Source organism: Mesoplodon mirus (genome assembly GCF_964341445.2).
Source record: "Mesoplodon mirus genome assembly, chromosome: 2".
Taxonomy (NCBI): Eukaryota; Metazoa; Chordata; class Mammalia; order Artiodactyla; family Ziphiidae; genus Mesoplodon; species Mesoplodon mirus.
This window is the reverse complement of record NC_138977.1, coordinates 39,075,475-39,188,145: the sequence shown is the minus strand read 5'-3', so window position 1 is coordinate 39,188,145 and position 112,671 is coordinate 39,075,475. Positions and strand designations below refer to the sequence as shown.

Here is a 112,671-nt window from a genome sequence, read left to right as displayed (position 1 = left end):
TCATTTTTCTCCTAAAAGTCCACTTGTCTGTCCTAAAGAAATATATTTGTTCTTTCCATAGAAGCTGTTAGATATACAAGCCTCTAACTTTAACCACTTAACTAGCCAGCTGCTTCTTTTATTGGCTTCTGTGTGTATACCAATAAACCTTTTTTCTCCTGTTAATCGTTTGTCAGTTTAATTCACAAGCCCCAGGCACTAAACATAAGAAGGTAGTGAAAAAAACTTTTTCCTTCCCTATAAAGGCTTTGGAAAAGAGCTATTTTTTCATTTGTGACTGTGTGGCTTGAATATGTATAAATGCAAACATCCCAGCATATTATCTTAACAAGGATGGATGATTCCGCCAAAATAAGTGTGATCATTATTACTCTCATCAGCTTCTAGCAACTGCTAGATCATGTCTGTTTTTTTTTAACATCTTTATTGGAGTATAATTGCTTTACAATGGTGCATTAGTTTCTACTTTATAACAAAGTGAGTCAGCTATACATATACGTATATCCCCATATCTCCTCCCTCTTGCGTCTCCCTCCCACCCTCCCTATCCCACCCCTCTACCGAGCTGACCTCCCTGTGCTATGCTTCCCACTAGCTATCTATTTTACATTTGGTAGTATACATAAGTCCATGCCACTCTCTCACTTCGTCCCAGCTTACCCTTCCCCCTCCCCATGTCCTCAAGTCCATTCTCTACGTCTGCGTCTTTATTCCTGTCCTGCGCCTAGGTTCTTCAGAACCATTTTTTTCTTTTTCTTTTAGATTCCATATATATGTGTTAGCATACGGTATTTGTTTTTCTCTTTCTGACTTACTTCACTCTGTATGACAGACTCTAGGTCCATCCACCTCACTACAGATAACTCAATTTCGTTTCTTTTTATGGCTGAATAATATTCCATTGTATATATGTGCCATATCTTCTTTATCCATTCATCTGTAGATGGACACTTAGGTTGCTTCCATGTCCTGGCTATTGTAAATAGAGCTGCAATGAACATTGTGGTACATGACTCTTTTGGAATTATGGTTTTCTCAGGGTATATGCCCAGTAGTGGGATTGCTGGGTCGTATTGTAGTTCTATTTTTAGTTTTTTAAGGAAACTCCATACTGTTCTCCATAGTGGCTGTATCAATTTACATTCCCACCAATAGTGCAAGAAGGTTCCCTTTTCTCCACACCCTCTCCATCATTTATTGTTTGTAGATTTTTTGATGATGGGCTGGACCATGTCTGAACCACAGATGTCCACAGTGACACCTCTCTCCCTTACACAGGACTAATAGGCAGCACATTCATTAACAGTGTTAAAATGTAGATGCTTGCAAGGGAAAAAGAAAAGAATACATACCAGCATGAGTTATTTCTGGATGAGACCATTTTTAAATTTCCTTTTTTGGGCTTTCAGCAATGAATACTAGTATTATAATTTTAAAAAGCTATTTTCTCCACAATAAATATTATTTAAAAAACAAAAGTAAGTGATCGGGACTTCTCTGGTGGGCTAGTGGTTAAGACTCCGTGATTCCACTGTAGGGGGCACGGGTTCGATCCCTGGTCAGGGAACTAAGATCCCACATGCTTTGTGATGCAGCCAAAAAAAAAATAATAATAATAGCAAAATTTAAAAAATAAATAAATAAATAAAAACAAAAATAAATGATCAACCATGTAAGATAGGCAATGTCCTCTAGATCACTTTTGTTTGCTGGTTTTTTGTTGTTGTTTTGTTTTGGTTTTGTTTTACCTTCTACCCAGATTTGACATTGTTTTTTTAAGCATTTACTGCATATTCAGCACTCCTCACTCTTTGGATGGTTACATTAGTAGTAGAAGTCATTTCCTCTGGGATTTTGCAGTCTATGCAGAGGTTCAACACTTGCCTCCCAAATCTGAAACTAGAGCTCATTTAACTTTATTTTTTTTATTTTTTATTTTTGCAAAAAAATACGCCAGCTAATCACTACTTCTTTCTAGAGCTCAGCTATGGGAATTATTTTTATTAAGTATAGTTCCTATTAATAATAGAAAGGAGAAAATTTTAAAAGAAATGAATAGAATGATTTCTTGGAAAGGAATATGAAACAGTAAAACTTCCTTTTGAAACAAAGGTGATTGTAAGACCACATATAAGTTATTTGAAAACAATATTAACATTATAATTCGGTTAAGGACAGCTTATAAGAACATTTAAACAACAGAGAACTTAATCTTGAATTGAATCAACATGAAAAGAAAATCACAATGAATTGGTGTGAAATATCCTTATTAGAAAACCACGGAGAAATGTGTACATCCACATGTCTGAGTTCTAAAGAGTTTGCCCTTTAATCTCACTAATCAATTGGCATTTATTGGGGAAATATAATTAAAAACAAAATCACTTCACAGCCCAGAAAATCCATCTACAAAGAAAAGAAAGAAAACAATTGTTATTATTGAATAAGTATCAACGGGAATGTGATTCACGTGTTGGGCCATCTGCTAAGAGATGGTGGAGACCGAAAGTTACCTCACACTCACATCAGAGAGGATGCAGCCCATGGCGTTAGGTTGGGTTTGCAATTTGCAGTTGGGGACAGTTGACGTTAGGCCCATCTCCTCCTGGGAAAGTGGGAGATGGGGTGATGTCTTCCTTGATGCAACTTTCTTAGATATGGCTCCCAGGTTCTTGGGAAATACTCCCGAGTGGTGAGAGCAAGAAGAGGCTTATCTAGCCATTAAAAGGATTTACATACAAAGCAAGAAATTTTTAAAGAAAAGGGAAAAGTAGAGGGGTCTTTCCAGCAAGAATTAAGCCTCTTATTTGCCCTCAACATACTATGGGGTAATTTACCAACTCAATTTGCATCCAGTAATGAGCATAAATAAATAAATAAATAAATAAATAAATAAATAAATAAATAAATAAATAAATAATTCAGTAGTTCAGGTTTATAGTTTTTCCTTTTTTGGCAAAACAGAAGAAATACACTCTTTTCTTATTGCCCAGACCAGGGTTTTTAAAGTGTGGCACTATTAACATTTGGGGGGCCAGATAATTTTTTGTGGTAGGAACTGTCCTGTGCACTCTAGAATGTTTAGCAGCATCCGTGGCCTCTACCCACTAGATGTCAGTAGGACATCCCCTCCCCCCAACCTATGACAACTAAAAATGTCTCCAGACAGTGGCAAATGTCCCAGGTGGCATGGGGATGAGAACTATCCTCCATTGAAAAGTCCTGGCCTAGACAAATTATCAAGACACAGAGCCCAGATAGTTGAGCCCAGACTGGGCTGGGATGCCAGTTGAAGCCTTCTGCTCTCACTCCATGAGCCACTCCTGTCTGATGCATGTTGCAGTAATGTTTGCTGTGGGCTGACCACTGCAATTCTTAGAGGAACTTAGTCCTCTTGGTGGAAAACATCTCTGACCAGCCCAGAGTCAGCCTCTTTTTTTTTTTTTAAAGGAACAACACCTTAATTATCTTTCTCAGTTTGTCCAGGGAGGGGGGTTATGACCCAAACCATTGTAGCTTTAGGGGTTGTCTTGTATCCAAGGCCTAGTCAATTGCTCATCCTTCTAGCCACCATGAAAAAGTGTGAAAGAGGAATTCTTTTTCTTAGCTGTGAGGATGAGCCTGACTGAGAATGGAAGCAATTCAGGGGGAAGCAGAATTAAGATAAAAGGAGACAGTATCCTGGGGACAAAATTTGAGTCCTGGATCTAGCCATGCCTGAAGGCATCTTCTGAATTGTTTGTTCATGTGAGCCATCAAAGCCATGGTTGGGGATTCAGCAAGCAAGTGGCACACAGCACTCACAGACTCTCCATGCTTTCCTCTTTTCCCAAATGAATCAGGGAGGTGGAGGTGGAAGAGCTTGGGGTCTTAACATCCTCTTCTAATCTAGCTCAGAAGTGTGCTTCTATCTCTGCTCTGAAGTTCCTCTCCTAATCACTTTTGTTATAGTTATTTACACGGATGGCTTCTCTCTGCTACTGAGCTACATGTTTCCTAAGGACCAGATCCTATCAGATTCACCTTTACATCCCCTGCGGCACACAGCTGTCCCTCAATAGAAAGTACAGATTGTGTAAAGCAACTTCAGCAGGTACCAAACTCTGTGATCGACATGTATCTTAAATTGATGCCCTTCTGGTTTCCACAGTAAGATTAGAGGGAAATTTTCAGCAGTGTTCAGATTCTGGAAGCTGGGCCTGTTTATTCCCCTTAGCCCTCTGGACTCCATCTTTCCTTTCTCTGTCTTCCTTACTCATAGTTATGGACAGACACAATGGCCAAATAGCTCAGTTGTCACTTTCTTTGCCAGCCAGTCCATGTTTCTTTGCATTTGAGAGACCTCCACCATGCAGGAAAACTATCAATATAATTTTATGTTGGTTTATAAGTAACACCAAATTGACATGCTTAAATAAAATACCCAAATAACACTTGGAAGCCTCTTAACTCACAATATGGATGTGACAAGTGGCCCCAGAAAAAACGAATAGAGCTCATTCTTTTCCAAACAATTTGAGTTACCTATGGAACTGTTACCAACCAGGGTTCTTGGCCTTCCCCAATCAATAGAAATTGATAAGAAGCCGGACAAGACATTCAGGCGAAGCTTTAGTGGGGCCCCTGCTGCAGCAGGGGGGAGCGAGAACAAACAACAGGTTCCCTTGCTTGCCCGCTCCCTGGGGGAGGGGTGAGGCAAGCTTGTTTCTTATATGGGGTGAGGGTAGGGGTGTGTCCAGGGGTCAGGCCAGAGGGGTGGCTTAGGTGTTTTGCCCACCCCTTAGGTGGTGTTGTGTGCAGGGGGCATGCGCAGTACCTTACTTTTGCTCCCAACACCCTGTTTTTGCTCCAGGCTCTTCAAAAGCAGCAGTTGGGTTTTTTGGTCTCTTTGCATATTTTGGGTCCAGAATTTGGCATGCACGCAGTTACTTTTAGTCCCATACAGTTTCTTTGTATTTTGTTGCTCAAGGAGAGGTGTGTCCAGGTCCAAGCACTGCAGCACTGCAGCAAAGGGTCCCAGGTCCCAGCCTGTCTCAGAACAGTTTCCCTACAGTTCCAGCAGAGGCCAGTCAGGGCACCTGTTTCCAGGAGTAGAATTCAAGCTTCTCATTCAACAGAGATCACTGAAGTTCACTGTGGAGGAGCAGAAATCTGGGATGGGATGCCTTGATCTTAGCCTGCTTGGTGGCCTGCCTCAGACACAGGAACCCAATCGACCACTGTGTATGAATGAAACCACTAGCCATTATGAATCAGGAACATGCCAAGTATGCATTTGGAATAAATAATGGGAAAGACGCTTTCTCTCTGCTGAATTGACAAGAAAGAGGTTTCGGCAGCATCTGCTAGAATCTGCTCATTTCGCAGGAAAAGATAACAAAAAGGTCACCTCACAAGTCAGCCTCCACCGGAAGTACGCACTGCCCTTGGTAACAGAAGGGCAGACACAGCCACAGCCGAGCTTGTGCTTCTGCATGTGGGACCATTTGGTGAGGCGGCACATCATGCTCTCCTTTTTCTATGTGTGGATTCATGTCCTCCTTTTGTGCTTCTCTCAAGAACTTTCAGCTTCTCCTGCAAGAACACATGTTCCTCCAGTGAACGTCTTTGGCAAAGGCGAGTCTTTTTGGCAGCAGGGCCATTAACGATAGTAGGTGCCGGCGTAAATCTAGGAAGCTGGGGCACAGGGGAAGGCAGTGACCCAATTACTGACAGCTGTTAGAGCCTCGTTTCTCTGCGTTTTAGTTTCCCCAGCAGAGTGGCACAGACACCACCATCATTAACATTTAATTTTGATTTAGTACGTCTGCACAGGCTGGAACAACTAAAGTGCAGCCTGTTGCCTATAAAAGTTCAAGCTCCCTTGAGGTCATTCTGGACTGCACCTGCTCAAACCCAAGTGGTGGGTAGACAAAGCTTTTCAAGGTCGCTCCAGTTTCTGAAGCCTTCCTTCTGCTACAGGAGTCCTGAAAGGTGAACTTAAGAGCTATGTGAAGAGCTGGAATAACTCATGCAAAACCCCCTTCCTACTCCCCTGTGATCACGCTGAGAAAAAGAACCAAGAACTAATATTAAAGACCAAGGTCTAGGTTTCATAATGTAGACTGAAGGAAACCAAATATCAATCTTAGTGATGGCATGTTTTAAAGTGAGCTAAGTGGTGCATGTGGAACAAACCTTGGAAAGTGACAAAGATTTTCTTCTTGACCAAACTTTAAACGGGCTCATCTGAGCCCTCTTTCGACCAGGCCTTAACTCTGGTCTAGAAAAACTGCAGACTCTCAGCACAAATGATTCCGTGCCCCCACTCCCTGCCCAGTCCCAAGCCCCCACTAAAAGATTTGAACAAACAATAACATAGCTCCTAACAGCTCAAGGCTGCACCCCTAGGATGACCCTACTCCCCCCTTAAACTGTCTGCCTGAGAAAACTGCCAGCCTGAGAAAACTGCCAGGAGGGCCCAAACCTGGTAATAGACAGGCCCCTGCACGGCCCCCATTCCCATTTAGTAGGCTCTGGGGGGCCTGCTCTGACTTACACCACTACCTCCTGTCATACAGATACTAGAAGCTTGCTTCTCCTCTGGATAAGCACCAATCAATAAACCCAGTCTCTCCTGGAGGGCCCGCTCTTTCCCCTCCTGTCCCCCATTCTTCCTTGAAAACGCCCATCACCTCTGCACTTAGTACTGAATAAATTCTATCCTTACCGCTGTACCTAGTGTCCTGCTTATGTTTGACAAAGCTCAGATCTACATTTTCTATCTGTCCTCAGCAGCAAGGACTAGACAGACAGATCACAGTGCTAACAAGGCTAAGGTTATGAACTTGATCTCCATATGGCTCTGTCTATATTGTGGTCACAGGGGTCCACCCGTCAGGTGTTTCACCAGGGCCTTTCATTGATCACAAGGTGAACCAGATGAGCACGTAGAGATGGCTCAGCACAAATCATTTGCTGCTGCTTTTTTGGTTCCTCATTACTGCTTTAAGAGTGCAAATATACAGATGGTGCTTGCAGCCTTCACTCTGTATAGTTCAGCTAGAAGAGAACCTTCCTGTTGTCGCTCATGTTCTCCCCTCTCCCACCCACCCTTCTCCCTCTGTCTCAGACATTCCCATCACCTCCCACTTCTGTCTCTAGTGCCTATAAGCACTTATCTTTTGTACACTGTGCTTCATGATGTAACCATCAGTGGCTCATGGTTCATGTATTTATGCTTTACTGCTCCTAAAAGCAACAAGAACCAAATATTCCCTCTTGTTTTCCACCAGCATCTAGTATCAGGCTAAGCACATCAAAACTATTCACTAAAATGCATGTAAATATTTTCATTGAGCTTTCAGATGACTTTGACAAATTTCAGCAAAATGATGTTGAATTCCTTCATCATTTCTAGGATGGGCAGGAGACTCTCAAAGTGCTTACACATTTATAAAGTAAACTAGTGTTATTGTACTTCATGTAGAGTGAGTAGTCTTGTCTGTAGATTTTTTCCAATTTTATGTGTGATCATACAGTAATACTATATTTTACTACAAAGGAGGATCGTTTAGCATGCAGCATTACAATAGCTAGCTCTTTATACTTACATTGCAGTTAGCCTACATTTTCCTAGTTTTATACATATCTCTTTATCATGATAACATACTTTTATGCCCCTCTGAAGACAGAAAGCAAGGTCTGGGGAAATATCATAGACTTGATGGCTCATAAAACTCCTCAGAAGTTAGGGATTCAAACTTCCAATCTCTGTGGTAATTGGATCTTTTTTGTTTCATTTTGTTTTAGTCAACTAGGGATAGGACTTTTTTACCTAAGTTATTGAAGGGATAAATAAAAAGAAATCTTTTTACTGGAGAAAATGCAATTAATAAAAATGGTAGGGGTACTTCCCTGGTGGTGTAGTAGTTAAGAATCCACCTGCCAATTCAGGGGACACAGGTTTGAGCCCTGGTCTGGGAAGATCCCACATGCTGCGGAGCAGCTAAGCCCGTGCGCCACAACTACTGAGCCTGCACTCTAGAGCCCACGAGCTACAACTACTGAGCCTGAGCTCTAGAGCCTTCGTGCCACAACTACTGAAGCCTGCACACCTAGAGCCCGTGCTCTGCAACAAGAGAAGCCACCACAATGAGAAGCCCGTGCACTGCAACAAAGAGTAGACCCTGCTTGCTCCAACTAGAGAAAGCCCGCACTCAGCACCGAAGACCCAACGCAGCCAAAAATAAATAAATAACAAATACGTTTATTTTTAAAAAATGTAGGCATTCACCACAGTTAATTTCTACAGTTTTCAGGAACACAAAATAATCCTGTCAATGGGCCTAACACATTTAACTGAGATTGCTCATATGCTAAGATCCAGAAGGGGTCCTGCAGAATGGTAGCTCCCCAATTGTGTTCCAGGCTATTTTCAGATGTGTTCGTTTCCTATTGCTGCTGTAACAAAGTACCACATATTTAGTGGTTAAAAGCAACACAAATTTATGTTACAGTTCTGGAGATCAGAAGCCTCAAAGGGTCTCAACGGGCTAACAGCTGGTATCAGCAGAGCTGAGTTCCTTTCTGGAGGCTCTAGGAGAGAACCTGTTCCCTTGCCTTTCTCAGCTTCTAGAGGCGGCCTGCATGCCTTGGCTTGAGGCCCCTTCCATCGGTGTATTAACTTGTGCTGCCAGGTTCACACGTTTTAGTGCAGCCCTTAGACTAAAGCTTCTACTGACCTCTCTGTGCATGTGGATCATTTTGGGGAGGTTTAATCATCTAATACGTTTGGTTCAGCTGGAGCAAAATCACTCATTTCCTCTAGAGTGGTAGTTTTAATTCTAATAGCAAAATTTTTATACATTACAAACATCCTGAAATAAATGGTACAGATGAACTGATTTGCAGGGCAGAAGTTGAGACACAGATGTAGAGAACAAACGTATGGACGCCAAGGGGGGAAAACCGCGGTGGGGTGGGGATGGTGGTGTGCTGAATTGGGCGATTGGGATTGACATGTATACACTGATGTGTATAAAATTGATGACTAATAAGAACCTGCAGTATAAACAAACAAACAAACAAAAAACAACTAATACTAAACTTTCTTTGGGTTATTTGTATGGAAATATGTTAATACAAATGTTTCAGACATTACATGAAATTTCTAAAAATTTTGTATGTGCTGGTATAATGTTATAAGTCATAAATCTAGTTATTACTTTAAAATGTATATCTCAGAAATAACTAAATTTCCTTGTCAATTGCATTATTATGAACTTTCATCAAATCTTTAACCTTGGTCATTTTTAAGTCTTTTGTCATTTGCAGACAGTTCTGGGTGTACTCTGATGCTTTTGCAAATATATTCCTATAAAAGGGTTTCATGTTCAAGGAATTCATGGTAAAGACTCTGACAAGTACAGGTTTCTGGTAACTGACTATACTGCTGAACTGAATGAATAAGCATTTTCAGAACTCTAATGGAAAGCTGATGAATTCATAAAAAAGTGCTAAAAAAGATCAAGATAAAAAAAATTAATTACATGGGACTGAGTGAACTGATGAGGATGATTATAATTTTTGTGACTTTCTGTTTGAATTAAAAAAATGGGAATTAAAAAAATAAAAATAAAAATAAAAAAGACATGGGCATAAATGAGGGACTCACAATACTTATAGGAGGGTAAGAATCCATGTATGGGGTGGGGAGGAGGTTGAACTTGGACAATTTCTTAGAGGAGATAGTATTCGAGCATTCTTAGTTGAAACTTGAAGTAGTTAGTACATTTGAAAGATAATTTCCCACGCATGGGGAATAGCATAAGGCAGTTAGGAAAGAGAGAGTTTGGAAATCCCAGGGAAAATTCTGGGATTTCAAATAGTCCAGTTTGATGAAAGAAATGGGTAAGAGGATAATGAAAGATCTGGCTACAAGGGTAGGCTGGGGATATGTTGAGAAAGTTGGATTTCATTTTGTGGTAGACACCAGATTTTTGAGCAGAGAAATAATGCATAATTATATATGCAATTATGGGTGACAGGAATATTCAAACATCATCCACAGTTCTTAATATATAATCAAAATATATTTTTTTCACTCATAAATTACAGAGAATCTTTAATAAAACATATGTACAACAAATAATTCATACTTAAAAATGTTCATGTGACAGTTTCATGCCTTTTCAACAGAAGAGGCCACAATACCAGGGAAATCAGAAGGCAGTCTCAATAACTCTTCTACTTCTTCTTGCAAAGCCTCTGCTTTCTCATGCAACAGCAACTACAAAAAAAAATCAAGACATGAGGCAAAAACACCAATCTCTAGAGAACTGCTAACATTTTACCACCATCTGTTTGACACCTGAATCCTTACATATCACCAAACCAGACATTAAAACTAATAATGAGATTGAAAAATGGCCACTTAAGAACAAGTGATTACAATTAATGAAGCTGAGACATTTAGTTAAAGCCATTTTAGCTGATCACTGCATTTGGTATACCAAAAATAAGGGAGCTTTAACACTCTCAAAGATTTGTTTTATTGAAGACTCAGCCACTTAAAAATTAACTTTTACTCTATAAAATTTAAGACAATTTTGCAAAAATTTAGTCAGTTTTTGAAAATGTTATCCTTTATATATGGATTTTACTATTCCTCAAAGTTTAGTATGCTATCTTTTAAAAGCTTATCAGTGTTTCAAAGAAAAGTTTTATTCAAGCTCTTAAAATTAATATGGTTAATTTCAAAAGAAGCATAATGAGCAAAGAAAGTATTTCTAAATCCAGTGCATAGTAGATGTCAATGAATATTTGCTGAATAATGATTTCTCCCCTTTCTTTAAAAAAGCCAGAAATAAAATATTCCTATTTGTTGCATCTGGGTTTTGAGTATATTGGTGTGAAATATTTGCACTATTTCTCTTATAACATTTTTATAATAAAAAAGTCAGCAAAATCACACAGAGGAAAAAACCCACTCTCTACCAATTTGATATAAAGCATAGCATTATTAAGCACTATATAAAGGAGTCTAAAATGTAATTAGGATGTATATGTATAACTGACACTTTGCTGTACAGCAGAAATGAATACAACATTGTAAATCAACTATACTCCAATAAAAATTAATTTAAAAAAAGAAATTTCAAATATAAAAAAAATAAAGCAATGAAGTCAAGGAAAAAAAATGTAATTAGGTAAGCTTTCCAGTAACTGAGGTAATGGTGACCATGCAAAATGAATCTACCAACACATCCTGTAAGTACTCTACAGATCACAAAAAACAATAAGTAAACCATAAAAAACTCACATGTCAACATTACTAGAATACAGAGAACACCACCAACATCAAATGACTTGAAGTGTTCTGTTTACCCCTTAGAGGCCAACTAGTAACATCTGTTACTAATTCTTTTTTTTAATTTATTTTTTAAATTTTTGGCTGTGTTGGGTCTTCATTGCTGACTAATTCTTTATATTAAGCTTTCCTGTTCAAATTACTGTGTGGTTTCTGTTCCTAATGATTAGACCCTGACAGATACAACCAGAAAGTAAGAAAGTACACCAATAATGATGGGGACAGGCCAAAAGACACAGGAGCCAGTCTGCAGGGGCTCTTCCTGGCCAACTCTGAGACCATTTGACTACCAAAATAAGTATGAACCCATTGTTCACTCTGATATAAATAAATGAATTAAAAAATAAATGAGGAAAGAATAGCTTTTCCTCATAGTAAAATGCCAATAAAAAATATAGAGGGAACAATGGAGCTAGAAAATCACCACTTGACAAACATCATAGAAATAACTGAGGCAAAAATCATCAATGAATGCTAAAACAAGTGTGTGAAAGTTTAATGAAGAATAGGATATCTACATAGTCTCAAAGTATCCACTCCAAAAATACTAATAAAAAGGGAAAAATAATAACTTTACAGTGGAAAAGCTTGCCAGATGACACTTCCTTAACCAAATGATCAAACTCATTATCAGTAATGTGATAAAGTGACATCCTGTGGCTCCTGATCTGATGTACTAAGGACACACAACTTTTTTGTAGCATTCCTGCAAAAACCTGTTTAACCTCAGTATAATCCTAACTGGTTTCCTTACTTCCATTCTTGCTCCCCTATTTGCAACCTCTAACCCACTCTTCTACTAAAAATCCTGCAAGGAATACCCATTTTACTCTTTCAAGCTTACTGGAAAAGAAGGGATGGTAGGAAGGAGAGCGTGTACCTCAGTCCATAAGATGGAAGCTATATATTAAGACTGGCTGAGCAATGAGACAGGGGAAGTATGGGTCCTTGGACACACAACTGATTCCTCATATCAGCTGTGAACTGTTTGTGTTTGAACTAATAAACCTTTAACATTTAAAGTCACTTATTTTGGCCATCGTTACTGCAGCTCCCTTTGTATCCTTAATAACATATACTGTAACTCTATAGTCCTGCTCTACTACTTACTGACCAGCTGTGTTTCCTTGGGTAAATCAATTTCTTTAAATCTTACTTATTTATTTATTAATAGATTTAATTAATTAATTAATTTATTTATTTATTTTTGGTTGCGCTGGGTCTTTGTTGCTGTGCATGGGCTTTCTCTAGTTGCTGCGAGCAGGCACTACTCTTTGTTGTGGTGCGCAGCCTTCTCATTGTGGTGGCTTCTCTTGTTGCCAAGCACGGGCACTAGGCGCGCGGGCTTCAGTAGTTGTGGCTCGCGGGCTCAGTAGCTGTGGCTCGTGGGCTCTAGAGTGCAGGCTCAGTAGTTGTGGTGCACAGGCTTAGATGCTCTCTGGCATGTGGGATCTTCCTGGACCAGGGCTCAAACCTGTGTCCCCTGCATTGGCAGGCAGATTCTTAATGACTGTGCCACCAGGGAGGCCACAATCTCATTTATTTATTTATTCAAATACTTGCTACATATCTACTATAGGCTGAATTCTGTGCTAGGTGCTACAGAAATGGAAATAACTATAACTTCATCCCTATCAACCCAAAGAACTCCTAATCTAATGGAACAAGTTTCAGTGTCTTCATTTGTAAACTGAATGTAACACCAACTCTGCCCACCTCAGAGCACTGTTGTAAGGATCAATCAAAGCAATACAAACAATGTGAGCACCATTCAAAAAAGTAAGATGGAAATTTACTTTTCAGCCAGTTCTGATCTATATATGACAATAGTATAACAATGAAGTTAAAAAAACAAAAACAAGAAACTATGAGATTTCAGACCACAAGGATAGAACTATAGTTGAGATAAAGAAGGAAATATTCCCAAACTGTTGTGTAATGGATTTACCCACATGGAGCAGGAGGGTAATGACAAACTGGATTGCATCTAGCAAAGGGTAACCAGTAATAGTGAATAGCCTAAAACTAGGTTATTTACTACAGGTGAAAGAAACAGAAAAGAGAAGCCCTTGGAGGCACGAAGAGCCGTTTTCAAGTATGTGAAAAGGTACCAAATGAACAAAGGCAACAGTCTACTTCCACAGGGTAGTACTCTATGATGCCATGGTAGACATTTTAAGACAGCCTCATTATATTGGGATGCTCTTTGTAACACTAGGGGTCCAAAAATAGAACTACTTAATTTTTGAGGTTGTAGGTTCCTTGTCAGTGAAGGTGTTTAAAGGTGAGAAGACCAGGTGTTGGGGATGCTCAGGAAAGGACTTCTGTGACAAGAGTAGTGGGAGGCAGAGTTCAGCGGGTTCCAGAGTTCCTCGTACTTCAATGAACTCTTGAAAGCGTCTTTATTTTTTAGGAGATCCTTTTCCTCCTTTTAGCAAACCTTGTATCATAACACATATACTATTTTTATCCACATATTGTGAGTATAAACTTTTGCATATATAGTTAAACGTTTTTGCTTTTATATCTAAAGTATACAGAGATTACACTACAAAATACCATAAAGATTGGGCTTCCCTGGTGGCACAGTCGTTAAGAATCTGCCTGCCAATGCAGGGGACGCGGGTTCGAGCCCTGGTCCAGGAAGATCCCACATGCCGCGGAGCAACTAAGCCTGTGCGCCACAACTACTGAGCCTGTGCTCTAGAGTCCGCGAGCCACAACTACTGAAGCCCACGTGCCTAGAGCCCGTGCTCCGCAACAAGAGAAGCCACTGCAATGAGAGGCCCGCACACCACAACGAAGAGTAGACCCCACTCACCGCAACTAGAGAAAGCCTGCTCACAGCAAAAAAGACCCAACACAGCCAAAAATTAATTGATTAATTTAAAATATATATATATATCATAAAGATTAAAAAATAGCTTGCTTACCTTGGCTGATGAAACAATTTGCTTGGCCTGGCGTCTTGATAAATGATCAATTGTTTTTATCAGCACTTCAGGATTTGCATTAGCTAAGTGCATTAGACTTTTATAACCTGCATTGTATAACTGTCTTGCTCGACCCTGAAAAGTATTACAAAAATCATTAGGATCAGAATTTGGGATTAGGAAAAAGTAATTAAGTGTCTTACTGAAGGGAAAAAATTCACTTGCAGAGACAGGAATAAACTAAGGTAATAAATATGAAGAGATAACACATCAGAATCCTGAGGAATTTTAAAAGATGCATTTGGGTGGTTCCAATCTGACTGCAAGATAGCTAGTTTTCTGTGCAGCTTAAGTGAGCTGATGTGTTCTGCAATCAGAAATAAGAAACCCGTTAGGGCACTTAGGCTAGGGGCATCCCCAATCAAATGTTTTAGTCCAGTATCCCTAAAATGTTCTTACCATCTACTCAGGGGACCTCTGAGGTAGGGGTGTGTGTCTGCATTCCCAAACAGAACTCCTCTGATTTAAGAACTGAATAACAGAGGATAAACTGAAATCAAGGGTTGGTCGAAAATAGAAAGCTAAGAAACCAGGTGAGGATACCTTCTCATCACTCCCTTAGAAAATGTAAATGACCCTCACTGCCACCAAGTCACCACCACCTTCAACAAGCACTGTTTAAGCTGACAGAAGGTGATTCTTCACTGGAGTAGAGGAAGGAAGGGATGTTAAGAATGACACACATACTTGGGGAGAGTCACCCCATCCCTACTGTTATTTTTTCCCATGAATGTGATTTTTCATCAGAACTTCCAGATTAACAGGGATTTCTGGGAGACCATGGCAGCAATTAATTAAAAAAAAAAGATTCCCATGATAAATGAACAATAAGGCTACTGTCACTTACCCTGTGACATGACAGTAAAACCTGATTTTTCTGTTAGTTGAAATCATCTCAGGTGGGAAACTGGGAGGCTACTAACCTCTAAAACTCCAGTCACTTCCATGAGAGGGATTAGCTCTGCCTTTACACAGTAAGTCAACTTCTTGGTAAGTTCTACCAAAAGGGCTCTATAAACCCAGAACTCCTCAAGTTCCTGCAGAACACAAAGAAATATGCAGAATTTAAATCTGGTAAGTTATTTCAAAATCTAGTTTGCATGGTAGAGGGCTCAGAGAGGACTCTCCCTTCTGTGAATTCTGGAAGTTGGGTTAAGCCAGAGATGAACAATGACTCCAGGCAAAATTATTACAAGGAAACATGGCAGAGACTGAGGAATTTGATGGAATGGTTTTAGGATGAGGAAAAAGATTGAAAATTGAAAAATAAACAACTATACCCCAATTAAAAAAAAAAGAAAAAGAAGTCAATAAGAAGAGTTCTATTCATTTTTATCAAAACATCAGCAAGTGATTGCATAGTTTTTCTTTCCCAAATGATTGAAAACAATTCCTACCTCTGGAGATTTATCCTGAAGACAAAATACTGAATATGGAAGGATTCAAATACAAGATGATGTCCAGTGCAGCAATATTTAAAATAGTATGAGAAACCATGAGTTGGTAATTCTTAAAGCTGGGTGGGTAAATGGGTATTCATTACATTACCTTGTCTTTTTAAATATAGGGTTGAAATTTTCTGTAATAGTAGTTTGGTTTTTTTTTTTAATTTCCTTTCTAACCTTTGGGTATCACTGTGAGCATCTGTGATACATGGAACAACATTAGCTAGCTACTTTGTGACTACTACTTTCCTACTACTAGGAAAGTAGTCAATGCACTAGTATGGCAGCAAAAAAAGAAGAAAAGAAAACCTTGAATAGAACTACCGAATCAATCAATCCCAAACTGCCTTAGCTCTGGTTTTCCTGCTACATAAGATAATCATTTTTCCTTATTGTTTAAATTTCTATGGAATTTTTCTGTTACTTGCAGTTAAAAGTATCTTAACTAATATGATCGGTGTACTATTTTATTCCACTTACATAACTTTTTTTGTTGTTGTTTTTTGTTTTTATTTATTTAATTAATTTATTTATTTTTGGCTGTGTTGGGTCTTTGCTGCTAGATGTGGGTTTTCTCTAGTTGCAGTGAGCGGGGGCTACTCTTCACTGCAATACATGGGCTTCTCAGTGTGGTGGCTCCTACTGTTGCAGAGCAAGGGCTCTAGGTGCAAGGGCTTCAGTAGTTGCAGCACGCAGGCTCAGTAGTTGTGGTTTGCAGGCTCTAGAGCACAGGCTCAGTAGTTGTGGTGCACAGGCTTAGTTGCTCCACAGCATGTGGGATCTTCCCAGACCAGGGATCGAACCCATGTCCCCTGCATTGGCAGGCAGATTCTCAACCACTGAGCCACCAGGGAAGTCCTACATAATTTTTTTTAAAAATTATTTATTTCATTTTTATTTTTGGCTGCGTTGTGTCTTCGTTGCTGTACGTGGGTTTTCTCTAGTTGCGGCAAGCGGGGGCTACTCTTCGTTGCAGTACGCGGGCTTCTCATTGCAGTGGCTTCTTTTGTTGTGATGCATGGGCTCTAGAGCACAGGCTCAGTAGTTGTGGCCCACGGGCTTAGTTGCTCTGTGGCATGTGGGATCTTCCCGGACCAGGGCTTGAACCCATGTTCCCTGCATTGGCAGGTGGATTCTTTTTTTTTTTTTTTTTTTCCGGTACGCGGGCCTCTCACTGTTGTGGCCTCTCGCATTGCGGAGCAAAGGCTCCGGCGCAGGCTCAGCGGCCATGGCTCACGGGCCCAGCCGCTCTGCGGCATGTGGGATCTTCCCAGACCAGGGCACGAACCCGTGTCCCCTGCATTGGCAGGCGGACTCCCAACCACTGTGCCACCAGGGAAGCCCGGCAGGTGGATCCTTAACCACTGCACCACCAGGGAAGCCCCATAACTTTTTATAAAGAAAAAAATGCTTTAAAATATTGAAAATACATTCATGAGAGTTGTCGGGTAGACTGACCCTAGGATCAACCATCAAATTATAGTTGCTTTTGAAGTTCAACCTATAGATTCTTTCACTTGAACAATTCTGTAAGGCTCATATCCTTATAGTTCTAAGTAAAACAAAGGGATGGAATTATCAGGGAACACCTTTTTAAATATGAAGAACAAACACAGTAAGCTTAAGAAAATACATTTTAAAGGCCAGCTTCTCCTTATTATTCATAATGTTTGTGTACTGATTAGCTGCCATGTAATTAGGGAATATAAGCTAAAATTTAAAAATCAGCATAAACAAAAGGTATTTAAAAGGTAAATTTGCTAAAATAATTATAATTCAGTCCAAAGCCAAGTAGTCTTGGTTTATTTACTCCATTAGCATATATGATAGAACTAATTGCCCTATACACACACAGCATATGGAGGCTTAAGATAGGGCAAATGAAGTAGATTTTAAGTTTAAAAGTAGAATTCATTGTGGAAAAAAGTTAAAAAAAAATAAGTACAGAATAAAAAGTACAGAAACAAATATTACTATGCCACCCCAAAATAATAAATTTAAATGCAGCAAAAATGGCTTATCTTATAAACTCATCAAAAAATTGTCTGGGTAGAAAACTCTGGCAAGCTTTATTGTGTTATTTAAGTAAATTCTGAAAGCTTCTTTTAGTAAAGTCTTAAATAAATCGATCTCAAATGCATATGGCCAAAATTAAGTTTTTTTCTTTATTTTATAAAACACACATTTGATGTAGAAACTGAAGTAGCTGCTTGACACTGGAAGCAAAAATGGGAAATTACTGTGGTAATAAAAAGAACATGGTACTGAGTAGTCAGGTATCTGCTGGATATGGGTAACATACCAATCAAACACTTTACACAGTTACCACTCAGGAGAAAGACACTCACACAGAATCTACATCAATGGAGAAAAGTTATTTTAAGAGTTGATTCCAGGGACTTCCCTGATGGTCCAGTGGTTGGGAATCCACCTTTCAATGCAGGCAATGCGGGTTTGATCCCTGATTGAAGAACTAAGATCCCACATGCCACGGGGCACCTAAGCCCTCATGCGCAACTACTGAGCCCTCATGCCACAACTAGAGAGAAGCCTGTGTGCCACAACAAAGAGCCCATGTACTGAAAGATCCCTCATGGTGCAACTAAGACCCAATGCAACCAAAAAGAAAGAAAGAAAGAAAAGGAAAATCAACAACAACAAAAAGAAAGAGTAGAAAAAAAAAGAGTTGATTCCAAATACTTGAAATTATTAATGATAGTTCTAAAAGTAGGGATAACTAAGGACTTTCTACTTGTTCATTATATGTTTTTGTTGATTCTGTCATTCTGTAATACCTTTATTACATGCATGTATATAGTATTTTTGTAAGTGGATAAAAACAAAGATATATTTTAAACAAATTTTGAGTGCTTTGTAATAACAGAAGAAATAAGAGAACATACTGACTAACTGGTTTTTGAGTTCAGTAACAGTTAAAACAGAAGATGCACACAGCATATATCACCTATTTAATGGAATTACCTCACAGAAGTGTAACACACAAGAGGAGAATGCAGCAGCTCCAGAGAGAAGGTTTTGTATATATCCTCGAGGCATATTGAATTTTTCAGACACACTCCAAATGTTGGTCTCTTTGAGCAAGGTATAAAGAACAAAAGACAGGTATAGTCTGTTGACAATATTCTTGTCCACCTTCTAGAAAGACACAAGTAAGTTTATGTACTGGACCTTCTAAAAAATGTACATTACATTCAAAATGGACAAAAGGTAAAGCGCATGAAGTTGTACCACAGGAGAGCAAGGATAGAATGGTTACACAGAAATAAATCTAAGTTCTAACAAATGTACTTTAGATTAGTTCAAATTACCGTTTTTCCGAGTGTAAAAAAAAAGAGATATGCCAAATTGTTCCCAATTTAAAGTTCCTTCTATAGGGAGTGTAGTGAGTTGAATTGTTCCCCAAAAAAGATATGCTCAAGTCTTAACCCCTGGTACCTTTGAATGTGACCTTGTTTGGAAATAGGATCTCTGCAGATGTAATTAGTTAAGGATCTTGAGATGAAATCATCCTGGATGTACAGGGGGCCCTTAAGGGCCCATTATTTAATGATTGTCATCCCTTACAAGAGAGACGACACAGAATGACACAGAGTAGGCAACGTGAAAATGGAGGCAGACTTTAGAGGGATGCATCTACAAGGATTTCCTGCAACCACCAAAAGCTAGGAGAGAGGCAGAGGCAAGATGGTTTCTTCCTCAGAGCCTGCAGAAGGAACAGCCCTGCCAGCATCTTGATTTCAGATCTCTGGCCTCCTGAACTGTGCCAGAATACATTTCTGTTGTTTTAAGACACCTGGTTTGTGCTAATTTGTTATGGTAGTCTTAGGAAAGAATACAGGAAGGAAAGGAGTTGGGGAAACCTTTACATTTACTGTAGTATTTATAGGTGGTATATATGTGTGTGACTGTGATTATAAATTAGACAAACATATTTGTTTAGATAAATATGTTAATAAGTTTACAAAGTAAACACTAGATTCTATGATTTCCACATGGTCATGGTAAATAATTAATGTTTCCAAAGTGAAAACACTGAAAGAAAAATGCTTCCTGTAGTTGACTATTTCTATTCTGTATATGTGCTTTTGCCTGTGGTGCCTAGTGATTATTTTTTGGGTAAAGCATTTCATAGCTAATATTAAGCTAACTCAGAAACTGAGCAACTCGAGCTTCCCTGGTGGCGCAGTGGTTGTGAGTCTGCCTGCTGATGCAGGGGACACGGGTTCGTGCCCTGGTCCGGGAAGATCCCACATGCCGCGGAGCGGCTGGGCCCGTGAGCTATGGCTGCTGAGCCTGTGCTCTGCAACAGGAGAGGCCACAACAGTGAGAGGCCCGCGTACCGCAAAAAAAAAAAAAAAGAAAGAAACTGAGTAACTCATGGTTAAAATCAGAGGGAAAAAAAGATGAATTTTAAAGAGAAAAAGTAGGTTTAAAATATAAAATTATATCTTTTACTATAGTAAAAGAATGTTTAAGATGAGAACTTAGAGTGGCACATTGAAGGATATAAGAATTACAGATTCTGCATGTTGCACTGGATCACCCTTTTAAAAAGCATTAAGCTGAAAAAGCATGATAGCTAAAAAACAAGTAGGAAAAGATTACCTTTTAATTTCCCAATTTTAGTGCATCTTCATTATTAACTATAAATTGAGTTAATGTAGATTTTGCTTAGAATGTATTTTCTAAGCCAAGAAAAATGATGTAATTATATTACATGGCAAGATAAGTCACATTATGCCAATTCCAAGATTTTTACAAAAAATGTTTAAAGGTCTTTTTCAATGTGAAGACATCAATTAGATTTTAAGTAAACATCATGTTCTGCAGAAGCTTTTTATTTTTATTATTTTTATTATTTATTTATTTATTTTAAATGGAGGTTGCCCTTTTTTTTTAAAAATTAATTAATTATTTTTGGCTGTGTTGGGTGCTCGTTTCTGTGCGAGGGCTTTCTCTAGTTGCGGCGAGCAGGGGCCACTCTTCATTGTGGTGCACGGGCCCCTCACTATCGCGGCCTCTCTTGTTGTGGAGCACAGGCTCCAGACGCGCAGGCTCAGTAGTTGTGGCGTACGGGCTCTAGTTGCTCCGTGGCATGTGGGATCCTCCCAGACCAGGGCCCGAACCCGTGTCTCCTGCATTGGCAGGCAGACTCTCAACCACTGCGCCACCAGGGAAGCCCTGCAGAAGCTTTTTAAGAAGATACTTCTAAAGCACTGAACTAGTAACTAATCCATTTGTAATTAAGACAAATCCATGCCCATACTATTTAAAATATTTAGTTATCAATTGAACAAACATTTATTGACTATATTTCATAAAATGTAACAAAAATAAATTTTGATTCAAATTTTAAAAGATACATTATTCTAATAAGGTTTTATAAATATTATTTGGTAATGAGTTGCAAACTAATACGATTTTGTTTTTATTTTATATTTTAGAGTTTGATACAAAAGGCTTGTTTTAAGAAATATCTTTATTCAACATTTTGAAGGCCTAAACAACATAGCCATTTCTGAGGTAAAAGACCCAGTTTAAATATTGACAACATGAATACTGAAGTGATATATATTTATAATTTTATGATACACCAATACAGGGGACAGCTGCACCATTCAATTCAAATATAAGTAAACACCTTCCATTTTTCAAAATGAAATCAGTAAAATCTATATAAACTTAAAAAATATAGGGGAAATGGTAGGTAAGATAATTAGGTTTCAAGGAAGATTAGATTACCAAAGAAAATGAAAAATGAAAAAAAAGTGTATTATGAGGTAGAAGATTATATGAACTTAAGGATTTTGAATGCATGTTTGCCACAGAATTATTTCCACTTCTCTTAGGGTTAGTGTGTGCATTCAACACTTGCTTCATGTTTGTTGACTAAACTTTAAAACACAAAAATATAAGATATCACACAAGAGTATTGGTTTTTCCACTTCAACCTTCTAAAATGCTTTATGTACTTCAAGTACATTGGGGGTTCTTTGGGACAACAGCAACAACAAAAACAAAAATCCCAAACTCGTCCTATCTTAGAATCCCTGATACCAAGTAGAATGCTTAATAAAAAGTTTCTAGAAGAATTTTTTCTCCCTTGAACTGAACTTATTTCAGGATTCCATAATACTGTGAAAACATTTTACAAATATTTTACAACTTATATAATTTAAGCCATAATAAATAGTCCAAGAAAAATAGATAAAATAAGGTTTACCTTTTCCTATGATAAAGACTTACATGTGCATGACTATTTTAGAAATACAAAGGTACACAAAAAAAGGGCCATCACACCACCCAGAAATAAATACTGTTTAAAAAAAAATACCTAAATTTTTGGTCCTCAGATGTTTTAAACAGTAAAATGGGAATTATATTAAAGAGAAAAAAAGTGAACCAAAAGGATCAATTCAACAAAAGAGATGATACAACAGCATTAATTTTGTTTAATGAACTTAAGTTATTTAGGAAGGAAAAAAGACTATGGTACCTTTCTGATAGCTTGACCTGATGCTTTCTTCCCGATAAAGTTCTCAGAGACTCCAACCAGAACAGTCACATTTTGTTCTGCTGGGCTGAGCTGGCTGAACTACAGAGAAAAAGAATATAAATATATAGAAAAATTAAACTGTAACTTTAAAAGGTCTGCCATTAATCAAATCCAGTATTTAGTTATATCACACCTTCATTATTATAAAAGATATGAAAAAAACCACATATTTTGTTTACAAATATTGCAAGCTTAAAAGATATAGTATTGGGCTTCCCTGGTGGCGCAGTGGTTGAGAGTCTGCCTGCCGATGCAGGGGACACGGGTTCGTGCCCCGGTCCGGGAAGATCCCACATGTCGCGGAGCAGCTGGGCCCGTGAGCCGTGGCCACTGAACCTGTGCGTCCGGAGCCTGTGCTCCGCAACGGGAGAGGCCACAGCGGTGAGAGGCCCGCATATCGCAAAAAAAAAAAAAAAAAAAAAAAAAAAAAAGATATAGTATTAAAATATTTGGGTTGGCCAAAAAGTTCGTCCGGGTTTTCCTGTAAGCTGTTATGGAAAAACCCGAACGAGCTTTTGGGCCAACCCAATATAACAAACTTTAGTAGAATGACTTAAAGACACGGCCACAAATACTGTGACCATGGACTATGATTTCCATGGACTATGGGCTCATGTTTAATATGGGAGATCTCTGTGGGAAGAGAGAAGAAGGAAAGCTTTTGAAAGTAACCACATTGTATAATACCACTTAGAAAAACTTAGAGTAACAATTTTAATAAACGACATTAAAAAGAAAGTTAATTTCCTGCAATTAAAAGCTGCATATTGCTTCTGCCTAATATGCGTTCATGCATCTAGCCTGTTCACAGTAAAATCATAATAGACTGTACTCTATCACTTGGTTCTGTAACAAGTATGGCCAGTTCCACCTTGCTACTGTTGATGAAGATGATATTCCTTCTCAGGTATTAACATCACCGGGTTTGGTGTGACATGATGTGACATCACGTGTGACTGTAATAGAGCTTTCATGTAATTAAACTATCAATCATCAGGGATGGCTTTCATGGTTTTCTTTATATTCCAGGCATTATAAAATGTAGTGGTCACCAAATCATACGAGTAAACTACCTTTGGGGAAATGGGAACAGGGATGATCTTTTTTTCTGTTCTGTACCTTTCTTTATTTTTTTGATAATGAACATGTTTATATTTAACAGAAAATATTTAAGTGAAACAAACAAAAAATGCTATTGCCATATTACTACTTTAAAAACTCAAAGGGCCCAATTTCAAATATATTTTAATAAAGAAAAAAGTGAATAATCACTTGACAAAGTCAAATCCTGATTCATTACTGTAGCCTGTATTGCAGAATCTTATTGTCTCACCTGCCTGAAGTATATCATCCAATCAGGGTGGCACTGAGAAGCCATATCATAGGGAGTTGTTAGGTAAATTAGATGAAGAAGGCTTTCAAGCACAAGTCCTTCAAGACCTTTCTTCAAGTCTTTGTAGAGACTGTCACAATAAGCCAAATCTATAGTTCCTAAAAGAAAGACACAAATAGTTCATCTTTCATAATCACCAAAGGGAGAAAGAGGTGACTTTAAAGTAAGTCTAGTTTAGGAGTTAACTACAAAAGTCTAAAATCTCTTACTATGTAACTTAACACAACTATTTTGGAGGTCATTTTGATAGTATCCATCAGCATTTAATAAGTACATACCTTCTGACCCAACCCCTCTATTCTTGGGAATCTAACCCAGAGAAACATTTCCACACATATCCAAAAATACATGAACAGAGATGCCCAAGCAGCCTTGTTTATAATGGAGAAAAATCAGGAACAGTGTAAATGTCCATCAATAGGGGAGTGGTGAAATAAATTATGGTATCCATACTATGGATGACTATTGTAGTAAAAGAAAAATGAGGTAGATTTAAAGGGATTAACATGTGAAGATGCTCATGATATTTTATAAGTGAGAAAAGCAAGCTCTGTGTGTGTGTGCGTGTGTATATATATACATATATATGTATATATATATATACATATACACACACACATATACACACAAAAATATTTGGAAGGATATATGTATCAAATTATTATGAAATTTACAGATAATGTCTGCAAAAATATATACCAAATTGTTATTCTTGGTAAGATATTATGATTTTATGATTGCTGAGGGAGGGGAGCATGAAGGAGGGATGACCACCTTTTTCTCCATATACCTTTACAGTATTCTAAATTACTTGTTTCAAAACACTTTTCAACTTTTTAAAGTTCAAGTAGTCTAACAGTTTGTAAGATAAGATTAATATTATTAATATGAAATTACAAATCCAACTTAACATTACATAATAATTTCTATTTTTTCCAATGCATTTCCTCAGATTAGTAATGAGATTTAGGTAAACTCTTACCCTTAAAAGAAGCTCGTCCCAACTTTGTAATGTGAAAACTATATTGGAACTCTTCTTCTGACCCATGAATAGTGCCTTTTTGTAGAAGTCCTTTTTCTGTCAAAATAGTATCTTTTTGCAGGAGTCCTTTTTCTATCAAGTATCTAAGTGATTCTACAGTTATTTCCCAGAGACTTCTTTCTTTCAACAAAATCTTCTGCTGAACACCAAAAAATGTACCACTCATAAAGTGATATATGTCACCGAGATTTGTTGCAATCTGAAACAATTCAGGACATCATTAGAGCATCTTCCCTAATTCAAGGCAACATTTTGAATGAATAGTTAATCAAGATGATGACTCATTTCCATACCGCAAAGCTATTTAAATAAAAAAACTATTATAAAATCTACATAGTTGCATAAGGGTAATTTTATAACAACATTTTAAAATCACAGGAAGAAAACAATTTAAGGGAGAAGATAGTTATCATATTCATACTTCTAATGAAAACATCTACACATTTCTTATTCAAAAACCCCTTAGGTTTTTGAATAATTTTTCACAATACCTCCAAAGCTGTGCTCTGTTTACTCCTCAATTATCACTAATTCCCACTCAGCCTCCTTCAGAAATCCTTCCTCCACGCCTTTCCAGCCACGTGAAAACATTCTTTAGCTTTAAAAATTGTATTAAAAAAAAAAATGGAAAACACAACTGAAAGCCTCCACTAAAACAGGATTAGGCAATACTTTCCCTGCATATTACCTAAAAATAGACAGCAGTTTTTTACTGCTTTTTGTCTCCCATTCCCATCTCCTTTTCCTGTTCTTTTGCTGCTTTTTTTTTTCTCCCCGCTTACTCACTATTTAAAACTTATAATGGCAATCATAAGTAATACTTAACTCACCACTTGGTATTCAGATGCAGAGCTGTCTCTGAATTAGAATAATTTATATTAGCCAATTTCAATGAAATCAGCAAGTTATACTAAAATATAGTCAATCAATAAGCATATTTCTCTCTTTCACAACTCTGACGATATTTCAACTGGAAAACTTAACTAGTAATTTCATATTAAACCATTATAAGCGATAACAGAAAATAAAATGGAGCACAGACATTTCCTATTGTTTCTCCTTTTAATAAAAATCATTCTTAATATAGTATTCATTCAGGCCAAATTGTACTTTTAAGATTCTCAGTTTGTAGATTATCAACATACTTAGTTTCTATATTGTTTTTTGGTTGGCCAATTACAGTTAACCGTGGGAGTAAACAAACAAACAAGACCCTTTACTTGATCCTTCTGGTGACCAACAGGTTACCTTTCTAGCCCTCCGTGAAAACTTTCAGACATAGTGGTTTTAACCCACTGGTATAGCCTCTGCTTCTGGCTTCTCAAAGCTGGGTTCTTCACTGTTGCCCCAACCTGCAAGTTCAGCCATGACCAACTCCAAAGCCAACCCATTCATTACTTCAAGTGTTTACCAAGTGCCAACCACATGCCAGGCACTGTGCTAGTCACTGGGATTCAGTGATAAATGAGAACAAATGTGGATCCTGCTGTCACAGGGCTTACATTCCACTGGGGTAAAGTTATTAGTCAAATAATGGCACTAACAAGAATACAACTACAAACTGATAGGTGCTATTAAAGGAAAAAAAATGTGTTTCTACAAAGCATACAATAGACTGACTGGACTCACTGGCAAAGGAAGGCTTCCCTGAGGAAGTGGTGGTGAAGTGAAAGTCTGACCGTTAAGTGGGAGTGGGTGAGGCTGAAACTGGAGACGGGGAGGTAAGAAGGGCGAGTCCCAGGCTTACGGAACACTGCAGTAGGAGCAAGTATGGAATGTTTGAGAAATGTAATAGAAGGCCAGGATATCTGGAGTACAGAGTATACGAAGGCTGGTGAGAGATGAGGATGAAGAGACAGGCAGAGGCCAAATCTACCACAGTAGACCATGATAAGGAATTTGGGCTCAATCCTAACAGCAACGGGAAACAACCAGTGACAAATTTTAAGCAGAAGGGGGTGACACATTTGGATTTTATATTTTGCGAAGATCAGTCTACTGAAGAATTACTTGAAGGGGATGTGGGAAGGCAGGGCAGACAGAGTGAATGCAAAGAGACCAACTGGGAGACCATTACAGTGATCCAGGCAAGACCACAGTAGCATGCGCCAGAGTGTGCAAGCAGCCTACGTAACCTACCTTTTTGCCTGGGATTCTTTTTTTGTGAAAGCACAATTATATTACTTTATTCAAAGGTATGCAAAGATCAGAGATAAAACATATAAAGTGTCTAGCAGAGCATCTGAAACATAGTTGTGAGAAACAATAATTGGAGGCTCCCTGTATCCCATGGCCCAACAACTGATATGATCTCTTATTAATTCCTGGAGTTTCCATCTCTTCCACCAAACCCTGGACCATCCCCTCCAGGGATGCCCACCTCTACCTCCTGCCTCCTGACCTCACAATGCCCTTCTTGCCTCTCACCCCTATCCCACCTGGTTGTTCCTGTCCAGAGGACTTGACTTCTGCTTCAGTTCTACCTCTAAAGATTTTCCCACTTCTCCACCCGGTCTGTAATTCCAGCCTCCTTCCACAACTAGAGCCCTGTTGTGAAGTCCTACCCCAAGGAGTAGGAGGAACCCTGATGGTCTGTCCTCCTCAGGACGGGGCCCAGTAGCCTCCTATGGGCAGGCTTGAAACAACAGCTGCCTATAGGCTAATCTCCTGAGCTGACTCTGCCTGGACTTCTTGCTGCTGTACTTCAATTGTTAAAACAGAATACAGCGGTTGCATTGCCAGGCCCATAAAACCAGACCTTTGTGGCCAAGATAGTTCCCCCAGGATTCCTGTACCTGAGCGCACTGGTCTCAGTTCACAGGGGGTGCACTGAAGTCCCAATTCCCTCCTAATTCCATTGCCTTTTGTGGAGTCCTCACTCATGACATACTCATACTTGTCAGATGTATAAATATTTTCCCCTGCCTTTTCATTTGTTAAGCAGGGTCTTTTGAAGAGAATTTTAAAATTATGATGAAGCCTATTAAATTGATGTTTTTCTTTCATGGTTTATGGTTTTTGTTTCCCACGTAAGAAATCTTTGCCTACCACAAGGTAACAAAAATTTTTTCCTAGATTTCCTTCTACAAGTTTTATTTTAGCTTTTAGGTCTAGGTCTATGATCCATTTTGAGTTAATTTTTTGGAACAGTGTGAGGTAAGAGTTGGGGTTAATTTGTTTGTGGTTGTTCCATATGGATATCTGCTTGTTTCAGCACCATTTATTGAAAAAAAAATCCTTTCTTCATTTAAATACCTTGGCACCTTTGTTGAAAATGAATTGATCATATATGGGTCTAATTCTGGACTTACAGATCTATTGGTCTATATGTCAATCTTTGTACCAGTATCAAACTGTCTTTATTATTGAAGCTTTACAGTAAGTCTTGAAGTCAAGTTCTTTTACAAAACTATTTTTGGCTATTCTATTCCTTTGCATTTCCAAATAAATTCTAGTATCAGTGTGAAATTTCTACAAAAAAACCTGTTGAGATTTTGATTGGGATTGCACTGAATTTATAGGCCAATTTGGGAAGAAGTAACATCTGAACAAAAGTGAGTGTTCCAATTCATGAACAAGCTATCTCTCTCCATTTATTTAGGTCTTCTTTAATTTCTCTCAGCAGTGTTTTATAGTTTTCAGTGTATAGGTCTGACACATATTAGTTAAATTTATCCCTAAGTATTTCATGTTCTTTTTGAATTTATTGTAAATGGAATTGTTTTTCCAATTATTTGCAGTGAGTATATAGAAATATAATTGAGTTTTGTACATTGACCTTGTATCCTGTGACACCACTAATTACACTCTAGTTTCTTTGTAGATTCCTTTGGATTTTTCTTGAGCTCAATGCCATCAGCAAATAAGATAGTTTTACCCTTCCTTTCTAAACTGTTTTCTTTATTTTTTCTTCCTGTCTTATTGTATTGGCTACAAGTTCTGATATATGTTGATTAGTAGGGTGAGAGCAGATTTCTTTTCCTGATCTTAGGGGAAAAAACATTTAGTTTTTCACCATTAAGTGTGATGTTACTTGTTCTTTCTTTCTTTTTTTTTTTTAAATAAACAACCTTGAGAATTCCAGGGAAGATGGCGGAAGAATAAGACGCGGAGATCACCTTCCTCCCAACAGATACACCAGAAATACATCTACACGTGGAACAACTCCTACAGAACACCTACTGAACGCTGGCAGAAGACCTCAGACCTCCCAAAAGGCAAGAAACTCCCCACGTACCTGGGTAGGGCAAAAGAAAAAAAGAATAAACAGAGACAAAAGGATAGGGATGGGTCCTGCACCAGTGGGAGGGAGCCGTGAAGGAGGAAAGGTTTCCACACACTAGGAAGCCCCTTCGCCGGTGGAGACTGCAGGTGGCGGAGGGGGAAAGCTTCGGAGTTGTGGAGGAGAGCACAGCAACGGGTGCGGAGGTCAAAGCAGATAGATTCCCGCACAGATCATTGGTGCCGACCGGCACTCACCAGCCCGAGAGGCTTGTCTGCTCGCCCGCCGGGATGGACGGGGCTGGGAAATGAGGCTCGGGCTTCGGTCGGATCGCAGGGGGAGGACTGGGGTTGGCGGCGTGAACACAGCCTGCAGGGGGTTAGTGCACCACAGCTGGCCGGGAGGGAGTCCGGGGAAAAGTCTGCACCTGCGGAAAAGGCAAGAGACTTTTTCTTCCCTCTTTGATTCCTGGTGTGCGAGGAGAGGGGATTAAGAGCGCTGCTTAAAGGAGCTCAGAGACGGGCGCGGACCCCCAAGACGGGCGTGGGACGCTGGGGCTGCTGCTGCTGCCAAGAGGCCTGTGTGTGAGCGCAGGTCACTGTCCACGCCCCCCTTCTGGGGAGGCTGTGCAGCCCACCACTGCCAGGTCCCGGGATCCAGGGACGGCTTCCCTGGGAGAGCGCATGGTGCACCTTATGCTGGTGCAACATCATGCCGGCCTCTGCCGCCGCAGGCTCGCCCTGCACTCCGTATCCCTCCCTCCCCCCGGCCTGAGTGAGCCAGAGTCCCTGAAGCGGCTGCTCCTTTAGCCCCGTCCTGTCTGAGCGAAGAAGAGACGCCCTCCGGTGACGTACATGCAGAGGCGGGGCCAAATCCAAAGCTGAGACCCGGGAGCTGTGAGCACAAAGAAGAGAAAGGGAAATCTCTCCCAGCAGCCTCAGAAGCAGCGGATTAAAGCTCCACAATCAACTTGATGTACCCTGCATCTGTGGAATACATGAATAGACAACGAATCATCCCAAATTGAGGAGGTGGATTTTGAGAGCAAGATTTATGATTTTTTCCCCTTTTCTTCTTTTTGTGAGTGTGTATGTGTATGCTTCTGTGCGAGATTTTGTCGGTACAGCTTTGCTTCCACCATTTGTCCTAGGGCTCTATCCATCCGTTATTTTTTTTAAAATTTTTTTTCCTTAATAATTATTTTTTATTTTAATAACTTTATTTTATCTTACTTGATTTTATTTTACTTTATATTCTTTCTTTCTTTCCTTCCTTCGCTCCTTTAGACAACGAATAATCCCAAATTGAGGAGGTGAAGAACTTTGAGAGCAAGATTTATGATTTTTTCCCCTTTTCCTCTTTTTGTGAGTGTGTATGTGTATGCTTCTATGTGAGATTTTGTCTGTATAGCGTTGCTTCCACCATTTGTCCCAAGGTTCTATCCATCCGTTTTTTTTAATAATTACTTTTTATTTTAATAACTTTATTATATTTTATCATACTTTATTTTATTTTACTTTATCTTCTTTCTTTTTTCCTGCCTTCCCTCCTTCCTCCCTCTCTCCCTCCCTCGCTCCCTTCTTTCTTCCTTCCTTCCTTTCTTTCTTTCCCCCTCCCCATACCCCTCCCCATACCCCTTCCGCTTCTCCTTCCCTTTCTACTTTTTCTCCTTTTTATTCTGAGCCATGTGGATGAAAGGCTCTTGGTGCTGCAGCCAGGAGTCAGTGCTGTGCCTCTGAGGTGGGAGAGCCAACTTCAGGACACGGGTCCACAAGAGACCTCTCAGCTCCACATAATATCAAATGGCGAAAATCTCCCAGAGATCTCCATCTCAACACCAGCACCCAGCTTCACTCAACGACCAGCAAGCTACAGTGCTGGACACCCTATGCCAAACAACTAGCAAGACAGGAACACAATGCCACCCATTAGCAGAGAGGCTGCCTAAAATCATAGTAAGTCCACAGACACCCCCAAAACACACCACCAGACGTGGACCTGCTCAGCAGAAAGACAAGATCCAGCCTCATCCACCAGAACACAGGCACTAGTCCCCTCCACCAGGAAGCTTACACAATCCACTGAACCAACGTTAGCCACTGGGGACAGACACCAAAAACAACGGGAACGATGAACCTGCAGCCTGCAAAAAGGAGACCCAAAACGCAGTAAGATAAGCAAAATGAGAAGACATAAAAACACACAGCAGGTGAGGGAGCAAGATAAAAACCCACCAGACCTAACAAATGAAGAGGAAATAGGCAGTCTAACTGAAAAAGAATTCAGAATAATGATAGTAAAGATGATCCAAAATCTTGGAAATAGAATAGAGAAAATGTAAGAAACACTTAACAAGGACCTAGAAGAACTAAAGATGAAACAAGCAACGATGAACAACACAATAAATGAAATTAAAAATACTCTAGATGGGATCAATTGCAGAATAACTGAGGCAGAAGAACGGATAAGTGACGTGGTAGATAAAACAGTGGAAATAACTACTGCAGAGCAGAAGAAAGAAAAAAGAATGAAAAGAGCTGAGGAGAGTCTCAAAGACCACTGGGACAACATTAAACGCACCAACATTCGAATTATAGGGGTTCCAGAAGAAGAAGAGAAAAAGAAAGGGACTGAGAAAATATTTGAAGAGATTACAGTTGAAAACTTCTCCAATATGGGAAAGGAAATAGTTAATCAAGTCCAGGAGGCACAGAGAGTCCCATACAGAATAAATCCAAGGAGAAATACGCCAAGACACATATTAATCAAACTGTCAAAAATTAAATACAAAGAAAACATATTAAAAGCAGCAAGGGAAAAACAACAAATAACACACAAGGGAATCCCCATCAGGTTAACAGCTGATCTTTCAGCAGAAACTCTGCAAGCCAGAAGGGACTGGCAGGACATATTTAAAGTGATGAAGGAGAAAAACCTGCAACCAAGATTACTCTACCCAGCAAGGATCTCATTCAGATTTGATGGAGAAATTAAAACGTTTACAGACAAGCAAAAGCTGAGAGAGTTCAGCACCACCAAACCAGCTTTACAACAAATGCTAAAGGAACTTCTCTAGGCAAGAAACACAGCAGAAGGAAAAGACCTACAATAACGAACCCAAAACAATTAAGAAATTGGGAATAGGAGCATACATATCGATAATTACCTTAAATGTAAATGGACTAAATGCTCCCATCAAAAGACACAGATTGGCTGAATGGATACAAAAACAAGACCCATATATATGCTGTCTACAAGAGACCCACTTCAGACCTAGAGACACATACAGACTGAAAGTAAGGGGATGGAAAAAGATATTCCATGCAAATGGAAACCAAAAGAAAGCTGGAGTAGCAATTCTCATATCAGACAAAATAGACTTTAAAATAAAGACTATTAGAGGAGACAAAGAAGGGCACTATATAATGATCAAGGGATCGATCCAAGAAGAAGATATAACAATTGTAAATATTTATGTACCCAACATAGGAGCACCTCAATACATAAGGCAAATACTAACAGCCATAAAAGGGGAAATTGACAGTAACACATTCATAGTAGGGGACTTTAACACCCCACTTTCACCAATGGACAGATCATCCAAAATGAAAATAAATAAGGAAACACAAGCTTTAAATGATACATTAAACAAGATGGACTTAATTGATATTTATAGGACATTCCATACAAAAACAACAGAATACACATTTTTCTCAAGTGCTCATGGAATATTCTCCAGAATAGATCATATCTTGGGTCACAAATCAAGCCCTGCTAAATTTAAGAAAATTGAAATTGTACCAAGTATCTTTTCCGACCACAATGCTATGAGACCAGACGTCAATTACAGGAAAAGATCTGTAAAAAATACAAACACATGGAGGCTACACAATACACTACTTAATAATGAAGTGATCACTGAAGAAATCAAAGAGGAAATAAAAGAATACCTAGAAACAAATGACAATGGAGACACGATGACCCAAAACCTATGGAATGCAGCAAAAGCAGTTCTAAGGGGGAAGTTTATAGCAATACAATCCCCCCTTAAGAAACAGGAAACATCTCTAATAAACAACCTGACCTTGCACCTAAAGCAGTTAGAGAAAGAAGAACAAAAATACCTGAAAGTTAGCAGAAGGAAAGAAATCATAAAAATCAGGTCAAAAATAAATGAAAAAGAAAGGAAGGAAACGATAGCAAAGATGAATGAAACTAAAAGCTGGTTCTTTGAGAAGGTACACAAAATTGATAAACCATTAGCCAGACTCATCAAAAAAAAAAAAAGGGAGAAGACTCAAATCAATAGAATTAGAAATGAAAAAGGAGAAGTAACAACTGACACTGCAGAAATACAAAAGATCATGAGAGATTACTACAAGCAACTCTATGCCAATAAAATGGACAACCTGGAAGAAATGGACAAATTCTTAGAAATGCACAACCTGCCAAGACTGAATCAGGAAGAAATAGAAAATATGAACAGACCAATCACAAGCACTGAAATTGAAACTGTGATTAAAAATCTTCCAACAAACAAAAGCCCAGGACCAGATGGCTTCACAGGCGAATTCTATCACATTTAGAGAAGAGATAACACCTATCCTTCTCAAACTCTTCCAAAATATAGGAGAGGGAGGAACACTCCCAAACTCATTCTATGAGGCCACCATCACCTTGATACAAAAACCAGACGAGGATGTCAGAAAGAAAGAAAACTACAGGCCAATAACACTGATGATCATAGATGCAAAAATCCTCAACAAAATACTAGCAAACAGAATCCAACAGAACATTAAGACATACACCATGATCAAGTGGGGTTTATTCCAGGAATGCAAGGATTCTTCAATATATGCAAATAAATCAACGTGATACACCATATTTACAAATTGAAGAAGAAAAACCATATGATCATCTCAATAGATGTAGAGAAAGCTTTCGACAAAATTCAACACCCATTTATGATAAAAACCCTGCAGAAAGTAGGCATAGAGGGAACTTTCCTCAACATAATAAAGGCCATATATGACACACCCACAGCCAACATTGTCCTCAATGGTGAAAAACTGAAACCATTTCCACTAAGATCAGGAACAAGACAAGGCTGCCCACTCTCACCACTCTTATCCAACTTAGTTTTGGAAGTTTTAGCCACAGCAATCAGAGAAGAAAAGGAAATAAAAGGAATCCAAATTGGAAAAGAAGAAGTAAAGCTCTCACTGTTTGCAGATGACTTGATACTATACATAGAGAATCCTAAAGATGCTACCAGAAAATTACAAGAGCTAATCAATGAATTTGGTAAAGTAGCAGGATACAAAATTAATGCACAGAAATCTCTGGCTATCCTATATACTAATGATGAAAAATCTGAAAGTGAAATCAAGAAAACACTCCCATTTACCATTGCAACAAAAAGAATAAAATATCTAGGAATAAACCTACCTAAGGAGCCAAAAGACCTGTATGCAGAAAATTATAAGACACTGATGAAAGAAATTAAAGATGATACAAATAGATGGAGAGATATACCATGTTCCTGGATTGGAAGAATCAACATTGTGAAAAAGACTCTACAACCCAAAGCAATCTACAGATTCAATGCAATCCCTATCAGACTGCCACTGGCATTTTTCACAGAACTAGAACAAAGAATTTCACAATTTGTATGGAGACACAAAAGACCCCGAATAGCCAAAGCAATATTGAGAACGAAAAACGGAGCTGGAGGAATCAGGCTCCCTGACTTCAGACTATACTACAAAGCTACAGTAATCAAGACAGTGTGGTACTGGCACAAAAACAGAAAGATAGATCAATGGAACAGGATAGAAAGCCCATAGATAAGTCCACGCACATATGGTCACCTTATCTTTGATAAAGGAGGCAGGAATGTACAGTGGAGAAAGGACAGTCTCTTCAATATCTGGTGCTGGGAAAACTGGACAGGGACATGTAAAAGTATGAGATTAGATCACTCCCTAACACCATACACAAAAATAAGCTCAAAATGGATTAAAGACCTAAATGTAAGGCCAGAAACTATCAAACTCTTAGAGGAAAACATAGGCAGAACACTCTATGACATAAATCACAGCAAGATCCTTCTTGACCCACCTCCTAGAGAAATGGAAATAAAAACAAAAATAAACAAACGGGACCTAATGAAACTTCAAAGCTTTTGCACAGCAAAGGAAACCATAAACACGACTAAAATACAACCCTCAGAATGGGAGAAAATATTTTCAAATGAAGCAACTGACAAAGGATTAATCTCCAAAATTTATAAGCAGCCCATGCAGCTCAATAACAAAAAAACAAACAACCCAATCCAAAAATGGGCAGAAGACCTAAATAGACATTTCTCCAAAGAAGATATACAGACTGCCAACAAACACATGAAAGAATGCTCAACATCTTTACTTATTAGAGAAATGCAAATCAAAACTACAATGAGATATCATCTCACACCAGTCAGAATGGCCATCATCAAAAAATCTAGAAACAATAAATGCTGGAGAGGGTGTGGAGAAAAGGGAACACTCTTGCACTGCTGGTGGGAATGTGAATTGTTACAGCCACTATGGAGAACGGTATGGAGATTTCTTAAAAAACTACAAATAGGGGCTTTCCTGGTGGCGCAGTGGTTGAGAGTCCGCCTGCCAATGCAGGGGACACAGGTTCATGCCCCAGTCCGGGAAGATCCCACATGCCGCGGAGCAGCTGGGTCCATGAGCCATGGGCACTGAACCTGCAGGTCCGGAGCCTGTGCTCCGCAACGGGAGGGGCCACAACAGTGAGAGGCCGGTGTACAGCAACAAAAAAAAAAAAAAAAAAAAAAACTACATAGAACTACCATATGACCCAGCAATCCCACTACTGGGCATGTACCCTGAGAAAACCATAATTCAGAAAGAGTCATGTACCAAAATGTTCATTGCAGCTCTTTACAATAGTCCAGAGATGGAAACAACCTAAGTGTCCATCACCGGATCAATGGATAAAGAAGATGTGGCACATATATACAATGGAATATTACTCAGCCATAAAAAGAAACGAAATTGAGCTATTTGTAATGAGGTGGATAGACCTAGAGTCTGTCATACAAAGTGAAGTAAGTCAGAAAGAGAGAGACAAATACCATATGCTAACACATATATATGGAATTTAAGGAAAAAAATTTCATGAAGAACCTAGGGGTAAAACAGGAATTAAGACACAGACCTACTTGAGAATGGACTTGAGGATATGGGGAGGGGGAAGGGTAAGCTGTGAAAAAGCAAGAGAGAGACATGGACATATATACACTACCAAACGTAAGGTAGATAGCTAGTGGGAAGCAGCTGCATAGCACAGGGAGTTCAGATCGGTGCTTTGTGACTGCCTGGAGGGGTGGGATAGGGAGGGTGGGACGGAGGGAGACGCAAGAGGGAAGGGATATGGGAACATATGTATACGTATAACTGATTCACTTTGTTATAAAGCAGAAACTAATACACCATTGTGAAGCAATTATACTCCAATAAAGTTGTAAAAAAATAAAATAAAATAAAATAAACAACCTTTATCAGATTGAAGAAATTCTTTTCTACTCCTAGTATGTTGAGTTTTTATCATGAATGAGTGTTGAGTTCTGTCAAATGGATAATTATGAATACAGTGATGAACTTTGAATGTTAAACCAACTTTGCATTATTGGAATAAATTCTGGTTGATCATGGTATATTGTTCTAAATGTATTGTATGTTTTGTTGTATGTATTGTATGTATTGATGTATTGTTGTATTACTAGTACTTTGATATGGGTTTTTATATGTATGTTTCCCAGAGACATTGGCTTGTAGTTTTCTCTTCTTGTAATATCTCTGTCTGGTCTCATAATGCTGGTCTCATAAGATAAGATGAGCAGTGTTCCATCTTCCTCTACTTTCTGAAAGAATGTGTGTATGACTGATATTATTTCTCCTTTAAATGTTTGTTAGAACTCACCAGTGAAGTCAGTTGGGCCTAGAGTTTTCTTTGTGGGAAAGTTCTAAATTATAAATTCAATTTCTTTAATAAATATAGGACTATTCAGATTTTTTATTTCTTCAGTCAATTTCGGGAGTTGTGTCTTTCAGGAATTTTCCCCACTGGACTTCCCTGGTGGCGCAGTGGTTAAGAATCTGCCTGCCAATGCAGGGCACATGGGTTCAAGCCCTGGTTCTGGGAAGATCCCACATGCCGAAGAGCAACTGAGCCCGTGCGCCACAACTACTGAGCCTGTGCTCTAGAGCCCACGAGCCACAACTACTGAACCCACATGCCACAAATACTGAAGCATGCGTGCCTAAAGCCCGTGCTCCACAAGAGAAGCCACAGCAATGAGAAGCCTGCACACCTCAATGAAGAGTAGCCCCTGCTCGCTGCAACTAGAGAAAGCCCACGCACAGCAACAAAGACCCAACACAGCCAAAAATAAATAAATAAAATAAGTAAATTAAAAAAAAAAAGAATTTTCCCCATTTCTTCCAAGTTGTTAAATTCATTTTTCAGTATTCAAGGATACAGCTATTCAAGAGTAATTCCTTACTACCTTTACTATCTCTGGGATATCCTGTGATGACCTTCCTTTCATTCCTGATATTGGTAATTTATGCGTACTCTCTTTCCCTTCTGATCAATTCAATCAATAATCTTACTGGTCTTTTCAAAGAACTAGCTTATGGTTTCATTAGTTTTTTCTCTTGTTTGTCTATTTTTTGTCATTGATTTCTGCTTTTATCTGTTATCATTTCCTTCCTTCTACTTACTTTGGGACTTTTTGTTTTGTTTTGTTTTAGCTTCGTAAGGTGAAAGTCATATCACTGACTTTGGATCTTCCTTGAATTTTAATAAGCATTTAAAGCTATAAATGTCCCCTTAAGCACTTCTTTAACTGCCTGCCACTAATTTTGATATATCTGTTTTCATCTTCATTCAGGATATTTTCTAATTTCCCTTGTGATTTCTACTTTGACCATAAAAGGATGCTGTTTAATTTCCAAATATTTGGGTATTTTCCTGATACTTTTCTATTATTTATTTTTTAAAAAATATCTATTTGGCTGAATCGGGTCTCAGTTGCAGCACGAAGGCTTAGCTGCCCTGAGGCATGTGGGATCTTAGTTTCCCAACCAGGGATCGAACCAGCATCCCTTGCACTGGAAGGTGGATTCTTAACCACTGGACCACCAGAGAAATCCCTACCTTTCTATTATTGATGTATACTATAATTTTGTTGTCATTAGATATCATTCTTTATATGATTTCACTCCTTTAAATTTACTGATACTTATTTTATGGCCTAGAATATGGCCTAGTTTGGTGAGTTTTCAAGTGCACTTAGTGAATGTTCCACATACACAATGGCATACTGGAAAGAGTACAGGCCAGCAAGGCAGGAACCTGAATTATAATCTCATCTAAACGGAACACACTGAATGACCTTAAACTAATCACGAATTCTCTGTTACCTTATTCAATATATAAATGTAATAAGACTCAGTGATCTTCATGATCTCTTTCCCTTCTTTATTAATTCCTTGGCAACCCTCCAATTGCAGGTCTTTATTACATTATACATGGATTACTCCAGTTGCTTCCAAACTAGCCTTGCAATACTTCTGCATACTATTATTCCCATTTTACAGATAAGGCAACTGAGTGAGGTTTAAGAGAGAGTTAGTAATTTACACAGGATAACAAGAGACAGAGCTGTGACCCAGACACAGATATGTGCGATATCAGAGCCCTTGCTCAAAACGACCACAGAACACTTTGACTGTTTCTCCACTGATGAGTGACTGTGTCACAACTCTTGAGTCTACTATTTAAGTACTCTCTCCTGTCTTCCCCAATCTACAGCACACACTCTGCCCCAACTTTTTCCACCCAAACTTCTACTCTTTGGTATCTTCAGCCCTACTCTACAGCTATAATATCTATTGACTGTTAACCCCACATCACCTTAAAGTTTCTCATCTTTTATTCTATTTTAAGTACCTGGAATGGCTCATTCCTTCCCTCTGCTTATCTAAAACCTCTATCTCCTTCAATGCCCAGCATTAATTCCTTTTCTTTCTTGTAGGCTTTCACTCTTGTAAATGGCCAGAGGATACTGCAACATTACACCATTCATCTGCAAGGTAATCAAAACCTGTCTCATGATATCTTTTGTTTGTCAATTAAATTTTGGATTTTCAGTTAAACCATTCAGGTTGATGAAGAGAGACTGCATGATAGGTTAAGAACATTGGTTTTATTGTTAGAGAAAGCTGAATTCAAACCCTGGCTTTGCCACTTTTGGGCTGAGTGATTTGGGCACAAAGTTAAAATTTACTTAAGGATAACCCTAAAAAAAAGGTTTAGCTCAAGAGATATCCTAAAAAACAGCGCCAATTTCTAATCTTAGGAAAAAAAGAGTGTTTTCCCATTATGACCCACCCAAGTTTTTTTTTTTTTTTTAATTTTCTGCCTGATAAAGGCTATACTGATCTGACAAATGTTTATGGTCACAGGACTACAATGAACCTTATTCTTAACAATGGCAGAGATGCTGGATTATCCCACATCAGGACCCATGCCTTTAGAGCTCCTTCTATCCCCCATAGTATCCACCAAAGTTTCTTACTTGTAATGGATGCCCAGTTATGATTTGTTGATTTTTCACATTCTTTATAATTCAAAGGATTAAAAATGCACATATAAATCCAGACTCAGATTTATCATGTCACAGACTGTTCTTTTCCACATTAGATTAGAAGTTAACATTTTTTTCATACTTTGTAGTTTTCAAAACTTTTTAACTTCCATTATCTCAGGTAATAGCAATAAGATATAAAAATATTAAAAAATACCTTCAAACCAATCAAAGAGAGAAACAAAGTTTGGATTCCCTTGGTGAATTCTTGAACAAGTTGACTATAACAGTTTTCCAATGGTCTGCTTATTAACTCCAATACCTATAAGAGTTAAAGCGTTATTATAAAAAATAAATTTATGTTTTGCATTACTATAAAAAATAAATGGTGTTCCATATAAATTTTATATTTTGCATAGATTGTGTGAAGGCTGGGGGAGATAAAAAAAAATAAGAATTTAGCGGGTGTTCTCATGAAAATGGAAGAAAGTAAATAAGGAAAATACTTTTCATTGTTTGCCTGAAATACAAAAGTATTTGAACTACTCTTTCTAATTCTTAACCATGGGAGAGAAGGGAACATTATTTAAAGGAATATTAATAATTAAGTTTTAAAAGACAGTCTCATAAAAGGGCTAGACCAAAGTCCAAGAAAAGACAACAAAATGACCAACCATCCACCAGATTATTACCTGTTGCTTGTCTTTTTCTTGCAATATAAGAATACTCTCCCCAGTAGAATCTATTCCAGCACGGCCAGCCCTGCCAATCATCTGTTTATATTGATTCCTCTTTAAAAATTCTTTAGCAACATAGGGGGCTCTTAAAATAACTCTATGGAATTGATAAAATTAATTAAAAGTGGTACTCCATCTATAGCAATAGCATCTATTTTTTAAAGTTTTCATTATATTTATGTGATATTAAATTTAGTAACGTATTAACTCAAAATAATAGGCAACTACTGTTTACCAAGAATCTATGATGTTCTAGGCTCTTTATGTACATTACTTGTAATCTTACACAACTCCTGGTGATAATATTCTTACTTATTTACAAAGGAGCTAACTAAAGCATATATATACATGTTAAGTCATTTAGCGAAACTCACAAAATTAGTAATTACCAGAACCATAACTTGAACTTAAGTCTGCTTAGTTGTAAAACATATGGTCAATCCACTAGAGCAATAATCTCAAAATAGTTTTGATTTGATACTCCATAAATGAAAAATCTGACCATGGACCACCAACATATGCATATTCATTTATGAGCTTATAATACTGTCAACATAAAAGTGTAGATTTCAACTGATTTTGACCTACAAACATGGTGATTTCAATCCTGTTCACATATACAGAAGTTTGTAGCCAGGTTTCCTATTCAAAGGTGAGAGAAAACCTGTCATTTACCTAAAACAATCAGCCTACTTCTTTATTTATAAATCTCAATGGACAGCCAAGATTACCAAATACATGAAGAAAACTAATGACATAAAAGAAAAACAATGAGAACATACAGAAAAAATGTCTGACAGAAGCAGATAATATGCAGAACAGAAAAGAACTTTAAAAAATTCTAATTAGTATCCACAGAAAATTCTAAAGGGTATTGTATTCACACTATGAGAGCAGACTGTTATAAAGTAAGGACAATAAAAGAGAGTTCTTAGAAATTAAAAAAATTAATTAATTTAAACAATTTAATAGAACTGAATAATGAATGAAACAGTTAATGGAATACAGTTAAAACTGATTTTGTTATATAGAAACTAAAGGTGAAGAAATCACATAGCTCATATAGATTGAAAAATGTGTAAGAACAATTAAGAGATGAAAGCTCAATTTAAGAGGCTTCAGCTGTCTAACTGAAGTTACAAAAGCAGAGAACAGAGATAACAGAAGAAAAGAAATAATAAAATAACTGAAAAAAAAATTACTCTAAGATGAAGAAAGGCATAAAACTTTAGATTGAAAGCATGTACCAAAGGGCTAAGCCCTATGAATAAGAAGTAGCTAAACTGGGAGAGTTAGGATTGCAGAATTAGATTTCTCAGTTTCTTGAGTTTCAAACCTTGGCTTTGAAACTCATTTGTTGGCCGTGAAGTTGGGTGAATTACTTCATTATTCAGTGCCTCAGTTTTCCCTTCTATAAAATGTGGATAATAAAATACGACCTTCCTCACAGAGCTGTTGTGAGGATCTATTAAGTCAACGCATGTAAAGCTGTTATGACATGAGTGAGGGCGTGTAATAACTGTAATTATTATTATACACTACGACGAAATGTTAAGGTTAAAGAGAAAAGTCTAAAAGCTTCTGGAAAGGGAAAAACAGCAAGCCTATGCAAAAACAAAAATGACCAACACTAGCTCCTAAAAGACGTGGAAGAATACTACAAGGGCCCCAAAGAAAAAAAACTGAACCTAGAATTCTGTTCCTAGCAAGGTGTTCAAGTGTGAGGCTAAAATAAAGACATCTTCAGCTACGCAAAGATTCAAAAATTTTTACTCCCAATTCAGCACTTATAAAATAATTACCCAAGGATGGCAAAATAAATGGATCATAGAAGGAAGATGTGAGACACAAGAGGCAGTGGTAGGCAAAAAAAAAAAAAAAAAAAAAGTATAATTTACAGGTAAGTTTAAATAACTATTGATTATAAGATGAAAGAAAATTTAAAATCTAGAACTAAAATTCCAGGTAACTGCAACAGTACATGAGGCAGTGTAGAAAAATACACAAATGCTAAGGCTCTTGTTATGTTCAGCAGAGGATATAGTTATTGATTAATTCTAAAATGATAGAAAAACACAGTTGCATTTTTAACAGTTTTACAACTGTTAAAAAATTTAAATAACCATTGAAATAAGAGAAATAGGATACATAACTTCCTTTTTTATTTCAACAATTGTCTGAAAAAACAGAAAACTTAACCAGTGACAGAGTTTGAAAATAAAAGAATAGAAAAAAATATACTTGGCAAAAAATGTACTCCCAGTATTGAAAATAAAATCACTAAATGAGGAAAACAAGGATGTATTCTATTCATAAAAGGTATAATTCAGCAATAAGATATTTGCAGTAAACCTTTATATACCTAGTTTTGAAACACAAAGCAAGAACTTTTAAAAATGTAAAAAGGAGAAGTTGACAACTCCATAATTACAGTGGGAGACTATGAAATTGACAAATCAAAGAATCACAAAGAAAAAGGAGGAGCTGATGACTAATAACTGTTATATATTGAGCTATGTGAAACTACATACCCAACAGAAAATTCTTATTTTTTTAAATCTCATGGATGATTTATAAAAACTGACCATTTATTTGAAAAAATGTCACAAATGACAAAAAGTAGAAATCAATTATACTGGTAATAACCAAAAAGATAATCAAGGATCTACTCTTTAAAAAAAGATACTAGACTCAAAACTCTTTATGGATGAGTTCTCTAAAGTTTCAAGGAAATCTCTATTAAATAAACTCTTTCAGATCATAAAAAATGGTCAAAAGCTTGCCAACTGTTTCTACACAACCAGGATAATAAACCATAACATCAAAACCAGATAGGGAGAGTAACAAAGAAAGAAGGAATTCTAACAGCAAGAAATCTACTAGTGTTATTTTTCATTAAAATATTAAAGAAAATAAACCAAACAATCAACTCAGCAAATGCTGAAAAAAAGTTTGATAAATTCTCACCCACTACTGAGAAAGAATAAAACAACAAAAACTGTTGGCAAGCTAGGAAATGGAAAGTTTTGAGACCAGCCAACAATGACTTATATCTTACCTTCGAGCTGGTAGGTTAACACCTGCTGCTAGGGTGGATGTGCAGGTAAAAAGGCAGAGAACTCCTGCGGAGTAGGCCTCCTCCAAGAGCTTCCTTTCATCGCATGTTAAACCACTATGGTGATAAGCAACTCCAAATGGGATGGTGTGCTTTAAAACAGGACACAGGTTGCCACTGCTGATATTCTTCAAGTTCTTAATCACCTCATGTTTTTCTTTCTCTTTGTGTTTCAGATATTCCCTGGGAAAAAGATGTTAGACATGAACACTTGATCTTATAGTGACAAAGTACCTAAAATTTTAATTTCAGTAGGTGCATGTAAACATTCTTTTTTTAAAAGAGCTTATTACTTTTATTGATATAAATACATAGAATGTTCTTAGAATTTTGATTTGACTTCATTAACTATTAGGCAGTTTCTCTGAACCTTTTTGTGGATCACAGAGCCCTGTGAAAATCTGCTTAAAACTAAGGAAAGGGGCTTCCATGGTGGCGCAGTGGTTGAGAGTCCGCCTGCTGATGCAGGGGACACGGGTTCGTGCCCTGGCCCAGGAAGATCCCACATGCCATGGAGCGGCTGGGCATGTGAGCCATGGCCGCTGAGCCTGCGCGTCTGGAGCCTGTGCTCCACAACGGGAGAGGCCACAGCAGTGAGAGGCCCACATACCGCAAAAAAAAAAAAAAAACAACAACAAAAAACCCCCCACAAAACTAAGGAAAAAAACATTCACATGAACACAACACTTTGCATATAATTTCAAGGATTCATGGACTTCCTGAAGTTCAATCCTGTACCTCCTATGAATACATGAACTCCAGGTTTAGACCCCTGTTCTAGATGTTACAATTATTTTTTCACAAGAACATACATCTTTAGTGAAGATGATTTGTTTTAAGTCATAAATTTTCTTCTCTGAAGATGAAAACATATATTATTAAATCATATGAATTATATGTAAAACACTGTCTAAACTCTAGCATTTTAGAAGCCTCAGTAATATCCTACAATGTCTTCTTACCTAGAAGCACCTATTATTTTAAATTCCCTTCTAGAAAAGAAAAAAAGGAAAGAAAGACTAAGTACAACTAACTACTAACTGACTATAAAGCAACAACTTCTGAATACCAGTAGCAAACAAATATAGTCCAAGATATAAATATAATACACACAGCCTTATGTTGTTTTAGCATGCTTCATGGAAAGCATAGAGAGCTCTGGCCGGTGCTAATTGCACAAGGACAGTAATTTCACACGAAGCTGAGCAATGGGAGGCCAGGAGACAATGAAGAATCGGGAAGAAAGTGGTCAAGAGTCATCAGTGCAAGAACTAGAAGTGGCTGCTGAGCAGGGAGCAGCAGACTTTATGTTACTACTCTCCGGCCAGTGTTTGAGGTCCTGAAAGGGACGAATCCTTCTCAAGGAATTAAGACTTATGGATAATCACCCTATAAGTTTAGAGAAGGGAGACATTATTTGTAACTGACCAGATAAGACATAATTATATGGAGAAGGGTTTTGTGGGAGAAGTTGAGATGTGAGCTGGGCCTTGAAGAAAAGGTGTTAGAGAGGCAGCAATGAGGGGGCAGGAAAGTGCAGTGTTGGCAGAGGGTAAAGCAGGATTGTAGGCATGGAAATGGGAAGTTCAAGAATAAACAAAGAAGACAAGTAGTTCAGTCTGGATAAAGTGCAGGGTGGATAAAGAAAGGAAGAAATCAGGATGGAAAAGTAAGTTGAGTCATTATCTTAGCATGAATTCTAGGCTAAGAAGCACTGTGGTATCATTTTCAGGGACATTTTTAGGGAAAGTGATATGACCAGAGCTCTGGCAGTTGTCAGCAAATAGTGTTTAAAAGACATCCTTAACTTAGAAGTCAAAGGTGGTAATAGCTATAAAAAAGATAATTTTCGTTGAGATTGAGACAATCACTTGGGAAAAAATCTGCTTCAGTCTTTGCACTTAGACATACAAGCATATTCTAGGTGATTTTACTATACCTGCTTCACATGAAATTTATGATTAGGAGGCAAATCATTAAGACATAGGCTGATATTCCAGGACTCTCATGAAATTATGTTTTAAGGACAATACTGAGATCAGAAACCATTTAGCCCCAGATTTTACTTCATCTACATGTAAACTATAGAATAATATAAAAAAGTATGCTCTAAACATGACATTTTAGCCAACAGCCACCAAAAAAGGGGGCTAAGCTATACTCAGAACATTCACCTTACGAAAGCAGCAAGTAATACGGAAAATGTATTTTAAAGGAAGTTTTCCTTCAGAAAGAGTTTAAGAAAGTATCAAGTGTCCATAATAATTCATTAACTAAGGGTTCTGGAGAACCAAATTTTTAACTAATTCAATATTAAACATCAACATTTATGACCCAAATAAACTGTTATCACCAAAAAGCAAAATAAGTCAAGGATATAACTTGACTAATAATAAACCTCACATCTCCCAGTCAAAAGTTTGTCTCTAAATTTCCCCATCACTTAGTCAGTGCTACACTACCTTATTCTAAGAAAACAACTGATTTACTGAGAATATCTCAATGATAACTTAATCTCCTTAGGTTTTTATAATCTACATCGCAGATGTAGAGGCAGACTCTGTTACCGAAATGGGAAACTCCTGGACTTTATCCCGAACATCTGCATCTTTGTGCTAGTCAATGAATTTAACTCTGTATTAGATAAATCCATGATGACAGCAGGCTTGGGAGGGGAGGCAGAGGATGGCTAGATTAGAATCCATAGTACTGGTCTGTGAACAGTGAAATAGCACTGGCTCAGGGGCCAAAAAGAAGTCTGAAAAATGTAATAAAACTACACATGGGACAAAAAGGTACAGAAAAAACTAAACTGCTCATACTTAAGTTCATTTTATTTTTACCTCTATGACATAACAGAACCAACATTAAAATTTTATAGTATAAAATTACAAACTAATACATTTCTTAATTATTTAGGAAATTCAATTCAAATGTCCACACAACCTAAGTGTGAAGTTTACTAAGAAAACAAAGGCAACAGTACTTAATTTAAAAAGAAAGTTAAGCTGAAGATATGATTCATCCACACAGTGATTAGTGATTAGTCCTCTGATCACGTAGGCCAGTGGTTGACCTTGGCTGCATGTTGGACTCTCCCTGGGAGCTTTACAAAATAATGGTGCCTGGGTCCCACTCCCATATATTCTGATTTGTCTTGGATGTAGCTTGGGCACTGAAATTTTAAAAAGGCCCCAAGATGATTCACTGTGCAGCCAAGCCATTATATTAGTCAGCGTTCTCTTACATGTAGAATTTTTCTCTGGCCATTTCACATATGTGAATTTCACAGTTCAACTTTCTTCAAGGTCAGGGCCTTTAGAATCTATTATAACAACTTAGTATAATGTTCTGCAAGAAGTAATTAGTGCTTGTTGAATAAACAGAACATACAGCATGTAAATCATAATAAAAATGAAACAATATTTTTAAAAGAGTAACATACTTGCTTAAAATTTTGCATATCATTTCTGCTACATTTTCACAGTTCTTCTTAGTGGGACAAAAAACTAAGCAGGAATAATTGGGAATAACTTCTGTCACCAATGCTACCAAGTGATCAGGATCCATCTTTTTCAGAGTATCAGAATACTGCACAACAAGATTTAGGAACAAGGTAGTTAGCAACCATGAAAGCCTTTCATTTTACCAGTGTAAAAGGTAAGTAAAAAGGTAAGCTTTGAAAGGTAAGTAAACCAAGCATAATTTTGAACTTCTCATTTAAAATATGATCATTTAAAAGAAAAGATACAACCTATATTAAACAGCAAAATGTTAAGTCCCACTTTTCTCTCGGGTTCTTAGGGTTTCGTTAGGTGTCTTTAGTTTTAAATAAAGGAAGTGAAAATAGTTAGTTATTAATAACCCCATTGCACACCCATCTCCACTGAAGCAGAAAAAGTCCACAGAGAGAAACACAGACTGATCCTAATAATAGTCAAAGAACTGCAGAAATAAGCTAAACCTCCTGCTTTACTAACAGTTTTCAAAAACATAGATTCAATCATACTACAGGACATATTTTCAGAAATAAAAAATATATTTATCAAGCAGATGCAAAGAACTCAAAGAACATGAAGAAAAATGTAAAGTTATTTAAAATCTCCTCACTTCCTTCAACTTTACTGAAAACTAATTAAGGTACAGATTTAGAATAATATACCTTTATAGAATTCTAAAACTGTTGTAAAATCCTTCTTCCCCTTTTAATGTCCTTCACATAAATCACAGAACATTAACATAGTATACATTAACATTTTCATGCACAAGTATCTGAGCTATACAGCCCACAAATATTTCTTCTTGTTTTGCTGTTGTTGCTGAATGAATAAACATTTATGGGAGAGGTCTCCAAACGTTCTTGGTTCCTGGAGCCCCAAGGTCAAAAGAAATAACTAACAGTTCTGATTCTTAGGTAGTTAGGTCCAAACAACTTAATAAGTATGTATTTCCTCACAAATTAGTAGCCATCTAAATAAATAATACACATCAATTGAATAAAAAATTTTTTTATTTCATTCTTAAATAACCATCAGAGCCCACTAACAGGATGTGCACACAACTGGGCCCTGCAGTCTTCCAAACCTTAGAAATCCTCATTTCCTGTCCCACATTGATTTTCACATGCTATTTGCTTACAGTAAGTGCAAAAACCCCCAACTTCACAAAGATACAATATCGTAGGAAAGTAATGTAGTGTGATCTAATGTTGACATAGGAAACTGCCTATCTTGAACCAGTAGTTTGTGTGGTGTCCAAGAGTTGTCAAGCATCAGCTGTTTCTCTGAAACAACTAAACTACCCCATGGTACCCATGCAACTCTTTTGTGGTACCCCAGGGAAGCTGGGCACAAAGTCTGGGAACCTTACCTTCAGGGATTATCAAGGTTACCTTATAGTTAAGGAGACGTGAAAAAGTCATGCCATTCTCAGCTTTGCTGTCAACCTCATATATTGCATCCTTTATTTTCAGATATTCTTTTAATTCAACCTCGAATTAAAAGGACATTTGCAATTAACATCATATGTAAATTTCTTTTTCCAGAGTATCAAATTTTGTAAAATATGTTGTAAAAAGGAAAGATATACAAAAATTTTAGCTTTTCTTAAGGTATGTAGAATGCTTCAACTTAGAAGTTATTTCTTTCCCATCTAAGTTTATTTTTCCCTTTAAATCAAAACAGGGATTAATATCCTTGAAGAAATACTTATGAATTGAATAGCCACATACCTAAAAGAAAATCAGATACTTTTATGTGTCACAAGAGGAAGTATAAATGAGTCAAGTGTTCACACTCTATCTTTTATTAAGGAGTTATTTGTGGTATTCCTTAAGATTTAAAGCTTCATTAGTCATCAGTTTTAATCTAAAAATGACCAAATTATTAATTTAACTATTTGTAGACAAAAAAGGCTTGTAAATACAGCTCATTGCATTTTTAAAAGAACAGCATCTAATTTGACAATTAAGGTCAGAAAATATCTCTTGAAAATTCTCATATTTGGTGCAAATGTAAAAACACTAAATTTCAAATTAAAATTTGGTGATTCTAAAAAAATTATTTTCTGAAAGCCTATTTAGACACAGAAACTACAAACAGAGTATATGTACATTATAAGTTACTTTCAAATAACTATGAACTACATTTATTTACTTTCTTCAAGTCTTTTAGGAATACTGTTATTGGGGAGTTTAAATTTAAATCCATGTGAAGTCTTAACTTATTTTAAAAAAGCATTAAAACTACCAAAGCATAAATATTTGAAAATATTTTAACTTTTAAGATAAATTTTTTTATGTGCCAATAACTTGAATCACTAAATTCTCACTAAATGAAAACATTTACCTTACAGAATATAAAGTAGAAAAGCAAAATGGGTCTGAAAAATTCCATTCAATAAATATTCATTGAAGGCCCATGGGTCAGGCACTGTTCCAGGTGTTACCCATACAGTACTGACCCAAGCCAAGATCCCTGGCCTCTACACACAAACTTGCTACCATTTAGTCATGGTGAGTGGTATTATGTTCCTTCACTACTCTTAGAATTTTTATACAGTACATTTGCTACTTTTCTTTCTAAATAGAAGATGATACATAACAAACCAAACCTTAGGTACATACTGGTCTAAACTGACTCGTGTAATATTCTGCTTGCAGGAACTCTTGTAGGTCTTCAACATTGTTTAATGTTGCACTCATACCAATAATTTGAGTTGTTTCTAAAAAAAAAAAAAAAACCCAAAGTATTGAGGAAAATGTGTTACTTAGTATATCATAACAGTAATTTTAGCAACCTTTTAGTGTTCTTATTCTTCCTGAGTGATTTGAGAAAGAGGGGGCAGGTAAGAAAAATACCAACACAGTTGACCCTTGAACAACACGAGGGTTAGGGGTACCAACCTGCTTCGCAGTCGAAAATCCGTGTAAAACTTATAGTCGGTCCTCCATATCCTCAGTTCTGCATCCCTGGATTCAACCAACCACAGATCATGTGGTACTGTAGTACTTACTATTGAAAAAAATCCACATATAAGTGGACCCGTGCAGTTCAAACCTGTGTTGTTCAACTGTCAACTGTATAATACCAGAGTATTAATCTGGCAGATGATATTACTCAGAAGAGAGGTATAAGCTGGTAACACAGATTGGGAGGCATCAAACACAAGGAGCCCTTGAAGTCATGAGTATGGATGAGAATTAGCAGAAACTGTATGAAGTAAGAAACAAGAGAAAAGTCTAAGAGGAATCTATGGTAACACCAATGTACATGACGAATACGCTTAGAAAGCAGTGTCACAAAGGAGAACAAAAGGAGAAACTAAAGAGATTCCTTTCATTCAAATATCTGTTAAGTGTAAGGCATTGGTGACAGAAGGACAAATAAGTATACAGCAGTAGCAAACACATGTCCATTATGTGCAGGTACTATGCTAGATGCTGTACAAAGACTGACTCATGCTATCTTCACAGCAATTCAGTGAGGAAGGTTCTATTACTATCACCCATTTTTGATGCATAAGGAAAAAGAGGCACAGTTACTATAACTTGCCCAAGGTCACAGACAAAGTTAAAAGTGAGCCAGGATTTGAATCCAGCTCCAGAGTCTGCCCTTAGCCATTAGGCTATGCTATCTCTCAATGCTAACACATAATCAGTCTTACAGACAGATAGTAGGGGAACCAAGACAGAATGATGTTTCAGCATCCAAAGGAAAAATGAATGATAAATAATCAAATATTGAAGAGAAATTAAGACAAGGACAGTCAGTGTACACTGGATTTGACAAGTAGATGATCATTTTCCCCTCTTCCTCTGCTTTATATTTTTCCATAGAATTTGTCACCATCTGACACACCGTATGTTTTCTTGTTTATCTGCTTATTATCTGTTCACTTTCACTAAAATATAGGTTTAATAAAGGCAGGGCCTGATGCACAGGGGGTACTAAATAAATATTTTTTAATAAATGATTATAAAGTGCTACAACCTGCCTAAATACCACTTTTATCAAAATTTTAAAACTAATTCTTAAGATCTGACCTTTATGATTAATAATTTTCTGTATATAAACTATTATAAAATATAACAATAAGCTATTGCAATAGTATATCAAAAAATAACAGAGAAGATATTTAGAATATTTCATATACATTTAAAGACTATCTGATGTTGTAAAATAGCTCCTTAAAGTGACTGTTTATATACAATGTTTTCTTGGTATGATGATCATACTGATGGTGGCAACAGCAGCAAACCCTTATTGTGCTACGTGCTAGGCATGGCTGAATGCGTCCATTACGTGTGTTAAGTCATATAATCCTCACAACAATCCCATCTGGTTGGTACCATTATTATCCCCATTTTACAGATGAAGAAAGAGAGGTTGAGTCACATGCCTCAGCACACATAGCTACTAAGTGGAGGATACTGATAGGGGACATCCTCAAATGTTAACTTCATTTATCTTCACTCACTCATCCATTCTTCCAACAAAATTTATAAGCTTACTTTGGACATAAAAACTAAGGCAGAAAGCTTAAGTACCTTACTCTAGGTTACATAATCTAGCTAGTGATAGAATTAAGTCTTTTATAGGTCTCTTGATTATAAATCAATTAGTGACCACATTTGAAAGAATACTTACTGCTAGTGTAGAGGATTTTTGCTAGAGTCATTTCCAGTATAGCCCCACGGCTTCCTTCACCAATCATGTGCAACTTTGAAATTTAAAAAAAAAGGGGGAGAAAAGTAAATCTGCATAAAATACCTATGTAAAACAAGCATACATTGGATGAAATGAAGAAGCAATCTTTGCTTTATAACTCAAGCATTTTCGTTATGGCAACTAGAGTACATATACATTATTTCACTGGTATTTTAAGTTAATGAGGTTGTCCTGAGGACAACATTCTGGCATCTGGAATTCATAAGTACTATTATAAAACTGAACATATATACATATATTCACTCCTCAAGAAATGCTTGACACAAAACTGAATTTAAGACTACCATGCATGGGGGCTTCCCTGGTGGCGCAGTGGTTAAGAATCTGCCTGCCAATGCAGGGGACACAGGTTTGAGCCCTGGTCCAGGAAGATCCCACATGCTGCGGAGCAACTATGCCTGTGCACCACAACTACTGAGCCTGCGCTCTAGAGCCCACGAGCCACAACTACTGAGCCCACATGCCACAACTACTGAAACCCGCACACCTAGAGCCTGTGCTCCACAACAAGAGAAACTACAGCAATGAGAAGCCCGTGCACCACAACGAAGAGTAGCCCCTACTCGCCGCAACTAGAGAAAGCCCGCGCACAGCAACGAAGACCCAATGCAGCCAAAAATAAATAAAATAGATACATTAAAGAAATAAAAAATGTTTAAAAAGATTACCATGCATGAAATGTTTTCATCTGTGTTATCTATATATTAAAATAAATTACTTATTCTCATAAAGGTATTAAGCAGATCCACATAATAATAAATGTTAGTATAATAAAAATGTGGATAAATTAGTAAATGGAGTAACCAACCTCATCTACAACAACCAGACCCAGACTGTTAATCCTTTCGGTTTCAATCAAGGAGTTCACCAGACTATGTCCTTTTTCAATAGTGGCAATATATAGTGATTTCTTTTCCCTTCTTTTAATTGGAGGAAATTTTCCTTTGCTTCCAGCATATTCTTCAACAAAGAAACCCAGTTCTATACCAAAACTTGACAAACCTGAAATCTAGAATATTAGTTAAAATAAACAAAAAAAATCAGATAAGAACCCTAATTATTAAGTGTTCACAGGAATTTAAAAAATCTAAAATAGTGTTTAATACCAAACAATGGGAACAAGGTCACAGATAATACATACCTATATATATATAAGAAATGTCATAATTAATGTAATTAATCTTTGCAAATAAATGCCACTTTTAAACTAGATAATATAAATATAAATTTTAAGTGTCTCCTCTGATGTTAAAAAATCAGAATAACTCATTTATTTTGGTAAAATAGTTGGTTAGTTTCTGCTTGAAAAAGCAGGCTAAATATCAACACAACATGTAAAATGGAGTTTAATACACAGGTTTAGAAAAAAATAAAACCCCTTCTGAAACAGGTAATTAGAAGAGATTTTCGGTTAAGTACTCCACACCGCATTAGCACATGCTAAAAATAATAATTCTCCATCATTAATAGAGATACCTTTTCTCAGTCAATAAAAAGTTGTTACATTTATGCTAGTTTTTATATCTGAATGTCAAAATTACATTAGCAAATACCACTTGTTAAAAAAAAAATCACACCTTTTCTTGAACAATTGCCACATATGGTAGGATCATTAAAACATCTTTTCGCCGGCAAAGCAGTTCTTGCAGCATTAAAATCTCAGCCACGAGGGTTTTTCCACCACTTGTTGGCAAGGAATATATTAAATTTTTTCTTTCTTGCACAGAGTTCAATGTTAAGCAAGCATGTTGCCATTCTGTGGAATTGGAAGAAAAAAAAAAAGCCTTAATTTCCCCTTCTACAATCTCAGTTTTCTAAGAAGAAAAAATCAAATCTTACCCTGTGTAGCATCTTCTCATAGCAATAAATGTAACTATATATCAATGTTAATTGTCAAAATCCCCAATACATGGTGTGCATTCTAGTTCAGGCCTGGTCAGTGAGGTGGGCAACTAGCCCACCTATTTTCCAGCTGCAGGCTGAGGTCTACGATTCCACAGGGCAGACAGCACCTGCTGGACAAGAGATGTCACCTGGGACATGGAGGGGCTAACGGGCACTTCAAGGATATGTGTGAATTCTAAGGCCTTCCTCTTATGTTCTACAAGGACACTGTGTAAGATTCCCTTCCTCATTCACCCAAATACCATCTTAGAGGGAAACAGGGTGAGGAGGAATAAAATTTATGAGGTTTTACACAAACTAAGAAAGACTATTCAATCAGCTCTCACAGGGAGCTAAAGTATGAATGACCTGAATACCACCTTAAACTGACTGATGAGACTGTTTAAACCATAAAAGACTAGGGTTATTAACTAGAACATCCAGAATTTCTACAACTTAGCAAGGTGGAATTTATGAAAATGATCGCATCAGATCCAAAACAATGTGAAAACTAGTATAACTACTCTGTAGGAAAATTTGACAATGTGGATCATCAAAAGTCTTCAAAATATGCATCATTTTTATCCCTAGAAAAATGGGCAAAAGATATGACAAGACATTTCACACCAGGGAGAAATGCAAATGGCTAATACCAAAAAAAAAAGCCCCCCACACATAAAATCCAGAGTTTACTAGAGTGGACATGAACAGGCATTTTTGTGTATGGTTGACGAAAGCATAAACTGCTACAATCTTTTTGGAAAGCAATCTAGCAGCATCAAAAATAAAACTGTACACTGCCTTTGATTTAGCAGTATTGCTTGTAGAACTCTACACCTACAGAAATAAAAGGGTATATATATATATATATATATAGGTTATGTGCAAGATGTTCACCATAACGTTGTTTATATATAACAAAGAGCCATCAAGGGGTAAAGACTGAATTATTGCACAATCATATGATGTATTTCTTTGCAGCCTGAAATATTTGCAAATGACTATGTATTTTTACTTTAAAAGTATCTCAATATTTTACAGCACAGGAAAATACAGCCATTATATTGTAATAACTTTATTTTATTTACTTATTTTTTTATCTTTTGGTTGTGCCGTGCTGCACGTGGGATCTTAGTTCCCCAACCAGGGATTGAATCTGTGCCCCCTGCAGTGGAAGCATGGAGTCTTAACTACTGGACTGCCAGGGAAGTCCCCTGTAATAACTTTAAGTGGAGTATAATCTATAAAAATACTGACTCACTATGTTGTACACCTGAAACCAATATTGTAAATCAACTATGCTTAAATTAAAAATTTTCAAAAATATTTAAATAAATTGAATATTTAATACTTAAATATTAAAAAATACTTCAGACTAGTATCACCCACTAGATATCAAACTGCAGATGTTTGTGTGAAAATACAACTTGACCATATCCACATTTTATCCAACTCAGAGTTTTAAAGTATAAAATGACCAAAATAATGAATATTTAGGAATAACATCTATCTTCACACATTAAATTACATTAACTTAGTTCCCAACATTTCTATAAAACAAATTAAGCATAATTCTACACTTAAGAAGCAAAAATAACAGTTTAAGGTTGAAGTTCTCTAACTCAGTAGCTCTCAAACTTTCCACACATCAGAATAACCTGGAGGACTTACTAAAGCAGATGGCCAGGTCCCACCCCAAGGTTCTGATTCAGGAGGGCTACGGTGGAGCCTGGGAATGTGCATTTCAACAAATTTCCAGGTGATGCTGATGCTGCAGTAGGAAGTGCACTTTGAGAAGCATTGTTTTAGCTCAATGAAAAGTAGCACACATATTTATGCTTTAACTTGGTCATCCTTAAGCCAGATTTACAAATAAAAAGAGATTTTAAAAAGTTATTTACTGGGACTTCCCTGGTGGTCCAGTGGTTAAGAATCCGCCTTCCAATGTAGGGAACGTGGGTTCGATCCCTGGTCCGGAACTAAGATTCCACATGCCACAGGGCAAACCAGGCCCGCGTGCTGCAACTAGAGAAGCCCACACGCCACAACAAAAGATCCCACATGGTGCAACGAAGATCCTACGTGCCGCAGTTTAAGACCCAACACAGCCAAAAAAAAAAGTTATTTACTGAAGTTCTTACTTAGTTTAGAAGCAATCAATATAATTACTGACAGCCATTACCAACGTCTAATTTGGCATGTCCTTGACACAAAACTGGAAAAACAACTATTATTATTATCCCTTTTTAACAGAGCAGGAACTAAGGCTCAGAGCGCAAAACCTGTGTTTAAGTGACATGGCCAGAATTCCTAACTAGGCTGACAAACCCCAGCAGTTGAGAACCTACCAGGGTGTACCAGGCACAGTGCTAGTCACATAAGAAAAAGATGAGTTAGATAGAGCCCTGTCCTCAGGGCACTCATTCTGGCAAGAGATGCAGATTAGACAAAAAACAAGGTGCTAGGAGAAAAGCAGAGGGAAGAAAGTTAACATCTACTTTAAGGGCAATATACACCTGTAGCTCTTAAACTGCAAACCTTGCAATTTAGAATTTGTTAAGACTCTTGTAAAGCCTTATATTAGACTTTGTTTCCTGTAGTCCTATTTCTCCAACCTGATTGTCTTCTCCTGAGATGTGAACTCATGTTTTCATGTGGTTCATAAGATACTAACTTAGGAGTTTCAGAAATAACTTTGAAGTAATTGGATGATAGGCTGCTCTTCAGGGATGGAAGCAAGTGTCCCTTCTGTCTAAAATGACACATATTTGAAATATATGCAAGGACCCAGGATTTTTGAAAAACGTTACAAATGAATTATTATTAATACTATTTATTTGTACTTAAATCCTAATGTTAGTTGTCCTTAAAAATGTTTAGTTTTAATCAAACTAAACAGTTCAGTCAGTTTTACAAATACTGACTTCCTTCACTCAAGACATATGAGTAGTCAATGGAATTTCAGCAACTGAGTTTTGGTAGTAAAGTAAGAGCCAGCTAAGGAAGCATTAGCTAAGAAAACTGAGGAGCAGCTAGACAACCAGAGAAAAAAAACCAGGAATGGAATGTCAAGAAGTCAAGAAATGGGTGTTTCAAGAAGAATTTGGTCAATTTTGTCAGGTAAGCAACTGTCAAAGAAGGTAAGAACTAAAAGTATCACTGAGCTGCGACCCCCTAGTCATTGTATCTTAAGTGACAGCACAGAACCCAGAGTTGGAGTGGACTGGGAATTATCTGAAGTGAGGAAAGGGAGGCAGCAAGGGTAACACGTTGGAGAAGTGTGACCACGAAGGGAAGGAAAGAAGTTCAATAGCAGCAGGATAGGGATGGAAGGCTCAGAGGACTGATGTTTCGATTTGTTTTAAGGGGAGAAATATGACCATGGAAGCATCAGTTTTCTTTTGATTTGCATCATTGATTTGCAATATTACGGTAATGATGGTAAATTTTTTTCATTCCAGCAAAAAACATTACCATATAATTTTTCAATTCCCTTGAACTGAACATAAAGGTCTCTCACTTTGCTGGGTAATGAATAAAAAGGACCAAGGTCATCTAATGATGACTCAATTGTTTTCTTAGCAACATTAATTTCTTCAGACAGAAGAGTCTCTTTGAGCTGTTTAGTCCTAGAAAATACTGGTGTTTGGGCCTTGGCATTTCCAGTCATGGTGTTTTTTAGATGATCTTTAAGACTTTTTCTCCTATTTACATCTGAACTAGTTCTGACTTTAGAAGAGGATTCATCAGTTTGCTGTGGATGCTCTACGTTATTAATGGGCAATTCCTCGTTCACAGTCTTGTGAGAGGATGAGTTCCAATCCCTCTCTTCAGTAGATGGATCACCCAAATCACTTGAAGAGTTATATAAATTTTCAAAGAATAAAACCTGTGAAGAAGGTATATCATACAAAACATCAGCTTCAGGATCAACAGAGACATCTTCATGCCCGCTCTGGTTCTTCGTGTGCTCATCTATTTTTAATTCAGTACAGTCGCCTACAGTAGTAATGCTGAGTGTGTTGTGTTTAATGCTTTCTGAACAAAGATCTTCACTGGCATGGTCTGTAGCATGTTTCCTATGTTCAGGAAGTTGCAAATATTTTTGTTCCAGGTCATCAACTTGAGCTAAAAAAGAGTTTTCAGCAAAGCTATCATAGTCACCAAACATGTCCTCTTCACTGTCAATATTCTGGAAAGAAAACAAAAAGATTTATGGTCAATTCTAGCTTCATTAAGAATAAAAGTTTCAGCTGAGGGCTCTATCAAGCATATAATTATATGGTCACTTATGGATCACAGACCTAAAGGTAAATCTGCCTATAAAATAGATACTATCATCCCATTTTACAGATCAAGAAATGGAGGCCCAGAGAGGTTAAGTGACTGGCATAAACTGTCCTCCTAGTGATGCTGGGATCCTAATTCTTAAGCTAGTGCTAAATCCTTTAAAATGGCAGCAAGACCGATAACCATCTACTGGAAGGGGAGAAGTTTCTGATAACCGCAGTACCATTTCCATCTCACTAGAAGTTTCTGATAACCGCAGTACCGTTTCACCTCCGATACTCCAATCTGCAGAGACTGGTCTGTAATAAAATCATGCTTGTACCACTGGACACTCCAAGGAGATTGTTCTTAGAAATCTGAAATTGAAAGGGAGTGTCTGACTTGGTATGGTCTATAAACAGAGGAGATGGAATTTGGAGGTAGCAATATAGGGGAGTGATTAAGAACCCAAGATTTAGAGTAGGAAGTGTAGTTTCTTAACTTCCCAGGGCCAGATTTCTGTTGTAAAATCTAGATGACGTAAGTTTAACAAAGTACCCAGCACATAATAGGTCTGCAGTAAATGGTAGATTTTTAGTACAAGGATCAGCAGAAACTTGGAAGTCTAGGTTTGCGTCTCGGTCCTGCCACTTACTTGCTGCATGTACAACTTCTGTCTCAGGGTTTCATATCTATATAAAAATGGGGCTAACAGTGCAACACCTCACAGGTGAGGATTAACAGCGATAACAAAGACGAGGTAAGCACACGAAGGCTAGTAGATAATTGGTCAATTGTTTGCACCTGGGAAAGGAACTGCCAAACTTTTTGGCGTTCCAAACACGCCTTCTTCAGCTGGTCTCCCACGCCTCTTTCAGTGAGCATGCGCAGTGGGAGACCTGGATTTGTGTCATCACCCCACAGGTGGGAAATGGAACGTGGAACTCAGGGGAATTTGAGAGGTGACGGGGCTGTACCTCGACCGGCTGCACGTCCATGGTTTTTCGCCGCCGGCTCCCAGCCACCGTCTCCTCGTCCTCGTCCTCCTTCTCCTCATCGCCGGGCTTAAGCTCGGCCGCGGTCGAGGCGGCAAAAAGGCTCTCCAAGCTAGGACGGTTCCTTTTGCGGACCGACACCCGCCGGCGGATGCGGGAACAACCTTCATCCATGGCAGGGGCTGGGGGCCCTGCCCGAACGTCGTTCCGCGTGACCCAGCCGCCAAACCCCAGTGAAGGGGTGAGCGCAGCAACAGGGGGAAGGTAACAACAGGCGGAAACTGCGCTCGCCTCTCTATCCACCTTTGGGAAGGGTCACAAACCAATTGTCAGGGCTTTGGGACCGGAAGCGGAAGCACAGACGTAGGAGCCCGCCCTCTCTTCGTCCAATCTTGCGGCGCGGCAAGAGGGAGAGGAGGAGAACGGGAAGGTACTGCGCAGGTGCATAGAAATCCCCACCTGCTCTTTCCTTGGATTCCTTACGTTCGCCTTCGGAACCTTTGAACCGAGTACTTGGGCCAACAGGGGAAGCATACCGGAAGTGACTTGTCCAGACGATTTGGAAAAAGGAAAGGAAGAGGAGGAGCAACGAACCATGGCAGCTATGGTAGCCCTTTGCAGTGGGCTAGGAAGGAGAACGTTAACGCACTTTGTAACGGCTGCTGTCTGCCTCACAGATTCTGGGGCTCATGCAGGTAAAGTCTCCATATCCTAGGCTCCTTTATAGCATTGCAGCCGTTTGGCTTAGCCCTAATTAGGTCGGTGGAGTCGTCACTGTTAGCTAAAGGACTCCGGTGTCTAAGCAGTTTTCTCCAAGGTAAATGGGAATCTGTAATGGCCCGTGACTACTATTTTAAAGCTGAAGAGGGCGTGAAATACAGCCCAGTACTTTTTAAAAAAAAAAAACGTACGAGGAGTGTGATGGGGTGATTCTTAAAAAGAGGCAGGGACTTGCCCAAGATCTTCGGGTAGACTTGGTAAGGAGCATTTTCAGTCACCTAGCAGCGAATTCCAGATGTCTGAGGGCCCAGATCTGGGCGAAATTGTGACATGGGCCCTGGAATCTATCATTTCTGCACTTTTATCTACTTTGTGCTTCTTTGTAAAGAATCTTTTCATTTTCCCTTTGGTATGACAATGCCTTTCAGTTTGCATTAAAATCTGTCTCTACCCATGGAGAGAAGGGAATATAAATTTCCGGAACAGGTGGGAGATTGTATGGGTGGGAATATATATGCCCTTTTCCCAAAGCCCCAGAAAGCACATTTATCCTAAGTCTAACTCTGCCTCAAATCTGAAGACTTTTAACCTATATTTAACCTTGTTAGTATAATGAATATAAAACCTTTCTTTTCTGCTATGTCCCTTAATTCATCTCGCCTCCACAGAAGCAAAATCATTCCTTACCTGCTCAGCTAACAAAAATAATTAGTTCGTTGCTGTTTCTGTTTAATTGCAGTGCTGTGGAGAAGTTGTTCACAATATAAACAGGTAACCAGCAATGAGGACCTGGTAAGAATTTTTTTCTTACTTTTAATAAAGCATTTGCAAATACGACCAAGTTCTTATGTCTTTGCTATTTGAATAGAGTTCAGCTGAAGGACAACAACAATTAAGATGATAATCATTAGTCTGAGTTGGAAAATTATAATTTATTGAGTAGTTACTTAAGTGAACTTTGAAGTAAGAGAATCCCTAGATTCCTAGCAAGAAGCATGGCTTCTGTAACACCATATTTTGCTTCCTAGATATGTGCTTTGGGAATTTAAAAAGGTAGTTTTGGGGCTTCCCTGGTGGCGCAGTGGTTGAGAGTCCGCCTGCCGAAGGAGGGGACACGGGTTCGTGCCCCGGTCCGGGAAGATCCCACATGCCGCAGAGCGGCTGGGCCCGTGAGCCATGGCCGCTGAGCCTGCGCGTCCGGAGCCTGTGCTCCGCAACAGGAGAGGCCACAACAGTGAGAGGCCCGCGTACCGCAAAAAAAAAAAAAAAAAAAAAAAAAGGTAGTTTTGGTGCATGCAGTAATTGCAGAAAACCTAACAAAGGGATTGTACAAAGTTTACATATACCTTGGCTCTCTTCCTCATTTCAAATTCAATTCTGTCTTCCTCCTATTCATCACTTTGGCTGGGTGGCAGCTGCTTTAATAAATGCGGGATCAAAATTAAAGTTTTATACCAGGACATTAAGTACAGTCTCTTCTAAACTGTAGATGTATTTTTATGGGTTTCAAGTACTATCATTGGACTTGGGCAGTATAGGTTTTCTTGCTACATGCAAAGATAATCTGACACTAATCAGACCATATGAAGCACTTTGCAGTGTAGAGAAGGAAAACAGTCACTACAGGTAATCTGAATGTAAATTGGATTAAGAACATTTGAGGAGTTGGAAAAAAACAGAAAAACCCCTCTAGTCCCTCTGAGCGTCCATCTCGGTCATGTAATTCACACCATAGTCAAGAGAGTAAAGGAAATTACTAGAGCTCCTCTTTAGGTCATTAAACCCACTAAGACTAATGAAAGCTATGGGCTCTCCCAGAAAAAGGCACACAGTCCCATTTATTTGAAATTTTGCATACAACTACAGCGGTTCAGGGACTTCATAGCCATTTCTACATTAAGAATCTGTATACTGGAGACACCTAAACTGATTTTAGGAGGGAGGCCTTGTGATAGAAGCATTAGAGGCAGTAGTGAAAAAGAAAAACGAAAAAGGCTGACACAAACTTACAAAACAGTCTGGGGCCATAAAATTGTAGTCAAAGAACCTGATAGTATTACACTAAGCCTTGTCTTTTTTTATCTTAATTTATTATTTTTGACTGCGTTGGCTTTTTTTGTTGTTGTTGCACGCAGGCTTTCTGTAGTTGCTGCAAGCGGGGTCTACTCTTTGTTGCGGTGTGTGGGCTTCTCATTGCGGTGGTTTCTCTTGTTGCGGAGCACGGGCTCTAGGCACGCGGGCTTCAGTAGTTGTGGCACACGGGCTCAGTAGTTGTGGCTCACAGGCTCCAGAGTGCAGGCTCAGTAGTTGTGGCGCACAGGCTTAGTTGCTCCGCGGCATGTGGGATCTTTCCTGGACCAGGGCTCGAACCCGTGTCCCCTGCATTGGCAGGCGGATTCTTAACCACTGCGCCACCAGGGAAGTCCTGCATTGTCCTTTTACAAGAAAAATAGTGATAAAACATCTAGAGAAATATGGGGTGGATTCAGGGATTATAATTTAAGAATTGCATATGGTATCTGTTGTGCTTAAGTTTTTCTTGATTTAAATCTGAGAATTTTTAGTCACCTACAGTCTGGACAAAGCATTTGAGGAGAGAATCATTTATTGAAGAATTGAATTTTTCCCCCTCCCATAAGCCCTTTTTTTCTCCAAAGATTGTATTTTATCTCAGAATCCTCCTCCATGACTTAATTCCTCCTTAGCCAAACTTAAACAAGACACTTGTTTGAGTACACTGAAACCTTTAAAATGGTGAATCTTTTTCTGAAATACTCGATTTTTCCTTTACAAGCCTAGCTGTTGTGTTCTCTTTCACAGTAAGAAAGGTACAACTAATCCCTTGAAGAGATTTAAATGTGGTAACCTAAGATTTTAAGTTTTTTCGATTCAAAGTTAACACAAACTATATTACCATATTTTTTTTCCTTTAGCCTGTTCCAATGGAAAATCCTTATAAGGAGCCTCTGAAAAAATGTATCTTGTGTGGAAAACGTGTAGATTATAAGAATGTACAGGTGAGATCTGGTTTTACTTCACTATGATACTTGATTTTGGGATTTTGGCTCCTTTATTAATACAACAGAGAAGTCAGTTTTTATAACAGGCTTTGCGTAGGGTGACTGTTTTAGCAACTTCATAATTTCAGATCTCGTTATACTTCTACGTATCGATACAAGGATCTCTGTTTTATTCAAATAAGAGCCCCTTGGCTGTCCCTCATTTACTGTTAATTCAGCTTAGCATTCCTCTTTTTTCTTTGCCCAAAATGTCTTTACAGTAGCTCGCTGTGGCAGTGATTCTCAGTTGTAGTTCAGTAGTTTGGGAAAAGCTCCTCTGGTGAAGTTGATCTCTGTACCTCACCACCAATATCGCTATTTCAAATGTAATTTTCTCTGTTGTCGAGCACTCAGCAAATTAAAAGTGGCAAATTTAGGGGAGAGAATGGTGCTGGAGCTAAGTATACTGACAGTAGTATGAAGTGATAGCTGCCTTGGTGGGAGAAAACCCAAGGAATTTTAAAATGCAACATATTAGGATTATGCATAGTGCCTAGAATGATGCCTGGTACATAGAAAGTGCTAAAGAATTTAAATTAATAAAACATAAATAACAGCAAACGGCCTGATGTACCTGTGCATCTTGAAGACCTCATTGTAGTCTGATATTATGTGATAGCCTATCATGATAGATGAAATGTTTTGTACCTTGTTATAAAAGCAACAGTATTTGAGAAAAGTTATCTGTGGAAAAGTCAAGAGAACAGCTTTAGCACTCAAGGAATATGATCATTAATCTGTTGTATAGACTTTTTTGACACACTGGATAAGAGATGTCAACTTTAGTGGTTACTTTAGTTATTTAAAAAGATGACCTATTAATAGAATTAACATAATTCAGTGTTTTTATTCATATTTTTGAAGTTTGTCTGAAATGTATTAATAAACCTTTACATTACTTGAAGGTGTGGCATAAGGTTTTTTTTTAAATTTACCATTCAAGATTGAATAACAAGTGTATTAATGTAAATTTTTTTCCTTTTCAAATATAACTCAAAACAGCTTTTATCCCAGTTTATTTCTCCATTTACTGGATGCATTTATGGAAGGCACATAACAGGTATTTTGTTTTCTATATATTATAGCAACTTAAATGTAGGTAAGACTTATATAAAGCTACTTCTGTTATTTAAGGAAACTGGCAGATTTTCAAATAGTGCTACAAATTACTATGACACCAGATACTATGGGTAGTTTGAGAAAGCCTCTTCTTAGGCCAAAGGATAATTATTTCGCATGTCTTCTTATACTCAGTTAACTATAGGCTGACAACATGTAGAAAACTTGGGCTTAAAAAAATTACTTTGCTGTTTGGGAGTATACTATAATCATCCCCAGGCTATTATTTAAACCAGGGGCCTATTGCCTATAGGCCAAATCGGATCTGCCACTTGTTTTTGTAAATAGCTTAGTTTCCATAGTGTCTGAGCTACAACAGCAGAATTGAGTAATGATGACAGAGACTGTATGGCCCACAAAGCCTAAGATAGTTACTATCTGGCTCTTTACAGGTTTTCCAATCCTTCCATGACATAGACAATTGTTATGCATTTTGATTACTGGCATTTTTTTATGAATAAGAAAGCAATTTCTTTCATAGGTCTTTGTGGGAAGAAACAAAAAGAAATCACAAAAGCAATTAAGAGAGCTCAAATAATGGGTAAGAGCATCTGAAAAACTGAATTATGCTAACCAAAATTTTGCTTATTATCTTTTGTGAAGAACTTTCATTATCTCTTTACAGGGTTTATGCCAGTTACATACAAGGATCCTGCATATCTCAAAGACCCTAAAGTTTGTAACATCAAATACAGGGAGTAAATTCTATAAAGTTATCATCAATAAATTTATTTTACAGTTGTGTGGTGGTAATATTGGCTCAAACTGTAAGATTTAATAACCTTTGAGTAGAGAACTGATATGCTAAATCTTATCAAACTACGAAGTATTATGTTTTTAATTCTTCGTAATTTGAAATTATATGAGGAAAAAGTGTTTCAAGAGTGGAGTTTCCTCTCCATATCAGAATGTTCATTAAGTAAATCAGATTATTTAAAATGTTAATACTTGTTACATTTTACATACATATGAATTAAAAAAAAGGTACTATGGGATTTTCACTTATATCTGGCCCCCAAATAGCTCATACAGCATACCACTGATAATGAGATGTTAAACATGGAAGGGATGACTTGTATTGGAATTGTACTTTAGGCCCAGATTCTGTGTTGTAAATAGTATTGTAGGGATATGGGTGCGGGAAAGTGGAATGCTTATATAATGTACAAATCCCACACGATAGGGTGTGGATTTGAAATTGCTAAGGAAGATTTTCTAACAAGTAAATAATTATGCCTGGCTAGGACTATGGTTCTTCCCTATGTAGAGATGTTATGTGGGGATGAACAGTGGTGCTGCTGTCTGTCACAGGACCTAACATTTACTCCTGGACTAGTCTATCATGAACTGGTAGTGTCCTGTAAATAAACCGATCCATAGGCAATCTGTTGTATCATCTTCTCTTACTCCCGTGATACAAACTGATCGCCAAAAGATGGAGAATAACTAAGAAAAAAAAGTCCTACAAGGATTCTTTTCCTCCTTTTCATTGAGTACCCTGAAAGTTGGGACATCAAACTTAATTATTTTAAAATTAGGGTTCAGAATGAACCCCATTTCCTCTCCTGCCCTGTGCTTCTTATGTAACTAGTAAAGCAATCCCAACAGCAACTCATTATTTGCACAAATCATCCCTGGTATTATGTGGGCTTCATAAACACCCCATGGTAACTAATGCATGTTAACACATAGATAAAAGATGATAGTTTTTGATACTAGCTATGAATTTGCTCTATCATTTAGGAAATAAGTGATGGAAGAGCAGTAGTCAACATGTGGGTTCAGCATTTCACCCAGTGAGTAAAGCATGAAGGCATCATGTGATGTGTATGCTTCATGGGAAATTCTGTTATGGAAAGGACAAATAGAAAAAACAAACAGTAAAAGCTCTCTTAACCAACCTCCACTTAACCAACTCACTGGATTAAACAGGGGCTTTACATCCTCCTTAAAAATCACATGGAAGCCCATGACTCTTAACCTGTTGAGTTCTACGTTACCAAGAGTCAGCTATTTTGTTCCCAGACCTTATCAGTTGTATTTCTGTAGTGATGAATATGAGCATTAAAAAGAAAGTTACAGTTGCAGTGAAAACCAAGTAAATGCTCTGAGAAGACTTGATAAAGATAACTAGCTTTTAAAAAAGAATAGTTGTCAAATTAGGTGTGGTTAGGATAAATAAGATTGGGAATGGAAAATGAAAAAAACCTAGTAGCATTTTGTACTTAGGTTGCTTGGCAAATTTCTTTAAAGAAACTAAAATTGAGGATTATATAGGGTAAGTAATGGGTTTGATTTACATAGGAACTCCAATACATTCATAAAAAAGTTCCTGGCCCTACAACAGAAGTTGGACGAATGTACACTTCTGCTTTATGTTAAAGTGAAATCTCCGATAGACACCTTATTTATGTATCATTTGAGTCCCACTTAACTGGCCTTTTCACCTAACTAACCAACTGCTGATCCCAAACATACTGCATTACCAGGCTTTGTTCTGTACTCAAATTCTGAACTGACTCAATTTAAAGTACTTTATAAAATAAATAAACTAGAACTTACCTATGTGTTACTGCAAAGAGCTGAACATAGTAAAAACAATAGGTGTGTTTGGCTTTACCCTTCATCTGATGAAAAATCTTTCGGCCTAAAAGAATCAAAAGGTAGGAGACTGTGGATATTCACCAGAACCGTTCATTTTCTCAATCTCTTCATCTGTTTCTGGGCTGCTCACTGTGGATGCCTTTTCTTGGTTACTACTATCAGTATCTGTTTTAGATGGTTGGTTCTGTATATCTAACAGCCGTGACTTCTTGAATTGCCATCCACCACCTGTACCTGAAGCTTTACGCTTAATCATTTGCAGCGCACTACCAGCTGGACTAGCTTCAGGAATGTCAGTATATTCCACCATCAGGGTCAGGTTGTCTACCACATTGAGATGGTGGTTGGTATTACAACTACTTTTAGAAATATGTCTATTTTTCAAGGAGATAACACATGAATGAAGAAATTCACAATCGGGAAAAAAGGTCTGTAAAGCTTGACAAAGAAAAATGTTCTCCTGAGGGTCTTTCTGGACATTCTTCTCTCCTAAAGAAACAAACAAATATTTCAACATACAGTATCTACACTACAAAGCTTTTATAGTTATCTATTTGTTAGTAAAGTCAGAGACTTTAAAGAATCAGCAAATTATCTAAATTAAGAGAAATGATAATTTCAAATTTATATGCCACAATATCCTCAGAGAAAATTAAAGTTGTTATATTTTTTTAACATCAAGGTAGCATATCTATAGTAGTACCATGTTCTCTGTTCAGTGGGATTTAAGAGTATTAATGAAAGTTATTTTTAATCCTAAGGTGAACAAATTGATCAGTTAGTGCAACCAGCTCATCCATAATTCCAATGAGAAATTTTCTTCAAAGCACAGATAGTGACATGAACTTTTTACTTACGTGTTGCTTGAATCTGTGCTTGCTTTCTTTTTTTAATTTCTCGTTTTAATCTGTTTACATCCTTTAGTAGTTTCTCTACTGCTCTCTCACTGTGTTCTACTTTATTGCATACACTCTGGAAAATAAAGTAATTTAAGAGCATAGATAAAGTTCCAATTGTATACTACAGTCTAGGTTCACAAATAATATAAAATCCTCCATGTGTATACATCAAATATTTCCCTTTATAAAAATTTTATTTTATTTTGCTATTTTCTGGAGGAACTCACCAACAAGCATTTGTGTGGTGCTTCATAGGTTACAAAATGCTTTCCAGATATATTAACTTTCTATTTATACAAAGTTTTATCATTCAAGTTATTTCCTAGATAATACACAGAAATAAAAAAATATTTAACTGCTTCAAAACAAAAAATACTGTACTATTTTGAGATGCATACTTATTGCAAACATTTAAGAAACTGCCAATAACAAAGTGACTTTCACTATTACAAAAGAAAACTACTGAAGATTTTAATTCCTGTAAAACTACTTTTGAAAAGGAGAATGGCCTTATGTGTCATCAGTTTTTAAGTACTCATACCCTTTGACTCAGTGATTTCATTTTGGGAATATATCTTGAATCAGTAACAAAAATTTATATAAGATGATGTTTCTTAGAATAGTGTCAAATCAAAAGTAATTTCCAATTATAGTGTAATGGGTTGTTAGAGCCAGTTTTAGTGGATACTTCATGGCACATCTGCCCAGCCTATTTCTCATGAACTTGTTCATCCTGCCATAAGAATTCACCAGTAACCCTTTCACCAACTTTCACCCTAGCTGACCCAAGCAGAGATAATTACAGTAGCCAATTGGCAAATCCTAATCTCTTGAATAGATTAAATGCAGAAGCTATAGGTTAGCTCTTTGGTCAGCCAGTGGGTGAATAAACAGCAAGATCTGTAAACACTACGAAGGAAACCAACAGGCAGACACAGAGTTTTTTTGTTTTTTGGCCACTCGGTGCGGCTTGTGGGATCTCAGTTCCCTGACCAGGGATTGAACCCTGGTCATGGCAGTGAAAGCGCCAAATCCGAACCACTAGACCACCAGGGAACTTCCAGGAGAGAAAGTTCTGATGGCATTCAAGCTCCTGGTTCCAATTCCTTCTTAGAGCTCAGTGGCCTTCTGCCTACAGTTCCTCTCACATACCTCTACGTTCCCTAATTTAGCTCAAGTTGGTACTTTTTTTTTATGTTAATTTATTTTGGGCTGCGTTGGGTCTTCATTACTGCGTGCAGGCTTTCTCTAGTTGCGGCGAGCAGGGGCTACTCTTTGTTGCGGTGCGCAGGCTTCTCACTGCGGTGGCTTCTCTTGTTGTGGAGCACGGGCTCTAGGTGTGCGGGCTTCAGTAGTTGTGACACGCAGGCTAACTAGTGGCTCGCGGGCTCTAGAGCGCAGGCTCAGTAGTTGTACACAGGCTTATTTGCTCTGCGGCATATGGGATCTTCCTGGACCAGGACTCGAACCCGTGTCCCCTGTACTGGCAGTCACATTCTTAACCACTGTGCCACCAGGAAAGTCCCCGAGTTGGTACTTTTCACATTAGAGTTCTAATATACTGCTCTAAGAAATATACTGCTATTAAAAAGAACTAAAATGTGGCAAGTGTTTAATGGTACATCAAATAAAAATCGTAACACAAATTTCTATGTCCCCATCACTGTCAACAATGTAAAAGCATGTATACATTAGGGGGAAACTGGAGAAAATCGGAAAGTGCAAAGAGTTAAGTTACAATGGTAGGATTCTGGATGTTTTCCTATTTTCTAAAATTCCTGTATTATCATATTAAAAAACAATGTGCAATATTATCAGTGTGTAAAATGCATTAACCCCATTTCTCTTAGTGTGCTCTATTGGTGAGTATGGTGGCCATGGAATATACTACTCAGATCTCCATTTGCAGGAAGCAGAGTTGACTGACAGTTCCAGGTGCCATCTTTTTGGGTCCACTACTGTGCTTGTGCTTAGGTCATGCTTCTCCTAGGTTGCTCTTAGCCACCGACTGAGCACAGTGAGGATATCAGTATAATTCTATTCCTGTAGGATGCCTTTGCTCAAAGACTCTCCATCAGCCTGGCTAAAATTTTTCAGGCCTTACAGTCTAAAGCTCTTCCTACCCAATCATTCTCCTTTCCCTGTCTCCTTCCTCAGGTGTCAAACTTACATTGCAAGTCTCTCTGCCACTCTTGCTCCTTCCCCTCAAGGGACCTGAATGGACACAACGAGGTAGAACTTAGTACTGTGGTAGACTTTTTTGTTCCCAAATATTTGCTCCCTTTTTTATCCTGTAAAAGGGTTATATATCCCTGCCTATTGCCATGACATCCTCTGGCCAATGAAATGTGAGTGGAAGTGACAGGCCAGCTCTGAGCAGAAGTTCTAAGAGCTGTTGTGAATTTCCACCAGCTTTCTTGCTCTTTTCCCTTTGTCATGAGAAGAGCATGTCCCACAGATGGGCTGGATCCTAGAATGAACATGACATTTAGAACAGGAGCAGAGCTGCAGCCAAGATATAATGTGGGTGAGACAAAACTTTTGTTTTCGTAGCCCACCAAGATGGAGGCCTTTGTTACTGAAGCTAAACTAATACAAAAATTTATGTCTAATCAACTGTCAAGTTATCCATAAACATATATTCAGTGAGCAATGCGATATGAACTCTATAGGTGATCTTTAAATGTTTTTTTAACTTACCTTTAATTCCTCTTGTAAAGAAGCATAGAGTTCATTTATCTTATGTACCTCCTTTAAAGATCCATCTTCTTTAAAAAATTCAGAGCTGTAAAATATTACCATTTCCTCAGGAGAATGTACAGAACTCATTTAATGATACAATGAAAAATTTATTCGTAGTTGAGGAACAATAGATGATTCTTTTTACTGGCTTTGTAGGGACCGTAATTTTGTCAACCTACTTATTTACAGAATAAGTAAAACCAACCAGAAAACCTAGTTATCTATCTTCACTTCAGCAAACTTTTTAGCCTCCTAAGTACTATTTCCAGGACTCAAAAAAGAGGTTAAGTGAAAACAGATAAAGACTGAAGGGGGGGTGGTTCTTTCTTGGCAATAGGATCAGTCAATTATTTTACCGAGTTTAAGTCATCATTGATTGAAAGAGGCAACATTATTTTATATACCACGAAGAAAAAAGAACAACAATTCTAAGGCATGTTTTGTAAAAATCCCAATTTGAGATAAAAGTAAAACTGTGTCTTAGTATCAATGAACTGTGGTATTCAATTTCTATAAGACACTGTTAAGCACTGTGGGAACAGAAAAATAAATAAAATCTAGTCCATTATTCTCATAAAGTTTACACTTAGTAAGTATCCTATAGTACCAGTGTTGTTATTTCTGACATTAATTATTCCCTTATTGCCCACAGAAAAGTTACAGCTCAGCAGTCTACAGTGTGAGTAAGTCTTGGCTAAAGCCTCATTTTTTGTCTTTATTTCATATCCAATCTAATTTCTTGCCTTTAATCTGAACTGCTGCCTTAGAAAATTATTATTTTGAGGCTAGCTCCTTATTTTTAGAATAAATATGTTAAAATATGTAGGCTATACAACAATGCCCCTCTCTTTTGTATTTTATAAATGGACAGGTGCTAGAAGGAAATAATGAGAAATTAAAAGTCTGGTTTACTTGAGTAATGTGGTCATTAGTCAGTTTTCCTTTCATTTTTATTCTTGTGTAATAAAAAAATAACTTCAAAAAATGAATAGGAGTTTAGTGGGGAAGCAGTTGAGGAATCTCACCTGTGTGTTTTTACTGCTCGACTAAAACCAGTGGACATACAGGAATCAGATACAGTTTTATAACCCAGTTGTTCAGACATGCCCAAATTGGCCACCACTAAAGGTATCCTATGAAAAAGTCTAAAGAAATAAAATTTTAAAAAATAAATTTAAAATAAAGTAAAAGATTAGCATCTACTTATTAGTATATAGACTACCTTTCCCCTACAAGATTAAAAAACAAAACCCCATTCCTTACTACTTATCCATGACAGAATTTACTGACTTGAGGCAAATAGCTTTTAAAAACTGTGAAATGTGCAGTGTAAGATAACTGTGAAAAAATACTTTAATGGTTATTTTAACTGATCACCACATGTAAAAATAAAGGCAGTATTGTTGCGATTCATCCTATCTTCCGTGAATGATAAAACTACTCTTCCTTGGTACTCTTTTAACTTCATTCTCATACTCCATGAAAATGTTGTCTATATAACCTGTGGGGAGTCTTATTAACTCATTTTGGTGGATCATCAAGAACCACCCTGCTTCCTGGCAGAGGTTAGAGAAAAGCTGCTCAGGTATGCAGGCTTCAGTTCTACATTATATTCCTTAGCAACCAATACCTAAAGCATGCATATTTTTTCCACTTTATGGTAAATAAGAGCAAATCCTCAGTGCCAGAAACACAAGTCATCATTCCATACTGGGCTTCTAATTTCCTTATCTGACCTTCATTTTCCCATATAAAGAACTGACGGTAAGAAAGGCTAAAAAGGGTTATTGTGACAATCTAATGCAACAATATATGAAAATAGTTGGTAAGCCATAAAAAGTACAATAAAAATATTGAGTACATTTTTCTGTTAGCTGAAAACAGCCAGTGACTGGGCAACATTTACCCTTTCTGAGGTATATATAAGGCATGCTCCAGCCGATGAGTAGAGCAGCTTTCTGTTATTATACTCGGTGTTAATAACAGAAAAACAAGTTCCTGGCTTGAAAGATGCTGCTGTAAGTTTTTGTGAAGCAGTCTCTCTCTGAATGTCATGATCTGGTCTGAATGACGTCGGAATTTATACCAACCAACTACATCCTGGAAGAAAATATAGAAAAACATCAGGTGTATACCTTAATGGTTACAGTTATTATGTATCTTACTGTCATAATCAAGCAGTAAAACTGGCAACCTTAAAAATGGCTTTCTTGGGACTTCCCTGCTGGCGCAGTGGTTGGGAATCTGCCTGCCAATGCAGGGGACGGGTTCGAGCCCTGGTCCAGGAAGATCCCACATGCTGCGAAGCAACTAAGCCCGTGCGCCACAACTACTGAGCCTGCGCTTTAGAGCCCGGGAGCCACAACTACTGAGCCCACGTGCCACAAATACTGAAGACTACGCACCTAGAGCCCATGCTCCTCAACAAGAGAAGCCACCGCAATGAGAAGCCCACGCACCACAACGAAGAGTAGCCTCCGCTCGCCTCAACTAGAGAAAGCCCGTGCGCAGCAATGAAGACCCAAGGCAGCCAAAAAAAAAAAAAAAAAAAAAAAAAGGCTTTCTTAATATTTACCAAGATTCGGGGCCTATATTAAATAAAACGTACACTTAAGAATACACTTTACCTTTTATAAAGCATGCAAACTGACTTGCAGTTAAATTACTTTCCATTCAGTTACCAGGCTACAATTTTATTCAATATAGATTAAAGAAAATAAATTCTTAACTTCCTCTAGTTTCTCTCATGGCATTTACTGTCTTAACATTTTTAACCCTTAGTCAAAATTTAAATGAAGAAAACACCAATGAAAACTAGTTAACTTCCTGTATGGATACTTGGTTTGCTAAGTAAGTAAAATGAACCCAATAGCTTTTGATTGAAATTTATAAGGGAATGTTATCACCTATCCCACAGAGTTGGTTCCAAGATTAAGATCATATTAAAGGGTTTTGTAAACTATTAACATGCTAAACAAATGTTAGTATTATTTATTTATCTTTGGCTGCATTGGGTCTTCGTTGCTGCGTGTGGGCTTTCTCTAGTTGCGGAGAGCGGGGGCTACTCTTTGTTAGGGTGCGCGAGCTTCTCATTGCAGTGGCTTCTCTTGTTGTGGAGCACGGGCTCTAGGCACACAGGCTTCAGTAGTTGCAGCACACGGGCTCAGTAGTTGTGGCTTGCGGGCTCTAGAGCACAGGCTCAGTAGTTGTGGCGCACAGGCTTAGTTGCTCCGCGGCATGTGGGATCTTCCCAGGCCAGGGCTCGAACCCGTGTCCCCTGAATTGGCAGGCAGATTCTTAACCACCACGCCACCAGGGAAGTCCCTCAAAAAGTTTTAAGAGGAAAAAAGTACCAAGAAAAAATGTATTTGGAAAAAAAATCTATTTTGATCATTCAGCAAGTTTTAACTGAACACCAAGTGGGCTACAGAGGATCCAAATTAGGTGCTGTATAGGAAATTATCCCTGCACTAGGAAAAATAGTAACTTGTAGCTAAGTAAAAGAACAGCAATGGATTAAGTCCTAGAGTACATGGTACTGGGAAGGGGTATGGTTAGAATGTAAAAGAGGATGAGACCAATGTAAATCAGAATAGTCAAGAGGATGAGGACAAGATGAAGATTTTTAATGACTAGTTTTGCTTTTAGGGAAACCCCTGTGAATTTCTGGAAAGAACAAGCCTTTCCTCACTTGCTTTACATAGGACATTGTGAAGACAAATGCTGCTTAAAAGTTCTGTCAAAGGGGCTTCCCTGGTGGCGCAGTGGTTGAGAGTCCGCCTACCGACGCAGGGGACACAGGTTTGTGCCGCGGTCTGGGAAGATCCTACATGCCGCAGAGCGGCTGGGCCCACGAGCCATGGCTGCTGGGCCTGCACGTCCGGAGCCTGTGCTCCGCAACAGGAGAGGCCCGAAAAAAGTTCTGTCAAAGTATTACATGTTTTTACGAGCTGAAAATAATACATATAATACGAAAAACAAAAGGTAAATCAGGGAATACCTTTTTGACACTTGATAATATTTTCTTCAGTGCTCGCTCACTTACTTCACCAGAAGAATTATAAAAGCTGTAAAAGCCAAAATTAAAGGCATTTCAAATAAGCTAAAAATATGAATGATTTTATTAGCACTTTTAATTGTAATTACTCCTAGCCCAACTACCCAACCAAAATCCATATACTTACTTGCCTGTTAGATGAAGTTCTAAATTAAATAGGAGAGAAAGTTCTCAAGTTAACAGACTTAAAGTGGTAGAAATATGCAGTCCATAAGCAATGAAAAAGGAAAAGGAGTGGAGGAACTTTAAAGGGTAAGTTTGCGTACCACATTTTTTTTTAACCTATAACAAAACAAACTCTCCATTCAATACAGGTATTTGTAAGTTCACATAGCTAGTTCACAATTTATTCATTAAAACTTTTTTTTACAATAATGATACATACAAAAGAATGTAATGTGAGTAATGAAGCAGCACAATAACAAAAAGACAATTTATTCATTGCTAATTCCCAAAGCTATTCTTTTCTTTTATAAATTTATTTATTTTATGATTTTATTTATTGTTTCTGGCTGCGTTGAGTCTTCATTGCTGCACGCGGTCTTTCTCTAGTTGCGGCGAGAGTGGGGGCTACTCTTCGTTGCGGTGCACGGGCTTCTCATTGTGGTGGCTTCTCTTGTTGTGAAGCATGGGCTCTAGGCGCACGGGCTTCAGTAGTTTTGGCGTGTGGGCTCAGTAGTTGTGGCTCGTGGGCTCTAGAGCGCAGGCTCAGTAGTTGTGGCTCATGGGCTTAGCTGCTCCGCGGCATGTGGGATCTTCCCGGACCAGGGCTCGAACCCGTGTCCGCTGCACTGGCAGGCGGATTCTCAACCACTGCACCACCAGGGAAGCCCTCCAAAAGCTATCCTTAAATTAAGAGAAGTGCTTTAGGAGTTGGTTGTTTTTTGTTTTGGGGGGCTGGCGGGGTGGAGGATAGTTATTGGTTTAGTTTAGTGACCTCTGTTCTGTAGTTGGAATGTCAAAGATTTAGGGAGAATTGAAAAATATTTCTAAAAGACTCTAAAGCATTTACTTTCAGCTTTCTTTCCCCTCCAGGGATGGCAAATAATATTCTCCTCTTTTTAACATTCATCAAGATCAACAATATTCTTTTCTATGATGTAATATCTATTATGCAAAATCTTTGACAAATACTATTCATTGTAATAGGTTTTTACTGGTAATTCTAATCTACACACTGAAAAATTTAGTTACATAAAACTGTAAAAAACATATCCTAATAGGCAACATATTTTTTCTTTTTAACTTACAAAGTGTTCCACCTACCGAAGGGGGATAATTCAGCTCATTGAACAGATCCTTCCATCTTACCTATTTATTCCAACATGAAAAATCTAAATACAAGAGTTTATTCCTGTGTTTCTCTAGGATGGTCCACTCCTGAGCTCCTCAAACTGGGACATAATGCAATACACCAGGGTGTACAAAACAACAGGATAAAAGTGTACATCTTCTGTGCAAGCACTGATTTTTATGTGAAGCTTCTGGGAAGGGGGACAGTTTTTTTTTTGTAGAAATAGATATACTGTACAGTAGAATTCATGTTAAACTGCGCAATTTTTTTTAAGTGACTAAGTTTTAGGCTTCAGTGGGCTGTTTTCCAGATTCCCCCTAGATTTCTGAGGTAAGGGAAACAGTGTATTTCAGTGGAAAACTTTGCAAACAATGTATCAGAGCAGGATTGACAAACTTTTTCTATAAAGGGCCAGATAGTAAATATCTTAGGCTTTGCTGGACAGTCTCTGTTACATATTCCTCCACTGTTCTTTTTTTTAACTCTTAAAAAATATATTAACTATTCACAGAGGTCCATATAAAAACAGGCCATGGGGCTGTACTCTGCCACCCTCTATATCAGAAACATAAAACTGGTTATTAAAGCTTATCCAGCTCAGACTCCATGAAGTATGGTATCAGAAGACTTTGTTTTTAACATGTTCCATCTATGTCATTTAAAAAGTTGCCCCCAACCTTTTTGGTGCCAGGGACGGGTTTCTTGGAAGACGGTTTTTCCATGGCTGGGGGTGGGGGATGATGGTTCAGGTGGTAATGCGAGCGATGGGGAGTGGCAGATGAAGCTCTGTTCACTCACCCGCGGCTCACCGGTACCAGTCCGGGGCCCAGGGGTTGGGGACCCGATTTAAAACAAGAAAGAAACAGCATCCAACAGCATCCAACAGCTGTTGGATGAGAGCTCAAGAAATCCGGATTCTTCTAGTTTTGCCCTACCACTAACCAGTTCTTCCCCCCATCCCCTAATTTTGTAAATCTAAAAGGCTAAGGGGCTTCCCTAGTGGTGCAGTAGTTAAGAATCCACCTGACAGTGCAGGGGACACAGGTTCGATCCCTGGTCCGGGAAGATCCCACATGCCGCGGAGCAACTAAGCCCGTGCACCACACTACTGAGCCTGCACTCTAGAGCCCGTGAGCCACAACTACTGAAGCCCGTGTGCCACAACTACTGAGCCCGCATGCCACAACTACTGAGCCTGTGCACCCTAGAGGCCACTCACCACAACTACTGAGCCCATGTGCCACAACTACTGAAGCCCGCGTGCCCAGAGCCCGTGCTCCGCAACAAGAGAAGCTGCCGCAGTGAGAAGCCCACGCACTACAATGAGGAGTAGCCCCCACTCACCGCAACTAGAGAAAGCCCATGTGCAGCAACGAAGACCCAACACAGCCAATAAATAAATAAATAAATACAAGGCCTAGGTATGGGTTTCTCATCACTGGATCAGATGGCTTCCTAGGCTCTAAGAATCTATTAAGTTGGTCTAATTATTTAAGGTAGTTGCCAGAAGGTACTGAATCACCTTTTTCTTTTTTTTTACTTTCCCTCCTTAATCCATTGCTGGCCCAGAGTCCCTCAAGAAAGTACTTTTTATGAGTCTCCACCAAGAGTCCCTCATTCAAAAGATATTTTTTATATGCATTGTCTATTAGGCAATATAGGAGCTGTGCCCCTTTCTGGTACAGCAGTTTAAGACCACACTAAGCCTTCTGTCACACCTACCAATGGTGTTTCTCACCTAAACACTATGTTCCATGGCAACTCTTACACAACCTTAGAAATGGTACATACAGTGTGACTGTAAGATAGTAATGCTGACTTTTCATGTATGGTTTATATAAATCATAAAGCTATTTCACCAAAACTACACCATGTTGTTTATGGCTACAGTTGTTTGCTTTATGAAACATCATTGATTTATGTACTTTCTATGTAAATACCTCAATAAAAAGTTTTTAACAATATCATAGACTATCAGGGCTAAGAGTACTACTACTATCTGTAGGACTATGAGTACAAGTTTCCACCCTGGAAAAGTAATAGGAAGCAGGTGAGATAAAGAACCTAACCAGTTAATAGACAAAAGGTAACATTAAAAAATATAAGTGAAGAAACAGATGATAAAATAAACTGGAATAAAAAGAAAAAAGGGCTGCTGTTGATGTACAAGAACGCGTTGCTGAGTTTATAATATGTGATGAGGTGACTGGGTGGGAGAAGGAAAAGCAATCCTCAAGGTAAACTGGTACCTGGGAGAGGCAGTGAAGACCAGCTAAAGGAAGCAGATAAATACAGAGAAAGAACTATTAGGGTTAAAATGAACAGGTGAATTTCAGGTACTTAAAAAAAGTCTTTTCATTTTAATCTGTACCACCAGCTATAACTAAGATACTTTGTTAGTTTCAAAAATTCACTTGCAGAGAATAAGTTTCACAATGGATCATTCACTTGCTCTTACTACTCACCTAAAAAGCTGATAGCATGGAATGTACTTCTGAATGTCTGGAAAAAAAGAATTTTTAGTTATGATCACATTAAGTATCATTTGAATAACATACATTGAGCACTTCATGACAGGATGTACTTCACCATTATCTCGTTTATTCCTCCCCACAAACCTATGAGACAGATGTTATCACTCCTTCCACTTTAAAGATGAGGTAACAGGCAGAGAGATTAAGTGGCTCACCCAAGCCAGTGGTGGAGGCAAAATTCAAACCCAGAACCTCACTCATAACTACTGACAGAATGCTATACTCCTTCTAAATAGGTTTAGTGATGGCCACACAAAAGATTAAGTCACATTTGCTATAGTCACTGAGTTCTGAAATGGTTATGCTGTAATTTTACCCAACTGATAAAAAACAGCTGCTAAGGGAATTATCTTTTGTTATTCCAACTGGTTCTTTCATAAAGGATATGTCATTGTTAATTGTAGACTAAAGAAAAAAAGTCCAACATCTCTGAAGAGGTGAGTTTTATTCTTCTGTCAATAGAAATAATACATCTAAATACATCTAACTTCTGGTTGCTGCAGGTGCTGTGCAAACAGATTAAATTCTATCACAAGACATCATTACAAATCATGAAAGTATCAAGATGAATATGATGTTTCCTCTATCATCCCAAACTTTCAGATCCCTCAAGATTCAGTAGGGAACAGTCAAAGGAGTGAGACATTCACATATGATCACACAGAAAGTCATCAAGACAATACGTATTCTTCTAGGCAGCCCATCTTTATGTGTCCCTGTGTCAACAATCAAATTTTGTCAGATAGCATTTACAGGATCACTGTAGCAGTAATCACCTATTTCAGATAATTCCTGTGACTATGATGTTCTCTTCCTTGGGGAGATCCTACCCAGAGTACTAGCAATTTCATTTGTCACCTAAATCAAAGACATCAGTTTGATTATGGAGAATCTGTGAATCTTCATCTAGGTGAGGAAACCCAATATCAAACTGCTGTTGAAGAATCTTTTCAAGTAAACATCTGAAGGATGCAGACATCTTTGCATCTTTGTACATGCAAAGGCCATCTTTAAGGAGAAAAGTACATGAAGTCACCATTTCAATAACTTGTTATGTATATAAAGCTATTGATATTATATTATTATATATATATACTACTATAAAAGTAATTCAGGCTATTAAAACAATTGGAAACGTTATCATCCTCTTCAGATATTTTTTCTTCTAGCAAATATATGTTACCCTCAGATAAATCCCTCTGAACAGAAACAGTCTTTAACTGATAACCGGCCAAACATAATCTGCTGTAGATAAGGCACAGTATAATAAAACGATGAAAATCTCATTAGCCAAAGCAATGTAGTAATTTGTAGATCTTGCCACCTGTTTTAAAGTAATCCAACATTTTAAAATAATTTAAGCAAATACTTGAGTGCAACTACAGCACTTGCCAGATACCGTGAAGCTTAGCACTGCTCCTAGCACAGTGGAGTTGCTCGATAAGTGGTTGCTTATGTAAACTCCTAAAATATGTCAGATACTTTGGGCAGCACACCAATTACAATTAGGGAGAAAAGACTTCCTAAGGGCTTGCTTTTAAAGCTCATGTGTGAGCAGAAAGAAAAACATTAAGAAAATAAAATTACAAACAATATAAACATGTGTAACACGTGACACAAGGCCAATTTCCTTAAGTTATGACTTAAGTTCCTTAAGTTATAGCATTACAAATCAATAAGAAAAAGCAAAATAGCCTAGCAGAAATATAGTCAAAGCATGGAACAGGCCTGTTCTTTTCAAATAAAAAGGTCTCCCCAAAAGTCAAACACATAAACACTTAACCTCATTTGTAATTGAAAAATGCAAATTAGAAAGGGGGAGGGGCAAGATGGGGCAGGGGATTAAAAGGTACAACCTACTATACATAAAATAAATAAGCTACAAGGATATATTGTACAGCACAGGGAATATAGTCAATATTTTATAACTTTAAATGAAGTATAATCTATAAAGATATTGAATCACTATGTTATATACTTGAAACTAATATAATACTGTAAATCAACTATACTTCAAAAAAAAAGAAATGCAAATTAAAATGGTTTTTTTTTTTCACTTATCAAGTTGGCAAAGATTAAAAGATGTGATAATACCTAATGGTGATAAGGGTAGGGGGACCCTGGCACTTTCACATATTGTAGAGGAGTCTAAGATGACATGACTCTTCCAAGAGGTAATGGCCTACCTCTAGGAATTTTGCTTTCAGATATACTCAAAGGCACAAAGATATATGCACCATAAAATGTGCATTGTTACATTGTTTTGTATTAATAAAAAAATAAAAAGTCATCCATAGCTGGTTAAGTACGTTATGGTACATTCACACAATGGGAATATGAAAACATCAGAAAGAATGACAAACCAAACACATTCATACTACTCTGCACTAATAATATCTTGGAGATATTTATCCATGTATATAGTATGATCCCACTTATGAATATAAAAATACACAGACATTTATATGTGTGTATTATGTGTAGTATTAATGAGTGAAAAAATACTCATGAAACCAAGTCACTGCCACAGAGGTGACTTTAATGAGTGAGTTTAAATTTATATGTTTACTTTACACATATACACTAAATTTACATATATACTTCCATTTTTACCTTTTTAAAGTAGCAAACAAAAAGTACAAGTATAAACTGATATAATCTTTCTGGAAAGCAATTTGCTAATACAGATCAAGAACCTTAAAAATGTTCATACCCTTTGACACTGTAACACCATTTCCAGAAATCTACCTATAATAGGTGTAGAATATTTATGTACCAAGATGTTCCCTGTAGTATAATTTATGATAATGAAAAACTGGAAACAACTCTGATTATAATTTATTTATTTAAAGGACAACTAAAATCACAAACAGTCATAAGAGTAAGACCATAGAGAATAGAATGCAGTTATAAGAAATAATATTTAGAGGATTATTTACTATGAGAAAATGATCCTGACACCAAATTTTTTATAAAGTATACCACCAATTTTGTTTTAAAATATATATATGCTTAGAAAAAAATGCATATGTTAGAGAATCAGAAAACTCCCTATGTATTTTAAAGCTCCGTTTCCCTTTTTTCTGAAAGAACAGCTGCCACCAGCTGCAGTTGCTTCACCACCCACTTCTCAAACACTCTGCAGTCTGGCTTTTTCCCCATTACACTTCCGAAATTATGTAAGTTTTCCAATTATTTAATCACTGAGTTTTTTCCGTTCTCATCTTCCAACTTTTCTGCAGCATTTTACATTTCTGTTGAACCTGTTTTACCTTTTTTCTTGGTCTTGCTTATTGGTTCTTTCTTTTGCTGGACCATCTTTCTGCCGCTCACATATACACAGGAGCTACTTCATCCTTCTTTCCCCACAGTAATCTTAATCTGCTTCCTATGTCTCATATTGTTCCTTGCTTTAGACTAGGGCATAGCCATAACTTTAACTGAGAAATGAGTGCAATATATTCCTTTAAAATTTGATTTCTGGGACTTCCCTGGTGGCGCAGTGGTTAAGAATCCGTCTGCCAATGCAGGGCACAAGGGTTCGAGCCCTGGTCCAGGAAAGATCCCACATGCTGCAGAGCAACTAAGCCCACGTGCCACAACTACTGAAGCCGGCGCGCCTAGAGCCCGTGCTCCACAAGAAGAGAAGCCACCGCAGTGAAGGGCCCATGCACACCAACGAAGAGTAGCCCCTGCTGGCTGCAACTAGAGAAAGCCCACATGCAGCCATGAAGACCCAACGCGGCCAAAAATAAATAAATAAATAAACAAATGAAATTAAAAATTTGATTTTAAAAATTCATACCTATTTCTGGTGTGTTTGTTTGTTTGTTTTAGTTTTTGGCCGCACCACGCAGCATGTGGGATCGTTAGTTCCCCGACCAGGGATGGAACCCGTAGCCCCTGCAGTGGAAGCGCAGAGTCTTAACCACCGGACCACCAGGGAAGTCCTGATATCTATTTCTTAATAATTTAAAAAGTAACTTATACTGACCCCTTTCAGCATAAACTATCAAAATAGAAGACACAGAAATAAGTGACTCACCAATTGTATAAATAACTTCAACATCATCCATTTGAGAATCAGTTATGCTGTTCTTCGCTTCACCTTTCACTTCCCCAAGGAGAAAACCTTCCTATGAGGATAAAAATAAGCAGTATATGGAATACACTGATAGAATTACCAAGTTCAGTCACTTAACTAACCAGTATTTCCCAAGAATTTTACAACACGTACAAGCGTGTGTCACCAGCTGGAGCACACACAAAAGAAAGACTAGGTGCATTCCAGTTTACCTGGGCAACATAACCAGGTTAAAAAACACGAGTAGAAGAGATTGTAAATACCACTGTGACTTTAGCACTCTTGGAAGTATAAAAGGCTTAAAGGCAGAAGTGAGAACACAATGTTCAAGGAACAAGGAGAGAGCAGTTAGCTTGAGAACAGAAGCCTCCCATCTGTAAGGAAATCTTAGGTTGCTATGAACAGCACCAATAATGGACCATCCTGAATGACCGGCCAAGGAGTCTGGATTAATGGCACATGCTTCTGGGAGTCAGTGGAGGCTTCTGAGCTATGAAATGACACAGGATGGACTTTTAGATTAAGAATGTGCACAATACCAAAGACCTGTAATTCAATATTAGAGTCTGCTGTATAAAAGAGGAGCTGTGAGCCCTGGTTCTTTTTAAAATGCAGACATTTTGCCACAATAGCAGTGATCTCTTTGAGTTTCAGAGAATTCACTTATTTCTCTTGGCACATTTAGAAACCCAATGAGCTTGACAATGAATTTTTTACCGTCTTTATAACTTCTTTAGTTAAAAATGTTTTTTTTTTCATTAAAAGAAGAACACAAAAGCAATGTTTCCACAATGTGAGTCTTTGCTGGAATCAAAGGGGAACAATCCAGAACTCTACTCTAGCGTTCTATACAAACCCCTGGAAAAGAGACAATGCAAGTACAGCTCTCCATCAAACCACCTTTTAAGGACTTTAGGAAAAGGATCGAAGGAACAGAGTCCTCTCTAACACTACGGTACTTTGCAAGCGCTAATCCTTTAAGCTACAGAGGACTTACAGTCCCACACTGGTTATGTTTACACTAAGGTATTCCACAGTAATTTCTACAGCCACACACATTTTAAATCATCATATATTTGCTCTTTGCTAGGTGTTAATCTACAAGCGTATTTAAAATTGCATACATGAAAGACAGCAATTCCAACCTTATTAGGACTGCGCCAAAAAACTATTTTGGATAAGGCAAGCCCTTATTATAAAATGACGGGCACAAAATTTAGCAGAAATCACTAGGTTTTGTTCAGTATGATATTCTCTAAACCGTATTAGCAAGTTACTACGCACTTACTCTAGGACACTGCTTCTCAGACTCAAAGTTTTACAGTGTTTTTTAATTTCATAAAAATGAAAGTTTTTAAAAATAGGTACTGTATTTTTTTTGAAAAACTACTTAACTTCACCTAGAGGTTTTGAACCTAGGCAAAAGTGTGAGATAAGCATTTAAATATCTAATATTTCAGGATAATCTTAAATGTTTAAATTACAACCGAAAGCATCCGACAAGGAACTAGCTCAGACCTTACAACTGAATAAATTTGACACCAATGCAAACAAAAGTCAGCTATCCAATATACGAAATTAGTCTTCTTCATCTACTAAGATTCCCCCCAAAATAGCCACTGGATGCATCATTTCTCATTCCTTTACAAGCCTTCCATTTCAACAAACGTGCACAGTAGCTGCTCTGAAGGGGAAATTTGAGTTCTCTGCGAAAACCACTGTCGGTAGTTACGAGAAAGTTAACCGACAACCTTCCCAGCGAGCGACAGCGGGAGAGCGCTATGTGAACCTTCTATTCCTTCACAACCAAGACGAACCGGAAAAGGGGGACTACTGAAAGAGAGAAATGCGGGCGTGCGGGACACCCCGGGCGGGGCGCGGAAATAAACACTGGTTGCGAGAGGGGGGGCTAACCCTGGAAAAGGCTCACCGCCCGGAGGCACTTCCAGGGCCGCACGGGAGCGGAAGAAGGCAGCCCCGACTGCACAGAGCCGGCGCGGCGGCGGCGTCGGGAGCCCGCGGGCGGGACCCGGGCAGCGGCGGACAGGACGGCGCGCGCGCCCGCGCGCGCGGGTTCTTTTCTGAGGTGACGCCAGATCCCGCCCCGGTCCTCGGCTCACCGTGTCCGAGTCTGTGTTGAGGTGCTGGAAGGCGAGCGCGCCCAGCACAAAGCCAGAGAGCACCGCCAACGTGCTCTCGCCCTCCATGCTTCCGCCGCCGCCGCCGCCCTGCTCGAGCTGACAGAGCTGGGGCGGGCCGCACCGGACTGGGTCTTCGGCGGCGCGGCAGCGAGGCGAGGCCGAGCGAGGAGGCGGGCTCTGCGCCGGCGCACTGGCCGCGGCGCGCTCCCCCGAGGGGCGGGGGGGGCGAGGGGAGTCGCTGGGGCTCTCTGGTGAGGAGCTGGCGGCTCTGACGAGCGCTCTGGTTCGTCCTTCACGGTGTTGGGCACCTCTGCCCAGCGCCAGGCCACGGACAGCGCTTTGGTGGCTAGCTGCTACTGAGGGACCCTGGCATATGTGCAAAACTGTAATAAATGAACACTTCTGACAGAATAGAGGCATTGCCTAGTGGCATAATATCACAATGGAAATGCCACGTTTGGGGTTTGCAGAGTGTCAGATGCTGCCCGTTACCCATTGAAACTTCTGGAATACTAACGACCGTTTCAGAGAATGTCTTTTCTAGATCTCTCCAGCGGTGTTCCGTCCCATGCAGTGGGGAGAAGGGGGACGTGTTTCTTTGAGAGTTTGCTTGCTTTTAGAAAACTGAGGACTCAGTTCAAAGAATATACAGACTTTTTAACATTGTTCTGACAATTTAATGATAGGTATAAACGTACTGTGATGGATCATTTGATATAAACGTAAGGGGAGTAGGAAGACCAGGGCTTGCCAATTTTCCACACACTATATGTAAAGCTATGGTTTTTAAATGAAAGCCAGCAAAATATCAGACTGAATTGAATTGATATTACATATTTCTGGCTTTTGTTGTGTAGCAGCCATATGTCACTAACACACTGAAGACGTGTAGAACGAAAGATTATGTGTTTATTCCCTAAAATTGTTTCGCGCTGTCGTTTCAGCATAATCACTGTTAATATGAAGAGATTTTCACGTAATTTGTGTTTTATGGATAGTAATGATCTAAAGGATTAAAAAATAAAAAATGTTAGTCCAGGAGAGTGGAAGTAAACCCTCACATGTAAGGTCAAAAGATTTTTGACATGGTTGCCAAGAAAATTCACTGGGAAAGGACAGGCTTTTCAACAAATGCAAAAGAATGAAGTTAGATCCTTAACTTATGCCATATATAACAATCAGCTCAAAATGGATAAAAGAGCTAAATGTAAGACCTAAAACGATAACATTCTTAGAAGAAAACACTGGGGAAAACTTCATGACACTGGATTTGGCAATGATTTCTTGCATGTGACACCAAAGGCAAAGACAAAAGAAAAAATAGACAAATTTTACTTCATCAAATTAAAAACTTTTGTCCATCACAGGACACTATCCAGAGAGTGAAAAGGCAACCTACAGAATGGGAGAAATATTTGCAAACCATATATCTGATAAGGAATTAATATCCAAAATATATATAAAGAGCTACAACTCAACGACAACAGAAAAAAAAACAGCTAAAAAATGAGCAAACATCTTCTTGAATAGACATTTCTCTAAAGAAGCTATACAGAAGGCCAATAAGTACATGAAAAGATATCAATACTTAACATCACTAATCATTAGGGAAATGCAAATCAAACCATAATGGCATACCACTTCACACCCATTAGGATAGCAATGGTATAATAAAAAATATATTTGGTCTCTGTTCCTGCATCCAGGAACAGAGTTCCTAAAACACTTAGAGTCTCCAGAGCGATAATAGTGTCTTCTGTATGCTAACGTGACTGTTGGGGAGGGAGGGTGGTGGACTAGATAGCTTAAGGATGGGAGCTAGTTTCCAGAAAGACCAAGCCTTGATCAGAGGATTGAAACTTTTAGCCCCACTCCTGACCTCTTAGGTGAGAGGGGCTGGAGATTGAGTTTAAATTGTTGCCAAAATCTCGGCTTCTCTGTGTTCCGATGCGGAACAGAAATACGGGAGACAGAGGTTTTGGAGGAAGAGAGAGATGGCTTTATTTTTCTGCCAGGCCGAAGGGAAGACACAGCCAGCTAGAGCCTCAAGAACTGTGCCCCCCACCTTAGGGAATTGGAGAAGATTTTTATATGTGGGGCTCGCAGTCCAGAGTATAAGATAAGGATCAAAGTAGTGAAGGTCTGGCATTCTTCTTCCTGCATTATTTCAGAACAGTTGCAGATGGCTTCTGGCAGCCCAGGTAATTGGTAATTGGGTCCGTTTGTCTCTGGGTTATAAAGGCCTGTTACCTTTCTTCTGAAATGCAAATGCTACAAGGGGTGATTTGCTACAAGGGAGTGCAGGATGTAATTCACATAGTGTTAAAGAGTAATAGGTTAGTTTTGTGAAGTACAAATCTAGTTACAGACACTACAGATTAGTGACAGTTAAAAAAAAAAACAGCAAATTTAGGAGTGATTAACTCTTTCAGGCCACGTTATGTTTCTTCTCTAGCCTGTTCACTGTTCCCTTTATTTTCCTTGTTCTCAGGAGAGGGAAAACTTCATTGCTATATTTGCTGCAACAAAATCACTGATGGCCAGTGATTTAATCAACCCTGCCTAAGTAATGAAACCTCCATTAAAACCACTAAAGAATGGGGTTCCAGATTAAAGACTTGAAAGTAAGACCTGAAACCGTTAAACTCATAGAAGAAAACATAAGCAGTGCACTCTTTGACATCAGTCTTAGCAATATTTTTCTAGATGGTCTCCTTAGGCAAGGGAAACAAAAGCAAAAATAAACAAATGGGACTACATCAAACTAAAAAGTTCTGCACAGCAAAGGAAACCATCAACAAAATGAAAAGACAACCTATCAAATGGGAAAAAAATATTTGCAAATGATATATCTAATAAGGGGTTAATATCCAAAATATATAAAGAACTCACACAACTCAACAACAAAAAAAACCCGAACCACCTAATTAAAAAATGGGCAAAGGAGCTAAATAGAAAAATTTCCAAAGAAGACATACAGACAGCTAACAGGCACATGAAAAGATGTTCAACATCACTAATTATTAGGGAAATGCAAATCAAAACCACAATGAGATATCACCTCACACCTGTTAGAATGTCTATTATCAAAAACGCAAGAAATGCAGACTTCCCTCGTGGCACAGTGGTTAAGAATCCGCCTTCCAGTGCAGGGGACACGGGTTTGAGCCCTGGTCCAGGAAGAGCCCACATGCTGCGGCGCAACTAAGCCCGTGCGCCACAACTACAGAAGCCCACGTGCGCTAGTGCCTGTGCTCTGCAACAAGAGAAGCCCGCACACCTCAACGAAGAGTAGCCCCCGCTCGCCACAATTAAAGAAAGCCCGTGTGCAGCAATGAAGACCCGACGCAGCCAAAAAGAAAAAAACAAAAAAACAAAAACTGCAAGAAATGGAATTCCCTGGCCGTCCAGTGGTTAGGACTCCCTGCTTCTATTGCAGGGGACACAGGTTTTATCCCTGGTCAGGGAACTAAGATCCTGCATGCCGCCATGGCACAGCCAAATAAATAAATAAAATGCTGAATCAAAATCTGTGGACAAGAGCAACCTGAACTGAACAATTACAATTGACCAAATAAAAGTGGGTTTTTATCCTTTACTTTGAAAAAAAAATGGCAAGAAATAACAAGCGTTGGTGAGGATGTGGAGAAAGGGGAACCCTTATACATTGTTGATTGAAATATAAATTGGTGCAGCCTCTGTGGGAAACAGTATGGTGATCCCTCAAAAAAACTAGGAATAGAGCTACCATATGATTCAGCTATTCCACTTCTGGGTATTTATTGAAAGAATACAAAAACACAAATTCAAAAAGGTATATGAACCCCTATGTTCATCGTGGCATTATTTATAATAACCAAGATATGGAAACAACCTAAGTGCCCATCAATGGATGAATGGATAAAGAAGATGTTATTTATATATATATATAGATAGATAGATAGATATAGATATAGATATAGATACACACACACACACACACACACACATAATGGGATACTACTCATAAAAAAGATGAAATCTTGCCATTTTTGACAACATGGATGGACCTATGCTAAGTAAAGTAAGTCAGACGGAGAAATATAAATACTGTATGATTGCATTCATATGTAGAATATAAAAAAACAAAGTAAATGAACAAACCAAAAGAAACAGATACATATATCCAGAGAACAGAGTAGTGGTTATCAGAGGAGAAAGGGCTGGGGGAGGGTGAAATGAGTAAAGGGGATCAACTATATGGTGATGGAGAGAAAATAAATATTTGGTGGTGAGCATGATGTAGGATATATAGAATTAGAAATATAATGTTGTACACATGAAACTTATATAATGTTATAAACCAATGTTACATCCACAAAAAATACTAAAAGAGAGTGATTTAATCAATACTAAAGGATAATACAGTCATAGCTGAACTAGATAATAAGAAATCTCTAGATGATAATTGTTGAAGCTGGGTGATGAGTCCATGAGGATTGATTTATTTATTTTTTTGAGGTACGTGGGCCTCTCACTGTTGTGGCCTCTCCCGTTGTGGAACACAGGCTCCGGACGCGCAGGCTCAGCGGCCATGGCTCACAGGCCCAGCCGCTCTGCGGCATGTGGGATCTTCCCGGACCGGGGCACGAACCCGTGTCCCCGGCATCGGCAGGTGGACTCTCAACCACTGAGCCACCAGGGAAGCCCCATGAGGGTTTATTTTACTATTCTATTTTTGTATAGAAATTTTCTATAATCCAAAATAAAAATAAGAGAAACCTCTCCCCAAAAAGATGTGGGAATAATGGAATATTACTCAGCCATGGAAAAATAGGGTTCTATGAGAAAAATCAAGGAACTGTCTGAAAAGCCTATCAAATTCGCTGTCTCAGCTTCCCCTCATGGTCTTATATACGCTAATAAAAACATTAAATTAGTTAACAAGAAAATGGGGGAAGGCAGAGGGAAAAATCAAGGGACTCTCTCAGTAAGGTGGAAATCTTTAGGTGGTTATTAAGAAATGGGATGAACAAAGTGTACATTGATAGGGTTGAGAAAAGGAGCTTGGGTGGACCAAATGGACCCCCTCTTGGTCTCGCAATATTAAAATGCACCAAATGGGCTTCCCTGGTGGTGCAGTGGTGAAGAATCCGCCTGCCAATGCAGGGGACATGGGTTCGAGCCCTGTTCCGGGAAGATCCCACGCGCTGCAGAGCAACTAAGCCCGTGTGCCACAACTACTGAGCCTGCGCTCTACAGCCCGCAAGCCACAAATACTGAGCCCAAGTACCACAACTACTGAAGCCCACGTGCCTAGAGCCCGAGCTCCACAACAAAGAGAAGCCACCGCAATGAGAAGCCCGCGCACCGCAACGAAGAGTAGCCCCTGCTCGCCGCAACTCGAGAAAGCCCGCGCATAGCAACAAAGACCCAACGCAGCCAAAAATAAAAATAAATAAATTAATTAAAAAATAATAATAATAAAATAAAATACACCAAACAAGTCTGCTCTATTTACCCCAGTTTGGAAGAATTTTTTAAAAGCTGGAAAGCAAAGAATACAATGAGAAACCTGACCTGGCATGGCCTGGGGCAAGAGTCAAGCATACAAATCAAGATGAAGATTGACTAAACGGGGCCCCTTGACTGAGGACCCAAAATCTAACACACAGGAGGAGGTAAAATGGGTCTGGGCATGAAGAAGTCTCTGAGATACCTTGACACAGGAGCCTCATGCACTGTGGGACCAACACAATTTGGTGAAGCCCTAACATGGGCTGAAGTTAGATTGAGAGAATACTGTATAGAAATGGAAGAGTTGATATCTTCTTGTTTATATCTTATTGACTTAAAAGTACTTATATATTAAAGGTATTGACCTTATGTCTGTCAAATATTGAAAGTGTTTTTTTTTCCCCAGATGGCTTTTAAATTTTACACACATTTAAGGTAAATTACTTTTAATAAAGAAGCTTTAAAATTTTGTATTTAAAGCTTCTATTCATGCCCTTAATCTTTCTAATGTATCGAGTTTAGGAAGACTTCCCTGTCTTATGATTAGTAACAATTATTTTTGAATCAGCAGGGGACATGTGTTCGAGCCCTGGTCCGGGAAGAACCCACATGCCGTGGAGCAACTAAGCCTGTGCGCTACAACTGAGCCTGCACTCTAGAGCCCACGAGCCAAAACTACTGAGCCCACATGCCACAACTACTGAAGCCCACAAGCCTAGAGCCCATGCTCCGCAACAAGAGAAGCCACTGCATTGAGAAGCCCTCACACCGCAACAATGAGTAGCCCCCGCTCGCAGCAACTAGAGAAAGCCCACACACAGCAACGAAGATCCAACGCAGCTATAAATAAATAAATTTATAAAAAATAAAAAAATAAAGAAAACCAAAGAAACAGGTAACCAAATGCTGCAAGGAATAACCCAAAATGACAGGGACAAATTGGATCAATTGGTGAAAAGAATTTTACTAGATTTTATTTTGCCTTCTCTATAATTAACATATGATAACTCAGGAAAACCTGAGTAATAGAGCACCTCTGAAATCTCCACTTCAAGAACTATTTTTAAAAGTTATGAATGGATTTCCTCCAGTTACCCAAATTGCTTAGCTCTGAATATGTTTGAATAATAGTTTGTAAATTTTCTGGCCAGACTGAAACTTTCCCTGCCATAATCGAAATTTTGCTTAAAAAAAAAAAAAGCATGGATTTTATTTTGCCAATCTGAGGATTCCTTTAATACATTCTATTAATTTAAAAAAAAACTCATTTTACAGGTGAAATACTTAAAGAACTATACAAGATACTTTCATGAATCAGAGATGTCATTATCCATGTCATTCTGAGTCCCCAAACTCAGAAGATAAGGTGAGATAATCTATTATAAAATCCAAATAGTTTAAAATTTCTAGAAAGCATAATCTCCCTTCAGCCCAAGTTTTACCCCAACATAATGATAATACAATCTTTACCTCAAAATCCCCATAAAGTCCCACCACACGAAATTCTTATAGGAAGGCTCATAAAGCTTGGCATGACGCCTACTATGATTGATTCCTCCTACAACATTCCAATCTTACCAAGTATTTTCAAAGTATCATTTCCACAGTAGATGTCCCACAGGTACAAGATATGTTTCCAAAAAGAATATTATCAGACATACCCTTCCTTGATGTACCACCAGGAGATATAAGAAAACACACCAAGAGAAGTCAGCCTTAGAACATACTAGAAAAGAACATTTTAGGTCCTAATTATGTTTCCTAGTACCAGTGCATACTCTTGTGGGAATATGCTTCCCAACTGTATTAGTTTGCTAGGGCTACCATAACAAAATACCACAGACTGGGGGACTTAAACAACAGAAATTATTTCCGGTTCTGGAGGTTAACAGTCCAAGATCAAGGTGCCAGCAGGATTTTTTTTTTTTCTGAGGTCTCCTTAGCTTCCAGATGGAGGCCTTCTTGCTGTGTCTTCTCCTGGTCCTTCTTCAGTGCACAAATATCTCTCGTGTATCCAAACTTTCTTTCTTTTTTAAAAAAAAATTATTTATTTATTTATTATTTATTTTTGGCTGTGTTGGCTCTTCATTGCTGTGCACGGGCTTTCTCTACTTGCAGCGAGCAGGGGCTACTCTTCATCGCAGCCCGCGGGCTTCTCATTGTGGTGGCTTCTCTTGTTGCGGAGCATGGGATCTAGGCGCGCGGGCTTCAGTAGTTGTGGCTTGTGGGCTCTAGAGCACAGGCTCAGTAGTTGTGGCGCACGGGCTTAGTTGCTCCACAGCATGTGGGATCTTCCCGGACTAGGGCTCAAACCTGTGTCCCTTGCATTGGCAGGCGGATTCTTAATCACTGCGCCACCAGGGAAGTCCAAACTTTCTCTTCTTGTAAGGACATCAGTCATTTAGATTAGGGCTCACCCTAATGAACTCATTTTAACTTAATTATCTCTTTAAAGACCCTACCTCCAAATAAGGTCACAGTTTGAGGTACTGTTCGTTAGGGCTTCAATATAAGCATTTGGGGGGACACAATTCACTCCATACCACTAGCCTGATGCAGTTAGAGTCCCAGATATCTAGTTCACTGGAGATCTGATCCTGACGCTCATTAAATGGTCTCCATAAACAGATGACTTCCAGAAGTAGAAAGCTTCTTCCTGTAAAAAAATTAGTAAACAGAAACCTCAATTAAATAAAGTTGGGAGACCAGAAGGGGGAGCTCTCACACCCTGCGACGACAGCAGAGCTCAGCAAGAAGAAAGACTCAGCAAGGACTCAGCAAATGAAAAGCCATGGATGCTTTGTTTACTATAGTCCTCCCACTTTCCATTTCCTCTCTATAAAAGTGTGATCCTTCCCTTGTTGTTTTGGAACTTGCATGTGGCTTGCCATGGCTGCAGACCCCCGAATTGTATTTCTCTGCTGATCCCAATAAACCCATCTTTGCTGGAGAAATACCTGGCAGTCTATTTGTTTCAGGTCTACATGCCAAACATTCTATGTATCAAGAAGATGGCATCGGATACTGTCAAAGATAAACAAAGTTGGATATTAGTTAAAGTGGTAAAAAAAGATTTTATTTAGTAACTACTACCATAGGAGAAAGAGCTGAGCTCCACTCCAATTTGTGCAGAGGTGACTGGGCATTTTCAAGGAAGAATGAGGGAGTAGGAAGGGGGAGTGAGTGGAGGCTTGAGCAGCTAAGCAGGGAGGTGAAAAATTACCAGAAAAGGGTATGAGGGTTGGTCAATGTAAATATGATTAGACCTAGACCGTCTGTGCCTGCTAATTGGCATTTCTTCTAGGCTTCTACCCTTCCAAAGAGACTGGGAGACAGAGACCCTATCCATCCCGATGATTACATTTCAAAGGAATAGTTATCAGGTCCTTGAGAAAGACACTCTTGGATTGTAGGAAATACAAATACATCTAAAGGGACAAAGGAAGGATTTATAATTGTAAACCCTTTTTAGTAAATGTTCTAAGAAAGGGAAGTCAGGGGCCTATCATCCGGTATTGGCTGGAACAAAGAACAAATTCTTTTGGCAGTCTTCAGCTTTTCAAGACAGAAATTCAACGGGCAGCAGGGTCATCCCAGGGACATGACCTTAATCTGCTAGAAGCCATTTAGTTTGGTCAAGTCTCTTAGTGCATGGGTTTGGATGGAGTCTTTTGTGCCAAGAGTTTTTGCAGTTCTCAGTATAAACATCTTTCTCCCACAACCTTTGGATCAAGATCTATGATCTGATGATGGACTTTAAAATCCCTAAATATGATTTTCAAACAATCAAAGTGACTGTAAATCTTTCTAAGGGTTGGACTTTCCAACCATTGGACTTTGCAACTATTGGATTAACTGACCCTGGAACCCTCTGGAATATTATCAACTGCAACATAACTACATGGTCAAGTGTGCTCTAGGCCTCCAATAATTAGCTGCTATTACTATTATCTTCCAGAGCCTTAAAGAAGCCCAAGAGACATCAAGAATATAGACAAGGGAGTAATAATGGAAGCTGTTATCTAATTATTTTCTCACCAAGTCATATAGAAACCATTATGTGATTTATTTAATACAGTTCAGGGCATTTGTCCTCCACAATCAGACCAACAAAATTCAGACAGCAACTGATACTTTAAACTGTACATTTTTGTCTCCTGAATGAGAGAATCCCTGGGACAGTTCTTCCTGTGATTACGTCATCAAAATGCCACTTGTAATTTAGACATGATTCTGGTGAACAAGATTTACTGTTTCAGCTGCCAAGGTTTCTCTTAGCTCCAGAAAGCTACCTTGTCCAAGGACCTGTCCTTTCTAGGGTGGCTGACATCTAACTGATTGTGCAGGGGTATAAAGGCCTGGCCATTTTGGCCCAATGAGGGACAACTCTTGTGGGTCGTATATGTCCCAGAGCTTCGTATGGATTTGGTTTGGCTGAGGCTTTGCCAGGTTTGCATGACTGTTGGATTTCACCTTCTGCCTAATCCTATTCCCCCACAACACTCCCCAGCCTCCCAGGTGTTGGTGTTACTGAACCAAACTTGAGTCCCCTTACCTGACATGCAGTGAAGTTAATCTACTGACACTGGCTTATGGTGAAGGAAGGTGCAGCATTTTTTTTGCAGGGCACCAAGCAGGGATAATGGAAAGCCAGTGTTCAAAAGACCCAAGCTCCCCGATGGCTTTTGGGAAAGATTTTTTTAAAATTTATTTGTTTATTTTTGACTGTGTCGGGTTTTAGTTGCGGCACGTGGGATATTTCCTTGTGGAGTGCAGGCTTCTCTCTAGTTGTGGCATGAGGGCTCAGTAGTTGTGGTGCATGGGAGTAGTTGCCCCGTGGCATGTGGGATCTTAGTTCCCCGACCAGGGATCAAACCCACGTCCCCTGCATTGGAAGGCGAATTCTTAACCACTGGACCACCAGGGGAGTCCCAGGAAAGGATTTTTTTAAAATATTTTTTATTAGTTTCTGCTTTATAACAAAGTGAATCAGTTATACATGTACATCTGTTCCCATATCCCTTGCGTCTCCCTCCCTCCCACCCTCCCTATCCCACTCCTCCAGGCAGTCACAAAGCACCGAGCTGATCTCCCTGTGCTATGCAGCTCCTTCCCACTAGCTATCTACCTTACGTTTGGTAGTGTATATATGTCCATGCCTCTCTCTCACTTTGTCACAGCTTACCCTTCCCCGTCCCCATATCCTCAAGTCCATTCTCAAGTAGGTCTGTGTCTTTATTCCCGTTTTACCCCTAGGTTCTTCATGACATTTTTTTTTCTTAAATTCCATATATATGTGTTAACATACGGTATTTGTCTTTCTCTTTCTGACTTACTTCACTCTGTATGACAGACTCTAGGTCTATCCACCTCATTACAAATAGCTCAATTTCGCTTCTTTTTATGGTTGAGTAATATTCCATTGTATATATGTACCACATCTTTTTTATCCATTCATCGAATGATGGACATTTAGGTTGTTTCCATCTCCGGGCTATTGGAAAGGATTTTTAAAGGCAACAATTTTTAAAGAATTTTTAGGGGTGAGGGTTACAGGGTATCTGATCAGCTTGTGGACATTCTTCTGATTAATTTGTGGTGAAGTAACAGGGTGATGTTTTGGGAATCTGAACCATTAGTCTTCTGCTTTCCACCAGTCTGTGGTCTACGTGCTTGTGGTCAGCTTGTAGTCACCATGCTCCACAGGGTGGGGGGTCTTATTTTCTACAGAACAACTCAAAGATATGCCTCAGATTATTATCTCTGTCCCTTCAGGAGGAACTAGGAGTCCTGTGACTCTGCTTTATGCCTGAATTGTTGTTTCTTGACTGCTTTTCCTTTGTTTCTGTATTTCCTTGCTTCTCTAATTATTAACTGCTTGAGTCTGCTCTTCGGAACTTGGGGAAGTCTTAGGAGGCTAAAAGTTTTCTACAAACAAGAAGCGGGGCACGGGGAGGGGCTTTTGTACCCAAGAAGGCCCCGCAGGGTCCTGCTCAGTTTCATCGGTCCCTAATAAATGCCCTACAGGCAAAATTCCATCTCAGCGGCGGCTTTCAAAGAACACAACATGCACCAGTGGTCAGTTGTACTTTCCAGATATTCAAAATAAACCCATCAGTTGCTCATATTTTATTAAGATGATAAGTTACCAGGGGAGGTCTAAGACACTGCATGTCACTGGTTTGTGCAAGGATTTTTGACCTGACTACAAGTTCTTGAACAAAAATCTGTGATACATAATTTAACCCTGATTTTGATCCAAATTGGCTAGTCCTAGGCTGGCTAAAGAATTGCATATAAAAATAGGTTCAGAATATTTCTTATGATATTGGTGATCGTCACTGCACTTTTTGCCTTTCTCCATTGTTTGACATTCAGGTACTTAATGTTGCTATGAAGTCGTTATCCCAAAGCAGTTCCAACTAAAAATACTGTGTCAAAAAAGCAGCCCTGGGACTTCCCTGGTGGTCCAGTGGTTAAGAATCTGCCTTCCAATGCAGGGCATGCGGGTTATATCCCTGGTTGGGGAACTAAGATCCCACATGCCACGGAGCAACTAAGCCTGTGCACCGCAACTACTGAGCTCGTGAGCCACAACTAGAGCCTGCATGCTGCAACTACAGAGCCCACACACTCTGGAGTCTGCTTGCCACAGCTACTGAGCCCGTGCCACAGCGAAGAGCCTGCGCACCATGAAGAAGATCCCACGGGCCGCAACTAAGACTGACGCGGCCAAAAATAAAATAAGTAAATAAATATTAAAAAAAAAAAGCAGCCCTGATGGACAACTTGGTTCCTTTAGGAGCTGACATTGACTAAAAGGGTGGAACTGAGAATTTCTGGTGAGGAAAGGGGTATAATCCTGGTTTAACAAAGATAGAGGTGCCAACAGAAGAACAAAGGCAGACATTACACACTACAGATAAAGCTCTCATGACTTTTCAGAGCAATCATTCTCCAAACGTGATTCCTGGAGCAGCAGCATCTGGGAAGCTGTTAGATATGCAAATTCTCCAGCCCCACCCCAAACCTAAGAAATCAGAAATTCATGTGGTGGAGCACAGCACTCAGTGTCTCAAAAACCTCTCCAAGCGCCTGCCCTAACATTTGAGAGCTGCTATTCAAGACAATCTGCAAGTAACTGAAATTGCTTTCCCTCAGGACTCAGTCAGCACGCCCCAGGGTGGACTCCTAGACAGGCCCTCAAGGATGCTTTCCAGTCAATCAGATGACTTAAGTAAAAAAAATAGAGCCCACTATTCTTAGACTATCTTTTTTCCTCCCATCTTGTCTCCTCCTTTATATATTCTCTTTTTACCTTTGTTTAATTGTAACCAAGAGTAAACTCCTAATATGCTACCTAAGTGAAAGGTCTCTGAATTAGTCCCAAGAAAAGCCAATTATTTCTTAATTTTTCTGAAAGTACCATTTTGATTCTGAGAGAGCTGAACTGGGATTGCCAGGCTGATGATATAATCTGGACCAGCATGCAAACTCCCAGTGGCGAGTCTAGTGTAATTGACACCTGGAGCAAGTATGTTGTTTTTTTTTAACATTCCTTCCGCTATACAACAAAATTATTTTCAGTAATAATCACAAAATGAAGTAAATAATGATAAAGTCCAGAAAAGAATTGCAAACGTTGACACTTTTTAAAAAATAGAACTGTATGTATAATTATGCCAGGAAAAATAAGTAAATAAACATCAAATTAATAATAAAATAAACGTTAGAGTACAGAAAAAGACAAAATAGTAGATTAATACTTTTTAATTCCATTGATGTTTTTTTTTTTTTTGAAATGGGAGAAACTCATATCTACACATTGGTCTATGTAATAATCAATAGTAATATTACAGTTTTTCCACCAGGGACATAAGTAATGAGGTATAGTCTCATTCTGTTTGGAATTCCTATGAAAGCCAGGGATTTATGTTCACTACAATATAACAATTTTAGGAACAATGTAAGTTATTGACCTAGTAGTCAAATAAAGCCAGAACAAAGAATAACAATAAAAATAGGGAGACACTTTAGCTGTGTTATTAGAATCATGTTAGTTATAGGTTTGATGCTTCAGAGGCATGTGCTTGCTTGCTTAAATTGGGATCCAATAATATTCATCTCTGTTAAATATCTGTGGCATTTTAAATAGATGAGTTAATGAAAACTCAAATCATTTCAAGGAAAGACTGTATTTTATTCCATTTCTATTTGCATTTTTAGACATCTATTTTTCTCATGAAAAGGATCATAGCAGGAATATGGAAAACAATGATTGCACTTGTGACATCAAATTTTGAACAAATATGCATAAAAATAAATGAGTATCATAAAGGAAAAAATAAGCTATCTTAACAGCATATCATTATTTATAGAGTTTCTTCAAAATGAATGGAGTGTGTGATGGCCATAGATGTGCTCCAGTCAGGTCTCCTTCAAGAGAACCCACTGCGGGAGCACAGTTGGTGGAAAGCCTCCACCTGCAGCCTCTGTGGATTCTGTGGCCATCCTGCCCCCACCCCCATCCTGACTGCTTCGAATCAATCCATGAGATGTTGGAGGAACTAATGCAGGCCCATTCTTATGAGATACCGGAGTCCTTCAACAGGGGATTGTGGCTCAAGGACTCCCCGTCAGCCTGGTGGAGATTTTCTTAGCTTGCCCTGCAGCCTGAGACTCCTCCTCCACTGTCTTCCTTCCTTCCATTTCTCTTTCCCAGGTGTCAGAGAGTTGGCATTCTGAAGCCTCTACCTTCTTACTCTCACTCTCTCTCCCCATTTATCTTTCACAGGCATTTTCCCCAGTGTGTCTCTTGCACATTTAATCCTATCTTTGTGTCTGCTTCTCAGCAGAAGGACCCACAAGGACAGAGTACCTGTGTTTTCATACACCTATGAAGGTTTTTCTGAGCCATAAAGATCACAGCTTCAAATCTGTGCCAGGGGCTTCCCTGGTGGCGCAGTGGTTGAGAGTCCGCCTGCTGATGCAGGGGACACGGGTTCATGCCCCGGTCCGGGAAGATCCCACATGCCGCAGAGCGGCTGGGCCCGTGAGCCATGGCCGCTGAGCCTGTGCGTCCGGAGCCTGTGCTCTGCAACGGGAGAGGCCACAACAGTGAGAGGCCCGCGTAGAGCAAAAAAAAAAAAGTAAATCTGTGCCAGTTTAAAAAATAATCTCCAATCACTGATCCAACATGAATATTCATGCTGATCATTCTACAGGTCAAAACAAAATCATCCTCGGATTTTTTTCCCCAGCTTTATTGAAGTATAATTTAAAAATAAAATTATATAAATTTAAGGTGTACAACGTGATGATTTCATATATATATATATGAAATGATTACCACAATAAAGTTAGTTAATATGTCCATCACCTCACATAGTTGTCATTCTGTGTGTGTGGGGTGAGAACATTTAAGGTTTTCTCTACTACAAATTTCAAGTATACAATACAGTATTAACTATAGTTACCATGTTGTACATTAGATCCCCACACTTATTCATCTTGTAACTCAAAATCTGTACCCTTTGACAAACATCTCCCCATTTTCTCCACCCCTCAACCCTTGAAAACCACCATTCTACTCTCTGTTTCTCTGAGTTCAACTTTTTTAGATTCTACATATAAGGTTCTACATATAAGATTATACGGTATTTGTCTTTCTCTGGAACAAGCAGTAAATCTTTTGGCAGCCTTGAACTTTTTTATATAGTAACTCAGTAAGGGCCTGGATGGCCTCAGGGAGTGGGCTTAGGCTGCTAGAAGCCGTGTAAAAGTTTGGTGGAGTTTCCTTCTGCAGGGGTTTGAATGGAGTGTTCAAGCCAAGAGTTTTTTCAGTTCTCAAAGGTTTTAGTCAACCAAATCCTTATTTCCTAGAGATGCAATGTTGTAAATTGGAATTTCATTCCTGGGAACCCTTTTCATACTACAAATATATCAGAACTGAGGAAGAAATGAAGTAGGGAGAAAACAAATGCAAATCTTTGCTTTTATCAACATGAATTAACTAAATATAATATATGATTCATAACCACAGAAAACGTCTTGAAGCACTTACGAGTGAGGTGTACTGCTAATAGGTTCCCACATCAGTGGCTCTCAAATCACTTAAGAATCACCTAATATTTATATTTATTGTCAAAAAGAATGCCATGTAAAGAGACAGATATGCACACAGGGAGAATGCGCTGTGAACATGAAGGCAGGAATGGGGTGATGCGAATACAGGCCAAATAATATCAGATTGCAGGCAAACCACTGTTACAGGAATGGGGACCCCTTCCAGGGCCCGAGAGTGGGCTCTTGTCTGATACTCAGAAATAAATTGTCCGAGGAGACACGCATGCTGACAAAGCAAGAGACTTTATTGGGAAGGGGCACCCAGGCGGAGAGCGGCAGGGTGAGGGAACCCAGGAGACCTGCTCTGCCACGTGGCTCGCAGTCTCGGGTTTTATGGGAATGGGATTAGTTTCTGGGTTGTCTCTGGCCAATTATTCTGAGTCAGGGTCCTTCCTGGTGGTGCATGCATGGCTCAGCCAACGTGGATCCCAGTGGGGAGGATTCTGGGAGGTTGGTAGGACATACGGACTGGCGTCTCCTCTCTCCTTTTGGCCTTTTCTGAATTCTTCTGGCTGGTGGTAGCTTGTTAGCTCCACGTTCCTTACCAGGACCTCCTGTTCTAAGAGAACTCATGCAAGTGGCTACTATCGGGCCTGGCCAGGATGGGCAGTTTCCACCAGCGTTTCCCCTAACACCACCAGAAGCCAGGAAAGGGGCACAGGACAGAGTCTCCCTCCTGGCTCTCAGAAGGAACCAGCCCTGCCCTGCTGAGTTTGCACTTTTAGCCTCCAGAACTGTGAGACAGTGAGTTTCTGTTATCTAAGCCAACTGGTTTGAGGTAATTTGTTAAGGCAGTCCTAGCATATTAATTCATTTCCTAAAGCAGAAGATTATTCTGCTGTTTAAAAGCCTCACTGTGTAATACACTTAATCTTCTACCACCCTAAACACAACCTCTTCTCCACTCTCCACCAAGATCATGTTCTTTCTCTATAACATTTTATTTTCTTATATCCCTGCTTTAGTCTGTTCAGGCTGCTATAACAAAAATACAATCAACTAGGGAGTTTATTAACAACATTTATTTCTCACAGTTCTGGAGGCTGGGAAGTCCAAGATTATAGCGCCAGCAGATTTGGTGTCTGGTGAGGGCTTCTTCTCACTGTACCCTCCCATGGCAGAAGAGATGTGTTGGCTTTCTGGGGTCTCTTTTGTAAGGACACTAATCTCAGTCTTGAGGGCTCTGCTCTCCTGATTCAATCAGCTCCCAAGGACCCCACCTCTAATGCCATCATCTGGGGGTTAGGACTAAAACTATGAGTGGTGGGGGGACACACACACAAACATTCAGTCCACAGCAATCCCTTTCATGTCTTCTCTCTTTTCTATAACTCTACGTTCCACCTATTGGCGTTCTAGTTTCTCCATTGTAGAAAGCTCCTATAGATTTTTTTTTATCAATATCAACCATTTTTCTAAAATGTGAGCATCATACAAATAGAGATTATTTATCTCTCCCCAAACTCCCACTTTATTTTCAATCCCTAGAATAGGCCCAGACCAAAGTTGACACTAAATAAATATTTGAGGAATGAATACAATTTGGTTCTTAATTATTGACTGTTGGGCTAGTTAGGTGTTTCTTGGATTTATTTCTTCCTTCAGTAAGATTCTAAGTTCTTGGAGGGCAAGAATCTTGCCTTATACTTTCCTTGTATTCATGAATTCACTCCTAATGAATACCTGCTTTAAATCAGGTACCCTGCTAGCTACTGAAGGTACATCGAATAATAAAATAGATATGGTGTCTGCTCCAATGGAATTTATAATCTAGCTGGAGACAGAAACATTATAGACATAATCTCTTATATGATGACATAATTACAATTCTGATCAACACTTTGTAGGAAAAATATAGAAAGCTAGAGGCAAGGATAGCTAAGGTACCTACTCCCTCTAGTGTTGGGATCAGGAAAAGTCTTCTCAAGGACCTAAAAGTTTGGAAGGAAAGGGGCCGGGGAAAGAACCAGTGCTCAGGCAAAGGAACATCAGGGGTGTGGAAGTCCTGACCAAAACTTGGCGAAAGGGTTACCTGAGTTGAGAGAGAAAAGTAATATATATTTTGGAATCTTATTTTGACTCAACTGTGAAATGATTCTTTATTCTGGGATATCACCTGAATGAACCCTTTGATTACACAAATGTAAAGCAAGTACTTACCCTTTGCTTTTAGGAGAGAACTGAAAGAAAAACAAGGATGTATATGTTTTAGACGGAAGTCTTAATCAGTGTTTGGACCCTAAATAGTTGTAGATAATTGAATCATTACTGCATACTGAGACTCATCTGCTTCTGTAGTGAGAAATGTTTCTTGACTTTATTTATACCTAGAGTTGATGGTTACAGCAAAGGGGGTTTACCCTTGAGGAGGTGGGTGTGGGCTTATTCAAGAATTGCTTGCAGGAGATCCAGAGCTTTTGTCACAGGGCCAAAGAGCCAGAGCCTTCACCTTATGCTAGAGGAGACAGTAATGGGGGAGAGGCCTGGACTTGGTACAACCTTATCTGTGCTGGAATGCTGATACCTTACACACGACTCTAAGACTGCATAACCCCAAATATGCTGATGACTGCTTTCAAAATGACTGCTCCAATAGCAGAGCAGAGAATGGATCGGGAGGGACAAAAGTGGATTCATTCTCACTTATTCTGTACTTATGGACCTTGATAGTTAATTTCTTCACATGCACTGGACTATTTTATTCCCCCTCAAACTTCCAAGATTTATCATACTATCTGGCATATACATAGTATGCCCTCCATATTTGCTTATTGAATGAATGGACTTTTTCATTAGGAAATTATTTTAAAGGTCATTATGTAGAGTATGGAGTAAGACATCCTCAGATCACCAGAATTTGGAAATAAGAACATCCTTTGAGAATGAAAATAATGTATATATATATATATATATATATATATATATATATATATATATATATATATATATATTTCTTTGCTCATCATTTTTTTTCTTGATTTCTTATTCTCACTGTTTTCCAAAAATGATTTGAGGGGATGAATGAAACTATGCATAGTGAGCCATTGGTAGCGGGGGAAAAAAAATCAGAAAAAAAGAAAAAAACCCAGTCAATGTGTTGCCAAAGAGATGTGGGGAACGTCCATGAAGGTGACTAGAGTAAACATCCTAGAAGAATGACCAGAAAATGACTAATGTGAAAGGAACCTGTGACCTCACTGACTATTGAGAAACTTGTTTAAAGAAGGAAGGCAAGGAGTCCAGGTGAAATCAGGAAAAGAAAAGAAACCAGAGAGGCTGACTTGGGTGTCATCACGTAGCTATCATGCAGCTTGACCGGAGGGGGGACTGGATGGTGGTCACTCATCTTTCAGCCCCACAGTAGTGATTCTGCTTCAAGTTTCTCTTGGCCCTGGATGAAAAAACTTTCTACACTACACTGCTCTCTTGCTCTTATTTCTTTTGATTGTGAGTTTGGCTTTCCATCCCTCTGACACATTGAAGCAAGAGGCATTATATTTTGAAAATGTTCTGGCTACTAGAAAAAAATATATAGGATCGTACATGGCACTCGGTATTCTGATTTGTACCTCAGTCTCCTGTGAATCTGATCATTATGAATTGGCCACAAAAGCCTGACCAAATCAAGATTTTGACTTTAAAACCAAAGGCCATTTTAGCTATCTCAAAAGGAGATGATCACACTAAGGTCGTGGTGGGTCCCCATTTTTGATATTCTGTCTCATCCTCTCTAACCCCATCAGAGTACTACGGGAAGAGCCTGCCTCCTCAGGGTAGCTCATTCCCAGACTCTCTTGCAGAATCTCTGCTGTGGAGTCATTGGCGTGGCTTTGGCTTTAGGAGGTCTGGGGAGACTGGGTCATGGTATTTTCCAGGGAGGAGTCATGGAAAAAAATCCCCCCCCAGATGCACTTTTGTAAAGGCAGGTCAATAGGAAAATCTAAGAGGCTGAAGCTTCAGTCAAAAGTAAGCAAGCTAAAACAAACAAACAAAAAAAAGGTAAGCAAGCTGATGTTCTCTTTAACTCATTCAACACACCATCTGCTTTTTAAGGTCTTTAGTGACAGACTCATAGGCTGGGCTTTCCCTGGTTCCAAAGAATACCTCCTCTGGTTTTAAGTTCATCAGATTCAGAACCATATCACCATCTTCTTGGGGTACTCAAACCAGATAATTCTCAGATCTCTAACATGTTTGTTTAGGCTAATTTAAGAAATGTTGAATAAAAGAGTGGATGGAGGACTTCCCTGGTGGTGCAGTGGTTAAGAATCCACCTGCCAATGCAGGGGACACAGGTTCGATCCCTGGTCCGGGAAGATCCCACATGCCGCAGAGCAACTAAGCCTGTGCGTCACAACTACTGAGCCCACATGTCACAGCTACTGAAACCTGCATGCCTAGGGCCCATGCTCCACAAGGAGAAGCCACCGTAATGAGAAACCCGCGCACCACAACAAAGAGTAGCCCCCACTCACCGCAACTAGAGAAAGCCCACACTCAGCAACGAAGACCCAACGCTGCCAAAAATAAATACATAAATAAATAAATTTTTAAAAAAGTGGATGGCCACTACTTACTCACAGAGGACTTATGGGCCCCTGAGAATATGTCTGTGTCCCCCGTGGGTTCCAGGGACTCCATTTTGAGAAGCACTGGGGAGATGATGGTCTTCAACTGATTGTTTACTCGTGGACAAAGTTGGGTTACCAGTTTTCTTTGCATTTAGGTTGAAGTTCTGCCCAATACGTTGTTAGTCTTTTAACGAGAGCAGTACGTGACAGACTAAAATGTAAATAAAACAAAAACGTTTTGGTTTGTTAAAATAACAATAAGAATTGTGGAGATTATTGAAGCCTAGAAATCAATCAGGAAGTGCTTGGCACCATTATCTCTATCAAGCTTTGCTCAACTAAACTCTGGTTTGATAAGGGTGGTGTTTTTCCTCAGGACTCCAGGGAGGGGACAAATAAAGAGTAGTGGGTGAAGCATTATAAATAATCGGACTGTGTTATAACAGTCATCATGGTAGTTGAAAAGATTTTATTTTTAACAGAGGCCAGAGTGCATTGAAGCTATTAGTTAGTCAGCAGGTTGTCTTCTTTTTTATTGTCGTTGTCAGCCAGTTGCTCTCTGCTCAAAATGCAGAGATGAACTTTAGCACTATATATTACAGGGTGGTGACAGCAATCCATTAATTAAAGGAAACTTTCCTGATTTGAAAAGGTTTTAACTTATGAACATGCAGAATGGAAGACTCCAAGACTAATTCTGGGATAAGGTTGACTGTTTAACTACTAACCTACTTATTTTTATTCTGCCTTAGTGAAGGGAAGGTATGTTCCTGAATAATATTTAAAATACTAGTTTCCATTTATTACCACTTGCCCAAATATATAATTCAGAGCTGCCTTTGGTCTTTTAAATTTTTTAAAAGTTTTAAAAAATTTTCCCTGAAATGTGAATACTTTAAGGAAAGAGACAGAAAATCAATCTCTATGACAAGTTTTCCAGTCATGAATGAATTTCAGTGTGGGATTGATTATACCATTAGAGAATTATACATCATGAAACCATGCCTGGAATCACCAAACAAGCAAGACCTATGTACATGCATATATGTGTGTGCATGTGTGTGTGCATGTAGATACGGTGCAATACTTTCACCAGAGAGATGAGTACTTTACCCACTCTGTCTAGAGAGTAGCTAGATGATGTATCAGCATCCGAGCAAAATGTTGTTATTATCCAGAAAATTCAAATATAAAGTCAATTTAAAAAATCTGTTAAAGGTTTTCGTGGTTCTTATAATAATGTAATGATTCTTACAAAATTGGAGAGATATTTTGGGAAGATCGATAAGTTATGGATACTACTGGGGCTAAAAGTGATTACAACTGTCTGAGGAAGAAGACCCTCCCTAAGTGAAACATTTCTTAATGGAAAATTTTGCCAACATTCTTATTATCCTCCACTTTTATTTTCCTTTGTTATCATCTCCCTCCCCTTCCCCAGAGGTGCCAAATTCTATGGTGGGGTCTTCTGTCTTAATATTGTTCTGGAGACACAGGGCACTTGGCCATCAAACTCCTTCTCTAATCTTTCTAACAAAAAATAAAATAAGAAAGAAAGGAAGAAAGAAGAGAAAAGAAAAAAAAATAATGAAATCTAAATAATGATGAATACTGAAATCTAAATAATAGAATCTAAAGCTTTGGTGGTGATGGGGTAATAGAATTCCTGGTGGAAGAAATTCTGACTAATCAGGACTAGCTGAAATTTAACTATATTCAAATTCAAATAACTATTGAAAGAAGCTGGGCAGGTAATGAAAATGAGGAAGTAGGTTGGGGTTAAGAAAAATTTTGGTAAGTACTTAAGTAAAAAGTACATGTCATTTTCTCCTTAAGTCCACTCTACTATAAGAAATACATCAGTGCCATGGTGATGACAAAAGACCATGAGGGGGATGGACATAGAGTACACAGGAGAGGTTATGTCCTATAGGAATGGGAGCTCAGTGCTGCCTGATTCTAAAAGAATCCAGAAATTCTAATCTTAGTGTGAATATTTTAATATGTGGGCAATCAATTCAAATTTTCTAAAAAACATTGTATGGATCATTGTAAAGGCCCTCTGGTTTCTGACTGCTGATTTACATATAACCAGTGAATAAATGGATTGGGAAGAGGAGAGACTGGGCTTTCTTGTCAGAGACTTTTTTCCATCAATGTACATAAACATTGAAGCTACACTCTTGCCCTTTTGGGGCATTCTGTTCAATTTAGCAAGTGTGCATTGACTATATCACTATATCATAACAGTGTGCCCTGGGATGAAAAAATTCCGTGTCAGTTTTTCCTTCAGTATTGGAATAGGTTCATTGTTTCCTGGACTGAGCACAGATGAACTAGTTGCTTGACTTTCAGGGCTAAACTCTTAAAAACATGCACTCTAGCATTAAACACCAGAATCACAGACAGCGGAGGAAATGTTCACACTTTTAGAGATCTCCCAGGAACTGAGAACTTCAGAAGGAAAAGCAGATTTATGTTCCTCATCTCAACATGCTACCTACTATTCAATTTTGGCTCTTTTCATTATTTTAGTCATAAAATTTAATTTAAATAAATTAAATGAGACATAAAGTATGGCATGAGGTATTAGACAGCTTCACTGTAAGTAATGTGCCTCCATGCACTGTTATATTTTTGTTGGAGAAATACTTTTATGGAGGTCAGTAATTCTCAAAGGATAGCTCAGGGACTCCAGAAGTCCTTGAAGCCCTTTCAGGGGGTGCATGAAGTCACAACTGCTTTTATAGTAATATTTAGAAGTTATTTTACTTTTTTACTCTTATTTTCTCACACGTGTGATTGACGGTCTTTTTGATGTGTACACCTGGCCAGGCTCCTCAGTTACTTAATCAAACACTAATCAAGGTGCTGCTGTGACATTATTTTGTATAAGTGATTAAAGTACATAGTTGACTTTAAGTAGGGGAGATTATCCTAGATAACCTGGGTGGGCCTGGTTAAAGAAGAACAGAATCACAAGAATGAGTTTTCTGGAGTTCATTTTCTAATTTAACTAGACTTAAAGACACTAATGCCTCTATTTTCAGTGTTAGAGAAGGCACTGGTAGTCCATTTCATAATATGTAAGAGATACCCAAAATATGGCCATTGGATACTTCTAATCAATAGCAGGAGAAGGCAAAGTTCTGGGTGACCATGTATTAGTTATTTTAGAACATTTTAGTCAAACTGAGGAATATAATGAAATTGGCTAGTTGTTCCTAACTGCCCTCCAGCAGGGAAAAGAAAAAGGCTTCAAATTCTCAGGTTGAACTTTACATAAATGGTCTGAAAGCTTCTATATCTGCCCAGAAGGAAATCCTTATCTCCTATAGCTATGGGCCAAGATTTCTGAAAACCAAACCTAGAGTCTCATCCTTCAGTGGCTGAACTACAACACAAAAGTGAGGGCATTGATTGGGAAGAAACAGGATCCTGAAAATTGGCATGGGGACATATATGGGCAGACCTTGATGAAGCTAGGAACACTGAACTCCTCCCCTAAATTCTGCTGAGTCATCTTTGCCAGTAGTAGCAGCTTTCTACCTCTGTCCAAAGAACCTGTAATGGCCTCCCCTGAAGTACTTGCCCTGCAAGACACTGCTGATCCTCCTCAGGACATAACTCTGTCACTTTTTGCTTCTAGAACTGTAATTAAACTCAAGTCCCGGCAGGCCCTGAAAGGTGAGGTACAAAGTATGAGGTACCTCCATGAGAAGGCGAGCTATGCTCCTAAAGAACTGAATGATTTTTCCAGTTTATACAGGCAGAAATCTAGGGAATAGGCATGGGAATGGATATTAAGGGTGTGAGAGCATGGTGGAAGGAATAGAAAGTTGGATCAGGTGGAATTTATTGAGATGGACCCACTAAGCAGAAATTCTAGATTTTGTGTTTTAGCTCAAGTGGTTAGAAAGAACTCTAACAGTTGGATTTGTTATTGAAACATGGATCCATAAGTGGTCTACACTGAATAAGTTCAAATGTCAGAATTGTGTTGGTATATTGTAGAGGAAGCATCCAAAGGCTTAGGGAGATGGAATGTTGGAGTGGATTTATCATGTAAGACCTGATCATTCACCCTGGGAAGGTCCAAAGACATACCTTTTACCTCAACTTTGAGAAACATATTTGTGAGAGGAGCCCCCGAATCTTTGAAGAGCTCTGTGGTTGCTCTTCTCTGTAGGTCAGAATTTACAGTGGGAACTGCTACCATTCAACTAGTGTCCCTAAATGCAATGAGGATAACAGGACTCCAAGAAGCCAGCTGCCAAGTGGCTGTATTTAATTACCAAAGACAAAGTGAGTATGATTGTAATGGGCAGCAGAGTCAACGTATAGAGTAATCAGAATAGTCTGACTCAAAGAAATCTGTGGCGTTGAATAACTGATCAAAAGAAATATATGGCAATCAACTAAATTCTCAGTTGTATAAGTGGAAAGTTCTAGGTTAGTCAACAGATGTCTAACTCAAATCCCCAAACAGTCACAATCTCTTGATTAATTCCCAAACTTTAGCCAGTTTACAGACCCAGAACCACTTGAAAGAAGGGGAGGCCGGGTCCCCTTGAAGACTGCCAAAGTTTTATACTGTTATTCTGTTTCCCAGTCTTCCACAAAGGGACCTAAGGCCATTTATCAAGGTGACTGCTCTTTGAAGAAAGGGAAATAATCAGACTTTTCAGGGATTACTGGACACTATTTCTGAAGTGACACTAACTCCTAGAGACCCAAAATGTCACTCTGGTCTATCAGTGAAAATAGGAGCTTGTGGATGCCAGCTGAACAATGGGGTTTTAGTTCAGGTGAATCTAACACTGGGCCCAATGAATTCCCGAATCCATCCTGTGGCTATTTCCCCAGTTCTGGGGTGCATAATTGGAATAGACATACTCAGTAACAGGCAGGATCCCCATGTTGGATCCCAAACTTGTGGAGTGAGAGATTTGGGTGAGAGGTCAGTAGAGTGGTGTGAAAAGGGCAGGGTGTGGGAGGATGAGAGTGGGGGTGAGGCACTGTGATGTGATCAAGCACCCAGAGAATAAGAAGCTCTGCAGAAACCAGGGGAAGGTGAGAAAGGTTTTGCTGGAATGTCAGGGAGTTAAAGTTGGAGTGCTTTAAGATCCAGCCTAAGATATTCGATATATTTGGACTTTAATTTGTGACCATTAGGGAGTCACTGCTGGGTTTGAACAAGAGTGTGGCATGAAGTAAAACTCTGTGCAGGTGGAAGGGGCAGAAGAGTGGGAAGGAGCTACAGATAAATGACACAGTTCCTGGTATTAAGCCGTTTACAGTGGGATGATGAAGCAAATACCCAAATCAAGGTGGGGTATGACGAAGGCCCAAGAAAGGTGTGAAATGAGAGAAAAGAGAGGTCTCACACAGAGACTGCAGACAAGAAATGCAAGACTTGTCTGTTCAAAAAATGCTTCAGCAATCTGCTACACCCCCAGATTTCTCCTTTGCCAGCGTGGATTCCTCCCTCTTAAATTAAATCAATATCTGCCACTTGGCTCCAACTATGACATCTTATTTGCCATAGGCATCTATTCATGAGAGTACTGACATTTGCTCAAAGCTTTGTAGCCTAAACTCCTCCGTTCACAATTGCTCACAATTGCTGTCAAAGCAGGGGTATGGAAAAAGATGCAGATAATACAACAAGTCCTCAGGTAAGGAGGAGCTCTTCAGAATCAATTCTTCTTGCGTTGGCTCCTGGAGAATTACCTGGACTCCCACGGTCTTTTCCTGTTTATTTATTTATTTATTTAGTTTTATTCATGAAGTAACTAACAATGTTGTGTTAGCTTCAGGTGTAGAGCAAAGTGTTTCAGTAATATACATATATTTTTTCATATTCTTCTCCATTATAGGTTATTATAAGACATTGAATATAGTTCCCTGTGGTATACAGTAGGTCCTTGTTGTTTATCTATTTTATATATAGTAGTGTGTATCTGTTAATCCCAACCTCCTAATATATCCCTCCTCCCACCTTTCCCCTTTGGTAACCATATGTTTGTTTTTCCCATGGTCTTTTGTCATCAGTTAAATATAAAACTCCCCTCTTGTCTGAACTCTAAGGGCTTGCTACTCAAGGTGTGTCTGTACATCAACAACATCAGCATCACCTGGGAGCTCCTAGAAATGCAGACTCTCAGGCCCCATCCCAGTCCTAGGAAGAATCTTCAATCCCAGGAGCCCCAGGGATCCCTACCCACTTTAAAGTTTGAGAAGCTCTGGACTACCTGCTAATCCCTCTTCTTCATTCTCCTATACAACTTCATTTGGCCTCAGATGTTGACAAGGGGTCATGCATGGACTTGACAGTTTTATCAAAAGTCTAATATTTTAAGACTGGAAGGGATCTTAGAAATTATATAAGAATAAGGGAACCATGTGATTTTTCACTCAAACCAGGACATTTTTGAGAGTGAAAGGAAACGTCATTAAAAATATATGCCAGGGACTTCTCTGGTGGCTCAGTGGTTAAGAATCCGCCTGCTAATGCAGGAGACATGGCTTCGATCCCTGGTCCTGGAAGATCCCACATGCCGCGGAGCATCTAAGCCCGGGCACCACAACTACTGAGCCTGCGCTCTAGAGCCCACGAGCCACAACTGCTGAGCCTGCGAGCCACAATTACTGAAGCCCGTGTGCCTAGAGCCCATGCTCTGCAACAAGAGAAGCCACTGCAATGAGAAGCCCGCACACCACAACGAAGAGTAGCCCCTGCTCGCTGCAACTAGAGAAAGCCCGCACATGGCAACAAAGACCCAATGCAGCCAAAAAACAAAACAAAACAATATATATATATATATATATATATATATGCCAGGACAACAGGTGAAAAACAGGATTGTCTCGAACAACCTCATTATTGAGTATATACTATCAGCTAAAGTTTAAATGTATAATCTCAAGTCCCAATAACAACCTCTCCAGGTAGGTGTTATTATCCCCAGTTTACAGATATGGTAAGAGTAGGGGGTTGAACTGTAGCCTCCCAAAAGATATGCCCAACTCCTAACCTGCGAACGTGACCTCATTTGGAAAAAAAAATGCTTTGCAGATTAAGTATAATTAAGTGAAGAATCTCAAGATGAAATCATCCTGCATTAGAATGGGCCCTAAATCCAGGGTGATAAGTGTCTTCATAAGAGAAAAGAAGAAAAGGCCATGTGAAGACTGAGGCAGTGAGTATGCTGCCACAAGCCAAGCAACACTGGTAGCTACCCAAGAAGCTGTAAGAAGCAAGGACAGATTCGCCCCTAGAACCTCTGGAGAGAGCTTGGCCCTGTAGGCACCTCCATTTCAGACTTCTGGCTTCTAGAACTGAGAGAATCAATTTGTGTTGTTTAAAATCACTAAGTTTGTGGTAATTTGTTATGGCATCCCTAGGAAACTAATACAGTGAAGGGAGTTGTAAATGCAGGAAGGGAGGGAGGATCCTTCCTAGGTTTAAATGAAAGAGCCTTAAGGTGTGCAAGGAAAGGGGAGAGGTGAGGTGAGTGAAAGGGAGCATGGGGACCACCCACCATTACTTCTTCCCTCTCCCTCCCTCATCACTGCAAAGATGAACCTATCTTGGCTCTCCTGTGTTTTAGGTGAGATATAGATGGAGAGCTTGGGCTTCTCTGGTGGCACAGTGGTTGAGGGTCCGCCCGCCAATGTGGGGGACACGGGTTCAAGCCCTGGTCCAGGAAGATCCCACGTGCCAAGGAGCAACTAGGCCCGTGTGCCACAGCTGTTGAGCCCGTGCTCTAGAGTCTGAAAGCCGCAACTATTGAAGCCCACACGCTGCAACTACTGAGGCCCGAGTGGCTGGAGCCCATGATCTGTGGTGGGGGAGGCCACCGCAGTGAGAGGCCCGCACACGGCAATGAGGAGTGGCCCCTGCTCCCCGCAACTAGAGAAAGCCCATGTGCAACAATGAAGACTCAACGCAGCCAAAAAAAAAAAAAAGGTGGAGAGCTTTTACACTTGCACCAAGCTGCCTTCGATGTCTGCACAGAGCTTTGTCCTTAACAGAGCAATTTCAAGCTCATAATCACATTTGACCCTAAAAAGAATACATTTTACTGATGAGAAAGCTGAAGCACAGAAGACTAAATGAATTGTTCAAACTTACAAGTGTCCGTGTCAGTTTGGAGTCAGTCTAAGACTTCAGACTCCACATTATTACCATTCCACCATTCCGTTATGGGACAATAATTCTTTTCTTTTTAAAATTTTTATTCATTTATTTTTTGGCTGCATTGGGTCTTCGTTGCTGGCATGGCCTTCCTCTAGTTGCAGCGAGCAGGG

At 38.8% G+C, this 112,671-nt stretch overlaps 3 protein-coding genes across 9 annotated transcripts; 1 reads left to right on the top strand and 2 right to left on the bottom strand.

The window, feature by feature from the left end:
* Positions 1-5,468: 5,468 nt before the first annotated feature.
* HELQ (helicase, POLQ like) lies at positions 5,469-59,248 on the bottom strand. 4 transcript variants are annotated; one of them, XM_082636889.1, is made up of 19 exons: positions 58,896-59,248; positions 57,124-57,841; positions 53,343-53,521; positions 52,574-52,774; positions 51,685-51,757; positions 49,662-49,759; positions 48,429-48,527; positions 46,983-47,128; positions 43,481-43,720; positions 40,378-40,519; positions 39,903-40,007; positions 24,741-24,999; positions 23,699-23,856; positions 22,306-22,404; positions 18,771-18,944; positions 15,267-15,380; positions 14,284-14,418; positions 10,140-10,270; positions 5,469-5,574 (listed from the first exon to the last, which is right to left on the bottom strand). In XM_082636889.1, the coding sequence occupies exons 1-18, from the start codon at positions 59,085-59,087 to the stop codon at positions 10,163-10,165; spliced, it is 3,240 nt and encodes a 1,079-aa protein (XP_082493015.1). In that variant the 5' UTR covers positions 59,088-59,248; the 3' UTR covers positions 5,469-5,574; positions 10,140-10,162. The 4 variants fall into 4 exon arrangements, 3 of the variants coding, with proteins under 3 accessions (XP_082493015.1, XP_082493014.1, XP_082493016.1); XM_082636888.1 differs by lacking the exon at positions 5,469-5,574 and having other exon boundaries at positions 10,092-10,270; XM_082636890.1 differs by lacking the exon at positions 5,469-5,574 and having other exon boundaries at positions 10,092-10,270; positions 18,771-18,941.
* Positions 59,249-59,313: 65 nt separating this feature from the next.
* On the top strand, positions 59,314-64,554 carry MRPS18C (mitochondrial ribosomal protein S18C). Of its 3 annotated transcripts, none has more exons than XM_082636939.1 (7): positions 59,314-59,354; positions 59,439-59,608; positions 60,373-60,425; positions 62,567-62,650; positions 63,695-63,752; positions 64,293-64,352; positions 64,437-64,554. In XM_082636939.1, the coding sequence occupies exons 2-7, from the start codon at positions 59,509-59,511 to the stop codon at positions 64,511-64,513; spliced, it is 432 nt and encodes a 143-aa protein (XP_082493065.1). In that variant the 5' UTR covers positions 59,314-59,354; positions 59,439-59,508; the 3' UTR covers positions 64,514-64,554. The 3 variants fall into 3 exon arrangements, with proteins under 3 accessions (XP_082493065.1, XP_082493067.1, XP_082493066.1); XM_082636941.1 differs by having other exon boundaries at positions 59,326-59,343; XM_082636940.1 differs by lacking the exons at positions 59,314-59,354; positions 63,695-63,752 and having other exon boundaries at positions 59,407-59,608.
* Positions 61,579-84,316, bottom strand: ABRAXAS1 (abraxas 1, BRCA1 A complex subunit). 2 transcript variants are annotated; one of them, XR_014295400.1, is made up of 10 exons: positions 84,146-84,316; positions 81,987-82,077; positions 77,873-77,909; positions 74,057-74,123; positions 71,963-72,156; positions 71,082-71,201; positions 70,015-70,099; positions 67,273-67,387; positions 66,374-66,904; positions 61,579-62,068 (listed from the first exon to the last, which is right to left on the bottom strand). XR_014295400.1 is itself a non-coding variant. In XM_082636924.1 (9 exons), exons 1-9 carry the CDS (start codon positions 84,230-84,232, stop codon positions 66,468-66,470), a joined length of 1,233 nt encoding a protein of 410 aa, XP_082493050.1. In that variant the 5' UTR covers positions 84,233-84,316; the 3' UTR covers positions 64,696-66,467. The 2 variants fall into 2 exon arrangements, 1 of the variants encoding a protein (XP_082493050.1); XM_082636924.1 differs by lacking the exon at positions 61,579-62,068 and having other exon boundaries at positions 64,696-66,904.
* Between the last annotated feature and the right edge of the window lie 28,355 nt (positions 84,317-112,671).

Coding starts and splice junctions, on each gene's coding strand:
- MRPS18C (XM_082636939.1), top strand. CDS start 59,509: ATGGCAGCTATGGTAGCCCTTTGCAGTGGGCTAGGAAGGAGAACGTTA. Junction 59,609..60,372: donor AGATTCTGGGGCTCATGCAG/GTAAAGTCTCCA, acceptor GTTTAATTGCAG/TGCTGTGGAGAAGTTGTTCA. Junction 62,651..63,694: donor TAGATTATAAGAATGTACAG/GTGAGATCTGGT, acceptor AACTCAAAACAG/CTTTTATCCCAGTTTATTTC.
- ABRAXAS1 (XM_082636924.1), bottom strand. CDS start 84,232: ATGGAGGGCGAGAGCACGTTGGCGGTGCTCTCTGGCTTTGTGCTGGGC. Junction 70,100..71,081: donor CGAGCAGTAAAAACACACAG/GTGAGATTCCTC, acceptor AATATTTTACAG/CTCTGAATTTTTTAAAGAAG. Junction 66,905..67,272: donor AGCACAGATTCAAGCAACAC/GTAAGTAAAAAG, acceptor TTGTTTCTTTAG/GAGAGAAGAATGTCCAGAAA.
- HELQ (XM_082636889.1), bottom strand. CDS start 59,087: ATGGATGAAGGTTGTTCCCGCATCCGCCGGCGGGTGTCGGTCCGCAAA. Junction 48,528..49,661: donor ACACGAGTCAGTTTAGACCA/GTATGTACCTAA, acceptor TTTTAATTCGAG/GTTGAATTAAAAGAATATCT. Junction 25,000..39,902: donor TCTCTTTGATTGGTTTGAAG/GTATTTTTTAAT, acceptor GAATTGTTTCAG/ATTGCAACAAATCTCGGTGA.